At 42.8% G+C, this 144,179-nt stretch overlaps 4 protein-coding genes and 2 non-coding genes across 7 annotated transcripts in view; 1 reads left to right on the top strand and 5 right to left on the bottom strand.

The window, feature by feature from the left end:
* Positions 1 to 24,314: 24,314 nt before the first annotated feature.
* On the bottom strand, positions 24,315 to 53,017 carry MSH4 (mutS homolog 4). The gene is made up of 20 exons (XM_064516384.1): positions 52,732 to 53,017; positions 50,478 to 50,642; positions 45,864 to 46,027; positions 43,774 to 43,884; positions 42,524 to 42,639; positions 41,710 to 41,883; positions 39,266 to 39,438; positions 37,981 to 38,048; positions 36,222 to 36,296; positions 35,787 to 35,851; positions 35,159 to 35,328; positions 33,530 to 33,666; positions 33,029 to 33,132; positions 32,100 to 32,224; positions 30,063 to 30,263; positions 28,741 to 28,859; positions 28,075 to 28,203; positions 26,809 to 26,983; positions 25,031 to 25,119; positions 24,315 to 24,679 (listed from the first exon to the last, which is right to left on the bottom strand). Exons 1-20 carry the CDS (start codon positions 53,015 to 53,017, stop codon positions 24,494 to 24,496), a joined length of 2,832 nt encoding a protein of 943 aa, XP_064372454.1. The 3' UTR covers positions 24,315 to 24,493.
* A 1,861-nt stretch (positions 53,018 to 54,878) lies between these two features.
* RABGGTB (Rab geranylgeranyltransferase subunit beta) lies at positions 54,879 to 68,418 on the bottom strand. The gene is made up of 9 exons (XM_064516383.1): positions 68,293 to 68,418; positions 67,568 to 67,675; positions 66,185 to 66,382; positions 64,360 to 64,465; positions 62,767 to 62,819; positions 62,537 to 62,647; positions 60,525 to 60,650; positions 59,597 to 59,746; positions 54,879 to 57,041 (listed from the first exon to the last, which is right to left on the bottom strand). The coding sequence occupies exons 1-9, from the start codon at positions 68,293 to 68,295 to the stop codon at positions 56,901 to 56,903; spliced, it is 996 nt and encodes a 331-aa protein (XP_064372453.1). The 5' UTR covers positions 68,296 to 68,418; the 3' UTR covers positions 54,879 to 56,900.
* LOC112993079 (small nucleolar RNA SNORD45) lies at positions 65,195 to 65,279 on the bottom strand. Its single transcript, XR_003261643.1, has one exon. It is a non-coding gene; the product is annotated as a small nucleolar RNA SNORD45 (small nucleolar RNA).
* Positions 67,318 to 67,400, bottom strand: LOC112993080 (small nucleolar RNA SNORD45). Its single transcript, XR_003261644.1, has one exon. It is a non-coding gene; the product is annotated as a small nucleolar RNA SNORD45 (small nucleolar RNA).
* A 1,427-nt stretch (positions 68,419 to 69,845) lies between the features above and the next one.
* Positions 69,846 to 85,799, bottom strand: ACADM (acyl-CoA dehydrogenase medium chain). Its single transcript, XM_064516382.1, has 12 exons — positions 85,717 to 85,799; positions 82,119 to 82,215; positions 81,175 to 81,272; positions 80,996 to 81,065; positions 78,533 to 78,633; positions 78,372 to 78,452; positions 76,572 to 76,702; positions 75,223 to 75,331; positions 74,229 to 74,369; positions 74,057 to 74,152; positions 73,085 to 73,333; positions 69,846 to 71,236 (listed from the first exon to the last, which is right to left on the bottom strand). Exons 1-12 carry the CDS (start codon positions 85,738 to 85,740, stop codon positions 71,165 to 71,167), a joined length of 1,269 nt encoding a protein of 422 aa, XP_064372452.1. The 5' UTR covers positions 85,741 to 85,799; the 3' UTR covers positions 69,846 to 71,164.
* A 9,249-nt stretch (positions 85,800 to 95,048) lies between these two features.
* SLC44A5 (solute carrier family 44 member 5) overlaps positions 95,049 to 144,179 on the top strand; it is a 127,190-nt gene continuing 78,059 nt past the window's right edge. For both annotated transcript variants that reach the window (XM_064516380.1, XM_064516378.1), the window contains exon 1: positions 95,049 to 95,334. In XM_064516380.1, the coding sequence (XP_064372450.1) occupies positions 95,298 to 95,334 (37 nt within the window). In that variant the 5' untranslated portion in view covers positions 95,049 to 95,297. The remainder of the gene's footprint in view (positions 95,335 to 144,179) is intronic.

The raw sequence follows: 144,179 nt of genomic DNA, 5'->3' as shown, positions 1-144,179 counted from the left end.
AACCTTATTTTTATTCCGCTTCAGTGTTATTGTTACTGTTCGCAAACCCTCGTATGCATGCGCTTAACCGACAACTCTCTCGGTCTTTAACTACGTGGAGGAACGACAGCCCTCGATTTGCCTGTCTCCCTTTCAGACCTATTACCTTTTTGAGACTGCTCCTAGCTTCCTCTTACTCTTGCATGCTGGCCTCACAGGCGACGACCAAAATGAACCACCGGATCCCCAGGTCTTGCTGCTTCTCTTCGAGATGTCCCCCTTCGGTGGGCTACCCTGCCAAACAAACCAAAAAGACTGCCGAGGCCGCGAGGGTACCAGATTTTCAGACCGCTTCTCCGAGGCTTTCGGGGTGACTGACGTCACCGCTTCGCTTCACGTTACTCACAGCTACCTTCGTCTATTACTTAGGGCTAAACCTGTTTCTGTTTGCAGAGGGGCTTGTTGCTTGTTTAAACTTGACATATAGTCCATAACCTGCTCTGCATGCTCCCTAGTCCCTTCTGCTTTTGCAACACTTGTGGTAATTCAAGGCGGTAATTAAGAGTCCCCATTGCCCCATAGGCTGGAGCGAGACATTGCTGCTGCTCTGAGGAGGTGCCTAAAAGCCACGCTGTTTTCGCTAGCATCACTGGGGCTTCCCAGAGCCCATCGGTGTTCTCTTTGGCTCTTCCCGAGCCTTTTAGGTTTTTTAGGCTATTCCTTAGCCCTCCATTTTAGGGCAATGTTCTCCTTAAGCACTGCGCACAGCACGATTATCCCAGATCAGCCACATCGTGCACACACAGAGGCTTCTGAGAGGCGGCTCAGAAGAAAAGAGAGAAAAGTCTCTTTGTCATCCGCACATTCACCCGTCAACACTCTTCACCAGGAAGTGCTCTAAGTTCCTGTTTCTCTAAAGCGGGACTGAGTCGAGGCGGAGACGCACATCGCACCCCATCTTTGTTAGAACGCCTCACTGCTGCGGGCACTGGGTCTGGCAGCAGTTTGAGGAATGTTTGGGGCCTTGCACAGAGTGCAGGGGAAGGTCTGGAGTCAGTGACAACATTGCGGCAGGGCTCGGAGGCGTTTTGGGGCCTGTGGGGGTGTTGGGGCAGGATTTGTGGGTGGTTTAGTGGGTGGTTTAATGGCTCTGGGGGGGCTGGTTGCAGGAAGGGTGGGACTCTGCGGGGCCCTCAGGGCAGGGGTGCCATCCCAGATGCGTAGTGAGCACACAGGGGTGCCCTACGTGGCTCTCAGCTCGGCGGGAGCAGCCACCGGTCTCCCACCCCACCAGACAGGGGAGCGGGGCGGGGGGGGGGGGAGGAGAGGAGGTGGAGGGATCTATGAGCTCGCAGAGAACGCCAGAGGAGGCAGCAGGGAACTCCCCAAGGACCCCGCGTCCCAGACGAGAGGAGGCATCAGGCTGCCGTGCCGCTGCTAGAGACATCCAGACCCCCGCGCAGACACCCCCCCCACACTCCTCCAGGCTGCGTCCGCAGGGGCGAGCGCACGCCCCGGCCCGCGCTGGGGAGGAACCGGGGCCCTACAGGCGACACACGCAAAAGGGAGAGTCAGAGCCGCGCTCCGGCAGACCCGGCGCCGCGCAGACCCGGCGCGGCGCGGCGCGGCCCCCGGCCCGACTCCTCCCCCCCGCCCCGCCGCCTCCACGCAGCGACGGCCCCGGCTGGCAGGACACAGCCCGACACCCGCGGCCACCCGAAGGCGCACGCTCGCCTCACCTCGCCTCACCGCGGCCCCCACATGCTCGACTCCAGCCCGCCTCTGCCCTCGCCCGCCGCCGTCCAGCGAAAACACCCGCCCTGCTCGCCGCCATCTTGCCCGCCGCCGCACCGCGCGTGCGCCGGCCGCCCAGGGCTCGCGCCGCCGCACCGCGCGTGCGCCGGCCGCCCAGGGCTCGCGCCGCCGCACCGCGCGTGCGCCGGCCGCCCAGGGCTCGCGCCGCCGCACCGCGCGTGCGCCGGCCCAGGACCGCGCGAGAGGGGCGGGGGGAGCGCGAGGGGCGGGGGGAGCGCAGCGCGAGGGGCGGGGGGAGCGCAGCGCGAGGGGCGGGGGGAGCGCAGCGCGAGGGGCGGGGGGAGCGCAGCGCGAGGGGCGGGGGGAGCGCAGCGCGAGGGGCGGGGGGAGCGCAGCGCGAGGGGCGGGGGGAGCGCAGCGCGAGGGGCGGGGGGAGCGCAGCGCGAGGGGCGGGGGGAGCGCAGCGCGAGGGGCGGGGGGAGCGCAGCGCGAGGGGCGGGGGGAGCGCAGCGCGAGGGGCGGGGGGAGCGCAGCGCGAGGGGCGGGGGGAGCGCAGCGCGAGGCAGCCCAGACCCGCAATGGCCCCACCCTCGCGTGGTCGCAGCGCCGCGCTGCAGCCGGCCGGCTCCCGCGCGCCAACCGCAGCCCGCCGCGCCACCCCGGCGCTCAGGCCGAGCAGCGAGCGCCCCGAGGCTGCTCTGCCCGCGCCCGAGAGAGCGGCGGGCTTCAGCGAGCAGGCGCTGGGGCTGCCCCGGGGAGAGAGCGCCGCGGAGCAGCTCCGAGACGGCACTGCCCGTCCCCGCGCCCCCAGGAAGCACCGAGAAGGAAAAGCCCTCTCGGGAAAAGCGCTCCCGGTCCGTGAGCACCGGGCAGGGGGCACGAGCGCGGCCCCTGCGCTTACCCGTCCCCGAGAGAGCGCAGAGTAGCGGCCAACGCGGCGACCGGCAGCGCGCACGTGTGCGCCGGCTGCCCGCAACGGTCTCCGTACGCAGCGGTGGCCGCCGGCGGCTGCAGTGCTGCCTTGTCGACACGCGAGGGCAGCCGTGAGCGCGCCGGAACGCAATGCGCATGCGCGCCCCCCCTCCCGCGTGCAGTGCCGCCTTTCAGACACGCGAGGGCAGCAAGGAGCAGGGCGCAGCGCTTTCCTGCCCCCCTTGCACAATACTCGCTAGGCAAAAGTGGCTTGGGCTCCTCCCGAACGCTTACCTGGCTTCATTACTACAGCTATTAGGAACCGAAGTGCATAGCCTTCTAGCAAAGGGAACGACCGTCTTTTCAAAACTTCCCGCGACTCCCCAGAATTGTCACTGCCTTGCATCAGCAGCCAGCTTCTTCCAACCCAGCCGCAAGAAACATTTTGCCTTCCCGGCAGAACTTTCTGCTCCCCGGGGGGTCCAAAGGAAACCCGTCACTCACTACTGTCTGTCAAAACGTACCGGAAGCCCTCAAATACAGGACAAGACGCCTTCTCTAAGGAAGCTGACTACTAGGTCTGCTTCACGGCAGCTTCTCCCCAGTATCAGGCTCCACTCAATAAACAAAATAGGACGAGAAACGTCTTAATCTGCTCCAAGTGCTTTCGTATAAGAGAACAACATCAAAACGAGGTATTATTGCATTTAGCCTCCACTACACGTGCTACCCCAGCGCCACGGACTTGCTTTAAAGCATCAGTGACGTACGCGGTCTGGCAGTAATTAATATTCACAGAATGAATACGCACTCGATCGAGTACGGGTGTTCATAAAAAGCTTTGCCAGTGCGTCGCTAGGTAACAAACCTAGACAAGCAGCTATTTGCCCTGATCCTTCGGCTTACATTTCTTCTGCCGGATGTAGTCAAACGTACCTGCATGCAGTGGCCTTGCGAGGCAGTGACACGGTGTCCGTGGGGTGGCTGTTCCAGGGTCTCTCGGGCTGTTCCAGGGTCCTCGGACAGCAACGGTGCTGGTCGACTTTCCCTTGCGCTGCACAGCAGGACAGCTCCGCACCGTGCCCTCCCAGCACCGCTACTCCTCCCAGCAGCTGCCTAACCGGCCCCAATCCTGAGCAAAGCTACGACCCCCAGGAGCCCGCAGCACCCCTCCTACTCTTCCCGCCTTCCCCATTTCCAAGAGGGACAGCCCCAGCCCCCGGGGACAACCCTGCCTGGTCACGCTGCTGTCCAAAAAGCGGATTCGTTGCCCGCTGTGCACTAAGCCAATAATGACACGCTCAGGAGAGACATTTGCTTATTTATTTCAGAGTTGTGCAAGCCTGGCTGCTCGGTGTTTTCCCCACAAATCAAGCGCAACTTCCCCCCCCCCCCCCGCCCCGGCTTTCCAAGTAGCATTTATACAAGTTGCAAGGTTTGCAACTTTCCCTCTTACACCGGTTGGTTAGTGATTTACATACAATTCTAATATTGCTTACACACCATTTTAAAACTACGCATGCTCAGGGGAGGGGTCTTCACCCGGGCACAGGTCTTTCTGACCTATGGGCGTGATTTTCTTGTATTATAATGAGGACAGTTCAGTTCGGGGATACCTCGAATTCCTTTGCTAAATTGGCAACGTCTACATAGAAAACAAAACATTTTGATTTACTATTTCTTTAAGGCTTTAGCACTTCTAGCATGGCCTTGATTAAAGAATTATTTCCTCCCAGGAAATGGGGGGGGGGGGGGGTTTCCTCCTCATCTGCCTAGTTTAAACAGCAGGAACACTCTTTCTGAGCTTCCAAGGTTGTCTTGCAACACCATCGGAGATGGAAAACACTTCTTGCCCTGTACCGGGGAAAAACAGGGGCATTCCACTGTCCCCCGTGACCTGTGGGGACTCAGGCGTGAGTGACACATGTCCAGTAAGGAACAGACCCAGCGGGCACTACAGCTCCTGGCCTGCCACGCGGCCACCCGCTGGGAACCCCGCTGGCAGGGACCTGCCGCCGCCGCCCCCCCCGCGGGGCCACCTCGAGAGGCGCAGCATGGTCACCCAGTAGCCCCGCCTGAGAAGACTACACCTCCCAGCATACCGTGCACGCGAGAAGGGCGGCCCGGAAGCCCAGTGCCGGAAGACTACTGCTCCCGGCATGCCATGCCAAGCAACATGGCCGCCCGGAAGCCCAGTGCCGGAAGACTACCGCTCCCAGCATGCCGCGCTCAGAACAAACAGGCCCCACCGGAAGCCCAGTGCCGGAAGACTACTGCTCCCGGCATGCCGCGCCGAAAGCTACGGCTCCCCGCATTCCCGCACCCCAACTCCCGCCCCCCACCCGCAGCGCTGGGGCACCTTTGACCCTCGGCACATTCCGTTCCTTTCCGTCCCGCCCCCCTTCCCCTTCCCCCCTGTCCCCCCGGAAACGGCCGCAGAGCCCCGAGCGCGGCCCCGCCGGCCCCACCACCGGCCCGGGGCTCCCCCGACATCCCCGCGACCGGCCCCGCCTCAGCTCCGACACTGCCCCCGCCCCTCCACGACCCTCCTCCCCCCGCTCCCCGACACGCTCCCGAGCTGACACAGGAGACCCCCCCCCCCCCCCCCCCCCCGCGCTCCTCCGACCGCGCAGTAAACCGCACCACAGCCCCGGCGCACCCCCTTCCTCCCCCCGCCTCCGTGGCCCCGGGACGCTCCCAGCCGCCGGGACCCCCGGCACATGCGGGACCCGCAGCCTGCAGTGCGCCTCCCCCGGCCCCGCTCACCTCCTCTGCGGGGCGGCCGCCAGGCTGGTCCCGAAGGGCCGTGCTCCGTGGCAGCTCCGCTGCCCAGCTCCTGCCCCAGCGCCAGCTCCCCCCAACTGCAGCCCCAGCCCCCAAATGTGGGCCTGCCCTTGCCATCAGCCCCACCTGGGGCCTGTCCTGCCACCCAGCTCCCCCTGGCATTCATCCCAGCCCCAGGGCCCGCAGCTGTGGGCCTGCAGGAACTGGGCAGGGGGCCTGGCCATCAGCCCCTTCAGGGACAGCTGGGGCTGCCAGGGCAGCAGAGCCACCCCCACTCTCCTGACAGCAGCTTGCTGAGAGCTGAAGGGAGAGCCCTGCCTGGGGTGTAGAGTGCGGAAAGGGGAGTATGCGGAGCACAAAAGAACAAATCGAGAGCTCTGGGTGCAACACAAGTCAAGAAAAAAAAAAAAAAAAAAAAGAACAACCATAGAGCAAACAGAGTGACTCGGGGGGCACCAAAAGGAGGGCCCTGGGGCACACCCAGAAGCACCCCGAAAACTCCAGGACAGGAGAAAAAGCTAAACAGAGACCTCTGCGGCGTGCCGCAAAACACACACGGGGCCACGGGGCGCACCGAAAGGCACGCAGAGGGCTCGGGGGCAACTCAGAATGTGAACTGAGGGGTCCTGAGGGCATCAGAGGGCAAGTGCAGGGCTCTGGGGCAGACCAAAATACAGAGGAAGGGCCTTGGCGCACACCAGAGGGGTCACCAGGCACGCCGCAGGGCTCAACGCGGCTGACAGGATGGCGCCTGCAGGCTGCCCCAGGCACACGAGCGACACTGCGGAGTGCCAAAAGCAAATCCGGGAGCGGTTCGGGGACCTCACGCAGCCCTGGAGGGGCTCTGGCAGCCCTCGCGATGAGGGGAAACACCCCCAAGAGCCCCGAGGGTCCAGGCAACGCAAGGGAAATTCCCCGCAGCTCTGGGAACAGCACCGGGCTCCCTGGCAAGTGCAGGCACTCCCAAGTACATGGGACTCGGGGACCAGCTCCCAGCCCCGGACACAATGCATAACCTCCTGCCTCAGGCATCGTGTTCAGGCAAACCGCCCTGGAGCTCGGCACCAGCGTGCCTCCCCTTACCTACGATATCCAAAGAGTCACCGCCGCACCAGCGTCTGTCCGTACGTCCGTCCGTCGGGGAAGGGTCAGCTCCTGCCCCTGCCCTCGACATGGCAGGTGTCCGAGTAGCCTCCCCCCAGTGCTTTTTCCTTCAGGGCTAGGATTCCGCTCGGAGAGCTTAGAGGAAAATGCCTGATCCCGCCTGCCTGCACTTCTGCCCCAACCCAGGCCAGAGCCCCTCAGGTTACTTAGTCCTCAGCGCTGCCTCGGGGAGGCCAAAATAACTGCTAACGGTCATTAGCCATACTTACCCTAGTTACCCGTGCCAGAACGCCTCCTCCTGTAGCAGTTCCTGGTGATATCGAGGGGCCGCTGCATTCTGGCTTCCTTGTTTCATCCCGTCCCTTCGGTATTAACCGCAAGCAAACGCTCGTCCGTCTCTTCTCCTCGTCAGCATTTGCTGTCCTTGGTTCCATCTCTGTAAGGAAGCGATAAACTCGCGTTTTACTTCCAGTGAAACGCTTAGGTTTATGCATGATCTTTTTCTCTTTACCCTGTTTTCTTTTCCCCCCTTTTTTTTCTTTTTTTCTTCTTCTTTTCCTTAAGGGAAAGGTCTTAATACGGCACTTTGCACCATACGTTGCAGGGTAAACGGTCTGGAAACGTTACACACAGCAATTAGGGCTAGGTTATTAGGCAGGCGGGCACGTCGCCTAATACCTTCCTAACGCCATCTTCCACGAAACCTTATTTTTATTCCGCTTCAGTGTTATTGTTACTGTTCGCAAACCCTCGTATGCAGGCGCTTAACCGACAACTCTCTCGGTCTTTAACTACGTGGAGGAACGACAGCCCTCGATTTGCCTGTCTCCCTTTCAGACCTATTACCTTTTTGAGACTGCTCCTAGCTTCCTCTTACTCTTGCATGCTGGCCTCACAGGCGACGACCAAAACGAACAACTGCATCGCTAGGTCTAGCCCCCTCTCTTCAAGATGTGCCCCTTTGCGGCTTACGTTTCTTGGTCTCTTCAACTTCAGCCGTGGCAATTAATCTAAAAAAGTAAGTATGACATCTATTCCTTTCCGTAGCTGCGTGTACGATAACAAAACAAAAGAGAAACAGCCAAAGCAAAGCTAAGGCAGATACAGGCAACAGCAGCCACAGGGCAGGAACGGGTTACTCAGTCCTCAGCGCTGCCTCGGGGAGGCCGAAATAACTGCTAACGGTCATTAGCCATACTTACCCTAGTTACCCGTGCCAGAACGCCGCCTCCTGTAGCAGTTCCTGGTGATATCGAGGGGCCGCTGCATTCTGGCTTCCTTGTTTCATCCCGTCCCTTCGGTATTAACCGCAAGCAAACGCTCGTCCGTCTCTTCTCCTCGTCAGCATTTGCTGTCCTTGGTTCCACCTCTGTAAGGAAGCGATAAACTCGCGTTTTACTTCCAGTGAAACGCTTAGGTTTATGCATGATCTTTTTCTCTTTACCCTGTTTTCTTTTTCCCCCTTTTTTTTCTTTTTTTCTTCTTCTTTTCCTTAAGGGAAAGGTCTTAATACGGCACTTTGCACCATACGTTGCAGGGTAAACGGTCTGGAAACGTTACACACAGCAATTAGGGCTAGGTTATTAGGCAGGCGGGCACGTCGCCTAATACCTTCCTAACGCCATCTTCCACGAAACCTTATTTTTATTCCGCTTCAGTGTTATTGTTACTGTTCGCAAACCCTCGTATGCATGCGCTTAACCGACAACTCTCTCGGTCTTTAACTACGTGGAGGAACGACAGCCCTCGATTTGCCTGTCTCCCTTTCAGACCTATTACCTTTTTGAGACTGCTCCTAGCTTCCTCTTACTCTTGCATGCTGGCCTCACAGGCGACGACCAAAATGAACCACCGGATCCCCAGGTCTTGCTGCTTCTCTTCGAGATGTCCCCCTTCGGTGGGCTACCCTGCCAAACAAACCAAAAAGACTGCCGAGGCCGCGAGGGTACCAGATTTTCAGACCGCTTCTCCGAGGCTTTCGGGGTGACTGACGTCACCGCTTCGCTTCACGTTACTCACAGCTACCTTCGTCTATTACTTAGGGCTAAACCTGTTTCTGTTTGCAGAGGGGCTTGTTGCTTGTTTAAACTTGACATATAGTCCATAACCTGCTCTGCATGCTCCCTAGTCCCTTCTGCTTTTGCAACACTTGTGGTAATTCAAGGCGGTAATTAAGAGTCCCCATTGCCCCATAGGCTGGAGCGAGACATTGCTGCTGCTCTGAGGAGGTGCCTAAAAGCCACGCTGTTTTCGCTAGCATCACTGGGGCTTCCCAGAGCCCATCGGTGTTCTCTTTGGCTCTTCCCGAGCCTTTTAGGTTTTTTAGGCTATTCCTTAGCCCTCCATTTTAGGGCAATGTTCTCCTTAAGCACTGCGCACAGCACGATTATCCCAGATCAGCCACATCGTGCACACACAGAGGCTTCTGAGAGGCGGCTCAGAAGAAAAGAGAGAAAAGTCTCTTTGTCATCCGCACATTCACCCGTCAACACTCTTCACCAGGAAGTGCTCTAAGTTCCTGTTTCTCTAAAGCGGGACTGAGTCGAGGCGGAGACGCACATCGCACCCCATCTTTGTTAGAACGCCTCACTGCTGCGGGCACTGGGTCTGGCAGCAGTTTGAGGAATGTTTGGGGCCTTGCACAGAGTGCAGGGGAAGGTCTGGAGTCAGTGACAACATTGCGGCAGGGCTCGGAGGCGTTTTGGGGCCTGTGGGGGTGTTGGGGCAGGATTTGTGGGTGGTTTAGTGGGTGGTTTAATGGCTCTGGGGGGGCTGGTTGCAGGAAGGGTGGGACTCTGCGGGGCCCTCAGGGCAGGGGTGCCATCCCAGATGCGTAGTGAGCACACAGGGGTGCCCTACGTGGCTCTCAGCTCGGCGGGAGCAGCCACCGGTCTCCCACCCCACCAGACAGGGGAGCGGGGCGGGGGGGGGGGGAGGAGAGGAGGTGGAGGGATCTATGAGCTCGCAGAGAACGCCAGAGGAGGCAGCAGGGAACTCCCCAAGGACCCCGCGTCCCAGACGAGAGGAGGCATCAGGCTGCCGTGCCGCTGCTAGAGACATCCAGACCCCCGCGCAGACACCCCCCCCACACTCCTCCAGGCTGCGTCCGCAGGGGCGAGCGCACGCCCCGGCCCGCGCTGGGGAGGAACCGGGGCCCTACAGGCGACACACGCAAAAGGGAGAGTCAGAGCCGCGCTCCGGCAGACCCGGCGCCGCGCAGACCCGGCGCGGCGCGGCGCGGCCCCCGGCCCGACTCCTCCCCCCCGCCCCGCCGCCTCCACGCAGCGACGGCCCCGGCTGGCAGGACACAGCCCGACACCCGCGGCCACCCGAAGGCGCACGCTCGCCTCACCTCGCCTCACCGCGGCCCCCACATGCTCGACTCCAGCCCGCCTCTGCCCTCGCCCGCCGCCGTCCAGCGAAAACACCCGCCCTGCTCGCCGCCATCTTGCCCGCCGCCGCACCGCGCGTGCGCCGGCCGCCCAGGGCTCGCGCCGCCGCACCGCGCGTGCGCCGGCCGCCCAGGGCTCGCGCCGCCGCACCGCGCGTGCGCCGGCCGCCCAGGGCTCGCGCCGCCGCACCGCGCGTGCGCCGGCCGCCCAGGGCTCGCGCCGCCGCACCGCGCGTGCGCCGGCCCAGGACCGCGCGAGAGGGGCGGGGGGAGCGCGAGGGGCGGGGGGAGCGCAGCGCGAGGGGCGGGGGGAGCGCAGCGCGAGGGGCGGGGGGAGCGCAGCGCGAGGGGCGGGGGGAGCGCAGCGCGAGGGGCGGGGGGAGCGCAGCGCGAGGGGCGGGGGGAGCGCAGCGCGAGGGGCGGGGGGAGCGCAGCGCGAGGGGCGGGGGGAGCGCAGCGCGAGGGGCGGGGGGAGCGCAGCGCGAGGGGCGGGGGGAGCGCAGCGCGAGGGGCGGGGGGAGCGCAGCGCGAGGGGCGGGGGGAGCGCAGCGCGAGGGGCGGGGGGAGCGCAGCGCGAGGCAGCCCAGACCCGCAATGGCCCCACCCTCGCGTGGTCGCAGCGCCGCGCTGCAGCCGGCCGGCTCCCGCGCGCCAACCGCAGCCCGCCGCGCCACCCCGGCGCTCAGGCCGAGCAGCGAGCGCCCCGAGGCTGCTCTGCCCGCGCCCGAGAGAGCGGCGGGCTTCAGCGAGCAGGCGCTGGGGCTGCCCCGGGGAGAGAGCGCCGCGGAGCAGCTCCGAGACGGCACTGCCCGTCCCCGCGCCCCCAGGAAGCACCGAGAAGGAAAAGCCCTCTCGGGAAAAGCGCTCCCGGTCCGTGAGCACCGGGCAGGGGGCACGAGCGCGGCCCCTGCGCTTACCCGTCCCCGAGAGAGCGCAGAGTAGCGGCCAACGCGGCGACCGGCAGCGCGCACGTGTGCGCCGGCTGCCCGCAACGGTCTCCGTACGCAGCGGTGGCCGCCGGCGGCTGCAGTGCTGCCTTGTCGACACGCGAGGGCAGCCGTGAGCGCGCCGGAACGCAATGCGCATGCGCGCCCCCCCTCCCGCGTGCAGTGCCGCCTTTCAGACACGCGAGGGCAGCAAGGAGCAGGGCGCAGCGCTTTCCTGCCCCCCTTGCACAATACTCGCTAGGCAAAAGTGGCTTGGGCTCCTCCCGAACGCTTACCTGGCTTCATTACTACAGCTATTAGGAACCGAAGTGCATAGCCTTCTAGAAAAGGGAACGACCGTCTTTTCAAAACTTCCCGCGACTCCCCAGAATTGTCACTGCCTTGCATCAGCAGCCAGCTTCTTCCAACCCAGCCGCAAGAAACATTTTGCCTTCCCGGCAGAACTTTCTGCTCCCCGGGGGGTCCAAAGGAAACCCGTCACTCACTACTGTCTGTCAAAACGTACCGGAAGCCCTCAAATACAGGACAAGACGCCTTCTCTAAGGAAGCTGACTACTAGGTCTGCTTCACGGCAGCTTCTCCCCAGTATCAGGCTCCACTCAATAAACAAAATAGGACGAGAAACGTCTTAATCTGCTCCAAGTGCTTTCGTATAAGAGAACAACATCAAAACGAGGTATTATTGCATTTAGCCTCCACTACACGTGCTACCCCAGCGCCACGGACTTGCTTTAAAGCATCAGTGACGTACGCGGTCTGGCAGTAATTAATATTCACAGAATGAATACGCACTCGATCGAGTACGGGTGTTCATAAAAAGCTTTGCCAGTGCGTCGCTAGGTAACAAACCTAGACAAGCAGCTATTTGCCCTGATCCTTCGGCTTACATTTCTTCTGCCGGATGTAGTCAAACGTACCTGCATGCAGTGGCCTTGCGAGGCAGTGACACGGTGTCCGTGGGGTGGCTGTTCCAGGGTCTCTCGGGCTGTTCCAGGGTCCTCGGACAGCAACGGTGCTGGTCGACTTTCCCTTGCGCTGCACAGCAGGACAGCTCCGCACCGTGCCCTCCCAGCACCGCTACTCCTCCCAGCAGCTGCCTAACCGGCCCCAATCCTGAGCAAAGCTACGACCCCCAGGAGCCCGCAGCACCCCTCCTACTCTTCCCGCCTTCCCCATTTCCAAGAGGGACAGTCCCAGCCCCCGGGGACAACCCTGCCTGGTCACGCTGCTGTCCAAAAAGCGGATTCGTTGCCCGCTGTGCACTAAGCCAATAATGACACGCTCAGGAGAGACATTTGCTTATTTATTTCAGAGTTGTGCAAGCCTGGCTGCTCGGTGTTTTCCCCACAAATCAAGCGCAACTTCCCCCCCCCCCCCCGCCCCGGCTTTCCAAGTAGCATTTATACAAGTTGCAAGGTTTGCAACTTTCCCTCTTACACCGGTTGGTTAGTGATTTACATACAATTCTAATATTGCTTACACACCATTTTAAAACTACGCATGCTCAGGGGAGGGGTCTTCACCCGGGCACAGGTCTTTCTGACCTATGGGCGTGATTTTCTTGTATTATAATGAGGACAGTTCAGTTCGGGGATACCTCGAATTCCTTTGCTAAATTGGCAACGTCTACATAGAAAACAAAACATTTTGATTTACTATTTCTTTAAGGCTTTAGCACTTCTAGCATGGCCTTGATTAAAGAATTATTTCCTCCCAGGAAATGGGGGGGGGGGGGGGTTTCCTCCTCATCTGCCTAGTTTAAACAGCAGGAACACTCTTTCTGAGCTTCCAAGGTTGTCTTGCAACACCATCGGAGATGGAAAACACTTCTTGCCCTGTACCGGGGAAAAACAGGGGCATTCCACTGTCCCCCGTGACCTGTGGGGACTCAGGCGTGAGTGACACATGTCCAGTAAGGAACAGACCCAGCGGGCACTACAGCTCCTGGCCTGCCACGCGGCCACCCGCTGGGAACCCCGCTGGCAGGGACCTGCCGCCGCCGCCCCCCCCGCGGGGCCACCTCGAGAGGCGCAGCATGGTCACCCAGTAGCCCCGCCTGAGAAGACTACACCTCCCAGCATACCGTGCACGCGAGAAGGGCGGCCCGGAAGCCCAGTGCCGGAAGACTACTGCTCCCGGCATGCCATGCCAAGCAACATGGCCGCCCGGAAGCCCAGTGCCGGAAGACTACCGCTCCCAGCATGCCGCGCTCAGAACAAACAGGCCCCACCGGAAGCCCAGTGCCGGAAGACTACTGCTCCCGGCATGCCGCGCCGAAAGCTACGGCTCCCCGCATTCCCGCACCCCAACTCCCGCCCCCCACCCGCAGCGCTGGGGCACCTTTGACCCTCGGCACATTCCGTTCCTTTCCGTCCCGCCCCCCTTCCCCTTCCCCCCTGTCCCCCCGGAAACGGCCGCAGAGCCCCGAGCGCGGCCCCGCCGGCCCCACCACCGGCCCGGGGCTCCCCCGACACCCCCGCGACCGGCCCCGCCTCAGCTCCGACACTGCCCCCGCCCCTCCACGACCCTCCTCCCCCCGCTCCCCGACACGCTCCCGAGCTGACACAGGAGACCCCCCCCCCCCCCCCCCCCCGCGCTCCTCCGACCGCGCAGTAAACCGCACCACAGCCCCGGCGCACCCCCTTCCTCCCCCCGCCTCCGTGGCCCCGGGACGCTCCCAGCCGCCGGGACCCCCGGCACATGCGGGACCCGCAGCCTGCAGTGCGCCTCCCCCGGCCCCGCTCACCTCCTCCGCGGGGCGGCCGCCGGGCTGGTCCCGAAGGGCCGTGCTCCGTGGCAGCTCCGCTGCCCAGCTCCTGCCCCAGCGCCAGCTCCCCCCAACTGCAGCCCCAGCCCCCAAATGTGGGCCTGCCCTTGCCATCAGCCCCACCTGGGGCCTGTCCTGCCACCCAGCTCCCCCTGGCATTCATCCCAGCCCCAGGGCCCGCAGCTGTGGGCCTGCAGGAACTGGGCAGGGGGCCTGGCCATCAGCCCCTTCAGGGACAGCTGGGGCTGCCAGGGCAGCAGAGGCACCCCCACTCTCCTGACAGCAGCTTGCTGAGAGCTGAAGGGAGAGCCCTGCCTGGGGTGTAGAGTGCGGAAAGGGGAGTATGCGGAGCACAAGAGAACAAATCGAGAGCTCTGGGTGCAACACAAGTCAAGAAAAAAAAAAAAAAAAAAAAAAAGAACAACCATAGAGCAAACAGAGTGACTCGGGGGGCACCAAAAGGAGGGCCCTGGGGCACACCCAGAAGCACCCCGAAAACTCCAGGACAGGAGAAAAAGCTAAACAGAGACCTCTGCGGCGTGCCGCAAAACACACACGGGGCCACGGGGCGCACCGAAAGGCACGCAGAGGGCTCGGGGGCAACCCAGAATGTGAACTGAGGGGTCCTGAGGGCATCAGAGGGCAAGTGCAGGGCTCTGGGGCAGACCAAAATACAGAGGAAGGGCCTTGGCGCACACCAGAGGGGTCACCAGGCACGCCGCAGGGCTCAACGCGGCTGACAGGATGGCGCCTGCAGGCTGCCCCAGGCACACGAGCGACACTGCGGAGTGCCAAAAGCAAATCCGGGAGCGGTTCGGGGACCTCACGCAGCCCTGGAGGGGCTCTGGCAGCCCTCGCGATGAGGGGAAACACCCCCAAGAGCCCCGAGGGTCCAGGCAACGCAAGGGAAATTCCCCGCAGCTCTGGGAACAGCACCGGGCACCCTGGCAAGCGCAGGCACTCCCAAGTACATGGGACTCGGGGACCAGCTCCCAGCCCCGGACACAATGCATAACCTCCTGCCTCAGGCATCGTGTTCAGGCAAACCGCCCTGGAGCTCGGCACCAGCGTGCCTCCCCTTACCTACGATATCCAAAGAGTCACCGCCGCACCAGCGTCTGTCCGTACGTCCGTCCGTCGGGGAAGGGTCAGCTCCTGCCCCTGCCCTCGACATGGCAGGTGTCCGAGTAGCCTCCCCCCAGTGCTTTTTCCTTCAGGGCTAGGATTCAGCTCGGAGAGCTGAGAGGAAAATGCCTGATCCCGCCTGCCTGCACTTCTGCCCCAACCCAGGCCAGAGCCCCTCAGGTTACTTAGTCCTCAGCGCTGCCTCGGGGAGGCCAAAATAACTGCTAACGGTCATTAGCCATACTTACCCTAGTTACCCGTGCCAGAACGCCTCCTCCTGTAGCAGTTCCTGGTGATATCGAGGGGCCGCTGCATTCTGGCTTCCTTGTTTCATCCCGTCCCTTCGGTATTAACCGCAAGCAAACGCTCGTCCGTCTCTTCTCCTCGTCAGCATTTGCTGTCCTTGGTTCCATCTCTGTAAGGAAGCGATAAACTCGCGTTTTACTTCCAGTGAAACGCTTCGGTTTATGCATGATCTTTTTCTCTTTACCCTGTTTTCTTTTCCCCCCTTTTTTTTCTTTTTTTCTTCTTCTTTTCCTTAAGGGAAAGGTCTTAATACGGCACTTTGCACCATACGTTGCAGGGTAAACGGTCTGGAAACGTTACACACAGCAATTAGGGCTAGGTTATTAGGCAGGCGGGCACGTCGCCTAATACCTTCCTAACGCCATCTTCCACGAAACCTTATTTTTATTCCGCTTCAGTGTTATTGTTACTGTTCGCAAACCCTCGTATGCATGCGCTTAACCGACAACTCTCTCGGTCTTTAACTACGTGGAGGAACGACAGCCCTCGATTTGCCTGTCTCCCTTTCAGACCTATTACCTTTTTGAGACTGCTCCTAGCTTCCTCTTACTCTTGCATGCTGGCCTCACAGGCGACGACCAAAACGAACAACTGCATCGCTAGGTCTAGCCCCCTCTCTTCAAGATGTGCCCCTTTGCGGCTTACGTTTCTTGGTCTCTTCAACTTCAGCCGTGGCAATTAATCTAAAAAAGTAAGTATGACATCTATTCCTTTCCGTAGCTGCGTGTACGATAACAAAACAAAAGAGAAACAGCCAAAGCAAAGCTAAGGCAGATACAGGCAACAGCAGCCACAGGGCAGGAACGGGTTACTCAGTCCTCAGCGCTGCCTCGGGGAGGCCAAAATAACTGCTAACGGTCATTAGCCATACTTACCCTAGTTACCCGTGCCAGAACGCCTCCTCCTGTAGCAGTTCCTGGTGATATCGAGGGGCCGCTGCATTCTGGCTTCCTTGTTTCATCCCGTCCCTTCGGTATTAACCGCAAGCAAACGCTCGTCCGTCTCTTCTCCTCGTCAGCATTTGCTGTCCTTGGTTCCATCTCTGTAAGGAAGCGATAAACTCGCGTTTTACTTCCAGTGAAACGCTTAGGTTTATGCATGATCTTTTTCTCTTTACCCTGTTTTCTTTTCCCCCCTTTTTTTTCTTTTTTTCTTCTTCTTTTCCTTAAGGGAAAGGTCTTAATACGGCACTTTGCACCATACGTTGCAGGGTAAACGGTCTGGAAACGTTACACACAGCAATTAGGGCTAGGTTATTAGGCAGGCGGGCACGTCGCCTAATACCTTCCTAACGCCATCTTCCACGAAACCTTATTTTTATTCCGCTTCAGTGTTACTGTTACTGTTCGCAAACCCTCGTATGCATGCGCTTAACCGACAACTCTCTCGGTCTTTAACTACGTGGAGGAACGACAGCCCTCGATTTGCCTGTCTCCCTTTCAGACCTATTACCTTTTTGAGACTGCTCCTAGCTTCCTCTTACTCTTGCATGCTGGCCTCACAGGCGACGACCAAAATGAACCACCGGATCCCCAGGTCTTGCTGCTTCTCTTCGAGATGTCCCCCTTCGGTGGGCTACCCTGCCAAACAAACCAAAAAGACTGCCGAGGCCGCGAGGGTACCAGATTTTCAGACCGCTTCTCCGAGGCTTTCGGGGTGACTGACGTCACCGCTTCGCTTCACGTTACTCACAGCTACCTTCGTCTATTACTTAGGGCTAAACCTGTTTCTGTTTGCAGAGGGGCTTGTTGCTTGTTTAAACTTGACATATAGTCCATAACCTGCTCTGCATGCTCCCTAGTCCCTTCTGCTTTTGCAACACTTGTGGTAATTCAAGGCGGTAATTAAGAGTCCCCATTGCCCCATAGGCTGGAGCGAGACATTGCTGCTGCTCTGAGGAGGTGCCTAAAAGCCACGCTGTTTTCGCTAGCATCACTGGGGCTTCCCAGAGCCCATCGGTGTTCTCTTTGGCTCTTCCCGAGCCTTTTAGGTTTTTTAGGCTATTCCTTAGCCCTCCATTTTAGGGCAATGTTCTCCTTAAGCACTGCGCACAGCACGATTATCCCAGATCAGCCACATCGTGCACACACAGAGGCTTCTGAGAGGCGGCTCAGAAGAAAAGAGAGAAAAGTCTCTTTGTCATCCGCACATTCACCCGTCAACACTCTTCACCAGGAAGTGCTCTAAGTTCCTGTTTCTCTAAAGCGGGACTGAGTCGAGGCGGAGACGCACATCGCACCCCATCTTTGTTAGAACGCCTCACTGCTGCGGGCACTGGGTCTGGCAGCAGTTTGAGGAATGTTTGGGGCCTTGCACAGAGTGCAGGGGAAGGTCTGGAGTCAGTGACAACATTGCGGCAGGGCTCGGAGGCGTTTTGGGGCCTGTGGGGGTGTTGGGGCAGGATTTGTGGGTGGTTTAGTGGGTGGTTTAATGGCTCTGGGGGGGCTGGTTGCAGGAAGGGTGGGACTCTGCGGGGCCCTCAGGGCAGGGGTGCCATCCCAGATGCGTAGTGAGCACACAGGGGTGCCCTACGTGGCTCTCAGCTCGGCGGGAGCAGCCACCGGTCTCCCACCCCACCAGACAGGGGAGCGGGGCGGGGGGGGGGGGGGAGGAGAGGAGGTGGAGGGATCTATGAGCTCGCAGAGAACGCCAGAGGAGGCAGCAGGGAACTCCCCAAGGACCCCGCGTCCCAGACGAGAGGAGGCATCAGGCTGCCGTGCCGCTGCTAGAGACATCCAGACCCCCGCGCAGACACCCCCCCCACACTCCTCCAGGCTGCGTCCGCAGGGGCGAGCGCACGCCCCGGCCCGCGCTGGGGAGGAACCGGGGCCCTACAGGCGACACACGCAAAAGGGAGAGTCAGAGCCGCGCTCCGGCAGACCCGGCGCCGCGCAGACCCGGCGCGGCGCGGCGCGGCCCCCGGCCCGACTCCCCCCCCCCGCCCCGCCGCCTCCACGCAGCGACGGCCCCGGCTGGCAGGACACAGCCCGACACCCGCGGCCACCCGAAGGCGCACGCTCGCCTCACCTCGCCTCACCGCGGCCCCCACATGCTCGACTCCAGCCCGCCTCTGCCCTCGCCCGCCGCCGTCCAGCGAAAACACCCGCCCTGCTCGCCGCCATCTTGCCCGCCGCCGCACCGCGCGTGCGCCGGCCGCCCAGGGCTCGCGCCGCCGCACCGCGCGTGCGCCGGCCGCCCAGGGCTCGCGCCGCCGCACCGCGCGTGCGCCGGCCGCCCAGGGCTCGCGCCGCCGCACCGCGCGTGCGCCGGCCCAGGACCGCGCGGGAGGGGCGGGGGAGCGCGAGGGGCGGGGGGAGCGGAGCGCGAGGGGCGGGGGGAGCGGAGCGCGAGGGGCGGGGGGAGCGGAGCGCGAGGGGCGGGGGGAGCGGAGCGCGAGGGGCGGGGGGAGCGCAGCGCGAGGGGCGGGGGGAGCGCAGCGCGAGGGGCGGGGGGAGCGGAGCGCCAGGGGCGGGGGGAGCGGAGCGCCAGGGGCGGGGGGAGCGCCAGGGGCGGGGGGAGCGCAGCGCGAGGGGCGGGGGGAGCGCAGCGCGAGGGGCGGGGGGAGCGCAGCGCGAGGGGCGGGGGGAGCGCAGCGCGAGGGGCGGGGGGAGCGCAGCGCGAGGGGCGGGGGGAGCGCAGCGCGAGGCAGCCCAGACCCGCAATGGCCCCACCCTCGCGTGGTCGCAGCGCCGCGCTGCAGCCGGCCGGCTCCCGCGCGCCAACCGCAGCCCGCCGCGCCACCCCGGCGCTCAGGCCGAGCAGCGAGCGCCCCGAGGCTGCTCTGCCCGCGCCCGAGAGAGCGGCGGGCTTCAGCGAGCAGGCGCTGGGGCTGCCCCGGGGAGAGAGCGCCGCGGAGCAGCTCCGAGACGGCACTGCCCGTCCCCGCGCCCCCAGGAAGCACCGAGAAGGAAAAGCCCTCTCGGGAAAAGCGCTCCCGGTCCGTGAGCACCGGGCAGGGGGCACGAGCGCGGCCCCTGCGCTTACCCGTCCCCGAGAGAGCGCAGAGTAGCGGCCAACGCGGCGACCGGCAGCGCGCACGTGTGCGCCGGCTGCCCGCAACGGTCTTCGTACGCAGCGGCGTCCTGTGTTGACTGCAGTACTGGCGTGTCGACACGCGAGGGCAGCAATGAGTACGGGAAACCAGTGCGCATGCGCTTCTGCAGCGGGCCCGTCACTGCCTTTTGGACACCAACGCGGCATACCGGAAGCCCAGTGCCGGAAGACTACTGCTCCCGGCATGCCGCACATAACAACATGGCATACCGGAAGCCCAGTGCCGGAAGACTACCCTTCCCGGCTTCCACCTCAAATCATCCTGGCCTCCCGGAAGCCCAGTGCCGGAAGACTACTTTTCCCGGCATGCCGGTCGAAACAACATGGCCTCCCGGAAACCCAGTGCCGGGAGACTACGTCTCCCGGCATGCCTCGCGAATCAAAACGTGCTGCCGGAAGCCCAGTGCCGGAAGACTGCTGCTCCCGGCATGCCTCGCAAAACAACACGACCTCCCGGAACGCCAGTGTCGGAAGACAGAATCGTCTTTGACTCGCGAGACTGTCAGATAGCGCGGGGGGACGCAGTGTGCACGCGCCTCCCCGTTTCGGCTGCAGCACTGCTTTTGCGACACGCGAGGGTCGGTTGGAGCCGCAGTTGCGCTTCTGCGCGCCCGCTCGCTGCTGCACTGCTTCAGTGACACGGCAGGGCCGCAGTGACCACGGTGAACCCCGTGTGCATAAGCGCCCTCGCTGCGTGCACGACCGCTTTTTCGACAGCCCGGGGAAGCAGTGAACGGTGTGATCCCCCCACGCGTGAGCGCCTCGTTGGAGCAGTACCCCTATCTCGACACGCGAGGGCAGCAGTGAGCGCGGGGGGGGGGTGGAGGGACGCGGTGCGCGTGCGCGCCCCCACTGGGTGCCTTTGTGCTCTTTCCGCGCCCGGGGGCGGCAGAGAGCGCCGCTAAGGCAGTGCGCATGCGCGAGCGCCCGTGCGCCGTACTTAGCTACTACCGCCTCAGGGCAGCAGAGCGCGGCCGTGAAGTACTGCGCATGCGCTCGGTCTCTCGCTGCAGTGCCGGGCCTCGCCCTCCGTGGGCAGCTGGGCGCGTGGCCGGGGGGGGGGGGGGGGGGGGCCTTCGCGCATGCGCTCTTCGGCCGGCTGCAGTACCGCTCTGTAAGCGGGCGAGGGCGGCAGCGAGCGGCGCTACCTGCCCCCTGCGCTCGCTCCCACGCGCAGCACCGCCACAGCAGCTGCCGCCGCGACTTCCCGTCCTGTCACCCCGGGCCAGCACGCGACTCCCGCACTGGCCTTTGGAGACATTTCACTGCCCCTGCCCAGTCTGATCTGCAGGTATTTACAGTGCCTGCTGCTAGGCACAGACTCTCTGTATTTCATACTCAAGCCGGTTAAGTATTATACTAGGGGCTTTATTAAGAAAGCTTTCATTCTAGCACTGCAAAATACGCTACGGACAAAAAGGACTCTGAGGCTGCCGTTAAAAAAGAGACACAAAAACCCCCACACACACACCACAAACACACTACTTAACGGGACAATTTGCAACCATTAAACAAGCAACGGTCGTCTTCAGGACTTTCGACCTCTCGCCTTCACTGATTGTTAAACAAAATCGATCGGGGCGCGGTGCTGCGACGGGCCGAGCGTCGTGGACGCGCTGCTTCTCACCGCGGCATCCCGGTGCTAGCACGCGGCAGCGGCCGCGCCAAGGAAGCGCTGTCCGTCCCGGAGGGCCGGCGGGACGCAGCGACAACCGCCGGCCACACTCCCAGCGTGCCGAGGGCGGCGAGCGCGGCCGGCCGCTGTCTCCCAGCGCGGGCACGGCACGGCGCATGCGCGGCCCTTCCGGCGGCCGTCTCGCGGCAGGCTCCGTGGGCGGCGTGCTGCGCCTGCGCACGGGGACGCGGCCTGCAGCCCCGCGGCGCTACCGAAAGGCGGCGGCGAGCGCGGCTCTGGCCCGGGGCGCGTGTGGGAGCTTTCCGGGCGGAGCGGGCTCCCGCCGCCGGCCGCGCTCTGCCCTCGCGGGGCTGCGCTGCGGGTCCCTGCGGCACCGGGGAGCGCAGCGGGCGAGGCCGGCGGGGCGGCAGTGCGGCTGGCTGCGCTCCCGCCGCGCGAGTAAGGGCGGGCAGCGCGGAGCCGCGCGGCTGGCGGAGGCTGGCGCGGTCCATCCGCCGCGTTAGCGGCTGCTCCGCAGGGTCACCCGCCGCACCGCCCACCTTCGAGGCACCGCGGAGCAGCAGCAGGGAGGGCTGGCGACGCTGCCAGTGGAGGCGGCAGGCAGCCCGCCCCCCCCCCAACCCCCCCGGGCTTCTCCACGCGAGCGCCGGGCAGCCGCGACGGCCCGAGCTGGCTGCCGTGCTCCTTCCTCCGGCGGCCGCTGTAGCGCGCTCGGGCTCCGGGCGGCGGCGGCCGTCTCGGCCTCTCCCTTCGCTAAGTCACTGTTCTACTTGTGTAGTTCAGGGAACTTGTGAGAGTCAAAGCCCGGTTCAAAACAATCGATTTCAGGAAACTTTTAATACAGCCCTTGATTTGCAAGTCTTTACTGTAAAGACCTGACTGCTTGATTCATGCTGCCTGCACTGTAATCTAGACCATCAGCATTCCCTTTGCCAAATACTCGGCCGTGGTCTCAGTGGCCTCATAGTTCTTACTGGCCTCTGAACTGTGTTGTATTTTTTTCTAGCTATAATAGCTGCAAATGACCCTGTAGTTAACTTGTGTTTTTTCCATTCTTCTGATATTTAGGAGGCAGAGGTGTTAGAATAACTGAGAATACAGATGAGTTTTTGTCCACTGGAATACTGCACAAGTTGGAAAGGGTGAATTTCTTTCCCTTACGCGCTACTTCTCAATAGTGGTTTTCTTTGTACTTTGCACGGTGGCCTGCTTACTCTGTGACACTGCCGTTGTCTCTGGAGAGACGGATGTCAGGGCTGAGTGATGGCCAGGGAACCAATGGAGAGTAGGAAACAGGAAGCTCAGCAAAAGCCCCAAAACTGAGGCTGCCTCTGAAAATAGATTACAGCATCAACATATGAATGTATTCTGTAAGAATTGGAAGTCTGCGTCTGGATGTTGTGGAGCTTTTAGTTTTAACTGTGCTCTCACCTTAGCATAGGTAGTTAGGACTGCCAGTTTTTTAGGCTTGGTATGTACAGGTTTGTCCTGATACACAGTACTACCCTTGGTCCTATTCTGTCGCTGGCTTATGAGCAAGCCTCCAAAGCAGAATCTCACTAGGCTGTTTTATTTTCTCAAGATTTCTTTCTTTATTGCAAGTGGAGCAAAAAAAGGGGTTGTTTTGCTTGTTTTTGCAGATTCATCAGGTTGATACAAGTGCACTTACCAGTTTCCAGATGTGAGAAAACTGGCACTGGGTAAAAAAAAGATTTTTTGACCTGTTTATTTGGTTTGGTTGCCCTGTTCATTTGGAGTAATGAACAAAAACTGGGAGACTGGAGACCGTGAGAAGAGTGAGCTGGGGCTGATGCTGTAGTAGCCAAACTGAGACATCAAAGATGTACAACTGACTGAATGGGTACACAGTTGTAAATTATGGACTTTGACGTAGAAAAGTCAAGAGTGGTGAGCTCTCATGTGCAAGCTGAGAGGGGAAAGAGAAAAGAGCTGATCAAGAACAGAGCCATGAAATACTCAGAAGAGTAAAAATGGGAAGGTGGAGTAGGAACCTTTGGACACAGAGTGTGAAATCAGGCCAGGGACAGTATTATTCCATTGTGTGTTTGTAAGAGGAGCAGCAGAGCCTTGAAGCAGAATAAAATCCAGGGCTCTTCGAGAAGGTGTTTGTGGAAGGTACCAGGCTTGTTCCAGTTTCTGTCCCATGCCTAGAGAATCACCACCAGAAAAGAGTTCAGCTTGCAGACATGGGTGTAACAGATGCATCAAAGGCAACAAGGGTGGAAATGGATCCTCTGGAAGCGAGTAGGGCTCTGACGCTGGTTTATAGGTGATGTGTAAATGAGTCTGAAAGTATCTATAGTATCTTTTTCTGTTCTGTTCCTTAGCCTCCAAAAGTCAGTAGAAAAAAAACCCTCCTAATTTGTTATTACCTGTGCCTGGAGTACACATACACAGAGTCCCAACAGACCCATGGGAACAACCCAAAGACTCCAAAATAAACCTCTGGAACAAGTGGAACAGCTCTGGATGTGATGAAACTGCTTCAGGCAGCCAAGGAAGAACCCCAAGAACTGTTCTTGTGTCATGATAGCTGACCCCAACAGGGAAATGTGCACCCTGTTCAGTCAGAGTCTGAAGCCAATGTCACTTGCAATCTGGTTCCTTCTGTAAAGAAATCTGAACCCAAAATACTTATTTCTGCCATGACCCTTACAGGGGTAGACAAATACGCTATTGCTGCTGGATAGGAGTGATGTGATTGGCAATGTCTGAGGCCTAAAGACAGCTGAACTGTGGTTAATAACTGAAATCAATAAAAAAGCAGATTTAGGTAACAAAACAGTGCACTTAGAAGAAATGTTCTACTGCATCAGTATGTTTACAAAGATAGATACTTAAAAAGGAAATATATATCTATACAAACTATTATTTATAATGATTACTATAAATTATACTATGTTACACATTTTATACATACATATAAATATATATAAAAGGAAATATATACGAACTCTTGGCCAAAGTTGGTTAGAAGGAAATGAGTAAAGATAAATTCCTTCAACGTGGAATACATGGATTCAGTCACTCAATGAAGTTGTATTAAGAAAAAAAATCAATGAGGAAGGATATTCAACTTTTTTTCTCAATATATTTCCCATTACTCACTTTCTACTCAAAACTTGATCAGCTCTGTCAATATCACAGTAATTTGCCATTATTATGTTACTGGCTGCTGGAGAAGCAGTAGTCTTGGACTGTTTACCTGATGTTGGATTAAACGTAAAGACTTGGCTAGAATCCTCCCTGAGTTAGGGAGCAGCAGGATTTGTGGATACACATTCAACAGCACAAGTAGAACTTGCCTAACCAAGAGAAATGGACCATCTGTTTCACAGACTGCTTTCTCTTAGGTAAGATCTTTACTATCATATATAAGATCTATAACACCACATATATAATGTGGAAATGACAGCGTAATTACAATTTTTTTCTGTTTCTCTTAAAACAATGAAAGGGACACAGTTTCATTATAATAAATAATTGCTCCACATACAAAGTAAATACTTTTTATTTCAGACATGTTTTGGGGGGAAAAGAACCCTGCTAATACATATCTAGACATGAAGAATATAGTGTTTCAGTAGTGAATGTAATTTAGACTAAGAATTCAGAATTTAAAAAGAGATGGAAAACAGTGCTTTCTATTGCTATGGAAAAAAGTAGAATTATCTTGCTATCGTAACAATTAGAGCAACAACATACGTTACACATTACTGTTGCTTATCACTTGGTGCAAATGCAGGACAGTTGGCTTCATACTTTTTCTTCAAGCCTTTCAAATATATTCGCAAACTATCTGGATCCAGTCGAGAATTTCTGGCAGTCTGAACTAATCTTACTGCTAAATGATACACAGCTCTTTGTTTCATGGTCTCAGGAGTGCTTTTCTGTCTATGCTGTTCTTAAAAACATAAACATGCATTAAAATATGAAATCTATGGCATTCTATTGTTAAAATAATAATACTAGCTATTTTCTGGCCCATTTCTGATCTGATTTACACCATGTCTGTATAACATTATTCCCAAAACTCCTTAAACCTAAGGACAGCTTTTGGCTGTCACCTGACAGTGACCTTCAATGCAATCTCTTACAACTGATTCCAGAAATGCAAATTTTACTTTCTTGATAATTTCTATTTGCATAGAGCCATAGGCAGTGTTTATCCTATATTCTTTCAGAAATCATGAAAATATATTGGAATTTTGTAAGACCGGATTACAGTATTATAAATTACTACTACATACCAAAATTTGTCTTGCAATATGATTTGTGATTTCCCTTGCATCCAAAATTATTGATGGTGGTAGAGAGGAAACTTCCGCAGCTTTTAATCCTAAACATATAAAACGCATCAATATTTTTGGTTGTTTTGTTTCCTTCCCCCCCCCCCCCCCCCCGCCTTCCCCAGGGTCCCAGAATTAGCTTAACTTGTTTTTACAGAGTGTGATTTTTGGTTTTAAAAAATCCTTTTCCTAAGTTTTCTCTTTGTAGCTGTACTAAGTAATTCTAACAGCAGTTTTATGAAATACAATGTCTACTCTGCTGCAATATTGGCTTTAAAATACATTTCCACATGAAGTTATTGCTGGTAATACTTTAACTGGGCAAGATCAGACATGTTGGGGGTTAAAGGAAAAAATGGCGCAGTGGTGTTAACTGTTTTCTAGCTTCTGTTTATTTTTTCATGTAGCAGGCTGGAAAAATATTGAGGTTGGGCTAAATGAGTTCTCCACTGAATCCTGGCATCCAGTGAAAATGGCTGCTATGTTCCAATTTTTATTCTGCTGCCAGTAGCCAAACTGGCAGATACTCAGCATGAGAAAGAGATGTAAAATATTTGGTTCTGGCCTAAAATGATAGTACTTTTTCTTTTTCCCATAGCCCTGACTGTTATGAGGAAGTTTTGTGCTTCATCAGGTGCTTTAATACTGTAAGGTTAAAACATAAAAGGTTCAAGAGAAGCCTTTGCACTCTGTTAACTTTGCTCAGGTAAGATAAAGAATATACAGGGACCCTGAGTTACTAAAGGTCCTTCCCTCTCCCCCCCCCCCCCCTTTTTTTTTTGAAAGAGACTAGTCTCTAAACATACCATTTTTCTGAGTTAGGCTTGTTTGAAATTGACCATGTGTTACCAAAGCTAAAGAAACTTAGAACTGAAATTCTGATAAACATGTTTAGTCTGAAATTAATTCAGCCTTGGTTGGAATAGTTTGTAGTCTTCAGTTGTAACAGGCTTGTAAAAATCATGTGTAGCCAATTTTCAATTGATTAAATGTTACCTACATCAAGGATCCAACTACAGAATTTAGCATTTGGAAACACGTGAATTTATGTAACTCTTTAAAACTTGTAATTATGCCGTATTGTCATCCATTCATTGCTTTATTGGCCCATAATCATTTAATCTGTACCATCTTCAGTATGATTTATTCTAAATTTAAAAGAAAAGTAAACCCTCCTTCCCGAGATAGCTGACACTTTAGTGGAACCTCTGAAAATAGAGTTAAGCTGACATACATTAAATTCATGTCATTTAAGGAAATTTGGTTTCTTTTTGCTAATCAAAAAAGGCAAAGCTTTTACTTAATTTGTGTATGAGTATTCATGACAAACACAAGAGAGCGTTCTACATAACAAAACTCAGCACTCATAGCTTTAAATTTCTACAGAACTTTAATTTTTTCCATTTGCAGAGAAGAAAACAGTTCAAATACTGTGTGCTCACAATGGCTCAACTCATTCAAATAGGGTAGGTAAAGTTGCTACAGACACTACATGAAATTTGGCAGTGAAAAGATCTTCTAGTCAAGTTTTCCATACTACCCCAAACTACTATTTTCCTACATGATTACTTAAAGTATAAAAGTATTTGGAGCAGATTATAGATCTGCCATTGTTACTCTGTAAGAGAGATTCAAACTCGGGAGAAATCTGTCAGCCAAAAAAACGTTTTTTGCCCAATACTGAAGATAGATACCTTACATAATCTTTATTAAGTCAAAGTCATAATAGAATCCATTACCATAGTTCTTTTCCTCTGTATATCCTTTAGAGAGTTTGTAAGTGTAAGCAATTTTCTCATTTCCAGAAGCACTGCTTCTCACATGCTGCACTTCAAAATGGTAATTTTCCACATTGGGATATAAAGCATCTATATGACATAGTTCCAGGAAATGTGTAGCAAACAATGTAAATGCCTAAATAAAACAACAAAGAAAGAAATCTTATTTTGAAAGTGATCTTGCCATAAATTACAGTAAATAAGGAAAATTAAGTGATCTCAGATGTTTGGGTCTTTCTCCAAAACTTTGAACAGCTATTTTTAAATCACCAAAAAAAACCACTAACAAAAATTAAAAACCTGAAGGAATGAGTTCTGTGTGCATTTACTAAGTGCTGTGAACATGGGCATGCCCAAATAAAATAATAAACTACTCAGATTTAGTTTTAGACAAACTTTATCTTTTTGGGCCCTTTTTTTTCCCAGCATGAAATCAGACTGGCTGCTGAATATACTAGCAGTCAGCTTAATTGTATAATTGGCAAGGATATCTTTTCCAACTCTGGATTCTTCCACTCTTTTCTCAATATAAGAAGAACAACACCAAAAGTAACAGGAAATTCCTGATACTTACAAAATTTGACCAGGGTTATATTGAATGATTTTCGGAAGACTGATTGATTTCTCAAGGTATATTTTGCTTAAAGTGAAAGCTATAAAAATATCTGAGCTTTTTTAATTGAAACACAAAAGCACTCAAAATAAACTCTGAGAAACTGGAGCTACACCCTTCCAAAAGCTGACAACGGGTTGAGGCAGATCACATAGCTAGCAAAGAGGCAAGATTTCCGATCTATCTAAAAGCATTTTCCACTTTTCTCAATAAGCCTCTGACTTCTATGTAAGCAATTTTTAAGTTGCGTGGAACTACCATTGTATTTTAGAAAGGTAACAGACAGGTGAAGAGGTATTCCTTTAACATTCAAGTATATAAAGCTCTACTGTCTAAGCCAAACTGAAGGGATTGATTTAGGTTTTTTTTTCAAAATAGGAAGGCAAACTTCCAAAAAGGTTGGAAAGACATAGTGACCAGAGCGACAGTATGTGTCAGCATTTTTTCCTCTATCGCTAAAATTCTTACTATTCACCAGCTATGATAGATATTCTATTTAGGCAAGAAGTATCTACAAAATTAAGGTTAGATTATGAGAAAATAGTATATTTACTTTCAGAATGATGCAATAATTACCAGCTTTAATTTTTTGTTTGTTTTCAAAACAGGATTACCTTCAAACTCAACAGATATTCACAGGCAGCGTAACAAATGCCAATACCTTCTTCAGCACTGGTACCTCTTCCAAGTTCATCAATTATGATAAGTGATTTGTCATTAGCATTTTGTATGATATATGTTATCTAGGAAAATATTTAGTTTGTTAGCATTGCTAGAAATACATCTTGTAAAAAACTGATGCTAACAGGAATATGTTGTGTTAACTCAGATGAAACAACTCAGAATTAAAACAAAATCCTGTTGGATCCACAAATTTTTCCCCTTCACAGCTTTCAAATAGCTGTCAATTCAAAACAAGCCAAGAATCATATTGTAGCACCCTTTCTCTTTTCCATTAAACATGTCATGTTCTCTCAAAGTCATGTTAGTTTGACATAGAACTGCAATTGCTTAGACTTGAACAAATAATCGTTTAAGGTTTAAGAACTAACAAAACATTGGAACTACTATCCAATGGAACGCTGACTTTCACTCATACTGGGACCTTCTTAAAATATGCCTTTTTATTCTGTGGTTTATCATCTAGTTGGGAAATGAAAGTTGAATTTTTTTGACCATTTTTGAAAAGTACACTGTTTTAGTGGAAATAAACTACTATAATTTCTATCCGCTTAACAGTAAAAATGAGCCTTGGACTCTGTAACAGCAATGCTTAGTACCTCTTTCATTTCCTTCATGAATGTTGATGCATTTGTTTCTATATCATCATCCATTCCTATTCTGGTGAATATTTGCTCTGCAATTCTGAAAGAACAATATTCTGCCGGGACATAAGAGCCTGCAAAGCAAATAAAAATACAAGTTTTCTCATATCAGTTTGACAAATGCCAGTTTGTCTGAATATGTTAGTGGGATATAAATCACCTTAACACTTTGTCTTTATGCACTTCAGAGAATTAATCTTATTCTATGAAGTTTCTTAAGATATGTTCTGCCATTACTTTATAAGAAAAACTATTAGTATAGATACCATAATTAAAGAAATTTATCAGGAAAATCTGATAAAATTGTATGCCTGAAGCTGTATGTCAGTCTAAAGGGATGCAAAAGTGAGAATAAACTCCAGGATTAATTTACATTTTAGCCATTGAGATACTAACCCCAGGAAATCTTGTTTTCCCAACCCAAAGCTTGTATTGATTTACCAGATTTTGAGACTTGCTAGTTTTAAAGACTAGAAGAGGAAGCTTGCCAAAAGACTTCATAGACTCCTTTACTTGTATAAGGCTCTCTTTTGTGAGCGCAAATCCTGAAGAACTTGCAGTTGTTTGGGATTAGGTCCATAAGCACATCCTGTACCAATTTTATTCTCCCCTACTAAGCAGTTTTAATCAAGTAGAATAAGGGTCAGCATACTGAAGTCCTTCTCATGCAATACTGTCTGAAAATTATCTTTAAGGCAAAAATCAGGAGGGAGTTCTTGAGTACAGGGATATGTCCCACATAGTTAGACTTTACAGATACTTGTTTTACATTTGTAATTTTACTGATAGAGCCTTGCAGTATTTATAACTGTTTTTGTTTGATGTAGTAGTTAATAGAGAAATAATAAACTCTGCTTGGCCACAGGCATGTGTCTCTACATAACGAAGGTACACTCAAGTCTATTCCTTTTTGACGACTAATACGTGTACAGCCTGAATGGCATTCTTCTAGGACACTATCAATTAAGCATGAATTAGGGTGCTTCAAAGAATTAAAGTGCACAATTGATATCCTTCTCCTAAAGACAGACTGTGAATGCTGCCAGGTAACACAGTGGGGCAGGGGCATAAATCTCCAATGGAGGACCCCAAATCTTTCAACAGCCTCTGTCAGCAACACAAGAGCTGGTAGGAGCAGAAGGACTAGAAAATTACCTGTTGCTGTATAGAGAGAATATTACCCTCAAAGCTGAATCATTCAACTTTGTAAATAATTTTAAACTAGAAAGCAGTAAAAGTACTGCAAAAGATTACTGATACGGTAACCTGTTGCTTACCAATCTGCGCCATAATTTGACAGAGAGCAATCTGCTTTAGATACGTTGATTTCCCACTCATGTTTGGTCCTGTAATAATAACGAAACTGCTACCCTCTGTCAGATACGTGTTGTTAGACACAGGCTTTTCCACAGCTATTTTTTCAAGAATGGGATGCCATCCCTGCTTGATTGCTAAAGTATCTGTAAATTCTGGACGAACTAAATGAGAAAAAGAATATAAAATATTACAGAGTTAATATGGAAACCTTTAAGTTACCAAACTGGTGCATTTTGAAATAAAGTCATTCTTGCAGAACAGAAGTAAAATTCTGTGGTCCTGATTCCCTTGTTTTTACTCTTGTAGTCAGCAAGACTGCTTATAAAAAAAATTATACACACACACACACATATATTTACATGTGCCAGATTTTTAAGAACCATTGAGAAAAGCTCCTTTGCTGTTACCAAATTATCAAAGATGGAACACTTGAAAGAGTTATCAACAATTTTCAAGTACAGATTATGATTATCATACAAGTCTTCATGATCCATTAGTACAAAAAGAAAAAAAATACACCAACGTTCCATTCCTAAATTAACCTTCTGTGTTTGTGTTCCACAGCAAGTAGTGTAAGACTCCAGTAATAAAGAAAATTTGAAGAGTGAAACTGGAAAAGGAATTCAAACTGAAAACCTGAAACACAGTTTTATAACTACTAGAATATGAACATGCAAAATACGGGGGTCATGAACTGTATCTATTACTACTTTGTAAGTAAGCACCTTATTATATAAACATGGGGAACTAGGAAGTAGCATTCCTTCTTTGGTAAATATATGTGGGTATACACCATGCCTATACAGATTCATTTGATACTGGGACTGTCTACATGTGTATCTGGCAGAATACAGTTTTTTATTCTCAGTCTATTCCTTTTGCCTCCTCTCTCTCTACCGCTATGGCAGTACCCCAGGCTAACAAAGAAAGGTTGTTAAATTCAGTTAAATTCAAAATTGAAAAAAGCAGTTTTTCAACTTTAAACACTGGGCAACTCTAATTACCTGATGTATGCATTTAGTCATTTAATGATGTGGGGGAGAGAGTTGACTGGCAAAGGGAACCAGAAACTACAAAAGAGAGTCCATTTCTTCGGGTGGACACACACATGCATGCATACCTATGTGCAATTCTGCAGATGTGGTTATATGGGAGAAGCTCAGCAGCTTTGGTCTCCTTACCACTACTGCTGAAGAAAACGCGTGCTCTATTCACTGGATGGGAAAAAGAGTGATGCATGGAACACATTGGTTACTTCTTGTGATTGCATTCAACAGCACATGAAGATTCACGTGGTCCATGCTACAAAGGCAAACATGAACTGGAAGTTTCATAGCGGCATCAGTAGCGCTGAGCTAATATCCCCTGCTGAAACGGCTTCCAGACCTGAATTAGTATCTACATAGCGTTGTACTCTACATATAAGCATCTCAGGTCAGCATTAAGTTAAGACAGTGTGCTCATTTGTACTTCGCAGAACTAGGCCGGGAAAGCAGGATGACCCTACGATGCGATACAACAGAATCTTTGATCCAGGACATAAACAACGTGCAGGTAAGCATATGATCCTGGATTCCTTAGAAGACCAATTCCCAAAAATGCCTTGTAAAAGCAGGTAAAGGTAGTCACTTATTTTGTCTTCAGGTATATACTTAATGTTCACCTGCTTATATTATGTCATGCCCTTTTGGAACAGAACTGTAAACTCAAATATTCACAGACTTTATGCTTTTGAAAACTGGCTATCTTGAAAAGATACTGGTTATGAAGGCTTACAGCAGCTAAATGGCAAAATACAATTTCAATTAATAGATACAGAAAGAACACGACCACGAAACTGGAAAGGATACTGCAGCCAAATGGAGCAGGAGCCTACTGTGAAACAGAAAAATAAATGACATGGGCATAGCAATTACAGAACCAGAAAAAGCAGGCAGGATATTCTCCAACAGTAGGGTCTTTATCTGGCCTATGACAGAATCGAGGAAGAAACTTACCATAGTCAGACAGAGTACAGGCATGGGCAAATGAAAGCAGCATGTCCAGCATTGACACAACGTCAGATAGCTTGTACAGGCAATGAATATATTCGTAGATCTCGTTGAGTAGTTTACACACTATTCTGCAATAAGACCGATTTAGTTGTTGCACAGTACATACTGTCACTTTATACAACTTACAGAAAAAAGACAACAATAATGTTCATACTGCATATATTAGGACAGAAAGTTACTTCATAAAATGCAATCGACATCTGTCAGATGCAGGCAAATGTGCAAATTTCTTTAAAGTATATTAAGATCTCATACCACAATAACCACAAATCAAATTCTGCTATCAGACGCATAGCTCAAATATCAACAACTCACAAGAAAGCCTCACAAAGAGAATAAAAATATAGCTGTGAAATCAATTACGTTTTATTAGCATCTCAAGTGTTAATAAATGTGTGACTAATTGGCTTAGGCCTTCATGTTAATAATTAAACCACATGGTCTCTAGAATGAATTTCCATGAAACTGACATGCAACATTAGACCTAGTAAGTCTTATGATATAGCTAAGACTTACAAAACATGCACCAAGGACAAAAATGCAGAAATAGTTCTACTGTAAATGCAAGGAACTGATTAAAAAAGTGACTTTGCATTACAGAACTAATATATACATTGTGTCATTTTGTGTAGATAATTCACCGCAAAGAAGTTTAATAAATGCCTACATATTTGTATACACATTCAATACACTACACATTTTGTGTTAGTTTTTCTCTTGGGAATTATACTTGATCAGTGTCACTGTGGATTGTTTCTGTAAGTAACCACAGCTTAGCAATAAGACAGCATTAAGCAAACTTGTAATTAGCTATTAATGGGACAAAATAAATGCAGTTAGCACAAATATTGAACAGTTTTAAATGCTCTTACAAGTAGGTCATGTGATAAATTTCTCTGAGGGATTCCTGACATCTTTCATTCATTTTTATTAAGTCCGCTGAAGTAAAGCTATATGTGTTTTTCATTTTAGTGATCTGTAGGGAATTCAAACCAACAATCAAAACTTGCTGTATAATCACAAACAAAAATACTGTCCAAAAAACAAACTGGAAACAATATGGAAAACAAATGGAAAAATTAATGCCTTGTTTCAATTTTCCTAGATAAATTTTCATAAAAAATCCTTAGAATGCAGTTATCAGCAAGATATACAATTTATAATTGCACATTTTCTGACTATATTAAGTGTAACTATAAATAGAGCAGCTGTAAAAACACACCAGACTATACCCTCACTTATTTCTAAGCATCTTCACTGAAATTATGTTTATTGTTATTTTATAATGTATATTTTATTAATGTTTTTATATACATTTTTATATCCATTAATTATACGAAAGTATTTTGACAAAACATCTCTAGTACAGATACCTTTGTAAATTCTGAAGGAAGCTGGCCATCGGGTAATATTGAACAATCGGCATTCATCTGGATAAAAAATCCACGAGCAGAGCTGAAACTTGTTCTCATTGGTAGGTTGTATTTTTCTGCAAGTTGTGTTATCAGACCTATGTACCACAGAGAAAGATTTAACCAAAATCAGTAATATACACATAAATTTTGTATGAGTAAACAGACATACTGTGGATGCGATTACTCTAATGTGTTGAAGGAGTCAGGTAAGTAACATGTCAAAAGGTCTTAAAAGTGGGCTTCTGTGAAGTTAAAAGAACTCAGTAACATAATAAAATCTGGTTGTATATAGCTACTGAGAAAAAGTTCCAGTGGGGAATAGGATAATTCATGCATTCTTTAAAAACAGTCCTAACATTTGACCAACTCCCAGGCAGGCTTGGCTACGGAAAGGGAAGTTTCCTAGAGCACTTAGCTTCAGATGATGTTTAATCAACAGACAGACTATAAACTGTAAATTAGGGGACTCTCAGTTTTTACCACTTCATGATTACAAGCAATGTTCTTTCCACTGACTGAGGTAAATGCTTTACATTTGTAGCCCCTCCCCTTAAATCCATCTTGTTGCTAGCTTAGAAGATGCTGGGTATGAGAAACTGTTGGATGATAGAAGGATATGTACTACTAAGTACTGGGAATTCTGAATACTGCAAATAGGGTAATAGTGTAGAAACTCCTGTGGGAAGAAAAAAAGATAGGGCTACTTTGTGCTGTTTCCCTGCTGCTCATTGTTCTGTCTAAGCTTGCCCACTTTTTGATGTTCCAACCATTCAGGACACAGAAGAGCAAGTTAGGCTGTTCTGGATATCTCAGTCTTTAAGTCACTTAGAGTTTAATCCAGTAAAGAGGAAAAGAGAGAAGAATCCCTTTTGCAAACATGTGGGCTGCAGTGAAAACAGAGAAGGGGAACACAGCTACCGAGTTTTGGAAGGTTTAGGAAGTAAAAAAACAGTAATTATTTTTCCAATTAAATAGTAAACTAAAAAGTTATTTAGCTAGAAATCAACATTTTACACTACATAAAAGATATGTCCCAGAAGATAAATTTTTTCTTCGATTTTGACACTTACTGATAATCAGCAAGGTTACTAAGGCATAGTAACAGTCATTATGCTAAAATTCCTTGCATTATTTTTTTCCAACTCTTAATAGCTTGGTTAAAAAGCAGTCCACAGATAGATCGAGACTGCTTAAAATATAAGGAACAAAATACTCAAATGTTTTCATTCAAGAAGCTAACACTTTATGCAGAATGTTTTAATTGGAATAATTTTGTTATCATAGCTTATTTTTGTGTATTTTTAGAGGATAAAGAGCGACAAAATTTTAAATAAAGGGATCACAATATAATTGTTCATCCTCATTTAAATAAAAATTGAGAGCTTTTATGTACACATGGGAAATCTCAGTAAATGCCTGAAAAGTATTTCAATTACTCACCAATGACCATCAATTTATACTAACACTCAATGCCATTTTCATCCGAGAACGTTTTCACAATATGTTGTATGTGATTGTATGGCTCCTACATGCTAGATGCAATATGTTTTGAATTCCAAGTACATAAAAATCTTAGTCTAGAAATACCTGCTATGTCATCGACAATTTCTGTGTATGTTCTACGAGCTATATCAAGGAATTCATTGACATTTGGCTTTACAGCATAGCATTTCTGGGTCCTCATATTCAGACATCCTTTTGTATACCGTGTATCATCATTAATTACAGTTGTTATCTTTTCAAGTATAATTTCAAACCTGCAATATTAGTTGTATCACCAATTAAATTACTGCATAATATTTTATGATTTTTATTTGCATTATCATTCTGAAATTATAAATAATATTACAGATAACTGAAGCAAATACTTCTCTATGATTAAAAACAGACACTAAATTTTATGCGATTTTCACCTCAGAACAAAGTATGAACACACTTAAATCTGATATAAAGTGTCACTAATTGAGTGCTTAATTTAAAAAATCTTTACTGTTATTCAGCAATTGCAATATGATAGGTAATTTTCTATTTTGCTTTATAGGCTATCTTTATATTAGTTGAAAATTTGAATTTTTAAAGTTATCTGCTTTTAGGTGAAACAAGGGGGCTACAGCTATAACTACAAATAAACAAAGATGTACTATTTTTGATCTTACAGACATCCTCAAGGAAGATGAAAGTTTCTAGCATACCAGCTAAAATATTATTGTAATACCTTGAATCTTCGAGAGAACTGTAGTATGCTTTTAGCAGAGGTGTGCTGCAGTTTCTTAAAGCAGCCTGTTGAAAATTAAAATATGAACACAAATAGTTACTTCATTTCACAGCCCTTTCAAAGGACTGAAAGGTCTCGGATTCACTGAGGCTTACTAGCGGTTGTGCGAGCACCTTAAAGAATTCAAGCAGGAGGCTCCATTAAATATTTGTTATAAAATCAATTAATCAGGTAACCATAGGAATCCAGTTCTTACAGTACTGGACTCAAATACATGTTTTCAACTAGCTTAAGAGATAGCATAGATTATGTTGGCAGTGTTGTGTTCTGCGAGATATAAAGTAAATTTAATGAACTGCACTGGATTAAAATAAGGACTAACTGGTCTGTACTTTACACAGAGGAAAAAAAAAAAAAAAGACAGATACAACTTACCTTTAGAGGTTCTACAAGTTCTAGAGTATGCTTCAGGTAGATTAAATTAGTTATTTTTGATTCAGCAGTTTTAACCTGTTGAAAAAAGTTTACAAAGGTTGGAGGAGTTTGTATGCTTGTTTGTTTAAAGAAAATATTTAAGAACTAGCAGAACTCTCATTATAACTGTATCAGATTTATACTTTAAATTTTAATGAAAATTGCCAAAATGCTCCTTTGATGACTTGGTATATAACTGCATAAAAGCATGCACCTGAATTTATATTGCCTACTGTGATAATTTGCCCAGCAGTAACTGATACTTTTCATATGTATGCATTGATAATGGGGACTGACAATGAGAACACCTGGCTAACCCAAGCCACAAAGCCTTCTTTTATTCTTCTACGTCATAGCTTGTAGACTGTTCCAAAGCCATATGCCTTATGCATCATACTTGTGAAACACAGCCTCTTTTACAAATGCTGTAAAATGCAACACAACCCAGTTTGGTTGATTTATCTTTGGTTGATATATTTAAATCCTTAAACATCCGCACATACAATGAAGAAAAAAGAAAATTCAATAAACATTAAAAATGCTTGCTTATAGTAAAGGTTGTTCTTCAAAACTTTTTGTTCACATATACATTCTAACTTATTTTGTATGCCTCATGAACTTTTTAAGTCAAAGAAATCTGCTGGTGCCATTAGGGCACAGCAAACATACTGTATGTCCTTGTATTTTCACTGCTCAAGTATAGTAGTCAAACGTAACCTACAATGGAATGGTGTTACAAGATGCTGAGGAGAAAGAAGCTGAGGTTCAGTTATCTCAAGCATATTGTGGTTAACTGTGTTGTGTCCTGTCTCAATCAAGAGCCAGTAATGAGCTACATATATCTATCCTATTTGATATTTGTATTTCACGTGTTAAAGTACAAACTAATATAAGAGTTAAGCTCTGATGGAAAAAAACCTCTCTCACTGAAACATGCCAATAGTTACTAGGAGAGAGAGAGTTTCATACCCCCTTCAGTGATTTTTGTTTTATGAACTAGTTAAGAACAGGAGGTGACCGCAAGTCTAACAATGGCACACTGGCACACTGAGGGAACAGAAACCCTTACTTTATTTGATTCCGACTGTCTCCTCATTAAAAATGTAAGAGCATGAGTTTCAAGGTGAAAGATTAAATCTGTGATGATTTCTTGAAAGACTTCAAAGGGGAAGCTTCTATTCCTTTCAGACTATAAGGAATAATTTCTGTTGATTTATATTACATGAAATACTAAGAAATTCTTGAATTACTAATAAGGAAGATGCTTAATTTTGTTTAGGCTATTAAAAATTATATTAACCTACAAAAATAAGAGAGCAGATTTCTCCTATACAATTTTTCTTTTCATGCTGATGTGAAAAAAAATCCTTTTTTATCTTAACACTAATGAATAGGTTGTACACATATGATGAATAAAGGTGGGGAGTGATGAAAAATAAACATTTCTGAAGTCCAATTTGCATGAAGTAAGATGAACGTGATATTGAAGCAAACCCAGATTTTTCTAACATTCTCTCATGAGAATCTTACACTACTGTGAAGTAAGATATATTTTTAGTACATGATGACATCATGCCATATCTTTTTAAGGTGCAGTCTTTTTCTTATAACATCATGCATATATATATATATATATGTATATGTATATATATGTAGATGTCACATTTACATGTTGCATATTCTCTTCAGATAACTGATTAAGATGTAGTTTGAAACATACTGTATCCTGCTTTGGAATTTGTACCAAAACTGAAAGTAGTTGTTCGATATCCAGGAATTTTGAGATAACTGTAAAACAAAAGTAAATAGATCAGAAATTGAAATGAAACTTGCAATAAAATTGTATTATCAAATTCGTTTAAAAATATGCACACAATTACTTAGTAATATTTTTCTTAATCTTTTTCTTCCTTTTTGCTACCATATATTCACAAATTATTCCCCATAGTATTTTTAAAAATTTAGCTGTAACCTAAATTATTTTGTGATTACTATACTTCCCATACCTAAGCATGCAGTGATTATTATATTGGCGGACATACCTGTCAACAATTCAATGATATTCTTTTAAGTAAAGGAGCTTTCAAAGTGTATGTGATCTAGAGAATAATAAAACTAAGAATAGTCTCACTGTCAATATAATAAAGAAAATACAGGAAAGGAAAGACTTAGACAACCAAGATTGCTCATAAACAACTTTTCCCATCTGTATTTACAGAAATGTAATCAAATAAAACACCAGACTGAACAATACTGAAGCGCAGCAGGTTACCTCAAAAACCACAGTAATCTATGCTTGAACATCCACAGACAAAAAGAAAGCTTTTACTATCAATAAAAACATGAACATATATGCACCCTAAAAATTCACAAGTTATGACTTATACAGTTTAGACCTTCAAGATAAGACCTTCATGTCATCCACATTTGTATGATGAGGGGTACTGAGAAGCAAAAACATAATTTTTTATAGGTATGCAAGTTATTTTTGTTAGACAGAATCACATTTCCATTGTTCAGAGACAGATAAAGGTTAAGCTTATGCAATACAGCTTTAGGTGGACTAATTTATACCTTTTAGGTTTTGGGGTTTTTGTTTAAATTTGTCTGAATCACTGTTCTACGAAGCAAAGAGGAAAAAGTATGCATGCACGACAAGTATTACATCACCGATGCCTTTATTTGTTTTTAATGTATACATGAATAAACTGCTTCCAACACAGTACATACCTAGCCATAGAGCTAGAGACAAACTGAAATTCTTTTAAAAAGCTATTGGCTTACTGACGTCTATCCAATTTATCAGAAAAGTTCACTTTTCTTAACAAAATACTCAAGAAAAAGGTCACTGTCACACTATAAATAGGACCTATCTCAACAGAATTAAAAGTCACCTGACAAATCACAAGAAAATACTTTACCTATTGATTCATATTGCGTATTTTCAGAAATTAAAATAATGTTTAAAAAGGAATTTAACTATTTATTCAAAAATAAACTATTACCTGCTTGAAGACCAAAAAACATCTCCTCATCCTGGAGTAATTCCTGCACACAGTCCAGTCTTGTGTTAATTGTTTCAGCATCAACTAGTGGCTCCAGGATATTTGACCTAAGTCTTCGACTTCCACCTGAAGTTTTAGTATAATTTAGGACACCAAAAAGTGTATGACCATTCCTTTCAAAACAAAATACATGTAAAAAATACACTCACAAAAATAAAGATGATAAATGTCAAATGACATTTCCAGGTGAAAGTATCCTACAAATTTGAAGCTTGTTTTCAGGATGTTTAGCATCTCCTTATTTACCACGTATATTAACTACAGTAGTTTAGGAAGTCAGATGTAATGTAGTATAGTATTAGCCCTCATCAGATCAGTTTCCAAAGCATAGAAGTACATTTGTGTAGATTAACTTCAGCATTTTACTCATTTTTTGTAGTAGTATTCTGTTACCATGTGCTGCAGTATATGTAAGTATTGTTCACATTTTTCCTCTCCTTGCCATAGGAGAAAAATAAAATCTGAGATTAGATACTAAGCACTCGATTTTCATTAAAATGCATTTATGAAAATGATTTAAAATATTGAGAAGTGCAAGAGAGAAATAAGCCTTATTATTTTTTTGAAGAACTTAAACTGACTTACAGTCAATGCAGGAGCCAAATCACATGCTTATGATTTATAAAAATTGTTTTAAAGCTCATGGCTTTTACATGCTCAACATCCCAAATTTTCACATAGGTTGATTTTTAAAATAAACAGCCTTAAATAGTTACGTCTAATACATATCTAAACAAGTTCAGAAATCTGAAACCTTCAAAACCATTGCTTGAGAGATGGCCAATGAAAAGACTAGGGCCATATAAACATATTGAATGTTTAACACAGAACTTCAATAGGAAGGAATGTGCTATGAATAGACAGAGCAACAAGCAGCATGAAGAAGAAAGACAGTACTTAAACTAAAAATTCATGGAATAAAAGAACAACTGGATAGTCAATAGAATTAAAAGGGGCCAAATTGAAAGCCATTTTTCATTAAGGACATATTTACCAGAAGATGCAACTCTGGACAAGAACTTAAATGAATCTGAAGGGGAACTCTACATTTAGGATAGTATCCATATTGCCTACCTTTAAGGCACTGCGGGCTCATTTCCCTGTACAATAAAAGGAGAGAGACGAGCTGCTCCAGTAGGAATATTGGAAGAAGAACCTCATTTAGATGCTTCTGGTATGTGCATGTACCCATAACTTTTACCTGTTAATATCTGATACAAAGACACCTAACTTCATGCTTCAGGGGTAAGATCTAGGTAATGAAAATAGTGGCCTGATTCAAACTTGCCACTTTGTTAGCAGAATGTCTGTAGTGATAAATGCTAAAGGAGAAGCTGACAGCCGTTTACTGTTGCTCACTTCCTCCTATGGCCTCCTTTATCTCAAAACCATCTGTGGAATCAGGAGCAGCTTTCAGAGAAATATTGTTTTGAGGGTACCAGTCTTAGAGCAACTGGCTCCTACAATTACAAATGAAGCTATGGAGCAGAAAAAGGAAGAAATATAGGAAAGGTGACAGAAGAACAGAAATAAACTACTGTCACCTCCCACTTCTGCAGATCTGACAGTGCACTCTGCTATGCCCCCCCCCCAAAAAAAAAGAAAAAGAAAAAGAAAAGCAAAAAAAAGGAGTGAAAGAGAAGACCAAAAAAAAAAGGCAGTGGCAGGAGGTTAAGGAAGATACATCCTCCCAAGTGGAAAGCTGTTACAGAATGGTTCTGGGAGAAAGAGGAAATCCCCAGACTCCTCTTTTTACTATGACAGTGATGACCAACTTTTCAAGCTCGGATTCCCAAACCTGAAAGCCAGCATCGTGTAAGTTTGAGTCTTTCTCTTTTTGATCAGAAGCATAGAAATACTGAGAAGGGAAACCTTGCAGCTTCTTCTGCCTAAAAGGACAGTAACTCCTGGTGAAGGAAGTGCTCCAACCATTGTTCTCATTGTGGAGAACTACCATGCAACCAAGTGCAACATTGCACATGACCATCATTATAGAAATTACTCTGGCATAAGCAACTTCTTGCAGAAATGTTACCTCTTTCATGTTGCTACAATCCGTGAAATTTGGCATCAACATCACTTACAAGTTTGAAAGAAATACAAACATAAATGTAAAAATTGACTGTGTATCTATCATATATTTAGTATGTATCAACTCTTTGCTCAATTCACTTGTAAGATTTTCTATGCTCTAAGTTTTGCACTGAATTGTAATGCATTTCTCTGTCCAAATTGTTAAAAAAAAGGTTTGAATGAGATTTTAGTTCTGTCATACAGAAATAAATACAATGCTCTGCTTTTTGACATACATATCAAGGAACTTGGTTAAACATAAATTTATAAAAATGCTAAAAATGTTATTTGTACAACTTAAATATTCTTACCGAGAATCTCTGTTATTAGTTACTAGTTCAAGATTTTGAGCTGATGATGAATCTATCATCGCTGTTTTCTCACTCCCCTGGAAACGCACCTTGAGTGATTTTGGAGCATACACTGAATTTTGAATAAATTCAACATATTTTAGCAAAGCTGCAACAGCTGCAAGACAGTAGTACCTGGGAAAGTAACAACCGTTAATGAATGTTGAATAGTTCTATTTAAGTAGCACAAAACCAAGCAATACATTTCAGAAATCACATTCACACTTTTCCTTGACAACTACTGGAATTGACAGCACTGAACAAGCAGTTCAGGACTTAAATTAAAAAAGAAATTAAGTATAGACTTACCCAGGTATAGCGCACACATGCATGTAAATCAAATATTCATGGACGTATGCACCCCCGTACACCTTACGCCCTGTATTATTTAATTGCTATCGTGTATATACATATTTACTGGTTATACATGAATTGAATTAAAGGTCCAGGACACTAAACATCACTATTTAAAATTGCTGGTACAAGGAATACAGGTGCTCACATCAGAAAGAAAGGAAATTGTAGATGTTATCATCTTTAAGGAAAGAATTAAAAAGGGAAAGTGGAAAGTTATGAAATCTCAAGAACATGTCACAGGCTTTTTATTTAAGTTGCTGGATGCATTAGAAACACTGGAGGGCAAAATAAAAAGCCAACTCTGTTCAGATCTTCTAGTTTTAAAGAATGTAACAAGCCACAAGCTACTGTACTAAATATGGAAAAAGCCATTAAAAACTTCTGGACACAGAATGCTTTTTTCCTTATTTAAACATACTTTGATTGAACCTCCATGAAAACAGTGCTGAATTCAGATGCACACAACTGTTCTATGTATTCCAACCCCTTTGTTTCATTGAAGTATTTTCTCTGGACTGTTGTAAAAGTCACATTCTGTAAAGGTGGGAGAAAAAGCACATAGTTTAAAATGTTATCAAGAATTTTTTCATCAAATAGACTTATTTTTCTAGGAGCATATGTTTCCAAGAAAATCTATCAACTGATTCAGCAATCTGTCTTGTAAATATATTTATTCTAGCATATTAGCATGAGACAAGTCATCAGAGTCCTGCCATGCCTGCTTACACACCTCCTGTGCAAACCACACTATTGTTATGGATCTTTGTTGCTCTCTCGTAGTTAGTATAGATAAAGAAGGTTTATACTACTGTTCTGAGTAAATTAACATAGGCTTTTCCTTTGTTATTTCTTTTTCCTCTCACGGAAAAAATCATCTCCAAAATCCAAATTTTTAAATTTAATCCTAGATTCAGTTAAAATTAATGACTTTTAGGGGAAGAGTGGTTTTCTAGCACAGACATTGAGATTGGAACTGTAGTTTCTGCTTTCCAAGGTTAAAGACCAAGAAATCATTATCAAGCTGTTAATGGTAAATAAGGAATACAGATATATAGGTTAATATAACTGCATTTGCGTGATGCGTGAGTGATTTCTGCAAGAAAAAGCAGGGAAAGGTCAGGAAGTAGAACAGGTTGCATATGAAGAAGCTATAAACAGTGGAGACACAGAAGCAACTCAAGTGGGAGTGTAAATACAGTCTTTCAAAAGTTCTGAGGCTTTCATACTCATAAATTACATATACTTAATTTGGCTCCTCTTTTTTCATCCTGTGAGTGCTCTTTTTCCTGCTCTGTGACACATTAGTCCCACCTATTTTTTTAGGTTGAGAGAACAAAAAAGGAGCAAAGGAAAATGATCTTTTTTTTTAATCTTTGAATTTTTCCTAGGTTCAGTATTGTTCAAAGTACTTCCACGCTGCAAAATCAAAACCTTCTGCTTTAATCAAAAAACAGTTTATCTCTGTAATTGCTAGGATTTGTTCTAAAGTTTAAGAGCTGCACTTGGATTATCCTTTACCATGGTAAAAATAGGCCTGAAAACCATAGGAAATACACAAAACCTGACTGCATTTAAAGTTGTAGAAGTTGTAGAATACTCTCAAATGAACAACTGGATTACAGCGATCAACAAGAGCTCTAAAATATGGAATAAAATTTAACAGCTTACTTTGAAATGTTCTGTTATCAGACCGAACAATTTTGTTGTGTTCCCTGCATCACAAGCAGTATTTGACATTATTATTTCTAGTGGTGTTAAAATCTTGAGTTTAGTGATAACCTGAATAAAAGCATGCCAGATCATTCAGTAAAAAAACATATATACATCAAGTATTTTTTACACGATAATATCAACAATAAAAAAAAATTACAGAATGCTTTTATTTTTAAATCACAGTTCCAATACTGTAAACAAAGACCAAACCTTCTGCTATCTTCCGTATCAACGAACTAAATATATATATACATAAAAAATATATATATAAAAAAAGGAAACTAAATTTTGTTGGAGTTATCTTTTCGCTGTTATTTAAACAAAAAAATATGCCAGTCTTTCAAAGCAAGAGATAAATATCCAAAATTATATTCCATAGCTATTATGGGAGAAGGACCTTATTTTCCCAATAGATGAGGTAGAGAGAGGGGAAAACAGGGAGGGGGCAGAGAGAGAAGGGGGGGGAGTTGGAGTGGCTAAAATAGTGACTCAACAAATCAGTTTGGGAAACATAAATTTCATGGGACAATCACAGAATCACAGAACGGTCGAGGCTGGAAGGGACCTCTGGAGATCACCTAGTCCAACCCCCCTGCTCAAGCGGGGTTCCCTAGAGCACGCTGCGCAGGTCGCATCCAGACAGCTTTTGAGTATCTCCCAGGAAGGAGACTCCACAACCTCTCTGGGCAACCTGTCCCAGTGCTCAGCCACCCTCACAGTCAAAAAGTTGTTTCCTTAGATTCAGATGGAACTTCCTGTGTTTCAGGCTGTACCCATTGCCTCTCGTCCTATCGCTGGGCACCACTAAAAAAGGCACAATTCTTAACCCTGAGACTAGAACAGGGGTGACTCCAGACTATAAACACCTGTACTGCTTACTAAAAAGAAAGCCTTTTACTCTTAGTAATAATGTGATCTTTATAAAAACAACTTTAAAAATCAGTAACCACTTTTCAGAAAAGTGAGGCCAAGTTTCCTTACAGAATTCTAGTCTTATCATCCCTTTGGTTACACGGGACAATACATTTTTTTTTATTATTCTAGGCATAAGCAAACTGCAGTCTTCAATCAGTGATTTTCAGTTTTTCAGTTTCAGACTTCTAAGGCAATTGTTATTTAAAGTTGCCACATGATCATCTGAATGCCCATATCTTTCTCATGCATTCACTTTTTCAATCTGCACATCTTATTTCATATTATAGTATTGCGTATGATGGGAATAATTTGTGTAGCTGCCAGGTTCAACATGAGTATATGTGCGCTCAGACCAAGATAAGCTTTAAAATCACTAATGGTCACAAAAGTGCCTTTAAGTAACACATTTGATTCAACAGATTTGATTGTTATTTACATTCTAAGTCATATCTACTTATCCTAGTAAATAAATTTAGTTTTCATTCCTTTGAATATTGCAATGCCACTACAATTACAAGGCTACATTATTTTCTGACATGTAACTACAACAAAGCTGCTAAGTAAGCCATTTTATTACTGCTGATGTTGCATACACCAGAAAGATTACTCTCCAAGTTATTTATACAATATGCAGTACTAGTAGGAAGAACATTTAGCTGTAAACTGAGTGAATTTAATTTGGAAGTCACTGAGAAGGAAGACTGATGCAACCACACAAAACAATCTTACAGTCACCTTTAAAAAGTAACCATATTTATGTAGTTGTGCTCTCAGAGTTATTTTACCTAATAAAAAATACTTGCAAGTTGTATTACCATTTGTTCCCCACCTCTTTTCGAAACAAGGCGTCCAACTCTCACGTAGTTCAAACACATTATTCTTTACCAAAAGTTTTTTTTTGCAAAGCACTCTTTCTCTTAACTCTTTAAAATCTGACATGCAGTATAGAAGACAGTAGCCTTTTAAACATTTTCACTATTACACATTTTCTGTAACTTGTTACTTTCTCTTTTGAGAAATTTCTTCTAAGAACCAGAAGTTTAATTTCCAATTACTCATAAGCTTTTTTAGAAAACAAAACTAGAGTAATCAGCCTGTGAAGTATACAGCAATTTATGTATGCAAAATACCTTGGCATAAGTTGTATTGTCTGCAAATTGCGATAATATCACCTCAGGATTTTTTAAGTCAATGCTGGCCATTCCTACTTCACCTCTGGCAAGTCCTCTCCCTTCTACTACAGCTACAATAACTGATGCAGTGGTATGAGCAGAGACTGCAGATGAGGATGTAACTGTAAAACAGTTGCATGTATTCAGTTAAGAGTCAGCTCTTTATACTCACAGAATCATACTTTGACATTCCATTTGAAACAGGCATTTATACCCCCATACCCACAGAAAACCGTATCAAAGTTCCCAAACTTAGTTAAAAAATTCAAAATCCAGGTTGTTAAACTCCTTTTTTTACTGTACCATATAGACAACAAGGCACACTTTCAAAAGTATGAACATTGTACGCTTACATTACAATAAGGATTGAATGCATTCATCTAAGATGATCAGAATTAATTATATTTCTGTAACAGGTGCAAATACACTTTATGAGCCACCATTTCTGTACTAAATAAAAAAGATTCATAGGTATGGCCATCATTAAGCTTTTGTCATTTTAAATTCAAAATGGACCATAGCTATTACTGCCAGTTAAAATCCGACATTAATTATAGAGAGATACTGTAATTTAGAATTCCATTAAAAGTACAACTCTGATCAAGATGGTTTACTTTTCACCAAGTTAGGGAAACAAATGTTTCATCTGATTTTATGCTAAAATCATAAAAAGATTCTGAAATACACACATACAACATACTTGAGATCAAATCTTCTGAATTTCAGTTAGGTGATGATTTCCTCCTTTTTTTTCCATTTCTAATACTTTAAAATAAGTTTGGCTCAAAATTCCCCAAATATCATCACAAACTCAGCTAATCTCATCTTCTCCCTCAAATATTCAACTCTCTCTCCAAGACACCCCTTATAAAGTCTAAGTATCATACAGCTCCTTAACATTTAACGCCTTCCTTTTCGAACACCCTAAACCTCATTTTCTTACATAGTCTCTTTTTTTTTTCATTTAGATAAAGCTATCAACCCCGCTGCTCTGGCAGTTTGCCCAGTATTACGTAGCAAATCAGCTTCAGGATTGGACTACAGACCTCCTGATGTTCATACCTAAACTGAGCTCTATAGAGCAGTGATGCCTGATCAAACATCATTCAGATCCAAATAGCTACTCTGAGGGGGTGGGGAAGGGCACCCAAAGTAATTCTGGAATTAGAGTAATGACCAAAACTTACGCACACTACTGTGCTCTAACAAGCAGTGGCTGAATTAGCAGATGGAGGGTAGTAAGAGAATTAGGTCCCAACCATTGTTGCTTGTAGGATAGCTGATCAGGGCTGAATTACAATGCTTTCCTTCATCTCGCTCCTCCCGTGCCACCTCACACAGCACTAAATTTTAAATAGCACTGCTCTGAAAAGCTACATCTCCGTATCTTGTAGCATTATAATTTCCATGCTTGTAACTTGAGCAGTAAGCCAATAAGGATAGTTTCAGAGATGAAGTATCATCTGCAATCAGAACTGGGGGATAAAGAAGCTGGCCAAAATGACCTGACTCTTCCAGGTTCTTCCCTGACTTCCCGATGGGTATCTGCCATCACAGAACCGTGCAACATTATGTCCTAGGAAACAGCATGCGATTCCCCACATACAACAGTATGCTCCATTATTTGAGAAGCACTGTTGTAAGTTACAGCACTTCCTAAATAAGACATTTAACTAAAATGAAAAAGAGAGGAGATGCGCTTTTGCTTTGCTGTACTTGAACTTAAGAAATACAGCTTTTAGAAGATTATTTCCTTTAATCTAAGAAAGGCAAACAAAAAATGTATACAGGGCATCTTTTATTGTCTCTGATTATTTTTGTTCCATATTCTGGTGCTGCAGTCTTCCAAATTCTATTGGAGAAATTGCTAATGATTTTTTTGCTGAGAAATCTGCGACTAGACTTTGAGACTATGCTATTCAAATGAGAAAATAGGTGCCGTAAAAATAACAAGGTAGCCATACATATTCATATGTGAATTTCTATTAAGATCAAATGCAGAAAACAATCATCTCTTCATTTCACTGAAGTAGATAATAAAAAACAGAGTATTTTGCATACTAAAATGTATCTTGCTGAGCAATACTGAAATAATTATGACATTATCAAAAACAGTTGCTACATACACTTTGGCATAACTTCTCCGACAAACCAAGAAAAGCGTTCGTGATCTGAATCGCCTTAACTTTCAGATGGAAGCCAAATTAAAACCTTGTAATAGCAGAGTTGAACAGATTCTTGACTTAAAAATCCTTCTGGAATTCACATGAATGTTCAGAAATTACTCCACTATTAAATGATTTTTAAATCTTAAGTATTCAAAATGAGACAAGAAAAATACTTGCACATAAAGAGACACTGTATTTACAGTTTTAAGAACATCTGAACAGCATACTGGATTTTGACAGCATAGACGTATTTACAAGTACAGTAAGCAATATGGAAAAAAACAATTATGGGGAAACCCTAGAGCTCTCAAAAAGTCTGTATGTTTTAGTTTATTTGCTAGAAAAAAGTCTTCCTGCTTCTTTTGCGGCACCAATTAACGTCCATATCAATCTTTTCATCAAACATGGTGATAATCTTCATCTATCTCTTTTCTCTTACCAAACTCTCTAACAAAGTAGTCAGCAAGTAATTATGTTTCCCCTTATACCTTACTATCATCCTTTTATCTATTTATGACAGATGCTAGACCAATTGTTTAAAAATAAACAGAGAACTTGCTCTCTGAAAGCAAAAGAATCTATGAGTATTCTCAGGACAGAATGATCCTGCTGAAAACATACAATACACTAAACCTGCCATTTTCCTCTGGGTATACTCAATTTGTACCCTGAGAATCAAAACTAATCCTACCAAGAATCTCAAAGGGCAAGATCAGAGTCAGACCTGAGAGTTTACCTAACACCTGAAGATTAAAGCTTGCTTGGTTTGAGCAACCGGTTACGACACAAAAGTTAACAAGAAAATTAAAGATCTTTGATGCTGCCTGCAGCAGAGTTTGAATCTTTTCATTCTACCTACATTCTGAACGCCGTAAGATGCCAACAATGGCATATACTCCCTTAAGTTTCATCTGAAGCCTGCTGAAAAAAAAATTGTTATTCTGCATGTTCTACTCAGGACACTCCATGGTTTCCTCCATGATCAGTACTTGACCCCAACTACTACTACTCTTTTAACAACAGCTAAAAGTAGTTGTAGCTGCAGATAATAATGAATATTTTAAATTAAGCATAGTAATTACATCACAAATGTTATTTGGAAGATAGTTATTTTTTCAGTTTGTGCCGCACTCTAAATTAAAAAAAAAAGAATACAGTGACCAACCAATATTCTTCCAACTGTGACGCTCTGGATATGTTCTCTTCAACAAAACAGAACAGTGAAAGATTGACCAAAGAAAGAACATCACATACAATGCCACAAGTATAAACAAATACACAAACACGTGTGCACATGTGCACACATACACATAAACACACGCACACAAGTCAAATGAGATGAGACAGAAGATGTGATTTTGTTTCATTCTTAGATTGTGTAAGACTAGAGAAACCTGCTCTGTGGGTTTCAAGGTCATGGTCATTCTGATCTCTCTGAGCAGTCAAAAAGAAAACAGTGGATCCCAAAAGCTGTAGGAAATGACAAACTTCATGTTACTCACATTTTGCAATAAAAAAGATGACAAAAATTCAATTCAGTAGCAAGCGGCGACCCAATTCCTGGTCTTCACAGGAACAGATAAATGGTGTTTTTAAAGCAATTTATTCGTAACTTACTTGCTTTAGGGAATCACCATAAATAGCCTGCAAGGTCACACAAGGCTGAACTGACATGGGTAAGTCAGACTGTGAAAGGACTTTGAGTCCCATTACTTCTGCACTACCAGAGCATACAGATGTACACCACACAATACAGACATCGTTACCCTGTAATACAACTTTGACCATAAGAAGCACTGCAAAATGTCCACCCAGGAAATGCTGTGTAAATGTTCTTCTACAGAGCTAGTGCATCTTCAAAAAAAAAGAGAAAAAGCTGTCCTATTAGATCTCCTGTATGCCTGCTGTCAGTTACCTTCAACAACTTAGTAAATGCTTCTCTTCAAGACTTCAATATAAAATGCATAAAATTTATGTCAAGAATCTTGAAAATTACATCATGATATCTGATGTACAATGCATTAGAAGCCTAGAAAAGAAACTCTGGTAGGTTAAGACATATGGTGACTATTTGGGCTCTTTTGTTTAGTCACAACAGAAACCCGTATGCCCGCAAATTAATTCAATGCTGGACAATTTGAGGAAAAAATATAAATTCTAACTACATCGATAATTTCTGTAATAAAATAACTGATGAGACTGCAATGTCAAGATGTACCCAGCATTTAAAATGTTTTTTTCCTTGAAGTAGGTATCTTTCATATTTCATAACAATGAACATTATGCTTTGTGTTTTGAAAATACTTCAATATCTCACTATATGATGTTTAAAAAAACAGTATATTCAGGAAAATAATGTTAGAGATGTAAGTGAGAGGATTTCCTGTAAGAACGACAATTTTACCTGAATATCCCCTAAGAGGGGTATGGCTTCTGCAAACAGATCTAGTAGAAGAGAGGGGCGTTTTTCCTATACATGTGCTATTCAAGCCCGGTGCAGAAGAAGAACTTGTGAGGTTCACCGTGCTAGCATTTTCTGCATAAGAACTTTTGTCTCCAAAATAGGATTCTGAGGAAAACAAACAAACAATGCTCAGCTTTTGAGAACAGGTACATTAAATTGTCTAATTTAATTGCAAAAAAGACACCTGAGTCTGTTTTTATTTAGAAAGCAATACATGAAAATATACCTTAGAAAACTTTATTTTTCTTATTAAAAGATAAGATCTCCAAGCACTAAAGTTTAATATCATTCTGTAAAAGCGAGATGACATTCCTTGCAGTGGCCATGAAAACCCTCGTTTAGGTTGTTGTACTGAAATAATACGAAAGAAGTCAGTTTACAATGCATAATTCCATATTCTAATGACTTCTACATCTATGAAAGAATGCTGTAGACTCTGTCTTGTGTCTCTCCATCAGTTTTAAAATCCGTATCTGAAACTGCACAATGTGCTTACAAAAATTTCAAAGTTTGGAAAGTTCACAGTAAGGGTTTTTTCTTAAAATGCTAGGCACTGGTTTTATAAAAAGACAATTAAAGAAAACAAGAGCCATGCTCAAAAGCTTCTCCACTAAGAATGATCCTCTGAATTCATTGAGCTTAACTCACAGATACCATACAGTAATTTGAGACATGTTATACGCAATTTCTCTTGCAGCTACATCTTAAGATTGACCTACATTTTAAAATTCCGCAAAATTTCTTTTTCTCAGATTGTTCTTTAGTTTCAACATATTGTTAAAGGTATTTTACTTATTTTCAGTTCTCTTGATTAAAGTAAAACTAGCCTCTCATCCTTAATCTTACTTGGATAACTACTTTTTAAAAGCAGTATGAATTAAAACACATAAAACATAAATGGAGTTTTTGCACTTAAAATTTACAAGATTCCTGGTAAGAAAAGACATGCTAAGCTAAATGTTTCTATTCTTTTTATTACATTAAAAATTGATCTACATGACACAGTACTTTTGTACTGTTTTAGATGACTTGTAAATTATATGGCATTTTATCATGGTTGGTACAAAAATATTTATAATAACGCATTAAAAAAAAATCTTACAAAACACTGACTGAGGTACCTCTGAAAAAAACACTATTAGCTCAGTCTTTATGTATTTTTAAGTCTAGATCATCATCAAAGTCATTGCACATAAGTAATTTTTTAAATTAGCATTCACTCAGATTTTGGCAGAAATTAGGGTAACCTAACCTCTGACTGAACAAGAATTTACAAGCAAAGAAGGGAATATGGTCAGCCAAACACTAATGACAAAAACTAGCAAGTTTTTTTCAACTTCAAGTAGCCACTGCAGACTTTGCTATTACCTTAGCATGTACAAAATCCTGCATAAAACATGGGAAAAGGTAATTCTGAAGACCAGGTGAACACACACACCTACAAATACTTGTTTAATGTCAATGTTCAGGATTCATGACTGATCATGTACCTGTTATCCAAAAACATATTCCCAATCTATGCATAATGGGGATGTTTTAACTTCCGAATGCATTGTAGCAAGTGATAAAAATATACTCTGCTCTTTTTATAGTAGTTCCATCAAAAAATACGATTTGAACCATTTTCTCCTGCCAGCAAAGATGGAGACTATGTTAATAGGATCAAATCAGACTGCTTAACACATGTGCCTCCACTATACAGGAGCTGTTAAGCAGATTCTGTCCCCAGGAGGGAGGCAGCAGACTAGTGTAAAGGAGGCTTTACATAAAGGAAGGAAAGTACCAGTGCTACTGTAAGAATGCTGTGGTGCTATGACGCTTATCAAGGATAACAGCACTTAAAACAATGTGAAGTCCAGGCCGAAAAAAAACCCCTACAGGCCTCTAGTAAAGCAAAGATTCTGCTGCAAAGCAAACCAGTTTATAGACCCAGCAGGAAACTAGGTACTACTATATAAAATAAAGAGCTTAGGTAATGAAAACAATGAAGGCATATTTAGAAGGGTTTGAGAAACACCTGCATTCTTCTGATAGACTGAAGGAAAAACGAGAGGCTGGCTAAGAGACGCTGCTGCCACTGGGTCAGTGCAGGCAGTGCATACACAAGGACTTTCAGTCTGACCCCATGAAAAAGGGCGGATGGAAGAAAAGGAGAAACAAAGGCGCGGATGGAGACGGCAACGCCTCTGCCCACCTCCTCTTCCCGGGCGCGGCGGCTTCATCCCGCTACTGCAGGCGACCTGGCCGCGAGCGAGACCTCCCTCGCGGGAGCCATCCAGCCTCCCCCCATCGCTGGAGAAGGCGCCAGTGCTGTCGGCAGAGCTGCGCGGGGTCTGCAGCAGCCCAAGGGTATAGCGCGGTGACTGCGCCACGCGCGCGCCCAACCCCGACGCGGAGGAGCAGCGGCCCGTGTAGGAGTCGGAGGTGGCCGAGATGCCCGCCCGCCCAGCTGTCTTCGCCTTGCTGCTTCCGCTCGACATCGCCACCTCGCCCACAAGCACCGACGAGGCTCCCTCGCAGCGACACCACACCCCTCACCACCACCTCCCAAAATGGCGGCACACGCGGCCCGCCCGCCGCGCGGCGTGAGGCCACGCCCCGCCCCGGGCTTCGGGCACGGCGCCGACATGGCGCCAACATGGCGCCGCCCGCCCCGCCCCCGCGCGGCCTGGCCGTCGCGCTCAGGAGCGCTTACAGGGGGCCGGCGCCCTCCCTCGGCGCGAGGCCGGAGAAGCAGAGACCCCAACCTCAGACACGCTTCGTGCCGTCCCGGCAGGACAAACCGAGCCTTTGCCGAGACTGAGGGGCGCGGAAGCGACTTAGCACCGACTCGGACCGAACGCCAACTTCCCCAGCATAATTATGGAGGTAGCTCTCTTCCAGATTACACAAAAACCTGTTACTGCAGTCTCACAGAAAAACACCTCATTTCCAAAACAGTCACCGCTACTGCACTGCTCTTCAGTTAATGTGTTCTAGCAGATTAAATTCCCTCCCCCCCCCCGCTACCATACTTACTCTAGATAAGAACGTTTCCGGATAAATTTGCTGTTTTATCCATCTTTGAATCTAGAAGTTGCATTTGAGGTCCAGCTGAGTCTAGATCCAACCAACATGCATATATATATATTAAAAAAAAAAACTCATTTTTTAAAAAAATAAAGAATTATAATGCTGTAAGGGATACAGTAGTAAATGTAGTTACATTTAAATTATACAAATACAGATGAAATAAAAGGGTAGCATATAAACACAAAGAAATGGACTGTTATGCTCTTAAGGACAGTATAGCATTTAAGCAGCATGTCCCACATTCTTTCTTCATCCAACTCAATATACAGAGACCTTTTTAGCAGGAACTTTACTTCACATATAGCTAGACATCAAAAGAACCCAACACAAACGTCTGTTGATATTCAGAGCATACTGCAACAGTTTTGCTTATCAGCATATATAACAACACTTGGTCTTTAAATTAAGCAACAAAACATTTCGACTAGCCAGTATTCAGCTCCTGAACTTATTAACCCCCGCATTAAAAGCTAGGCCAGAACGAAGCCAGCCTTTCGTGGGATAGGAGTTTGTGGACAGTTGCAGTTTGATGGATATCCAGCTTCACAACAGAAACTCCACAGTGACCACAATCTGCTGCAGCTCCTTGGCTGACACCTGGGCATTGCCCAAAGCCCTGCATTCAGAACAGGGATGTGTTATCTCAGAACTGAGAATCAGTCAGACATGGCATTAAAAACTTCACACATCTCAAATTCTTCAGTTTCACTGGGAGGCAAAGGATGGAGGGAGGAGAGCTGGTGCTGATTTCATTTGGTGCCACTGTCCTGAAATTCAAGTCCTTCATTAAAGTTTCCATCTGCATTCAGACTCCCAAAGCTGACATCATAACTTCGCCTTTTCTCAGACAGAAAACAGAGCATACGGCAAGAAAGGCAGAAACAAAAGCAATGCCTCTTTCCCCACCTTCTTCCCTTCTCACATGTCATAAATCTTAAGACTGACTTTGCCCAACCAGGCTGTCTCAACATAATTGCAAGGTACATCTTTGGAATAAGGCACAAACCCCCAGACCTGACCATGTTCCTGGAACATAACTGAAATGCCTTTCCTTCCCCCTCCCTCCAGATTTTCTTTTAATACACAAATCTACATACATACTAATTTTATGTACTTGAATTATTCACTATTTTGCAAATTCTCATACAGCATTTTGCAAAATTTATCACCGGGATTGTTAGCTACACTATAGCGCTTAAAACCCACGTACTAAGATAACGTCAGGATCTTCCTGTATAAAGATCAGCATGTAAGGAAGTTACAGAAACATAAATTCGTGAAAGCCTTTAATAAAGGACCTTTAACTGAAGACCTAGAACAAAAGATTAATAACTGCAATTATGTTAAGTATGTACACTAAGAATCTTACCAAGAAACACATTTAACAAAATAGAGGTAGATGACAGCAATGCATTCTGCACCAAAATGAACTAAGTCCTCTAACATCTGCATGTTGGGGAAACAATTTTTTTCACAGTATATTTAATAAAGATTATGATTTAATTTGTGTAAAAAAATGACACCATCTTACTTTCTAGTTTCTTTTTTAAGAAAAAATGTTAAAAATGAAAAAAAAATTGAAGTTACTAGTTTGTATACCCATCCACTCTTTTAACTAGTGATCCACTCTTTTAACTAGTGATCTTATAAACACATCTTAAAAACCACAGCTGATTTACGAAAAAAATTTGACCAAATTGTCTTGAGAAAAACACTCCAGTAATATTAACATGATTTTAACCTATAGTATTCTATGCTGTCCTACAGTATCACCCATGTATTAATTCCCAGGATGTCTTCATCTAGACTAGAAATTCTCAAGAGAACTTTGTTACATAGAAAAAGATGGCAAATTCCTAAGTACTGAACAGCAATTCCTTTGACAAAAAAAAAAGTGGCACTTGAAAAGGTAACCTGGAATGAGAGAAAAAAAAATTAAAGCTTCTGTGTAACTTTACAGATATAGAAAACTTGAACAGTGCTCTCTTTCTCCCCACTCAACACAAAGCCTACCGTAACTTTTTAAAAGTCTTGGAAAAAGGAATTACTTCTGCCAGGCCTTCACCAAACAACGCATCAGGCACCTGGACAGTTAATAGTTTTTTGACCCCATCAGAAAGCCTTTAGAGAAATTAAGGTTTAAGAAATTTGTTAGAGTTGTTTGAGTATTCAAATATGTGCTCTCTTTGAAACTTGCTACAAAGTCCACCAAAAAATTAAATTGTCCAGTTCTATCCTATCCTCTAGTGGCATGAATAGATTGAATAAGAATATCTAGTCTCCTTTAAAAACTGTTTTTGAAAAACTATAGACCTTCTTTAAGCATAGAGATTATTAAAGACTTCTCTGCAATTACACCTTTCACTGTGTATTTCAGCTGGAATACCATTTAGTGCTCTGTCAGAATGTGTGGGATATAAAATAAGAGGCACTTTTAGGGCTCCAGTGAATAGAAAGAGGACTTCATCCTTCAGAAAACAAGTATTTTCCATGGCTAGTTTTATTCTCAATTACATCATAATGAAATGCCGGCGGTTATTTTCTTAAAAGCTATGGCAGCAGGTTTTCAACCCAGCAACAAATTGAGAATCAACACTGTATTCAGCAATAAATCATTGTCCTATAGAGAAAGATCTCCAGAATGCATAGTGTTAGCAAGTTTCACTATATATATTCAAGGTACGTTCCATTTCAAGTATCAATGATACTTTATCAATAAATAACAACATATTTGTATACTTAATGGGAACCATAACTCTTGTTTTGACTGGTATCAGCTACTATCAGAAGAAAAAGTTTGCATCTTATTATATAAACATGATGGCAAACAGGAAGAATTAAATACACAACCGTGTGACATTAAATGCAGTGGCTTAAGTAGGATTTTTTCGTGTTCTTTTAAAGTGCTTTGTGTGATCCACCATCAAATCATGCTTGTATAAAGACAGATGCTACTATGGTTGATATCACAGGAATACAGAAATTAAGACATTCATACTATCACTGCAACTTACTTGAATAGTCGAAAAAAATTCCAAAAGCCCATATATTTAGATACAGAAAAGGTTTCTACATCTTTTATATACAACCTAAGAACATGTTACACTCAGATTATTAGAACAAGCCTGTTCTGCCACAATTTACAAAGTGACAAAGCTCACAGTAAAGCAGTTGCTTTACCACAGTAATGTAAACATATTGAAAAGAAGAATATGCTAACAGTTTCAGGGATGACTTCCGATCAGTAAAACCAAAGCGACTGGGCATATCAATCTTTTGCCTCTACAAGGCTTAGCTCACAAGCTCAGGCTGTACATTTATTCTTTGAAGGACATCTTCTGGCATACAAAACACAGGATTCACGGCCTTAATTTGCTCTTCTCCTAATAAAGAGAGTCCAGCAATTCCAAATAGGGTGTGAAATGGATCCACCTGGGAGAAGAAGAGAAATTTTTATGTCCATTTCCAAAACTCAACCAGTTTTTCATTTGTACATGATGAAGGTTATGTTTGTTAGCAAGAGACCTGCAAGCCCCCATGGCTGAAGTTTTAGAAGACACTGCAACTGAAAAAACTTTCGGTGGTCTTGACTGTCACCACATGTAACTCAAAAGTTTAATTTCCACTGCATGCATTTACAATACTATAATTTGCTCAGAGATGTTTGTAAATTGTTTGCTGCTAAGACAATTTTAAACTCTGAATTGAGCAGGAAGCACTCATGTGTCTCCGTTAACACTTATAGCAGTAGCAAAGACAGCAAAAATTAGAGGCAAATTTGATCTGGAAGTACCACTTCCATAAATTCCCCATTTGCTCTTCAGCCACAATACATGGCTCTTTAATGGCCTCTGAATAGAGCTGTACTGTCAAATCTTAAGAGGTGAACAGCAGCCTCCTGTGCTGTAAAACTGGAAGGAAAAAATACAGGGAAATATTTAACAAAAGAGACAGCAGCAGTTATTTGGTATCTAAGCTTTCCTCCACTGTATGAATTTTTCCCAAAAGCAGCTATCATTGTATAACTGCAACAGATTATCTAAAGTCTCATGATATAAGCTTCATTTCAGCAGAGTTAACCGACCACTCTGCAAAATCTTATTCAAAGTTACTGTACTGTTTAGGGCAGTGTACGTCCTGTTTGCATTACCAAACTTCCGGATCTTACCTCAGCTTTTTCATACTGCAGTAAACTGAGCTGAATTACCATGTTTTAGCCACATACAGGTGTACAATCACTGATCACAGACCAGTGGGTTAACTAACATAACATGTTACTCCTTGGTGGTTTTGCAACTGCACTACTCATATGGTCAAAGAACACACTCATGTTTACTTGCTCCTTCCCCAAATCAGTAAGCAGCTACTCAGGGGGAAGAACAGAGGAGACTGGGGGAGAAATACACTATTGGAACTGCAATAAGGACTTCCCTTGCACAAGCATGCAGGCCTGGAAGGGCCTGGGAATGGAGTTCCCAGATGTTTCTACGGCTATATTATCCTCTGCTCCTTTCTGTGGCACTTCTTGAAAACTACAAAAAAAAAAAAAAAAACACCACCCTGACAAATTACAAGCAGGAGCTAATAAGCACAACTATGAAGTTATCAACAACTAGCTGCCTGAAACCTAAGGAAAAGACGACACAGAGGTTGTGTTATGAAACTGTTCAAAACCTGAAATGTCAAATTAAAAAACTACTACCTAAAGCTAATTAAAAAAAAAAAAAGACAGGATTTATTGGGAATGAGCTTCTGCAGAAACAAAACAAAAATCTAAGCTTCAATGGTTTTATGGCAGTGCCCAATCCAACAATAGATATAATGGGTAAAATAATAATGTGACATGCCTACCAAAATTAAATGCAAAATACTCATAGATCTCTGCATTAGATATAGAAGAAAGGTTCTGCAGAGTTACTTTTCTAGCAAGGCAGAAATAACTCATACTTATCCTCAAAGGCAGAACAGCATTAAAACTTTACGAGTTAAGCTTTTGGAGCACTCTGGAAAGGAAAAAACTCTCCTGTGACATTATAGCTCTACTCAGAAATACAAAAACCTTTCTGTTTTAAGCACACCAAAGCACTTTTCCAAGCAGCAGACCAGAATGAAGAGATTTCCCCCCCACCCCCATAGTGCAAAGAATGCATCAGCTTACAAATAAACAGAAAGCTCGTTCAATTGTGAATTAATTTGTGGGGAAAGAACACACGGAGAGTTGTAACAAAAATAGCTAAGATTTCCCTGACCTTTGGAAAATAAGCAGCCGTGTATTCTATAGGAATTACACTGAGGTCTCATAATACTTCTAATTTTATCAGACCAGCACACTTGAAAGGTATGATCTTTATTTGCCATTTTATGTGGGCAATCTCAATTGTTTCTGCTTGAAACCGGACAGAACAGACCAGCCAGCCATAACTGTTCTCTGAACTGAGGAGAAAATACATACCACCAGCCTCTTCATAATGCTATCACAAAAGTTTCTACCTCCTCCATCTCCTAGTCAAATACAAATGAGAGGATTTATTCAGTGGCTGGGCTGGGACAAATAAAAGCCGGGGTGTAGGGATTCTTACAGCAACTCATGACTCATTTAGATCAGGCAAAAGCATTGAGAGAGTTGAAGACTGCTTAGCTTGCAGTGGTCCCTAGAAGCTTGCAAATGTTAAAAGAAAAAAAAAAGAAAAAAAAGATTTTAAGTGGTCTTGAGACAAACAATTCATGTGGCCTGCGTTATGGACACCAAACAACAATTTTTAAGGAAAGACAAGTGAGTTAAATGTGGGGTACAGTAGTGCAAGTCCAATACATAAAATATCACGTGCTCCCCAAGTAAATAAACACTCTAAAGCACCTCTACCCTATTCTATCTCAAATTCATCTGGCGGCTCTGCAGGTCTGCAAAAAGCCTACATCTGGTTCACAAGTTACACTCAAATGAGAAACATAATTGAAAGTTTCAACTTTAGTTAAGGATTATTTACCATATCTCCTGGTCTGTCAGCAAATCCTCCAGTCTCCTCATCTTGGCAAGCCAAAATAAAGCAGCGCAATTTCTCTCTGTCAATCCAATGCAATCTACCAATCATTTTCAGAGATGCTAGCACCCACCATGAATAACATACATCAGGTAACTGGTAAACAGAGAAGTAGAATATTATTTTCATTTTAAACATGATGCTGCAAATTTTATCAGCATTTCTGCAAACTACTAGCTGTGCTATCACAACAGAGAAACAATGTTGCAGAGAAAAAACATTTAGAGTTTTTTTTGCATAGAAGAAGGTTCCTATATGTAGTCTCTCTTTAGATGACCTTTTCCTTTGTTCAACAAGAAATAGAAACATAAAAATCTGATCTTGAGAACAGCTTTCACCTTCTGTGGGAGAAGCTAAAAAATCCACAGCATCGTTTTCAGGACTAAGGACAAAGACTTTCCTATCAACTAGTAGTCAAATGATTAGCCACAATCATTTTTCTTGAAAAAAATTGTTGGTTGGTTACCTATTTGTCAATGAAAATTATTCTAGACAATTGAATTTCCTACTGTGACATGAAACACTATTATTCTACTGGATGTTAGTTCTGTGTATATTTTTTCTGCAGCTCCTACAGATCATTCCTCATGTCAGAAAATATTCAAGTCCTAATTTAACATGGTACATAGTTCAAGTTATCAGCAAGACATACTTCAGTACATGTACTTTCCTAAACTGAAGCTTCAAACTAATAATAGCTAAAGAATGCATGACAGGCGTTAGTTGCAAAATGAAGAACCAAGAAGAGGAGGCTTGAATTCTTTGAATATGCTGTAAACTTTTTAAAGTAGTTCTGATTTTTCCACAAATTCTTCAACTTTAGAAAAAATAATCTCTATTGAGCTTTGAACAAACAAAAGAAGACACCAAATACCTTCTCGGGTCGTCCGTTGAGACCTCCAGAAGGTAACTGTCGTTCACAAAGCCACCAGCCCAGCAAGTCAACATTTATTTGATGCAACTGGTCGGTTATGGCCAGAAATCCTGTGCAACAATAGATCTAAAATTACAGACATAAATTTTTGTGTATTTAAAGGCTAAATATAGTTTAGCAGACTAAATGCAGGAAACTGTCAAAGCAGGAACCCAGTCCTGCAAACATGATACAAAATAAGCATACATTTCACCTTTTAGGTCCAAAAGGAGTTCTACTTTTCATTAAAAAAGTCTATTAACATTACAGTTACTTTTCTACAAGTGCCGGTTACACAATGTAATTATGGAACAGTAACATACTCTATGAGTGCAAAGTCTGGAAAAAGTCCTGGAAGATCAGGCAGAGCAATAGGTTTTTCTTTTAAAAAACACGCAGACTCTCAAACCAGAGTACTCAACCTCCTTCCTGCAAACTGGATATTTTATTAACATTCCTTGCAATCCCATGTACATCTACTGTCATGTCAGGCTTTCTTTCACTGTGACATGTAATAATACATGTGCACCAATAAATCCCTTTCTACTTTTCCTGAGAAATAAGATTTTCAGTGCAGCAGCATTTTTTGGTCACATTTCAGCTGGTCAGCAGTTTACTCTGTCCATTCTCAACAAAATAGCCAGAAACAAACAGCAAGAAACTATAATAGCAACTGAAGCCTGCTCACAACTACCTTCTCCTGATACAACAGGGACGTACCTATTCAAGAACACCGCAAAATAAATGCGATATTCCTGGAAAACTTTAGAACTGCAACAGAGGCAAAGTGGTTCCTCTTTACAGCACTTCAAAGCATACATACAATAGATCTGGCCCTCCCAGGAAATGCCAACTGCAGTGGGTTCAGCCACTAAATCTGACTTACTTGGATACCAGAACATGGTCCAGCCATTTAGAGCATATGGGGAACATTACTGTAGATAAAACTTGTAAGATAAGGAACAAACACCAGCTTTATAATTCTTTTTCCTGAATAAAAAGGAATAAATGGGGGGGGGGGGGGGGAGCTTTCCTCAATAAACTAACTGGTATTTTGATGTGCTCAGATGAGTCCTGGCTATGACACTGCTCAGCATAAGCATTAAAATATAGCGTTAAAGTTGCTTTCTATTCATAGATTCAGGTTAAGTGCAATAGTTCTTTCCACAGAAAAAATTAAATACAGGAAATGTTGATTATATGTATATTTTCTACTGGAAGAAGTCATTGAGAGTCTCTGTCTTGAGAGCTCCCTTAATTTGTTCCAATTATACTACTGTATTCTCTTTTCAGCTAGAATTTACTGACCATTTTTTGTAACTTGCTGTCACTACAATACTCTTTAGTAACTACAACAAAATCTTAAAGGTTCACACGCCTGAGCTAGCCATCTCAAGGCTTTCCTCAACAAATTAAGTGAGCCATCCCTGCAATTTATCAGATGAAAAGATTGTTTCCCATTTTTACTGATATATAGATATTGATATTTTATTGATATATATTTATTGATAACATATTGTACAAGTGAACTCTACATTTCATCAATTTCATCAGCATCTGTGCACACATGAGCTTAGAGCTGCAAAAAACGAGTCTGAGTGAACGCAAACGGACAAGATCTATCACTTGATGGCAATTTCCTCATTAATACCCATTTCAAATTCTCTAAAAATCTTCATGCTATTCTGACACCACTATTTGAAGATTATTCAGATTATATTTGCAGTCTGAAAGAGTCCTACAGGTTTTTCCTTTACGATTCTCCTCCACCCTACACTCTAACCTCCCATGCCTCTCCCCAAACTCATCACACCTATCTACCCATTCGTTTATTTCAAGTAAGGGACTAGAACAAGGCATTTGGAAAATGAGACAAGTACTTCAATGGGCATTACTGAAAGGTGTTGGAAACACTCATAAGCAGTACGCAATGCTTGATAATTTTAAACATTTCCATATAAATAAGAACTCACCTGTCCTGCATGCGATTCAGAACCTGGCCTACAACCAAATCCTCCATCAAAGTTCATACAGGACAAAACGAATTCTACTGCTTTCCCCACATCAATAGCATCCAGTTTTCCCTGCAAGTCAGAAAAGCATCTGATACATTTTATATTCTATCAAGCTGACTAAACACTGCAGCTTCAGCAATAACAATGAGACGATTCTGTACTTGTACAAGTAATGATTTAGGACTTACCAGAAGTGCAAGAGTTGCTGCAGCACAGAAGGAGAACCTTGTATCTATTTCTCCTATGGGGGGTGGGGGGGAGCAATGAAATACAGATTATTTTTTATTAATAACAATGTATATATATTTATACCACCATTGAAAATCTGAAACAAAATGTTAAATTGCTAGGCTTTACATTGAAAAAAACCCAAAAGAATTAAGAAAAGCATGCCACAGTGCCGTTTCCTCTTTCAGTCTTTGGATTATATCCTCAATTATTTAAAGAGTCCATGTTACAGCTCAAGTGAGCTGTACATTTACTGCATATAAAAGCGAGTAACTCATTATCAGCTTGTATTTAGTCAGATACATATCTAAATCAATTCAACTAGCGCTAAGTTACAAGTAGCTATTTAATTTTAAAGCTTATATGTAGCGTCCTACTGGACAATTGCAGAGCACTGGATTCTCAAAAAAATACTGTGACACAACTCTCTATCCCCCCTAAATACTTAAGATTCTCTCTGATATCTGAGCAGAAGTAGATGCCATTTTTAAGAGGAAAAACTGACTAGAGTTGGAAGCGTTTTTTTGCATACCTATACCTCAAAGTTAAACCAAGAAAAGCTATAACTGCAACAGAACTGCTAAGCATATCCATACCAATATACTTCTAATACATACTTTAAGCAATTAATACTTGAAGTCAACATTTAAAGTTGCACCCAGCCACAAATGTTGAACCAATGAAATGTTCTTCAAACTGATGCAAGTTTTCTTCTCAAGAAATCCACAAACTTAACAAATAAAACAGACACGCACTTGTGTTCTGCCCTACTTCAGGTACCACACTTTTTTCAGTAGCCCTGTGTCTGGACTTCAAAAATAACACTAATCCATTGTGCATTCAGCAAATTTGTTCCAATACTTTAACACAATGGATGCAGCAAATTATGAACACTTATAGCTCCCACCATTTTAACACATAGCTAAACAGCCAGCTTTACAGTAGCATACGTATACTACCATGATATTGACTATTTGATTTTATCAGAACAAAAACATGCGCGATATGGAATAGATTTTATTACAACTTAAGGATTTAATGTTGACATATTTTTAGAGTGACTAAATACGTGTACTACCACTTAAAAATACTGTCTTTGTTCATACAGAATTTTTTTGTGGGCAAAACCAACAAAAAATCATTACTAACAGAAGCTGCTGAGTACAAAAACAATTTTTAGCTCATTCCTGTACAAGGAAACATGCTTTTCATAGCCTACACTGACAAAGATCATAACTGATTGCCATTAAATAGCAAACACAAAACATTCCTTTACTGGTACCTCCAAGTACCATCAATTACAAGCACCAGAAGGCTTTGTTCTTTTAGAGCTAGACAATTTATTTTTAATGCAAGAAGGAAACTGAAGTCCAGAATCATTTAGAAAGCACTGAAACACAACTCTGCCCTTCACAAAACCTCCTTTTTATGTAACTCAGGAAACAGGAGTGTTTACATACGATATATAAACAAAAGGACCATCCAAGGGAACTTCAGTTTGTAGACTCACACATGTCAACCTAGTCACTAGATTTTAAAGATCTAAAAATTACCCCATTTGTCTCCAGCAAATGATCCATCTTCTTTTTGCAAGCTCTGTATATATTCAACAATTTTATTAACATCAACAACATGGAGACTATCATACAAGATAAGAATCTGGAAAAAAAGCCACAGTAACAATGAGTTGCAAGAAAATCAGAAACCTGGATTTACAGAAGACTTCACTTAAGTGATTGTGATTACTATTTGATAAGGTTTATTAAAATAAAATTAAATGCACTACAGCTCATCACTATATCAAAATTTTAAGAGAGTCTCAAAGAAAAACACAGACAACTTAAGCTGAACACCGTACTGAACACTGTCGTGTCTATCTTGGAAAAAAAAATATCAACAACTATGACTTTGAAAGCGTGGAGTTGGAATCTTTCAGTTGCAAGCTAAATTTTAAGTCTTATGGAAGTGCAAAAAACAATACCTGAACAAAAATGTATCTGAACACATTACCATTAGTTGTGCTCAAAGGAGGATGTGACGTGACCCATTAAATATTCTGTATTTGCAGACAGGACCTTAAACAGTATTCATGCATTAAGAACATGCATGATGGTTAAGACATGCTGGTTAAGTTCAACACAAAAATTTTACATCCGCATTTGCTGATAGTTTTCAGCTTTGAATATCTAGAACTGTAACCAGTTAACATGAAAATATCTCCTAGTAACATCAAGTATAGACTTAAGAACTATACAACTCTAATACGCAAATGTGAAGAACCTCAAATTGTATCCCCTTCTCCTTATGCTGGATTAGAATTTGTTAAAGGAATTTGATTGTAAAGTTTGGAAAGCTCAAAGATCACAGCTTAAAGGAACTGAAGTTTTCTGGGTCTCAGAGTAATTCTAGAGCTAAAGTGGTGATAAACATCAACTTTAGATCAGATAATACATGCCAACACCCATCACTGACCCAAGAAAGCATCACTCTTCTATCCTACCTAACACCTCAAATCCAAAACGCTTTCTTCCTGAAACAGGATGTAATCATTTGTAACGCTGTTTAAATACTTCTTCTCTGAGACGGAATTAGAGATAAATTGTGATGAATCAAGCAATTGTTCAGAAGCACTTAAGCCTTTGGGTATTGCTTTCCACCATGTTTTGTATAAGAATTAAAAAAAAAAATTAAGACAAAATTAAGAAGTAAGAACGTAAGAAATTGAAACTGAAATGCAGGAAGTTATGGGGAGAAAATAAGATTGAGAATAATTCCTTTTTCTCAGCGGAAGGTTATACACCAAATAAATAAAGTGCCCAAAAGAATGGTATCATTTTTAAGTATTACCCCCCCCCCCCAAAAAAACCGACCCCCCCCCCAAGCAAAAAAAATTTGAGGGATACAACATAAAACCCAGCTGCTGTAACATTTCTTTTGTACAGTACTAAAGTATAAATACACTATATATACATATAAACACACACAAAAGAAAAATCCATTTTTTTTTCTTATTCTGGTCATACAGATCTTTCAGCTCAATGTACCCAAAGAAGAATTTGTAAAATCCGAAGGTAACTTTCTAGAAACTTCCAGTAAAACATGTAGTTAAGAAGTATTTCAAGACTATTAGAAAATTTAACAAGTATGCAAACAAAGTCACCATTAAGTGAACAATAAAAGCACAAATTCCCACACATTATAACATTTTTTTAGGCTATAGCTAAATTCTAAAGTCTTGTTCATTAGATTTTTTTATAGTGTACTGAAATCACTTTTGCCATTAGTATCTAATAGTTTAAGTACCTGGTTTGTATATCTGCAATCATCAAAATCCTTTATTACAAATGGTCATTTCCACAATTACCCTGTTCCATTTACCTGAACAGCACTGAGGGTATACAGAAGATGAGGATCATGACCTATGCTGGCGCTTATACCACCACATTCATGTTGACATGATTTGATGAATGCCAGAATTTCGTCTTTGTTCATTCGGTGCAGTTGTCCCATGAGATCCATTACTGTCAGCCCCCAGTAAACACCACTCATCCTCAAATACTCCGACATACAGTACTCCTAAGTAGTACAATATTTTAGTTCTCAATCAGATATGCACATCATCAAATCAGAGCAGTGAAAATATATTAGTTAACATCTCTAAACAGTTCATAACATGTCAAGTATTCTCCATTGTGTTAACAGCTTAGTGTTTATTAGCCACTTATACACTCTGTGCCTGTGTATATATATAAACACACACACGCATACATAGGTGCGTGTACGCATGTATTTCTATACAATACATTTCCTTCCTCCCTTGTATTTTCCAGTTTAAAAGTATCATGCTCAACATCAGGTGAAACACATGCAACCAGTAAGTCACTAATTCAGTTCAGATCATCAGTTATTATTGTGGCTCCCAAACTTCCACTCAGCTACCACCCCGACAGGTCTCAAAAACAATAGTGACACTTAATGAACCTTACCGCTAGTGTCAAAACTGCTGTAACCTAAAGCTTCAGGAGGAAGTGAATTTTCATATACACTATCATACATGTGTGCGCGCATGTGTGTGTGTATATATATATATATAAATATGTACATATGTATAGTTCACATCAGCTGAACTACCTGAAAAGTATGATTTTCTTCATGCAGTACTTATAACCTGCATGTTCGAAGTACAGGAAAGACTATCTTAAACAACAGCGCCTGAGTTCATTTGCGGCCAGTAAAGATAACTGCAACACTTTTTTCCTCAAACAGAAGCAGTTATTGACGTTTTTCAACTGCTGGAATTGGAATCCAATTGTGACTGACTACACCTGATAACTGTATAAAACAGACACTAGTTGCAGTGTTTAATCAAGCCTAGTAAGCAAGAAGCAGTTCTGAGATGAGATTTAGTACAGCAGATAGAAGCATATCATCCTACAAAAGAGCCACGCATAAATAAACCTATACTCCTTGTGCATTCTTGTGGACGAAGAAGCAAAAAGCAGTTCATTTCCCAGGTCTCAGAGTAATTCTAGAGCTAAAGTGATAATCTTCAAATTTGTGCTCAGATAATACATGCCAAAACTCATCACAGACCTAGCAAAATGAACAAAGTCATCTTCTTTCTATACTTCAATGTGGATTGCAGGGCAAGAAGGAATTAACTTGTCAGCATCTATCCAACCCCTAACTCTAAACATGTAAATAACAGTAATCACTACTATTATTAAAACCACATCAGTACTGAAACAAACTGATACCTACGTAATCATCTTTCTTTGTTCCATAAGCAGCTATATAGTCCGCATGTTTCTCCAAAAGTAGCGTGCTTGGAGCATCAGGTTTTATTATAACATCCTTTTGTGGTGTCCCCTTTAAAAAGTACCAACAAAATTTCAGTTGTATTGTGAATTCAAGAGATTTTAGTACCTAGGTTTAACTTAACCAACATTAGCAATGATAACTGACCGGAAAAGAGGATTGTTTTCATATATATATATATATATATATATATATATATATATGTATATTTTTATATTTTTTTTCCGAACAGTGGACAAATTTCATACGTCACGTTGCCGCTTCCCAGCCTGAATAAATCGTTCTCCGGGAGAGAGAACAGAACTTTCAGCAAAGCTGGGAACGTGTCGCCAACCAGCCAGGACCAGCGTCAGCGACCAGGCCGAGCCGTTCACCGCGCGCCTCGCCCCCGGGGCCCAGGCCGCCCGCGGTCCCGGCCGCCCGCCCCCGCCGCCCCGAGCCACGCGCTCGCCGCCCGGGGAGCGCCGGCGCCTCCCCGGGAGCGCAATACCCAGAGCCGGGGCGGCGGGAGCCGCAGGCGCCAGCGCCGCCATGTCGCTACGGCTACCCGCCCTCCCGGCCGGGCCGGGCCGCCCGGCTGGAAACCCGCACGCCGCCCAGAAGCAGCGGCCGGGCCGGGCCGGGCCAGGCCCCAGGCTCCCTCCGCGCCGCACGCGGACGCCACGCACCATGTTCGCCGTCTCCGCCGGAAAGAGCGCCGAGCGGCGGGGCGGGGCAACAAGGAGCGGCCGCCAAGCCCCGCCATAGCTGCCCGCGCGCCGCCCGCCCCGCGCCCCGCGCCCCGCGCCCGACCCCCACCCCCACCGCCACCGCCACCCCCCGGCCGCGCCGCCGGGCCGGCACCTCTGCGGGTCCGCAGGGCGCCTCCGCGCGAGGACCTGCGGCTGCTCCCCGCCGGCTGCGCGGCAGGCGGCGGCCCGGCCCGGCCCGGCCCCGGGAAGGCCGCAGGGCGGCGCCGGGGAACGGTTGGCCCCCGGCGCGGCCTCTGCTGCGCCTGCGCCGCGGCCCGGCCCGGCTGCGTCGCCGAGGCGAGCCCGCCGCAGCGGCAGCCCTTGTCCCCGCGTACGGGGGGCGTTGAGGCCTGCCCCAGCCAGAGGCCGCGCTGAAACAACGGCAGGAGTAAATTCCAAGTGCGCTAACTGTGCGCTTTCTTGCATCGTAATGAGCAAGAAGACAGCTGGAAATAGCCTGTTTACTTCTGTCACCTCGGTTCTGTGAAACAGCAGGTCCAAGAATTTAGCTGTAGAACAGTTAAGGATAACTGCTTGCTTTCAACAAGAAAAACCTTTGCCCCCTAATTAAAACTGATGATTGTGCTATTAATCATCAACGTTTACCTCTTGCACAAGTGGGGGCAGAACCCTGCCAGGCTGGAACACGATTTATATCATGTAATAATGCTGATTTGCACAGAGCAGCCAAAAACGAGGTCTTCCTTTGAAATCCCTATCCAGGATGTTGCACTGATCTGCCTGCAGGTAAATAAGATGGCAATTTACATGATTAAACAGTTTATTTAAAGAATTATGTTATTGAACAACATACTAATTTCCCAGATGGCCTACCTGAGAAATAAGCAATGCAAAACTCACACCTGATAACACTAGTTGCACCATCCTGCACTAAGTTAAAACGATGGATGAAAGAGACCACACTGAAACAAGGACATTTTGGTGTGAAATTACAAATTATTTTGTCTAAGAAGTCCAGGAAATGGGCATTCTGACAGCAGAATGATCTATCCAAGTTAAAATATCTCACAGAAATTGCTCTTCTCAGCTGTTTTTGCTGCAAATTTACTTAAATATATATAGTGATGGAAAGGAATAATAAATTTAAATCTACTGGATTTGGAATAAACAACATATGTAAATCATTCTTAAGGAAAAGCTACACATTTTAAATTGAAGTGAATCAGCCTAATTGAACATTTATACTACTACACTTGCTTAAGCAAGTAAGAGGTTACATTCCCCTAGTTGATATTCTGTTTCTACTGGATGGTATCTAGAGCCTCAGAACAGATACACATAAAGGCAACAGCAATGCAGACCTTCATACTGTTGAACTGGAAACGCTATTCAGCTGCCGTTTTAAGTTAAAATGCCCAGTAGTTTCTGGTATGGAACTGCAGTGTAACTATTAACATATTTCAGATATTGAACTTACTTGAAACACAACTGAAATGATGTCACAAGCAAAATGAATACAAATAACCACATTTTTCTATTTGAAAATAGTTTTTTATTAGCATTCGGCAGTGATTGCCAGAAATAACTTTTGATCACCTAATTTTGAAGTGAAAAAACATTGTGTTGTGATATTCTCAATTCTTGCCCTTTTCATATTAGAACTTTTGAGGTAACAGCCAAGTTTAGAACAGAGTTATTATACTCAAATATATGGCATAGTTTCCTAGAAGTTATTTCACATGAACTCAGCTAAAATGAAAATGTGTTTGAAACTGAATGACCGTATTTCTTTTTCTCATACTGTGACAAAAGTACATAACTGTGTTTCGGAAAAAGCAGTCCTTAGCGTTCATCCATAAAGAAGTCTTACTTAAGGCACAAGAAAACAAGCATTTTCTTCATAAATGTAGCAGATTTCTCTGAGGCACAGAGATAAAAGCATTGAATGCAAATTTCTGTCGGTGCTGGACTCAGGTGAATAACATGGTAAGTCACTGAAAAGAAGCCCTATTATGCAGTATCTTTTGAAAACAAAAACTAGCTTTTGTTCATACTGACACATGGAGGCATGTAATATGCAAACAATACACAGGTAGTAATTCTGCCACTGTTTGGGAAAAATAACAATGATCTGTGTTGTACTTTATAGGAATATATATTTGTTTTTGAATGGTCCAGAAGTTAATACGTATTCCTGTTGAAATTTAAAAGATGAGAGTTTCTAAAACCTACAAAACTACTGTGTTAGAATATTCATTATAGCACGTGATGACCTGGACACAATATACTGCAGTATGTGATCCTTGCAAGAATCAGAATAGCTTTTTAAAGTAATCGTGTCCCTGAGATTTATTAAATTGATATCCACCTGACTTCCAATGATAAAGCTATAATTTATCTCAGTAGGAGCAAATCTGTATTATTATAAATAATACAGAAGTTCCTAAAATCAAATTATTGTTACATGTGGAATGGCTTCACAGACAATAAAAATATTTCTGAATTCTGTTCACTTTTTTAATGAAAATTTTACAGGGAAGGTTTTTACCTCTTCCCCTACCGAAAGCCATAGACTGGAATGAAAAAGCCTAAGTAGGGAAAGACAAGAGACAAACAATCACTTTGGAATTCAGACATGTTTGGAAAATACCAACTTTGTTATGAATGGAGTGTACTAAATGTAGTGGGGGGGTACTAAAGTAGTGCTTAATAATGTACAAAATAATAAGATCTTGAAGGAAAAGTTTTTTTCCCACACCTTTTAATTGTATTGAGAAACGTATTAACATCCTCTTCTTCTGAGAACATAGAACGCAACAACAGTGCCAGACACACTGTATACCTTTCTTTAAACCTTAAATTTGCCAACGTGTTCACGAGCTATGATCATCCTTTGGATCTGAGCAGTTCCCTCGTAAATCTGCAATGTAGAATTGCAATAATGTTAGCTGATCAGTTTTTAAAAGCTTTTAACAAATCTTGGATGGAGAAGAATCAGGAGGAATTACTCTCAAGAAAAACATCAGGAATTGAATGTCAGAGCCAAGTATTATAGATACGTATTTTCCCATATGCCAACAAGTCATGAATAAACTGAACTGCCCCAAATGCTCATTAGTTCAAATGAAGAAATAATTGTAAAGACAAAAGCCTTTTCCTGTATTCTTTTGGGGACAAAGGGGAGGGGAAAACAAAAATTAAATACTAAATCTGATTAATCTGAACAATAAGCAAAATATCTACCTAGCCTTGCATCCATGATAGAGCAATGTAATATAAGATCGAAATAACTGAATGGGATCCTGTAAAATACATCTAAACTTTCACACTGTCTTCCTCTAAAAAGCATGGTACTTGACAGGAAAAAAGCCCAATCATAATAAAATGCAATTACTCATTCATTTCCTTACTTGCAGGACTTCAATTAGTACTTTATACTAAGAACCTTTAATTCCGAAACAGTAGTCTTTTTTCCCTTAAATTGAGAAAAATAAATTCTTGACTAATGAGAATAATAGCATTCATTTTAAAGTCAGCTGCAAGAGAAATGTTAACTACCTAAAATCTTAGGAGCAACAGCTATTGTACCTAACTGGCCTTACAGATCATTATCCATATGCATTTCTTGATATCATCTGTTTTGATATGCTTTACCTAGTCACTTTAAATGTCAGAAAGGGGTAAGAGAAGGTAAAAAGATTACTGGTTCTGCTGAACGTAATTAAAATGTTCTTGCTGAATAAAAAACTAGCATCCTGTATACAAAAGAATTGTGATGTGGAATAATGTCTTGGCAATAATACCACAGAAAAAGATCTGGGGATTATGCATGACTAGGGGCTAAACATGGGTAAATATGAGTATGCTTTGTGTTAAAAAGAAAAGAAAAAAGGCTAATCACTCCAGGTTGTGTCATACTTCTGTCACATGTCTGTTAATGTAAGATATGCAAGATAATTTTTCCTCAATACTCTATGCTGGTGATAGCTCAACTGAAGTATTCTGCCCAGCTTGCCATATCAAAGTTTCAAAAAGAAAGTATAGAGCACAACAACAAAGGATAAGAGATTGGAAACAGAAAAAAAAACCCCCACGTGACTTATGAGGAAAAAGGTAAGGAAATTGCTTTAGTTTATTCTGTGAGAGACTGCTAAGGGGGAAGTGAGAAGCACATAAAATGTAGGCATTACCAAGGGCAATCTGTATACAGCTGGATATGACAAGAAAAAGGATGTAATTTGCAACAACCATTATTTGGACTAGATATTGGGGTGGGGGGAAAGCTTAGCTATAGTCAGGCACCAGTCTGCGATACATAGGGGTGCAGAGGATTTCCATCATTGAAGGTTTTCAAGAACAGCATTACATATAAACCATCTCTGACAGCACGTTTGTGTTACTCTGCTTCAAGGCAAGCACTGGTATTTCGATCAGTGTTTTCTACAGCCTTTTCTTCTAAGAGTTCAAGAGCTTTGAAACGAATAGTCCAAGAATTTCAAAGAGTTTACGCACATGTTCAGAAAAAAGCGTTAAATGTACTTTTCTTATATTTGTAGCTGATACTTAAAGTTATTGATCTAGTGCAAATACTTCTGTATGCAACAATTTGCCTGATTTGAATGCCTCTTTCTTTAAATTGAATGATTATTGCTTTCATCCTAAAAATATTTTTATATGTGTACATCATGATTTAAAATAAGTAGCCATTAGCTTATTTTATACACAATTTACGTATTACTTTAAAGATCACATTCTTTATTTTACTTACCTGGTAGATTTTAGCATCTCTCATTAGTTTTTCTACAGGATATTCACTATTAAATCCATTTCCTCCAAAAATCTGTACTGCATCTGTAGCTACTTGGTTTGCAATGTCACCAGCAAACGCCTTTGCAATGGAAGCGTAGTAGGTATTCTTGTGACCAGCATCAACCTCCCATGCAGCTCTTTGGTAAGCCAGCCTAGCTAGTTCCACTTTCATCGCCATTTCAGCAAGCATGAAAGACACTGCTTGGTGCTATGAATGATGAAATAAACCAGGTTAACACTGCCTGCTTAAAATCTATGACATCCAAGAGGAATACAGTTTTCTTAATACAGTGATCACATCAGCAACATCAGTAAATTCTGCTAGAGGACTTCTGCAGAATATGGGCGAGGCTCTCATATCCATATGTTGAATTAGACTAAAGTTTTAGATTCTAAAATCCATTTAGTCACAAGGATTGAGATTTGAATTACAAAGTTGAGCTTTACTGTTCATGAGGTCTATATTAGTTTGCTGTTTATTCATGTTTCTTCCAAATTGGAAGCAGTGTATTGGTATTAATACTGTGCATCTCTTTCACATACCTCAAACAGAAAGATGGGATCAACTTTTCCTTTCCTGAAAATGCCTGTTCATCAATACTGAAGAGCTTAAATATGTCGTGGTAGTAGTACAGGACTTTCAGGGTTTTGGGGGGGATTTTTCTTTGTGATATTATTAGTCATCATCATCATCATCAATAAGTTAAAGAAGAATTCCTGGAGTTACTGCATAGCTAGTTGCATTTATATGATGCTCACCTATATATTTGAAAACCCAAGCAATGGCAAAGAGATAAAATAGTTCACACATGTCCTAAAAATCAAGGAACGACCTTGAAAATTCAATAGTAGTAGATCTCATGTGAAAACATAGCTCTCTTTATATATACACGCATATCTGTATATATGTGTATATGTATATTTCACTTACTTCAACAATTGTTTTCCCAAAGGTTTTTCTCTCCAAAGCATATTTAGTAGCTTCATCCAGTGCTCTTTGTGCTAAACCAACAGCACCAGCTGCTACCTGAATTAAATATAGCATAGAGTAAAAATCAGAAATTCCTATTACATTTTATAAGCAAGATATTTCTGATACTTACAGGAGGTCTGGTCTTATCAAAAGCTTCCATTGCAATTTTAAAGCCAGCTCCCTCAGCTATTAATACATTTTCCTTTGGGACTCTCACATCTTCAAAGACAATACCTCTTGTATCTGAGCAACGCTGACCCATATTAATTTCCTGAAAAGGGAGTTTACAGAAGTGTAACTAAATGGGATTCTTCCAAGGTACAAAGCATTTTCATCCTTCAGTTTACTTAAAGCAAAAAGGTAAGCATTTTTCCCCAAACACTTCTGTTTCATCTAAAAACAACCATATACATGACAAATACCAGTTTTGCATTCACAGACCCACATGCCTTTAATTTGTCTAAGCTGAGGAGTTTACTTTATTCTTATATGAAATCCATTCTGTAGCTGTAATCACTCTTGTTATTTTTCTCTAGTTCAATTATATCCTTTAAGATGGGAGAGAAGAAAGTGAGGAACCTAAAATGCAGGCAGTAGTAAAATATCATTGTACTACAGGCAGATAAATAAATAAATGAGCTTTTCAGGTTTTCATATTCCTTTACTAATGTTCAATGTCAGCTTTTGCCTGCTACTAAAAATTGCTTTTTTTTGAAAGAACTATCAACAGTGTCTCTAAGGCCCGCTCCTTGAGCAGCAATAGCTAAAATTAAGCTCACTGTGTATGTATTTACAGTTGAAGTTGTCCACCTTGCTTCTCATCCTCTCAAGACACACTATTTTTCATTTATCAGCACTGGGCAATAAAACGGTTCTCGAAGATTTTTTTGCTGTTCAAAGTCATCATTAGAATATTGTGAATATTACCTTTCTGAATTAATAAAGTTATAAGTATGTTTTAAGAATACTTTGTTTGTTTTGAAAACAAAAAGATCATTACATGTGAACAAATTTAAATGTTCAGTTGCATAATAGTGTTCTTTCTTTATTGACAATTTGTTGCATTATTGGTTTAGAAATGAATAATAATTCCTGGCCTGTCAAATAACAGATATACTCTTCACCTTTCTTCCAATTTGGATTCCAGGGCTATCTGCTTCCACAATGAATCCAGTAAAGGCTTTGCCTGCAGGAGCTTTCGGATCTGGATTGGTACGAGCTAGCAAAAAATACCTAGTGTAAAACAAAGAAGAGGGCCTCAGTTTATCTGCACAATTAATAATCAGACACTTTTTAATTAACAGATTACATGTTTCAGTGTGCGTTTCCAGCATATAATAAATTCCATCAAGAAGTTAGCAACCCTTCTTTCTTGCCTCTTCCAGAAATAAACTGAGAGGGAGCACAAGAGATGAAGTTTCAGTGCAACTCTTACTGCAAAATTCAAGTTTTAATAAAATTACTTTAGATCAACATGCAAAGATTGTCCATCGTGTCCTTGTACTGTTATATAAGTCTTTATGATATTATCAACTTCAGGAATAGTTCAGAAAAATCTATTAGATGAATTCACAGCACATACATAAAAATGTATATGCTTAGGAAATATATTCTTGCATGCAAAATTTCAGTTATCACCTAATCCCAAAGAAGATCTTAATTTTATTCTTCTAGTGTAAGTTGTAAAAAGTAATTCTGTTAGAAACTAAACAGTAGTGAATCACATTTGTGGTGTTCAGTGATGTCAAAAGATAGATGCTAGATTCTCTTCGATGGTTCTGCGTTGAATAAGGAAGTAAATAACTAGAAAATGCAGATTTATGGATACAATATATACAGTAAAGTTCTTGCACTTGAATTAAAATGAATTCATAATTGGAGATGAACATGATATTATGGGAGACATGATGAAAGAGGTCTGTAGCTTAAAGCACACTCCATAGATGCCACAGTAATATCTGAATTCTTTGACAGCTGGAAAATGCCTTCCCTTAAGAAAGTAAAATGTAATACCACAATCCAACAGTGTTTCTAGCTTCGCTAGAAATGATAGATGTTTCTAGCAGAATCAGAAGGAACTGATCTCAATCATCACACCTACAAAGCCAGGTAACTAGTAATATGAGCCTCTTGGGGTACTTTGTGAGTTAAATCACACTGTTGCTGTCCTTCATTGAAGAAAAGGCAGAATTAATTTCATTTGATAGCAACAATATTTGAGAAGCCTTTTCGAATGGACCATTGTCACCTGTCAGTTTCCTTTTTAGGCTTTGTACAGCAGAGACTGCATTCTTATATACCTTGTCCTGATAAACTGGTCGCAGATTATAGCGTAATGTGATAAAACGTAACGAACCTCCAGATTTTTTAACGGGGGTCTTTAAAGAAACACTAGTATTTAACTTTGGAGGAAAAAAATATATATATAGAACAGAATAACAGAAAACATAACACGAATTAACAGCTTACACACCAGTTAGCTTTCCCACCATTTGTGATCCACATCTTCTGGCCATTAATAACATACTCATCTCCTTTTTTCTCAGCCTTTGTTTTTATACCAGCCACATCAGAGCCTGCTCCAGGCTCTGTTACACAATAAGCCTAAAAGAAAATAAAATGCAAAATCTTGAATAAAATAAAAGTTACATTTTTAGGTCACCATAAATTTTTACAGACTACATGCACGAAACCGATTTGTAAAAGTTTTAAAAGAACTGCATAGTAAAAAACAAAACTTTGCAAGTATGTTACAAGATGCTATAACAACAAAAAAAGGAAAAATAAGTTTGATAGGTTTAAAATGAATTGCTCTGCAATACTGAGGAGTATGAAAAGGAGGCCTGTAACTTTTCTGAAGTAACACCAAAATATCGAATCATATGCATAGCAAGACCACTTTTTTGAAGTTTAATATTATCTTTGCATTCTTGCTGCATTGTAACTTTTTAAAAACATTTGTAAAATACATTGTTGTTTTGCAGTGAGGCGTGAGGCTTGAGCTGTTCATACAAAAGGAAAAAGGCAACAGGAAAAAGGAAACAACGCAATCACACTTTGAAGCAGCTAATTGAAATCCATCCCAAGCTAACAGCGACTGGAAATCTGTGTTCAGCCATCAGCGACACAAAGATAGTGATTTTCCCAAGGACTGCAGAGAGACTTACTGGCCTGCTAGCTTGGGACGGATTGTCCTTTGGACTTCTTTTAAGTTAGGTATATTTGCCTTTCTCCAGTTGCCAGAGGCTGGAGTGTTTTAATTCTTGTGGTCTACTGAAGTATTTCACTAGGAATACTGCTTGTAAAAGTAGTCAGCAGAATGGGACCTGCATATAAGTTTGACTCTTGGCTTCTGCATATAGTATACCAATTCTAGATATTAGGAGAATGGAGTTGCTTTACATCATCTAGGCATCCATTATAACAAAAGTAACTGCATATAAATAATAGAAAAATACCTGTAGCATGAGATTGGGATAACTGGACACCAATGATGATGGTGTTTCTTAAATTATAAACTGTAGACAAGGCTGAAAATAGTGAAGCTGTACTTATTAATGTACTTATTGTACTTGAAGAAGATGTATTTCTTGTACTTATCAAACTGAAAGCATTACATCCAAAAAAAATACCACAGCTCTCTGAGCAAGACTCCAAATATATAAGGGTTAATTTTCATTATAAATCTATAATAATGCCTAAAACTTTTCTACTTTTCATGATGAACAGAACCATTCTGTAACCCTTAATAAGTCTTCACTTCCTCATGCTTCACAAACTCCGATGTGAAAGCTGTGGATCTTTAAAATCTGGAAATAAGAGCATAGAGTAACATTTTATGTTTACTGTGTTCTTCTAAAATGGCATTTTATGAGGCTTAGTTCTTGAGATTTTAATGCATTGAACATGAACCTTCTTTCTATGTAACAAGTAGTGCTTGTATAATGTTTAAGATTCAAAAATAGATTTTAATTCCCATCAGAGTTTCTGCTCACATAAACCTTATATTTTCTTAATCTCCTACTTCTCCTCTTGAAAGGCAAATAAAAGGTATTAATTTTTGTAAATGACTTAGGATGGTTTTCCAGATAATATCTTCTATTTCCTAATTGAATGCATTTCTAACTATTCCATTACTTTCAATAAATGTCACTATTTATTTACAAACCAAAATGGGCTAAGTTGTGACTAGATGTCAGTGTTTTCTTCAAAAATAAAGTAATATCACTTAGTGTGCTTTAGGAACATTCCACAATGTAGCAGTTATACTTACACACATCATTGGTTCCTCTGTCATTCTTCCTAAATATTTTTTCTGCTGCTGGTCATTTCCTGCAATGATTACTGGCATTTGCTGAAAGAAAATATTTAGACTATTAGTCTGTCTTTTTAAAGTGCACAGATTCAAAGGGGATAAGAAAGGATGGAACTTACCCCTAGGGAATTTGCTTCAATGGCAGTTTGGACTCCTGTGCATCCATAAGCTAACTCTTCTGTAATAAGGCATGCTTCAAAACTGCCGAGGCCAAGACCACCTACAGTTGAAATATTTCATTGACTAAAATGAGTTTAAAGGGGAACATATTAGTGATTTACACAGATTAATTATCAAAAACATATTCTCCCACAAACATTTGACTGCACGCTGTGTTTGATTAAACATTCCCAAGCAAGCTTTTCAAATAAAATTTTGTAGGATAGTAACAGATGATTTAAAAACTACATCTCACAGTTCCAGGGTTACTGCATGATTAATATAGGACGAGTTGCACAAAATGGCAAGAATGTACCACTAGAATTTTTGGACGACTTGACATTTGAGAATTTCCCTAAGAGATCTTAGGGAGCAGAGACAAGGCCACAGGGGTTCCTAAAGTACCATAGCACTTAGGAATAAAAAACGTAGCGCCTATATTAGTCAGACAACCAACCCAGTAACCTGTCTCTGACAGAGGCCACTTTTCTAAAGAAAGTGCATAAAAATGCAACAATATAGCAGTGCTTCCTCAGAATATTTTCCGCACCCTTCAAAGGACTTCCTCAGCCAAGAGTGGCACCTGCGTTAGGATAACCTTTGACAGATTTTTTCCTTACGTGCATTTGCCCAGTCTCTTTTTGAACCTATGTAAAATTTTTGCATGAACATCATCCAGTGGCAATGACTTTCACAAATTAACTGTACTGTGTGTAGAACCATCTCCTTTCATTTATTTTGAACCTGCCATCTGCTGGCTTCATTTGATACCGTCCAAATGTACTGAAAGAGACAATGAACTGTCAATCCCTTTTCCCCTTCTCCGTGACAACGTCTCCCTTGGTCATCTCTTTTCAAAGTTGAATAGCAGTCTATTTAGTCATTTTCCATACAGGAGCTGTTCCACATCTTTTATCATCTTTGCCACCCTTTTTGGAACTTTTCCCATTTCCGCAATACCCTTTTGAGATGGAAAGATCAGACTGCATAATGAATTCAAGATGCAAGTGCAATTTGGATTCATGTGGCAGCATAATTACGGCTTCTGTTTTCTTCTTCATTCCCTTCTTAATTCCTGGTCTTAAATTTACGATATTGATCACTTCTGAGCATTATGCCGACATGTTCACAGAACTACATATTATAATTCCCAAATCTCTTTTTTGAGAAGCAATAACTAGTTCAGAAGATATCATTTTATCCATGAAGTTAGGATTTATTCTTCCCTTTCTCATGTGCATCACTTTTCCTACTTCGAATTTCATCTGCCATTTTAACACTGTTTCATGACCTCCTTCTGCAGTTCTCCACACCAGCTCATCTTTAGTACACTGGATAACTTAGTATTATCAGTAAACTCAATCACCTCACTATTGACCTGCTTTTTTAGAGTATTTATAGATATCCCAAATAGCACAGGACCCAGCAAAGACTCTGCTGCTGATTCTTCCACTGCGAAAACATGACTTTTCAAATTCCTTTTGAAAGTTGAAGCACTCTGTATGAATCAGGCCTCCCCTGTTCACACACTTTTTAGCTACTTCAGAGAACTCCAATTGTTTTTGAGACATGGCTTCCTTATACAAAAGCCCTTTTCCAGTATATCATTTTTATCTGTGTCTCCTCTAATTACATACTTCATCTTACTTGTTCTTAATTTGCATGGTGTGATATCAGGCTTACTGGAATGTATTTTTCCAGATTTCCCTTGGAGGCGTTTTTAAACAATGGTGTCTGATTTGCCACATGCAGGTTTTCATTTAAGCAAGTGATTATACACTACAGTTGCCCAGCTGTTTCAGCCTTGAGTTTCTCTACAATTCATGGGCGAATAAATGCGATTCTCACTTCTGTCCCTTTGTTCCTTAACCTCTTGTGTTAACTTTTTGATAGGGGAGACACCCTCTGATAAGTCTCCCCAAAGAAGGATCTGCTATGGAAACTTCCCCAATTTCTTGTTCAGAGAATATAAATGCAAGAAAAAAATATATTTTTTTTCCATGGTTAGTATGAGGCATATACCTAAGCATGGCCAAAGCACTTCTGTACTGCATATAATCTAAGCTGGAAAACTGTCCTCCTGGAATAAACTCTTAAATTGCTCTAGTCTATGTCAGAGACTAGATCAAAATATGACCTTCTAATTTCTCTGCCTAATCAGCTGACACAAGCACACCAGGGGAACATTAGAAAGTTGTAATCATGGTAGAGAATCTGTTCATAAGTCATGATCTGTCTAATTTGTCTCCTGATTACATCCACACCTAATAACACTTGTATGTGTCAACCTACCTACTGATTAAATTTAGATTATTCAAGTATGCAACTGTTTATTTTATTCAGAATCCATAATTACACATGCAAATCTTGTCTAATGCCTTTTCTTTGTTTTATTTTATAGATTAAAAAGAATGTTTACTTACCACAGCTTTCTGGTATGTGTGAATTTATGAGACCAAGTTCCCAAGCCCGTTTTATGAGTGGAAAAGGATACTGCAATATAAGGGGAAAATCACCTTCTGATTTATCTCAGTTAACATTTTAAATTTTTGTGCCGGTTAAGATATATATCTATTTTTCCCCTACTGCATGGTAGGTTTACCTCGCCGGTTTTGTCATATTGTGCAGCGACAGGAATAATTTCCTCCCTAGCAAATTTACGAGCAGTAGCTTGAAACTCTTTCTGTTCATCAGTGAGCTCTATAAAAAAAAAAAAAAGTCACAAATTCTGTACTATCTTTAATTTTACCAGTTGTACGAACTAAAAGAAAAAACAAGCATCAGTTCCTTCAAGGACAACCCAAACTACCACTTCCTGGGCCTCCCCAACTACCAACAAAGCTCAGCTTCCTCCTTCTCCATGGAGAAAACCTTCACCAACACCTATAATGCACTTAATTTTGTCAGAAATAACTATCTGCAACATATTGAAAATGGAGTAAAAAGAATGGTGTAACTTAAAATATATTACAAAAAGAAGGAAGAAGAATGCTGTGGATGGAGGAAGAGAAGGAGGCAGATAAATGTTTTTTCCTTATTCTAATATTCTGGCTATTTAGTTTCAAATATCTAGGTGCTGTCCCACTAAATGTGCTTTGCATATATAATATGCCAAGATGAGGATGAATTTCTTTATAACACACATAGCATAGGTTCACAAGCCCCAGAACTGATAGTAAAAATATTAGAATAGTTCACTGTTAAAGGGAAGTTCTTCCTCAACCCTGTTCAACTAAGACTACATACAGTTACTTTAACATTTTAAAGAGCAATGTGAGTTAATTATTCAAAGCCAAGGCAACTTTAGCAGTAAAAAAAAAAGGTTTAAAAAAGAAGAAAATCTTGTAAATATTACACACATACTTGACTTTTCTGAGCTGGAAGAAAAAGTAGTTCTGTTTTTCACACATTTTTAAATGAATAAAAATCTGTTTAGAATGAACACCTCCATTCTAAGTTCATATTGAACTGCAATACAGTTATTTTTTTCTGACTCTGCAATTTGTTCTTAATTGCTGTATTTCTTTCAAAAACTATTATATTTACCAAAGCTGAAGCCGGCTGCAGGTTTGCCTTTGTGTAAATTTTGAGCAGATTGACTAGAATGTGTTCTCCATCCATGCCCTGCAATGGCTTGAAGCATCTGTTAAAGAGAAAGAACATAAGGTGTAAAGATCTTTAGGGCTCAAGTCTCCAAAAGCTACCAGACTGACTGCAGCAGACCTTTAAATGTAGAATCCTGCTTTAAAAAAACAGCACTGCATCAAGTGTTTATACAGTATCTACAAGTGATTACAAAAAATAGATTCCTGGCTACGTTAGGTTTGTTCCTGTAGCAAGTAGCGCTCAAGCAAACCAACTCTGCCGCACCAGTGTGGAATCCCAGACTTTAACACCAGGCATGAGTGAACTGCTACATCCACTCCTAAGTGTTGTATAATTGATCATTTAACAGTAATTAAACATAATTATACTGCATCTTCTTTAATATATATGTCCATTTGTATACATACACATAAACATATATTTCATTTATACCTACACGCTAATCAAACCTGATTTTCTTTTGCCCAATACTGAATATCCTACTTATCCATGTTTACCTATATGCAAATTTAGCAAGATTTTAACAGTCTACCAATTAACCAATATGTATCAGTGTATTTTGATCTGATAATGTTCCAGACTCATATATTCATCAAACATACTTTTGTCTGCTTTCTTCCAATAACCCTTTGCCACAGATAGCTAATGATTATTATTCTACTCCAAACAGAAGGCAGAATATATGAAGTTTATTTGTCTTCCTAATATTGATCACCGATTTATTCTCTTTTTCATTGTACGTGCTTACTTTGCTCTTTTTAAGGGCTTAGTGCCCACATTTACTGTTGTAACCATTTGTAGAATGCCTTAATACTGTGCAAAAACTAGCACCAGATTTCTGCTCAAAAATTTGTTTGAATTTGATTTGAAAAGGTTGGTTTACTCCATTTCTCCCTTTAACAGCCATGAATCTCTGAAATATTTGGCAAGAAAAGGGAAAAAATATTTAACTGGATAAATTTCCAGAATGACTCAAACTGATACTGTGTGGAAACAAATTAGTCTAAACACTAAGAAAAATCTTTGTTTTGATTTTCTTACGTTGAAATTTAGAGAAAAGTGTGACAAGACCAATCACTTATTTTGTAACATGAAAAAATTTAATTCATCATAATAGTGCAAAAGTATCACAGGAATTTTACTGGAGACTCTGGAGGACATTGGGGGCATTACAGAGAGATACATAATTGGGGGGGGCAATGATAACTACAAAATAAAGTTGTGGCAGATCACTATGGTTTTAAAAATAAGAATGCTATGCAGAGATGGTTACAAAGCCACACTACAAGAGGCATGGAGAAGGCAGGCAATAACTGGCATAAACAGTGTGAAAAAAGTATTTTCAGAGAATACTGAAAACAGCGTAAACCTGACAAGCGAAGAAATGCAGAAAGACCACTGCTAGACTCTGGAGATGGGGGAGGCTATGACGTACTTGAATACTGAACTGTTAAGTGAGTTTATTAATAGTTCAGGATTGTATTTTCCAGTAGGGAATACATACTTCACTCAGAGCTTTCACAAGCACCAACCCTGTGAAACTTTTACCGTGCTAAACGCATGTGCAATTAAAACGATACAGAGAGTTTAACACTGCACACACAAGAGTTAAAATAACAATGATTTCATTTTTCTGCCCTGAGGAGAGAAAAATCAAAAGATACCATTGCAAAATGGTATCTTGCTTTCTTATCTAAGTTCTGTGCTACTTCTACTGCTGTTAAACAGAAAAACAAAACAAACCATCAAAAATACCAACAAACAAGACCCAGATACTGCAGAATTTCTTATAGCTTATTATGTCTGGAAAAAAAAAGATGGAGGTGAGATGACAAAAGCCAGATAATTGTAATCATTTTGGTATTTTCAAGAGCAACTCTTGATACAGCCACATATAGCTTTGCCACCAGTTTTGTCTAAACTAGAAAAAGTACTGAATTCAAAATAACACTAAAGAAAGAAAAAAACTGTCAAATTTATACTATAGAACTTATGCTTATTATGCATTTAGTACCAGAGTAGTGTGCAAGGTCAATACTGAAGGTTACTCTGAAAACTCAGCTCGCTCCCTGCCCCTCCTCTAAATAGAATTGGACAGACAGGAATCATACCTAGACGTGGCACAAGTGATCAAGTGACAAAGCATCACAGTTTGAATCACGTAAGGATTTGGATGATCATCTGTCTGTTCTGTCAACTCCCCTAAAGCGTTTGATTCAGGTGGAACGGTTAAATGCAGTGATAAGTTACGGCTAGTGATGCTCAAATGCGACTCGTTATTGCATTTTTGCTGGACTATTACATGAGCTCTGTCACAATCAGAAATATGACCCATGAAAGTGGCAAGAATAACACTGGAATAATCTGCTGTCAGGAAGAGGGTAGGAGGAGAACTGGCATGGAAGTGAAGTGGTCTTGATTACCTCAGTGCCGGAAGAACTACAGCATTTGTTCAGAAAGCTGCACATCACAGAAAAGGACAGCACAGCAATAAGCTAAGGTCACTAACCTTGACTCTCCCTCACCTGAAAAAACACAGCTGAAAAGAGCTGTTGGAAAGAGCTGGCTGGGTAACACGCCAGGAGGCTGAACCTGAAACACTGACCTCCTACGGTATGCATTCACGGCCTGTTGGCTTCCCCTGCCTAAAACCTCATGTTTGATCTATAAAGTGATCTATAAAACTGGCTTCGGGGGAGCCTTCCTCCTAAGACGACAGCGTCACGGCAGTGGCCTGGACAGGCGGCCGAGCCGCGACGCTCCGGGGCAGGGGAACGCTGCTGCCAGGAGGCCCCACCTGAGGCCTTTCAACTTTTACCTAATTCTGACCACGAGTGACTCAGGGAACAGGGAAACCAGAAGCAGGTCAGCGTGAAGAGTAAACAAGGTACTACCTGAGCTTTGACTCATCTTCATTTTCTAATTTGAAGCTCGCTTTTTAATTTATGTGAGAGTATTAGTACCTCAGAAAAACATCTTTTATTATCACACATATAAAAAATACCACGGATAACACAGCCGGGCATGCTTGAGGAAATGCGCCGTATAAAATACACATCTCAAGCCCAGCCACCTCCGTTGTCCAAGCCGGAGCAGGGGCCCAGGCCCGCACGAGCGTTTCTGCGGCTCCTCCTGCCAGGCGCTTGGGGACACGAAGGCCCCAAGGCTGGGCAACGAGGCGGGAGAAGCCCTGCAGCCCACGGAGCTTCGGGCAATAAACCCGGGGACTAAAGTGCTGAAGCAGGGGAAAGCGGAACGCGGGGGCTTCGGTGCCGCCCGGCTCCACCGCCCGCGGCTGCGGGCAGCCCGCCGTGACGGTCAGCAGCGGCCGTTACGGCCCCAACGGCCGCCGGGGGCCGGGGCCGCCCCGCCGCCGCCCGCGCCTCACGGCGCCGCGGCCTCCCGCCCCGAGGCGCGGCCCCCTCGGGGCCCCCGCCCGCCCGGCCCCCGCCCGCCGGGAGCCCTGCGGCGCCGCTCGCTGGCCCGTCGCCACCCCTCGCCGGGCAGCACCTCCGCGGCGCCCGGCGCCGCCACTCACCCGCGCGGCCCTCAGCGCAGACATCTTGGCGCGGCTGCGGCGGCTGCGGCCGGCGCTCCCCGGGGGGCGGCGCGGAGGGGCGGGGCGGGGCGGGGCGGGGCAGCCCCGTTAGGCGGGGGCGGGGGCGGGGGCGGCCCCGCGGGGGGAGGTGCCGGGGGGGGGGGCCGCGCCTCGGGCCTGTCCGCCCCCGCCCCCGCCCCCGCCCCCGCCCCCGCCCCCGCCCCCGCCCCCGCCCCCGCCCCGCACGGGCCCGGCGGCATCGGCGCGGCCTGGAGCGCCGGCTCCGGGAAGGAGGGCCGCGCCGGGGCCCGCGGGTGCCGGGCGGCGGTCGGAGGCTCCCCGGCGCGGCCGGGCTCGGCCTTCGCCCCGGGCCCCGGGCCCTGGGCGCGGCCACGTGCGCCTGGGCCGTGCTGGCGAGGCCGCTGTGAGCCGCGTCGCTGCGGTGCTTCTTCCCGGGGCGCCGTGAGCAGCACTGCCTGTCTGCAAGAGGTGGAGTGCGCGCTGTGCAGTGTCACCGCCTCGGAGCGGCAAAGCTGCCATTCAGGCCCCATTAAATAACGCTCTCAAGGGAAATAGTTGCTTTACAGCCGCTAATAGGTACTTTTGTTTCTCTGTGAGCAACATTTTTCAATATAAAATTTTAACAGAATTACCAACATGTAAAGCTGGATTTTGGATAATATTGTATTTTGAATGTTTAAAGTATGGTGTCCCAAATATTTTTAGGACCATTATTACCTTGGTTTTGGGGGGGGTTGTTCTGTCTTTTCGCTTTTTTTGTTACTGACAGCTATGACGGTATTCCTGCACTTCAAGGGTTGCTCAATAAAAGTTATGAGCATAATGTATAATTTTGTCTGATTTAAGTATTTCACGAATACTTTTGTATATTTGGCCTGTTTTAAATTTCATTTCAAGTACACTAGACCACTAGCTTGTGTCGTTACAGGGCTTTTAAGCATCAGCACTAAGGTCTGTGTTCTGTGCCTCCTTCTGAATACAGGGTGTGCTCCATAGGTCGTATTTCTGTGTTGTGGAAGCTTAATTACTGAGCAGTCCACTTTCTATTCATATACTATTTATCCATTATTTCTATTGTTTCTTTTTACATAGTATCTCACTCAGTACTCCTCAGCTGATTTATCCTTGCAGCAGCCCAGTGATAAAAGAAAATATATCCATGCCATTTTACTAATAAAAGGTTTTAAAGCTTTAGTTTTGATAGGCAGCAAGGATTTTACTCTGAGTAGTCTATCTAGGATTACACACACAACAAAATTCTAACGGTGGGTAAGTGGGTTCAGAATTTGTACATACGGCTAATGTAAGGCTTAGAAATTAGCCCCAGGTGCTGGAACACCTATAAGGATCATACACTAAGGGTATTTACCAGCTGCAAAAAGGGATTCAAATGCTACCATGCCGAGAATGGAGATATTATATTTAGGTGTCTTCTAGATTAGGATCCACAGCCCTGCAATAAGTAAATAAACTCCTTATGTATTGCATGGAGGCAAAGAGCCAGCTCGGAGCTGGACTGAAGGCATCCTTAAGGCTGTAGAGATTAGAGCACTTCCACTCCTGTTCTTATTCATCTTTATTAATAAACCTACATTTGTTTGTTATTCTCATGAAAGACAGAAATAAGGTGCAACTCCAGCAAGTGGGTTCAGAGAAGGTCCTCTTGAACCTTTAGCTGCCTGAGCAGAACACGAAATTAAAGGGGAAATAAGAACTGTCTGATTCGGGAGAAGAAAAGGAAACAGGGACAGGATGGTTGCTATTACAGATAGGAGTAAATGTGGGAGGAAATACGTGGAATTGGGAGGCAATAAGAGTGGCTATCAAGAATCTTCCTGAAGAACAGAAGAAATTCCAGACGAAGGGAGGAAAGAGCACATGGAAACAAGAAAGAGGCGTTCAAGGAGATTCCCACTAAGGGACAGGAACAACTGTGGGTGAGGTACTAGAACCAACTCTCGATCAAGGTCGGTAGTTGCTCCAGCTTGTCCTTGTGAAGCTACACCCTTGCTCATCTTCCTCTATTCCCCCAAATCGTTTCCTCGCTACCACTTCTTTTCACGTCTCCTGGTTGGGAGGTAGATGAATGGGAATGTTTTTTGACACTGTCTTGTCAACAGAGTTGTTGCCAAGCCAGTTGGGAGGTGAAAACTCAGAGCACAGGCCACCTTCACCCAGTGGTCTCGGTCTGCTGGGTACCTGCGAGGCGGAGAGCACGTAAGATAGCAAGCTCATCTGTCAAAGCCTGAGCCGTTTGCACTTTGAGGCTCAAAATTGTTTATATAAAGAGTGAAAATAGATATAATTTTCTGCTAGGTGCATCTAGCATTTCTACCATTTCTCACAGAAGAAATAAATACAATTTCCGTCTTTCCTTTTAATCTTCTTGAGTCCTTTTGTAATAACGTGCTGATATTTTATCTATTGTTCCTCCTCTGATTACTTCTATTACAGTATAAATTATACACCGCACAGTCCATTGCATTGTTAGACTAGAATCCTTTCTTTTATACTAACCACCAGAAGATACCATGCTTATTGCTGAAATGTATAAATTAGCAACTAAACACAATATTATATTACAAAGTATATTTAATTCCGTTAAGTTAGCAACTGTAGTCCAGACTAACACGTTTTATTTTTGGTAGTAGTTATAAATGTTCTACAGTTTATGATTTTAATTAAGTATTAACAATATTTTAGCATTTGCTAATAAATCTTTGTTTTAGAGATGGAGAGCAACTTGATTTTTCTGCAAGGATTTGTGTAGTGCAAGTTAGTGGAGCTATTACAGCAAAAAGAACATTTTAAAATTTAGTGGGCAGGTCCTGAATTAATGATCTACAAAGCTGAATTCTTTTCAGTGTAACACAATGCAACAAGTCTGGCAGCTTCTTCTTAATAAAATGACTGTTTTTTCTTTTTTTCTTTTGATCACTGCTGCAGCAGTAACTCAAGAGGTCTGAAAAACAGCATTTTTTCCAAAGTTTCTATTGCAAAATCTTGTAATATTTGTACAGATTTTTTAGCTTTGTCATGGCCTTTGAAGCAATAAATTTCTTTTGAAAAAAAAAGGAAAGCACCTTATATGGAGGCCTTTGAATTAACTAAAAATTAAAAGAATGCAGTGCTTGAATTAAAATATTTTCAGGTGTATTCTTTGCTTGTTTCATGCCCAGATATCACAACTATTACTTCATTTCAAAGTTTCAATTTTTTTAATTACAAAGTCACATCTACTCAAAGTCATGGAGGCTTTTAATCTGACTACTGTATGCCAACACATCAGATTTTTTTCCCCTTGACATCAGAAAAAGGCACTGAATTACATTTATGTGACTATTTAACATGAGCTTTAAAGAAAAAGACAGATATACAGTATTTATGAACAAACAGACAACACTCAGTTTCATCCTGTACAAATTTTGGCCTGGATGACTTTCCTAAGGCAAAGAAAGCCAGCAGAAGGCTCAGAAGATGACTTCTGATTCAAGCATCAGAATAAAGATGTATCACCTGTCCTAACTGGTTTCATGATATTGTGAAATCCTCTTTAGAACTTTTCAGGAATAGCTAGCTGTTTTAAGGAAAAAGTACAATCATGGCTTTAACTTGTGTGAAATATAAAAAGGTTAATAAAAAAATTACTATAGTAGAGCAAGGCATATTGTAAAGGAAGCACACAGGGCCTTTTAGCACTAAACCAATTTTAATCATCATATTGAACTCTGCTGCAGCAAGCACTTTAGCAGCTAAAGAAATCTTCAAGAAATGTTTTGTAACTTTCTGTCTGTGAAAGCTATACATCATATATAAATAAATGCCCAGATGCAGTGAACACAGATGTTTGTCAAACATATTTAATACTTGTGGCTTTGGTAACTTCATATGGTAACTTCTTAAAAAAGTGTTTTATCATAGAGGAGCTGTAGATGTCCAAAACGCTGACGTATAGCTCTGACATTCAGAACCATTAAGTACCTTTGAAAGGCTGTCCTTGTTGAAACTCCCTCCCCCCCGGCGTTAACAACTCTGATGTTTGAATGATATTAGAAATATTGTGTCCCATCAAAGAAAGACAAGTTTATGTAAAGTATATTTTCAGCAGCAAGATTTTTGGGCAACTGCACAAAGATAAACTCTTAAATTTTATCTCACATGTGTAAATGAACTTCTTTCTAGGATTCCTCTTCTTCATGACCTTACATAAAAATCAGACAACAAAAGCAAACTGAACAAAGAATTATCTGGGGAGGAGAGCAATTGGATGTTTGGAAGAAAAAAGGCACTACATAGAATTTTTGTTAAGCTATATCATCCAAAACACAAGGTGAAACAGAGTTTAGGAGAAACCGCATATTCCAAAGAATATGCAGTTTTACACTGCATACACTAGTTTCAGAACAGTATCAGAGCTAGCTCTCCTAACCTGCCTCACATATATACTTTGACTCCTCTTTATGGCTCTGCTTTCCAGAAAAAGGAGTCTACTCACCAAACAAAACTCCCTGCTATCAAAGGGGATAACGACTGTCAATTTGAGTGTTAGTTTCATAGCCTGAAATTTACTCAAAGCTGATTTTACTCTACTAAAATAATTTAATATGGATTACTGAATATTAATAAAAAATAGCTACTTTTGATCACAAGTGACACAGGTTGTTTTTGAAATTACAGATAAATTTTAGAATCTGAGGGAGCCTGCAAGATGATGTGCAGTTTTATTGACAGCAAACTGAAATAAACTTCCATTTTACAATAAATGTACCACCATATAATTAATACGGATTGGTCTACCCTGTTCCAGAAGACACCGTTCGTACGCTCGCAGTACATGAAGTTCAACCCAAATAGAATTTAAACAGAAAAGTGTCAGTATGGGCGCTGCAGAAGGGCCCTCGCAGCCTGTTTTCTGATGAACATTTATAGTGATAAAATCAGTTTTGACTATGCAAGACAATAGCAGTGCTGTCTCTTAAGAACGTATAAGTATGTACTAAGAAGAAACATGTAAGCGGGTGTTGACAAAAAATGCAATTTTCAGAGCAATTTTATTCTAAAAGCTGTATAATTATTTTCAGCAAGTGTAGCAAACACCACCACACAAAGCAAATTCTGCCGTAAGGCACAAGAGTTCCGTTTCCATACCAGATGACAGAGCTTGTGCCCGTATGCCGAGGACAGAATTCGGTAATGGTCGCACTGCTGGGTTGCTGAATGGTGGAGCCCAGAGAGGCTGCCCGAGATGACAGCCCTATTCAGGCATGTGCAGTGAGGAGGTAAACAGAGGTACAACGCTTGCCTTGAAGGTCCTGGGCAAAGGAGGAAGGGAGGGAGAATATGGGGAGCTGAAAGTGAAGACTGAGATTTTCATCTGACATTTAGGTGAGAAGCCAATAGGCCCTTTGCTACACAGCTGGTGGCTAACACTTACCTTGCTACGAATGTCACAACTGTTGTACTGGGTCAGACCAAGGGACCGTCCATCCCAGTATCCTGTTTATGACAGTGGCAACAGCGGATGCTTAGGGAGGAGCTGAAGAACAGAGCATTTATCAAGCCTACAATGATATTTTTCCAATTTTTTTCCCCTCCACCCTCCAAAATTTCCAATTTAGAAGTTTTCTGAGCAGAGGATGATGTCTGTGTATTTAATAACTCTTCATGGATTTCTCTTCCATGAACTTGACTGGTTGCTTTTTGAACATGCTGAGAGCTCCGCGTTTTTACTTAGAATATGAAGAACCACTTCAGTTTGTTTCTTTCGAACTTGCCATCTACTAACTCCATTTGTTGTCTCTACTTCTTGTACTGGAAGAGACAGTGAACCAACAGTCCCATGTCACTCTCTTTGTGTCACTCTGATTTTAGAGAAAAATGTCAGTATGTCCCCTTCGCTATCTCTCTTCCAAGCTGAATAGTCCTTCTTGGGCGCTTTGTTAAGCCCTCGCTCAGAAGCTGTTGAACCTTTTCAATCAACACAGTTTCTGGCTCCACAATATCTTGTTTTTGAGAGGAAAGAAACAGAGCAATTCATAAAGTGCTGTTTGTTCTTGAAATCTTTTTTAAACATTTAGCCTTGAAAAGACTTTCCTTCTTGCCTCTATGGCCATTTAACTCACTTAAGAACTCTTGATGAAGGACCCTGTGGCATGCTTTTTGGAAATCCAGGTGTCCTGAAGATCAGCTGTACTCCCTCTTCTTCATGCCTGCTGACTCCCTCAGAGGACTGCAATAGGTCTGTGAGCCCTGATTTCCACTTACAAAAAAACATATTGACCCTTCACCAGTATATCACACATTCCCAGTCTGTCTGCTAATTCTATAATTTATTGTAGTTTCTACGGTTTGCGTCATACAGACACCAGGTTTTATCAGTCTGCAGTTTTCTGGATTTTTCTTAGAAGCCTTTTCAAATATTTACATAGTTTGTCACCTTCTAGTCTTTGCATACACAGGTGGCTTAAGGAAGATATCATACTGGCCTTGGAGATTCTGTAGTTGGCTTCCTGCTCCTGACCTTTTTGGAAAAGGGTTGTTGTTAGTGCCCATGCTTTTTGCAGATTACTGCTCAAACACTTTTTTTGGCCAGCCCTCTTGTAGTTTCACGTTTAACCTGCCAAATTTTGTTTGGTTTTGTCAGACCTCTTCCTCAGGTGAGTGCAGCTTCCACTCTTCAAAAGATGCTTCATTGTTGCAATAATCTCCCCTTTCTTTCCGGTTTGACAAACTGGCTAAAGAGCTTCCCTTTGCTCTTTCTCAGGCCTTTCTCACAAACATGAACATATAAATATGATTTGCTATGCGTCTCAAACATGGTGTCCTTATAGAGCCTCCCAGCTACCAAAAAAACTTTAACTTTTGTAGTTCTTAGCCCTTTTCTAACCGTTTTAATTCTTTTAAGCAAACTTTCCTTTTCAATGTAGTTCTAGTTTAGTCCTTGGTCCTGAAAGTCAGAACCTAGTCAAAAGCTACTTCTAGTCTTGGGGGCTTCTGCATTAACTTCTTAATACTATATATGATTTTATTTTTTAATAAGAATCCAAATTTTATATTGGCGTATAAACCCTAATGAAAAGAAACAAAAACCCTGCTGGAGTGCATAGGAGTTTTTTTGTTTTGTTTTGTTTTGTTTTGTTTTTTTGCCAGGACTTGTAAGTGCTGTGTAATGTAAGTGCTTAGTTTTGGTTGTTAGCCATAGCCCAACATATTTATATATTTAAATTTATTTGTAGGACTGGCTCTACAAATTCCATCACTTACGGCTGTTGTTGCGTAGTTTGCTGAGATTCCAGTGCCGAGCCTCGAAAACAGGCTATACCTCTATCGATACAAAGGGAACAGTAGCAGCGGGCTGTGGAACGAGTGCCCCTGAAGCTGCTCTGAGAATGCGCTGCAGGCCTTGGACCAGCAAATCCTGTCGCGCCGCTACCGCCTCTTCTCCAGTGCCACATCAGAATGAGCCGAAAGACATGAAGTCACTGCCCTGCTCCTCCCAAAGCCGTCCCGCACAGCCGCTCTCGCCTTTGACTCCCTCTTTGACACAGCAAGTTCCGCTTTCTCTGGGGTGCAATTGTCTGAATCGTTCTCCTAAACATCGGCCTTGGAATGAAATGGAGATTTCTCCTTCGATAACGGAGGGTGTCTGTCATCCCCTTTCCACACAAGGCCTTTACCCTGCGGTTCCGTTTCCGGGAACACAGCCAGGCTCTGTTTCCTGGAACAGGCGCCTTGGGTAGCTGGACCAGGTGGTGGCATGAGAGGAAAGACGAAGCTTAAGGAAGAGCTCTAACTTTGCAGACAAACAGTGGTTCAACAGAATACACAAACCTGGGCCTAAAGCTAGGCAGTACTTTGATGAACCGGCGGTAACTGGAGAAAGCAACTACTCATTTAAAGTTAGAAGGACAAATAAATTCTTACAATCTAAGGCAGAGAGGGAAGTACTTCCCCGAGTATTTCTGCTGCCAGAAAACACAAAATTGTCTGTGTGAAACTGAGTAATTAGAACAATTGTCCTGAACTTAATCAGCTTAAAGCTAGCCAAAGCAGCTAGCTCTGCAACACCTGCCATTGCACTGACTGCAGCGCAGGCGTGTATCCTCACGGCCCTCCAAATCACACAATGGGGTCATGTTTCAATAAAATAAGAACAACAGTTTCCATGGTCTATACATATTAATTCAGGCATTAAAAAAGCCATCCTATACTTGTATTGTTGAGGTTCAGAAGCTGTTTTTTGAAAGAATATCTGTATTTGCAGGCCTTGGAAAGCACCTTTCCCTCAAATCGCACATGTACAGAAATGTAAACGATGGCCTCCGGGTGCACTTCTGTCAAGAATTACATAGGGTTACTTCAAAAGGAGGAAGACAAACAATACAAAGTGTTCTGTGTACTGAACTTAGTGGTATGTCCATAGCAACGGACTAACAGACAAATATCAGTGTGACATCTGAATACAATGTCCTTTTGCTGCAGCAATGATTGGAGATGTCGTGACTGAAAAAGTGTCTCAGCAATCAGACTAATTGCTCTTTGAGTGACCATTGACCCTTCAGATATTGGTAAGTTCGTTTCTGACTAGAACAGAGGGGAGCGGATGAAAGCTAAGGGCAGTTTAATGACCGACACTGTATATTGGTATGGAGCGCACAGCGACTACGGTCACCTCTGCCTGCAGACTGGATCATGCACACGACCCCCCCGAAGGCAGAAGCGAAGTGTGAGAACTGCTCCAGGTGGGCAGCCCGCACCGCGGCTCCCCAAGCGCCGGCCCGCGCCTCCGAGCGCCGCGGCTTCTGGGCGGCCCGGGAGAGCCTGCGCCCCGGCTCGCCGCCCCGCCGCCCCCGGCCGCCCCCGGCCGCCCCCCGGCCGCCCCGCGCCGCTCCTCAGCACGGGCGGCCGGACAGCTCCGCCGAGCGCCCTCTCCGCTCCGCTCCGCTCCGACCGCGGGGGCTCGCGGGGCGGCGGGCGCAGCTGCAGGCGGAAGCCCACGCTGGCGGCATGGCCCATGGCCCGCGGCCCGCAGCCTCGCCTGCCCCCCCGCCGCCGCCGGCCGCGCTGCCGGGCAGGGCCGGGCGGCGGCAGAGCACGGAGAGCCGAGGCGCCCGCGCGCCCCTTGTTACCGCCGGCGTCGCCCGGAGCCGGAGCCGGAGCCGGCGCCGGCGGGGCGGCCGCAGGGAGGGGGCGGCCCCGGGCGGGGCGGCCCGGGCAGGGGGCGGCGGGCAGGCCCCGGGCGGCGGCCCTCCCCGCGGCCGGAGCGCTCCGCCTGCCCTCGGCGCGCCCCCCCTGCCCGCGGCCCCCCCGCGCCGCGCCAGCGCCGCCCCCGCGGGCTCGGCGCAGGCGTCGGCCGCAGAGCCGGCGGGACAGCGGGGTCAGCGCGGGGCGCGGGCGGCAGCAGGGCGCCGGGCCGGCCGCGGCGCAGCGGGGGCGCAGCGGGGCGCGAGGCTGCCGGCCGCCGCCGCCTCTCATGCCTTCGCGGCAACAAAGGGCGCGCTGAGCGGCGGGCAGCGGCGCCGGGCTCCCGGCTGCGCCGGCGCGGAGGGCAGCGGGAGACCATGGCGAGGAAGGGAGACGCCTCCACGTCGCCCTTCGGTAAGCGCCCGGGCGCGGCGGAGGGCGGGAGGGAGCCGGCGCCCGGGCCCCCCTCTGCCCTGTTTACATTGCGGACCCAGTCGGCGTGCGGCGGCGGCGGCGCGTTTCCTCCAGCAGATGCCGGGGCCGGGGCCGGGGCGGGCGGGGGCCCCGGGCGCAGAGGCGGGGGCACCTCTGCCCCTCCGCAGCTCGCCGGCTCGGAGGACGCGGGGCAGCCGGGCCCGGGGGGGAGGGGGCCCCGCTGGGCGCAGCCATGGGGGCGAGAGCCTCTGCCGCCCCCGCGCCGGCAGCAGGTGCGTTGCCGCCGCTTTGTCCGCGCCGTTTCGGGAGGGAGAGGGCTGCGGCCGGGGGCCGGCGCGGGCGGGCGGGCGGGCGGGCGGGCGGGCAGGCCGCTGGGCGGCAGGTAGCGGCTGTGGCGAGGGCCGGCCGCTGGGCGCGGGGCCGTTGGTGGCGGCGCGGGGCCGTTGGTGGCGCGGGGCCGTTGGTGGCGCGCGGGGCCGTTGGGGCGCGGGGCCGTTGGTGGCGGCGCGGGGCCGTTGGTGGCGGCGCGGGGCCGTTGGTGGCGCGCGGGGCCGTTGGGGCGCGCGGGGCCGTTGGTGGCGCGGGGCCGTTGGTGGCGGCGCGGGGCCGTTGGTGGCGCGCGGGGCCGTTGGTGGCGCGCGGGGCCGTTGGGGCGCGCGGGGCCGTTGGTGGCGCGGGGCCATTGGTGGCGGCGCGGGGCCGTTGGTGGCGCGCGGGGCCGTTGGTGGCGCGCGGGGCCGTTGGGGCGCGCGGGGCCGTTGGGGCGCGCGGGGCCGTTGGTGGCGCGGGGCCGTTGGGGCGCGGGGCCGTTGGCGGCGCGGGGCCGTTGTGGCGCGGGACTACGGGCTGGTTAGGCGGGGGCCGCGGCGCGGGGCTGGGAGGCAGCCCGTTGGGCCGGGGGTGCTTGTGGGGTGCCGGCGCTTCGGCCGCAGGGACGGGGAGCCCCGCAGGCTTGGCCGGGGGACCCGGCACTAAGCGAGCTCCCCTCCGCGCCCGGATCCTGCCTGCCGAGGCGTAGCAGAAGGTCACCGGGGGCAGAACTTTATCTCGGTGCTTGAGCTCTGCGCTAATTGCTCTTTGGTAGCCGATTCGTTTGCGGCAGAGGAGATGGGTTAGCAGAGCTTCTTAATCTGTTTGAAGGCGTCACTGCAAAACTGATGGCAGTTTTTCTTCTCCAAATATGCGCGAGATTTCCATGGCGAAAAAATTGTCTCTTTAATCTGCAAAACGAGCAAATCCCCTTAGAAACAAGGCTCCTTTTTTGCGCGTCCTAAAAGGCTGCGTGTAATTAGCTAAGTTATACTAACGAGCGACAATGGCTTGATAAAACTGTGTTTGCTGTGATACCCTGGGCATGTTGTGTGACGTGTTTACAACTCTCAAAACTCAATTTCGTAATTCACCTCTACTATGATCGAAAACTTGATCTGTCTAAAGGAAAGTTGATGATTTGTGTTCCTGACACTTAGGACAAAGCTGGTTGGTTTTCATTTGCGAAAATATGGAGTATGCAGAACAAAACTTGATCCTTCTGTATAGTGCATTCTGTTGTAACAGTGAGTGTTTTGGTCTCATTAAGGACTTCAGAATCAATATGCCCAAAAGAGGGAGTTGCTTGCAAAAAAAAAAAAGAAAAAAAAAAAAGGAGAGAGAGAGGGAAAGAGAAAGAAGCCATTAGGGAGGGGGGAAAAACAGAAAGAAATTGGAGTGTTCCAAAGGAGAAATCAAAATAATTGCAAAATACTAAATCTGTAGTTATTTAACTTCTCAGAGGACCTGTTCCTACTCTCGTGTAAGTCAAATGGTTTTGCAGCTAACTTCAGTGGGATGAGACCCATAGATATTCAGCACTGAGCATAGAAAAGTAGGCACTCTCAAGAGCAGGAACATGTCTTCAGGAATGGAAAACGGCTTTTGAATAGAGTTCAATAAGTGCTACATAGTTTTGCTCACTTGCCATCTATGAACAGGAGCGCTGTGGTATGAAAATCATGGGAAAATACTGAGTATTGTATTGTCATAATACAACAGAAATTTACCTTTATTTTTCAGAGCATGCTCCTAAGAAAAAAAGAGTGATCCTTTAGTTAGTAGTCTTTAGATTTAGGGGAAGAGGACAATGTCTCCTCCGTATGTCAACTGGTAGCTCTGAAGAATTTTACTGCCTAGAATTTTAGCTATTTCATGCCCATCAGTATGTTTACTTTCTTTTATCTCTTCTTTTGCATACGTTGATTTTGCTAGTGGTACTGTGTCTTGTATTGTCACCTTTACAGGAATCTTGAATAATTGCTCTAGTCTTGTATCAGGGAGCAAGTCTCGTTTTCATATTTCTTTTCCCTTGTAGATCACATAATGTTAAAGATTTACAAAAAGAAGAAAGTGCAGCACTTTCCAAATTCAGGTTTCCTTTTAAATTAAGTTGCTGTAATAGTCATTCTCTCTCTTGACTTTTTTGCGTCTTTGCCAGTAGCTTGTTATTAGCCTGTATTTCACAGAGGTGTGGGTATCTTCTCCTTGGAACCTCAAGGATTCCTCAGAGTTTCAGCATTTATAAAAAAACAAAATTCTTCTAAAAAATTTTGGTCTGTGGACTTGTGGCATCAATTTGATTCTATAAGAGAGAGATCTCAAGTCAAACCCAGGGCCAACGGCTGATGTCAGGCTTAGCTGCCTCAGATTTCTCCTCGAGGTAACAAGTCTCCTATCAGACTGTTGGTCATTAGATTTAGACTGGCTGCTGGAAGCCCCAGATACAGGACAGCGTGGTTGACTGCTGGTGTGGATGTATAGCTAGGTAAAAGGTTTTGATGAGCCCACAGGCATTCGGAGGCCTGTTCCTCTTGAGCTCTCTTTGCATTGCTTCTCTGCAGGCATGTGTGAGAGGGATCACAAGCTCATCTTTGAAAACAAGCTTCTTAGCAGTTCCATAAATCCAGGCGACATGGTTCAGTCTTCATTAGGACAGCTACAAGCTGTCTCCAGGAAATGCAGTGATCCCCCCCCTCCCCCACTGAAAATGGGTTAAATACAAAAGATTTGTTAAGAACAATTAAGAACAGTGGTACTGACTTTACCACGGCCTGCCTCTCACTGGAAAAAAACAAAGTTCTTTCAGTCACTGACATTCAGAGGAAAAATCCTAAAGTGAAGTTACTTTTTCTTCATTTTAGATCTGCTCAACAGGAAGACTACCACGGAAGTGAAGGATGCGAATTACTCATTACTTGCTTTTCTCATTATAGCTGATTTTTGAGGTTTTGGGTTCTTTATTTTTTTAACCAAAGTAATATTTTCTTTCTTATAACTGCAATATGAAGAGCTGTCATTTGACTGTTGAAATAATTATTTTTGACTTTATTGCAGAATCAGCCTTATAGCAGTGGCATGTATATGTTTCTGCCATGAGTAGTTTCTTGCAGTAGTGAACCATGGTTCAGATGTTAGCTTACAAATCACTGAAGTCTAAATGAAAGATGATATTGATTTTAAAGAAAACTTTTATCACTATTTTAATAAACAGCATTATTGAGAGAAAATGTATGAAAGATCAAATTTTATCACTTCCAACTCAAATTTAACTAGCTTACTTTTGTGTATCTGCAGATTTAGATCTTCTCTAGGAAGAACTGCTGGCCTATGATTTCTCTTGCCAAGTGAATACTAACAGTCCTTCAATATATAATTGGGATTCCTCATTACTGCTGGGAGGGGTTATGTCAGTATTGAAATAAATATTTATTTGATAACTGAATCACTGGATTTGCACTTGCAGATTGCTTCTCTGTTTCTGCCTATAGCTCTCTTCAGACCTCAAGTCTGAGAGGTCTGAAGACCTCAAGTCTGAAGAGAGTTACACCACTGTTTAAAAAGATGGACCTACGTATGAGCTTGCAGACTCTTACAGGACTTCCTAAATCACTTCCTGGCAGGTCAATGTATTTATTGCTGTTTATTATTTTTTTTACTTAAAAAAAAAATCCGTTTGTTTCATTTCCCAAGTGAGGGAGGTTTTTCTGCTTTGCCTGAAAGAGTTTTTGATGAACTAAGAAAGTTTACTAAGAAGATTTTTTATTTCTTGTGAGAAGAAGAGGAGAGTGGGCTGTTTAGTCATGTCAGTGTCATATAATGTGGAAGCTATGGGCTGTTCTATTGCTGCTGCTAAAGCCTCCTTAGCCACTGCTGGTAAATTCTTGTGTGTTTTAAGTAATACATTGCACCTTCTGAGATTCAAATTTCATACCAGTGGGTAATTAAAGGCATTAAAACCTTTCTTCCTCTGATAAAGATTTGGTCTACTTTATCTAGGTTTTGTAGTGCATGTATGTGCAGTGTAAGTGAGATAAATCATATACTCTTTGGGCACATCTGGTGAGCTTAGGTACAGAACTTCATGAATGAATTTGCTAACTTACTAATTTTAGATAGAAAAAGTCACTGTGGAATAAATGTAGAAGAGTGGGGAGAAAAATGGACAGAATTTAAAAAGTAGCCATTCGCAGCATGTTTCCAGTTGTTTCAAGTATTACTGCAAATATGTCATTTTGAGTGAGAACTTTCTCTCTTAGCATGCGCTTTATCTTTTGCTTGATTCTGTGATGAAGTATCAATCCTGCATATGTTGACATTTCATTTCTCCTTACTGTGGAAGTAAATTTAGGCATTTAAAATTCACTGCAAGATCAAACTGGAGACATACGGATTTTGAGGGAGCAAATCCTTTTTTAAAGAGTAATTTTTATTAATAAAAACAGCTGGAAGATCATAGAAACACATGAAAGATAGCTAAGACAATGTAATTTCTATTCTTCATAAAATAATTATAAGACCTTTTAAAGCTACTTTTTGGTGAATATGTTTAAAATATTAGACTTACAAATTGCAGTGCATTTCTTATTTCTGAATAAATCCTCTGAGTGTCTACAGTGTAATAAGTACTTTATTTCCAACTACAGCATCGTAACTTGTCCAACTATAGCTTGCCCAGCTTGTCCAATTATAGCTTCCAAACTTGTCCAAATTACACAACCAATTCCTGCTGAGTCTCTGAAGAATGAAATAACCACTATAACAAAAGATACCAGATCTAGAAGACTGAGGTATTTTGATGAGTACAAGACAACCTTCAGTGCTTCCACAGCCACATTTCTAATAGCCATAAAGCAGCTACTAGTGGAATTACGCTTATTTCCATCATATCAGCATCTGCATACCACATTTCTATTTGTAGCAAGCAGCTATTGTCCCAGGTTGTTTAGATGACCAAAATTCTTGTACAATCCGTCTAATTTTCCCAGGTAGTAATTACATGAAGGAGAAGGCAGTGTGTTGACTCTAAACTGTGATGAGATTCTGAAAAAGTAGGTAATTAAGTTGAATTTGATCCTCTGTTCCCAGTTTCTCCATTAAAAAATCAATTCCATGAGCCCCAGAACTCAGGAAGCCTGTTTTCCTAGGCTCACACCGTGTGACTGATAGACTTTGCTGTCAGAGTCTGCAAGCTCTGCTTTTCTGGGGACATTCATACAGTAATTCCCCCCCCCCTCCCCAATCTTTGATTCATTGCTGTCTAATACAGTGTTTGCTCAACCTTTTCCTCAGGGCATTTACAGGATATTCTTTCTCTGTGTCCTATTTTCATAAAATGTGTAATTATGTTGGAGGTACCCACTCTTCTGTCAGGTTTAATGGAAGCTGATAATGGATTCTTAAGTTATTGGGGAGTGTGAACAAAACGCAGAAGGTTTATGTAAACACACTGTAGATGTATTGAAAACCGGGTTTAATAAACACAGTACTTACAGTGCTTGCAAAAGGGTGGCTTGTTGAAAAAAGTGAAAATACTGCAATATGTACTTTGGTTGAGGTGAAGGTGATACAACAATGTCAGGCCATTTATGTGCCCCCTGTTTTTCTCTTGACTTCATAAATGTAAAATGGATGCAAAAGAGACTGATACAAGACCATCAGACTTAGTGTATGTGAGCTGGCTTTCTGATATCTCAAAGTATGAGGAATGTTTCTTCCCAGGACAGAACTGGGCTCTAAATCAGGTGTCTAATGTGGAAATGTGTTTGTACATTTTGAGTGGATCTTTGTGCCATGGCTCCAGAAAAGTCTATTTAGCGGTAGGTAATATTTATTATGTGAAGTCAGGAAGTTCATGATCAAGTTGGATGTTCTGTATTGAGTTTGTTTTCTTGGCATATATCTAAAATATATAGCATCATTCAGTGAACAGTCTGTATGGTAAAAAGAATAAATTAGAAATGCAATACAAATCTGTTTCACTTTACCTTTTTGTCATTACAGTTTTGTAATAGAAATTTATCCCTATAAAAGTCAATAGAAAGTTGCCCCCAAAACATTAGGAAGAGCAGGACTGATATTCCTAATTTTTTCTTATGCAAATTAAATTACAACATTAGGAAAAAATAAAGATACTCTATAGAACCGTGTGAGAGTAGACAAAGGATTGTAATACCTTTTAGAGAAATTACAGTCTATTGTGTAAATATGCATTTCGGGGCAGTTTAAATATACATTTACATAATCTGTACTTTGACGACTTAAAATGCACAGTGTTGACTGTAACAGGATATGATATAAAAATGCATCTGGATGGTGTTAAAGACATGTCCTGTAGTTATTGGATTAGGTGACTATCTCTATTAAACAGTATTTTAAAAAATGCCGAGCTTTTACCCAATAGAATAGAGACTGTCTGAACAGCAGTGTGGTTTATGTGTTTATTTTCTGTTATGGTAAAACCCGGATTATAAAGGCAACTGGAACTTCTTGGACTCTTGTGCAGTTGTGGTACTTCTGGAGCCTCTTTGCTATGGTCAATGATGTCTTCATAGGATTCGTACATTGCGCTGATCTTGGAAACAATTTAAATACATTTTCCTGATTTGGACTGTCATGGAGACTTTATGGGATGACTTGAGTTGATAAAGTTAGGCATATTCTAAAGTCTTTGCAAGAGGTCTTCAACAGATTATTGGCAAAGATGTAAACAGTAGCTCAGATTAATTTACAAACATCTCCCTTGAAGCTCTTTATCTTTGTTTAACATTTAAGATCAGTCATGTTTGCTTTACTCACAAGAATAAATCTGCTTACTTTATTGTAAATAAAGTAATGCTTATTTATATAAGTAGCTGAGTCGAATTCACTATATCTTCTTAAAATCTGAAAACTATCACATACCAAGAAATGGTATGTCAGTAAGTGAATAGGTAATAAGACCAGTAGGATTTAGTCTATACAAGTTTCTCACCTAGTAGTCTAATGTTACTTCTTTGTATTTCTGGAGTCATATTTATTATTACAGTTTCTAGCCCAATTAAGATTCTGGAGTGTGTGAAAGCATCCATGCTTTGATTTGTCAGCCTTAGGAGCTTGAGTATTGTATCTCTCTCAGCTTGTTGACTTTAGCTGAGCCATTCTTGGAGTAAGGTATTGCTCAGCATGAATAAGGATGACACAATCAGAATATCTTTAAGTAAGGAGGTGAACTTAACTATTATGTGTAGTTATACACAGTTCAATTGGTTGTTTATTGCTGGGTGGTATGACTGTCACTGAAAATTATCCAGAAAGAAAAAATGTAATGAACTAGGTTTCCTTATGACTGAACAAGCTTTGTTACATCTTTTAACAAGCAAAATATTAATACATATTAGAGGGGAAATGGAATCGTCTGTGCTATCATACAGTTTAATGAGATTATAATGAAACTAACCTTTACCCGTTCCTTTCTCACATGGATTGGATTGGAGCAGTCGCCGCGTGACACACTTGAGGAGAGGGTGGCTGTGTATTGGAGTCATCAGGCAGAGGGAGATAAAACTCAAACCTACTGCTGTTAGCAGAATTCCCTATGTTATTAGAGGTTTTACGCATGTATATAGAATTTTAAAAGCCTTTTATTCCCCCACCCTGGGCTACATAATCAGAAAATGAGACATGGCACAGAAATGTGAAGCATAACCATAGCAGGGTTAGTACACTTGTTGTAACTTGGTGGATTAATGGTAGCTTTGTCAGGGTTGGTGAATCCTCCTGTTTAGGAATCTGTTGATGTTTCTCTGTAGTCTTTCTTCACTTCCTTCTAAGTCTTCTCAGTAAGACTGTTAAACATTTTAAGAATATACCCTTTTTGGATTAATCAGCATTTTGTCTGTTTGCAACAATACAGTTGTTTTTACAGCTCAACTTGGTATAAAGAAACCTCTTTATATCAAATGCAGTGAGACACTAATGGTAGTGTGAAAGTGAGACTTGGCACCTCTCTGATACCTATTTGACATGTTTATACTCTGGTGTGCTGGCAATTACATCTCCAGGTGTTCCATCTCTCTCTGAAGCTTCTCTCGCTTTCAAAACCAGGTACATACAAAACGTAAAATAAAAACAGTAAAATGAAATCCAGGCCTGACTGTTTTTCTCTCCTCCATACATACGCAGTGTACTTGTTTACATGTTTTTAGAAGCCTGGTGGAAATCTCAAGACGATGGAGTAGGCTAATTCATTCAACAAGCAAAGACAAATAGACAGTACTCAACAGGTTACTTCCAGATAAAAGTAGCCAAGAAGAAATCTCTCTGGCTTGTGGGATATTCCAAAACAGCCTACTGCTGATGTAGAAACTAAGTGCTGTCTCTATACCCTCACAGTTCTGGGGAATTTGTAGGGGCAGGGATGGGATGATGCTCTTGGCTGTTTCTAGCTGCTAAGCAAAGGCCATGTAGCAGTAGCTGAGCACCTCCAGCCTGGATGCACACAGGTGAAGTGAAGCCACCCGAACCTTCCTAGAACTTGTGCTGAGGAGAGCTGCAGCAATTAACTGTGCTCCTTGAACATGCTCAGTTGAGCAGTCACTTTGAAGTCACAGCTCTTTTATTGTGCAAAAACCTGAGATTGTGCCTTTAATTGACCTCAGGCAGCTGCCAAGTCAGGGAACTCTGTCCCAGTGTGGACAGAAGAGGACCCGTGACTAAAGCTCTCAAAAGATGTTGGGTGGGGTACTGCTCTGGCAGGAAGCCCTCTGCTTGTACCGGTTTCTTGAACCAAGAAGTAGTACTGTTACAACACCTGGTTTTAGTATGTGCTTCTGGCACAGTCAGGGTGGGAACCTGTTTCTGCCTCCAGAGAGGAGCTCTGGCTCCTGAGCCACCCGGGGTTCTCCTTAATTATCTCTTCTGCACAGCTAAGGATGTACAGAAGGAAGGAGATATCTTTTTCAGGTTAACAGATTCTTACTGAGTCAGTTGCATGCAGAGCATCTGGACTTGTACTAGCTGATGTGCCATGAAACCTTCTGGTAGCTGAATTAGGGTCCTTCATAATCAATGTACTTTTTAATAAATGAATATACTGAATAGCAGTTCTGTTACTTATTATTTAAGATTTGTACTAGATATTACAGTAAAATTAATTGTTTTTTCATTACTTGTATTTTTCCTGTGACAGAATTTCTTGGACGTGATCAGATTGCTAAAAAGCAGCTGACTAACAATATAGCAAAATACAGTATTTATTTTTAGATTTCTTCCAGCAGAATGATAAATAGTTCCTGTGCTGTTGCTTTGCTGTAGCTGACAAAGGCCAATGAGCTGTATCTGTGAATACCCCTTTCTGTTGGTTTTGATACAATGCCATATCTGTGAATCTAGACAACAGCTACAAACAGTGAGATGATAATAAGTGTTGTGTCCCTATGACCAATACTCATGAACTCTTGTAGTATTTATTCCCTTAAGTAATTTGAAGATTTGAGTGGGATTTTTGAGACAGTAAAGTGTTTAGATAGATAATACATATGTGTATATATATTTAGATAATATTTATATTTCTTTCCTTATACACATCTTTTTTGGCATCAATCCAGGTCCTTGGAAGTTGGAAATGATACCTAGTTTTGGTTGGAAAGTGAATAACGTAATATCCATATGCATTATATTTCTGCTTATGTAGACCCATGCTAATTTATGCTGGTGGGCTCTTCACGAGTGACTGGATGTTGTGACAAATGGAAGGTAATACTAGTCCAGCCGCTTGCCCTAGGTTTGAGGCTAGCCAACACAGCAGAATTCCCATCCGAGCGAGAACATCCATCGCAGCAGCTGTCTTGAAGCTTATTTTGCAGTTGCAGAGGAAAGACTCAGCTACTTAAGACTGCTTCATTTTTCCTTTGATCCCTTTGTAATCAGGGGTGTCTCTTTTAATCCGAAATCCATAAGTAATCAATAAGTAGCTTGGTATACTGAAAAACAAAACAGGAACCATTGATTTTTTTTTTTTTTTAAATCCAAACAACCTTACTTATGATTGGGGATAGCAAAAACCCCCCTAGAATTCTGGGCCAGAAACCATCAATGAGGTTTCATATTGCTCCTGGAAATGTGGCTTCACAAGTGGAAGGAAATAAATCCCCCAGCTGCTGAGAGCTCTTTTCCAGTACTTCTCCCTTTTATGAGCATTGCAACCACTGCCAGAAAAGGTAGATGAGAAAACCTGTGAGTGTTGTGTATTTCTGCTCTGTGGCTCAAAGGCGTAAGAAAGGAAGACAGAAAAGGAGCGGTTTGGGGGAGTGTTTCTTTTCTCCCCACAGAATGGTTTCAGTTTGTCGATGTTAGCAAATGCTTTTAACAGCTGTATTTGCAACTCAGGGTGAGAACTTACATCCTTAAAAGAACCAAAGTGGAGTTAATACCTTCTTTCTGACAGCGTGAGAGCATCTTAGCCCTTGCTGCAGTGTCAAGGCATAGACATGAGTGTTAGGAAAGCAGCTGAAACTCACCGAGCGGTGCGGGTGTGAGGCAGTGCTCTGGAAGTGACCTAGGGTGATGAGTTCAGGACACGTGGGGGCCAGTCTGTAGTCCCTCCTGCTTTTCTTGTCTGTCTGGTGGAACTCCTGTAAGCCTATCTGTTGAGAAAAACAGGGACACGTTGTTTTGCCAGAAGTAATCCAGGAGATCTCTGATAGGGATCCCAGGGCATGGACCAAGTCCAGGGTCCAGGCAGGGCGTCCAGGCAGGAGCAAAAGAAGCTGGGACCAGAGGCAGGGCTGGGGACAAGTTACAGCCACCATTGGAGGGGATCCACCCAGCAGAGAAGGCACCTGCAAGCCAGGTCTATCCCGGAGGCAGGGCTGGAGGAGGACACAGCGGAGGTGAGGGCTGGGGGCTGAGCTTAAATGGGGCTGCTGGGCCCCTGGGCAGAGGCTGGTGGGAGCCCCGGGTGAGGGTGGTCGGGGCCATTAAGGGCACTTAGGGCTCTGACACAGAGGACACAACGCAACTTGGAATTTATTTTGCATCTCAATTCCTTTCATCTGCATTTTGGATGAAGAAAAGGAGGGAGCCTTAAGGACAGTAGACTTTTTTCTGAGAGGCTCGTTCACAGTTTTCAAGGCTTGAAAAGATACTGTTGCCCTGTCAGGAGCAGTATGTGGTCAGTGGATCCAGCAACTTCGGGGTGAAATGCAGGTGTTGTTCTTTTTCTCATGAAGCATTCACTCCCCCAAGAGTAACTTTAGAGGAATAAACAATATACAATATGCATTTGTAAGCAGTGCTTTTAACTGCTAGTAGAGCAGAGCTTTGCTGAACTTCTGTTCATTTTCTTGGGCTCTGGGTATCCATCTTGCTTAAGTAATATGAAGACTAGTGCTTCCAATTCACTGCAGATTTTAGCGTTTTAGGATTCACTACAGGTTCAGGTTGAATGTTGTGAAATTCATACTACTGTTTAGTTTCAAAAAGGATAATATTTAAGAAAATAGAAAAAAACTGGTCCTTTGATTCTGATTCTGCTAATGAGGCATGCTATGAAAATACGAACTAGTCTTTAGTTATTTTATTCTCATAGCCATTTCTCTCTTCTGAAGTAATTGTTAGGCTTTCCCTAACCTGTATGATATCTTCTTGGCATTGAGTATCCTTCTGTGATTTAGGGAAACAACAACATATATTTGATCTGGCAATGAGATTATTATCTTTCCTAACTAGACATGTTTATATTTTCAGAATAGTTCTCATGTGTTTTAGGAAGATTAGAATTTAAAACTGGTCAACAAGTTGTTAAAGCCTTTTAGCAAATTGAGAATTTTAAATGAATGAAAAGAAACTTGTATTAGAATAACTGATTGTATCTTAATAAGTTAATAGGCTTCAAATGAGTTGGAGGTCAGTAATAAAACACCTAGAGTTCATACAGTAACTCAGGTATACGACATTGTTGTCAAAAGAAGAGGGTATCCTTAAAAAAACTCGAAAGCATTACTCTGAAAAATCTGGATTATGAATTGTGAAAACTGTTCATTCTTCAAAAAATCAAAGAATATTTTCCTAGAAATAGTTCTGTTTTCTTCAGCAGAAACTTTCCTTTTCCTTTAAAAAAATTTATATTTGGCTGCAGAATTGGAGATAGCAAAGCACCTGCATCAATAAATGTAACGATTATTCTTTGGGTGATAGGTCTGTGAAGAAGAGTTTTAGCTGTAGAAAAATACATTCTTCCTCCCATTTATGTAGCTACTGTTAGTAGCAATCCATAGTCTGATTATAATCACTCTCTGCTCATATTAGATGAGAGCTTTTAAAATATTATACACTCATAAAACTGTTTCAAAGTGAAATTAAATCTGTAGGCCCAGACCCTCAGAGTGTTTTCACTTGTTTATACAGTGAATTATATACAGTAGAACATATATCGTAACATGAAGTTGATGTAGTACCGTATAGTACTCTAAGATTTGATTTTCTTTAATACACCAGAACAAGATTCTAGTGAATTTAGGTTGGTCTTTGGTCTAAATGCAACAGAACTCAAAAATCAGAGCAGGAAATAAAAGAGAAGGTGATGATAGTCATTGTTTTATGGAAACAGATATATGCTTCCGTGTTAAAGCATGAGTAGAAAAAGAAGTCTGTCATTAATACTCTGCTTGTCTGCTCATTACATTGAGATTAAAAAGAGAAATGACATAGTAAATGGCATAGTCGTACATAACTTCAATATTCTCGGTTTTCAAGAGTGAATATTTTACACGAGAAAGATATGATGGGCTAGGGGAAGTGTGCAGGGATGTAATATATGGAAATATATGCAGTTTATCAAAGTAAATTGAAATATAAGCTGTGAGAAGGAATGGCTCCTGAAACAATCTTTTGAGATTAGTTCTTTAGGTGGTAACCTTTTTAAGCCAATATTTGTATTCTCATCGTTTCCTAGTTGCATCAAATGCCTCAAACTTTGCAAACTCTGCTTAAAAGCTTGCACAAGTAAAATGATCACTTTTAAAATTTGTCTCTTGTGAGAAGAATACTATCTCAGTAATTAGGGCAAGATTAAGAACGTAGACTGCCATTGACTTGTAGCATGTCCATAGACAAATCACTTCTCTGTGCTTCTTATTATAGATTTAACAAATATGACCAACAGTATTTAGTTGTTTCACACTACACATTAATGTGACTTTTTTGCAAATAATTATTAATAAAATAAATATATTTTGTTACAGATAATCATACGAATACCCCAATATTATCATTATTTAGCATAACAGCTCTTTGGGGATGGACTATCTTCCTGGGTTTTGTTTGACTTAAACCTAACAAGGTCTTTACCCTCTGATGACAGTTACTATATCAAGGTTAAGGGAATAGTTGATAATTAGGAGGTGGATGCTTTGGGCGTACATCAGCGTAGCTCGCAATAACCAATGCTTGAGTGTTTGGAGGATCTGTACCAAGGGCCACAGCATGGAAAAAAGGGAGGAACAGGGAGGGACCCTCCAAAATCCCCAAGAACCTGGCAGTGATTTCTTTTAATGGAAAGCGGAGCTAGTGATGAAGCTGATTTAGTAGACAGAATTTTCAAATGAAAACAAAGATTTCTCATGTAAGTAACTATCAAGCTTTTTGATGCTGTTCTAACCATGGGAGGGGAAGATGGGAATGGGAAGGGTCAATTGTCATCTGTTAATTGGCTTGTGTAAGCCATTGGATCAATTCAGTTACCGAGAACATTAAATACAATGTGAGAATTAAAACCTATTAGGTTTGGCTAGTCCTAACATGTCATTTGCACTAAGGCATGTTGTCCTTCACCATTTTCTCTCAAATATTTAAAGGCAAAGTATTATAGTGATATATCAGTACCAAAACTTCATAATCATCTTCTTCAGAAGACACCCTGCAGTGAATTTGTTAGTAAATACTGACTTTGCCTATAAAATCATGACTAAGTTAGAGCTGTCAGACTAAATAAGGAGAGCTTATGTCTGTGATCTTTAATATGGTTATTACTACTGTTGGTTTTTTTTTTCTTTTCCAAGACCAAAGCTGTGCTCCTAGCCTGCATAAGAAGTAAACTGAGAGAGGAACGGGTTTCTGTTCTTACTGCGCTTAGTGGCTGGCAGAATTACAAGTCCTTGAGCCTCTTTGCAGCACTGGAGGAAGAGATAGGACTGTAATCTGCGTAGCTGTGCTTTTTATTTTGGCCATTTCAAGGATGTTTGCACTGTCCTGCTCTGTCTGCTCATCCTCCCTTACAAATCTGATGGGCTGTTGCAGGCCTTTAGGATAGCTTAGCAATATTTTAAAGCATGTCTTCCTGGTGTAAGTGTGGTTTAACTTAGATAGCACTCTTTATTATCATAATAAAGTGCAAGGCCAATCTCTCTATACCTTCCCCTCGCTTCGCAGTGTCACTTCAGGATACTGTGTATTATGTGATCTGCCCTCACAGTCAGGATTGGTTTCCTTCTCACCTGTGTCCTCACCTTTCCTTTTTCAAAGGCAGGTGAAAGCTAAACATTTGATTAGAATACCTTTCTACATTTTACTCTCTGAATGGCAACTACGTATTGCCTTTCTCTGCTTCTTTAACTGCGTATCAAAGGCAGTGGCACCTTATGTTGTGGTTACTTGTAGCCTCCTTGTAACCATAGGAGAGGAAAACTCTTAAGGAAATGCTGCTTATGTTACTGATATAGATGCCTCTGAGTAATTGCGATGTTGCACAGTTGGAACAGTTCTAACACTGGGAAAAAGTAGGCTGGAATGTGAACTGTTTGCTTGAATTCTCTGGTGAGTGGGAAGTGTTTAGAGGGACATAATCCAGGCATGGAGGTAAATAAAAATGTCATTTGTTTTTTTCTTTATATCTGAATGCAGGCTTTTGTGCTTACAGTGAAAACATGGAATTCCTTCAGTGTTCCTGCACAAGCTGGATAGTGAATAAACTACGGCTTAGCAGGGCAGGAGTCAGCAGCAGTCATAGTGAGGGACACAGGGACTGTGAATCGCAATGTAAAATATTCAGCAAAAACGTAGCTAAAAATGTCTCAAGACTATAGTGGTCACTGGCAAACTGATTTCATTTTTGAACTTGTTTTTTTAAACTATAGTGAAGCAGGAAGACAGACTGGTATCTCTAGAAAGGACCAGGAATGAAAAGCATCAGCTTCTATAATTGGCTGTAAAAGTCTTCTGGCATGTGATCTTAGATGAGTTAGTCCTCTGTGTCCTAATATTCCCAACTTGTCACACTTAAAACTTCAGAAGGTTAATATGTATTATAGGGGCTTTGATTAGGTTTAGTAATTGAGACCTCAAATAAAAGGTGCTCTTTAAGAGAAAAATTGTTTGTTTTCCCTCTTTTGTCTGTTAATAATAAGAAAAAAAATGATTGTGGTTTGGGTAATATTTTTTCTTCAATTCAAGCAGGTTTATTATTGCATCTTTTTAACGCTTTCAGGATAAACTCTGCACTTCACCAACACACATTCATTATCTATATGGTTCTGTCAAGAAAAAAAGTGGGGATTAGTGTGTTTCTTTGTTATCATCCATGAATCATTTTGTTAGTGTATGTTCCAGAAGCCAAAACCAAGTAATAACGTATTATAACTACCAAATCCTCATTTGTACCGAGTTTACTAGATTTATAATTTGACTTATTTGGATTCAATTGAAGGGAACATAATCTTTAGTTAGAAAATACTTAGATGCATATATTTCCTTTAGCAGAAATTATTGCTGATGGTTAAGATCAAGGCATATTGTGGCTTGCCAAGAATTATATCTCAAAATCATGGTTGGATTTGATCTTCTTTCCTTGTAATTCATGATGCAATTCAAGATGGTAATCTTTATTCACAAAATTGCTATGCTTTGCATTTGAAGTGTCAACTCAGAAATGGGTTTTGCAATAGTTTATTCTATTTCTCAGTAGTCAAGATGACCAAAGTCCAATTTTAGTCTCGTTTTTAGTGAAGTGACATACAGGTAAGCCTGCCGAGGCCACCTGATCAATGTTATAAACCCTCCTCCAGTTAGGTTGAAATTTGTCCTTCTGTATGTCCTGCTGCATCATCTCATCCCTGTCTCCTTTGCCTACCTGGTTAGGTGTCTCCATTTCCACTTGCTCTGAGGCTCACTTCTTTTTTTTTCAGAATCGTTTTTGTTCCAATTAATCAAGCTCCATTAATTCCAGTTTAGATGGAGATCTGGTATTGTATCTTTTAAGCCAGAGGGCAAATATTGCCATTGCTGCATTGGCAGGGGAGAAAGTCTGAAAAACTTTGCTGGAACACTACACTGTATAACAAGAACAAATGTATAGAAATAAACATTAGAATATTAAAATATTTTTATCTGTCCTTTTAAAAATGCATTAAGATTAAAAAAACCCCTGTCATTCTGGGAGCAGTAACTCAAAAGAGAAATGTGTTACTACTGCATAGACCACAAATCTTTAGCAATAACATTAAGCTCATTTATGTGACTGAGTAATCTGAATGGACAAACACTTATAATTACTTTGCTGTGCAGAATTCAACTACTGGTAGCATGAACAATGCCTTTCTTGAAGACTGATGCAAATCTAGTTCCCACAAGCTTGGCCTCTTTCTGCACTTAGAAGTTCTGCCCAGGCGGGCTTTGCAGGCTATAGACGCTGTTCAGGATTTCGGGATGCCTGCTGGTTCTGCCAGGCTGGATGCCTCTGCCCTCAGTGCTGCGCTTCCAGGAATGCCCAGCGCTGGCAGTGGTTATGGCAGTCACTGTGCGCTATGCTGTGCGCGTGAGCAGGAGGGCTGACGCTCCTGGAGGCACAGACCTGCTGTGCGTGTCCCACCCGCGCAGTTTGGTGCCTGTGGAGTACATCTGTGCTTCCAGGACGTCTCAGGCCTGCTGTGTGTTCACCTGGCAGTTGTTGCACAGCCCGGAGGGGCTGGGTTTAATCCATGTAGTGCAGGACATCACTGCTCCTGTCTCTCAGTTCCCTGACTTCTGTGTAAAAGCCTGTTTCTCTCTCTTGGAGAGCAGCTATGGTGTATTTGAGCCAGATTTTTGCTGTGTATCATCAAGGAACCACTTTGCAGGAAGTAGTGTTGGGGTGTTACGGTCTCACAATTAAAATACAGATTATATTTTTACAGATTATATTATATTTTACAGATTATATATCAACTCTTTGTTGAATCTGACCACCTACAATTGGTCCAGAAAGAACATGTTCAAGGGGGAAACACATTCACACGAAGACCAAATTAAAGGATTACTGTAATACTTGCCAAATGAAATACTCAACAGATAGCAAGTACCAGAAGTAAGGTTTCTTTTGCATTCCAGATGTATCCTCCCAGTTCATATGCATAATGATATAGTCTTTAATTACATGATTGTACACTATCTATTGAGTGTATGTGAAATGCAGTATTTTCTTTCTAAAGGCTTAAGGATGTTCAGTGGTACAGACAGATTTCTGACATAAGGCCTATTCCCTGTCAAACCTAATCTCCAATGCGTATGGGTGTTACAGATTTACAAAGAAAAGATATTTTAAGTAAAACAATATATTTTTCATATCCATCTTGGAAATAGTTCAATTATTCTGCTTGAGATTTTCCTAAAAGTCTTGGCCTGAAGAAGCAGCCTGGCATACTAAATCCTAATTGCTCAGGCTGACATCTTTCAAAATAGTAACTGGAAGCAGGGCCCTATAGTGAGAACTATAATAACCATATTTTTATGTGCCTTTTCACAATTTACTCTGTCACGTAAATGACATGTAACTCAACAAACACAATAGTTCGAAATTAGGGAATTTATGATGGTATGTTCTGATGCTTATCAGCTACGGTGTGAATGCTTGTATTGGAAGTTGGAGGTGAAAATTGGTGAGTGATGTCATCTGTTAATGGAAAATATTTCGGATGACCGAGAGGCTGGTGAATATGGGCTTCCAATGTCTAGCAACAGATGAGTGTTTCTTACATGAGAAAATTTTAATCTTCTGTGTGGATGATGCTATTCTGATTCAGACCGTATAGAACCTCACAAGGGAAACCCGCCCATCTTTTCAGTGGCTGAGTTTAAACCAGTTTATTTGCTGTGGGTTACACATGCTTGTGAAATTTTGGGCCCTTATTTGAATTCCATACATCAGATCTCCTTGCTAGTACATTCCAAATACACATTATTAAAAAGTACTGTTATCCTGACATACATCTATGGTGAGTATTAATGGTGAGCATTTTTCCCCAGTTTGGCTGCTATTAAAAAAAACAAAAAAGCCCAAAGTATTAAAACTTGGTTATCCTTCAAAGCCTTCAAGAATAACAATAATTTTCTTCTGTCTATCGTTCTGTAGATTTTAAAGCTTCTTACCAGTTTTGTTTTTTAATTTTGTAAAACAATATATGTACTATTCAACATAGCCCGGAACTGGTTATTAAAACAATTACCTTTTCTCAGGAATAGCTTTGGAACGATACAAACTAATTCCAGTTATAGGTCCAGATCTACTGTTTATTTCTGTGGCTTAACTTTCTTTTAAAGTACCAGCAGGAATCACATTTTTCTTTCTCATTACGCTTTCACACAGCAATTTGACAGTAAGAGCGGCTGAAATAGCTAATATGGTTATAGCACGTCCAGCGGGGCAGCACTTGCCTTGGGATGCGGGACCATGGTGTCCTAAGTCAAAGCCGGGCCTTCTGCACCCCCACCCGTCCCTTTGCTGTGTGGTCCCATCATCCCATCCTCTGTTTTCTGCGGGAACCCTTTGGAGAAAAGGTGGTCAGCTTTTGCCAGCTTGGCTTCCTGAGCGGGCCTGTGCTCCAGCCCAAAGGAAGGAGCAAGATCACACACCTGCAAACCTGGAGGGACTCTGGAAGCCCTGACATAAACGGGCTTGTGCTGCTGTAGAATTGGGTTCTTACAAGTTTCAAGTTTCTTGTATGAAAGGAAATGTAATTTAAGGAAACCATTTACAACTCTGTTTTTAGACTAAAAGTGGTAGAGTTTGTCCATATTTGGCTCCACAACACAGACTGTCAGATCTGATAAACTCGCGCTGGCTGCTGGTAGGCTTAACGTGATTTTCCAAACGCCAGTGTACGAAGCACATGGAAGTACTGGTGGGCCGTCGCAGAAACTGCCTCACTACCTCATGAGTTGTCTTGTGTTTCGTGTCATTTGGTCCTCTGCTGCTAATGACTGTAACGCTCTTGTGACAACTCCGAGTCATCATATACCAGGTGAAGTAATATTAGGAAATAGTGCTGAAAATACATCTAACTAAAGGAGCTCCTCATAGCGTGTAGAACTTTTACTTCTTTGGATACTTTAGGACTGATAGCTGAAGAAATTCCTTTATATCCTAAAGATTTTTTTTTAATATGACACTGAGATAGTGAACATTTTTGGATTTTTCTTTCCCACCCAGTTAATGAATAAATTACTCTGAGGAGCTCCTTTAGTTAGTTAAACTAAATAATAAAAACAAAATATAGAGAGCTGTATGTTCATAGAGAATTGCTTGCTTTAGGCCTTCACTTGACTAAGATATCATTTGTTAGAGTGAGAAGTCTGAATTTAATGGCATCACTATCTGCCTGTTACTATCTGACTGTTTAGTTTGACTTACATTTTCAGTAAAAACAGACTCAAATCTCAGGAAAGATCAGATAATCTTATCTAAGGATGTTATCAAGCTTGATTCATTTTCCAAAGAGCATTTGCTATTTCGGAGGCTATGCAAGAAATCATTAGATTTTAGACCCTGCTAATTTCTCCACCTCATCTTTCTGCCTTCCTCATTCACCAAATTCCTTCAAAATAAATTCTCACTGTATTCAAAGTATCTGGTGAGATACATAGTGCAAAACCTTCTCTCCTGCTCCTCATCAGATCATCAGATTCTGTCAAGTATCTTATGTTGTGAAGGTGATTCTCTGGATAAAGGAGCTTTACTCAGATGTTACATAGGCTGTGATGAGCAGTGGTATTTTTGAGCCTTTGTGGTGTCTTTTGTACAAATTGGCTGGATACATACCTGACAGTGGATGGACTTTTGAACAGATAACCCCTTCCTACTAGATCTTCTGGTCCCCTTGTGCTTTGGAATGGTTTTTACTTAGAAGGAATGAGAGATTCAAAGTTCTCTCTCCAGTATTTACAACCCATAAATCCTCTTACTACATCTTCGTCTGTCTTCCTCTGGGGCGTGAGGTTTTTATGTAAGCATGCAGAGGCATCCTGGAAACAGTCCGTTAGCAATCCTTATAATCGGCATGAAGACAAAAGACGAAGACCCAGCAAGAGCTAACTCAAAGATAGTGGAAGTTAAAAAACTGTTTCAAAGCTAGAAATCTCTTTGCATTTACTTTGTTTACTGGCTGAATGGCAGAGCTCAGAGGGTTGCGATCACCCTTTGTGGCACAAAGTCTAGCTGAAGGCCAGTAACGAGCTGTGTACCCCAGGGATTAATACTGGGTCCAGTCCTGTTCAACTTATCAGTGACCTGGAGGAAGGGACAGAGGGCACCCTCAAGTTCCCTGATGATACGAAACTGGGAGGAGTGGCTGACACACCAGATGGTTGTGCTGCCGTTCAGAGGGACCTCAAGAGGCTGGAAAATGGACAGAAAGGAACCTCACAAAGTTCAATAAAGGGAAGTGCAAAGTCCTTCGCCTAGGGAGGAATAACCCCATGCACCGGCACAGGCTGGGGGCTGACCTGCTGGAAAGCAGCTCTGCAGAGAAGGTCCTGGGGGTCCTGGCGAACTGCGGGCTGACCGTGAGCCAGCAACGTGCCCTTACGGCAAAGGCGGCCAGCGGTACCCTGGGCCGCATTAGGCAGAGCGGTGACAGCAGGTCCAGGGAGGTGATCCTGCCCCTCTGCGCAGCCCGGGTGCGGCCGCATCTGCAGTGCTGTGTCCGGGTCGGGGCTCCCCAGCACAAGAGAGACATGGAGCCGCTGGAGCGAGTCCAGCAAAGGGCTCCTAACGCAGTTAAGGGACTGGAGCACCTCCCTCGTGAGAAAATGCTGAGGGAGCTGAGACTGTTCAGTCTGGAGAAGGGAAAGCTGAGGGGGACCTTATCAATGTGTATAAATATCTGAAGGGAGGGTGCCCAGAGGATGGGGCCAGGCTCTTTCCAGTGGTGCCCAGTGACAGGACGAGAGGCAACAGGCACGAACTGAAACACACGAAATTCCTTCTGAACACGAGGAAAAGCTTTTTCCCTGTGAGGGTGGCTGAGCACTGGGACAGGTTGCCCAGAGAGGTTGAGCAGTCTCCTTCCTGGGAGATACTGAAAAGCTGTCTGGACACAGTCCTGGGCAGTGTGTTCCAGGGAACCCCGCTTGAGCAGGGGGGTTGGACTAGGTGATCTCCAAAAGTCCCTTCCGGCCTCAACTGTTCTGTGATTCAGTAGTTTTCCATTGTCTTCTGAACTGTGCCTTTTTTCTTCAAGAGGTGAAGACACCCTCAATCCAATAGCTGGTAATGTGCTACATAAATCGTTAGTTGTTCTACAGAGTCAAAAAAAATCCGTGCCACTCTTCTGAGGAGAGAAAAGAAATTAAAAAAGGGAAATTGCAAATAGTCAGGAACTATAACGATGCAGCCCTGCAATACCTCAACTACTTCCTTCTCCGAGGTGTGTGCTTTTTTTTTTTTTTTTTTTTTTTTTCTTTTTAACTTCATAATGACTTTGCAGGACTCTTGCTCAAGTATTGTTACCTATCTGCAATTAAGATGCTTGTACTTTCCCCCGATTAAATGGTATTTCCTACTTCCTATAGCATTAGGTGCTCTATGGGCTATTTAACTAACAACTATACTGTGCCTTCCTGTGTTAAAGTCCCATCCTGGTCTTGATGTTAGAGCATCAGAATTTTATTAGCTTTTCGATAATGTTAACTGCAATCTAATATTTATTCAGTGTGAGAGGAATCGTTGCATGAGATTAAAATTTGAAAACTGTTATTGGCATAAATTTACTTATTCCCTGAAAATATTTTAAGCAAATTGGATTTCTAAACAAACACTACAAATTGCTGATACTTCAGAGTTCTCCCTTCTTTTATGAATGTGATGTCAGAGTGATAGATAAATGATAGGTGAAACAGAAAAGCGTACCACTGGCTGGAAGTTCAAATAAACTCTTTACTAACCAATTTGTTGCATCTCCAGGACTACTTTCACATGGTGCGTGTATGATTCCTCTTTCTCAGAGAGAGCAGAAGTCCCTTGGATAAGCCATTTTTATGCTGTTCTTGGCATTTTTTTCCTGTAACATACCTCAGGATATTTCTGAGAAGTTTTGCTGCCACTGAAGAAATCTCTTATCTCACCTGGCCCCCAGAAGTGTGGGAAGGATTAAGCACAGGGTAAGCATAGCCTCAGTCTGCCCTGCCACCTTCCTTCAGGACTCTTTGTCCTGTTTGGGTGAATGAGGAAATCACCCTTGATAACAGGTGCATTTTTACCAAGAGTCCTAGATTTTCACAAATATTGTGAGCAGATAAAGACTGTGTGGAAAAAAGAAAGAGCAAATTCAAATGAGATAGACAGAGAAAGAACATTACAAGCCAAAAGGAAATTGCTCAAAGATAATCCATTGTCCCTGAAGACATGGCAGTCATCAAGATCTTATAAAAAGTATGATGAACCAAAGACTAAAAGGGAAGTAATAATGAAGTGTAAAAAAATACCACAGGTACAGAGGAGTTTAAGGGACTTCAAGTAAAGGGAAAAAAGAAAAAGAGACAAGAAAAGCTGAGGGAAAGAGCAAAAGAAAAGAAATACAGAAATAATAAACAACTCTCTAAGTTTGTGAGTCATAAAAGAGCATCAAATGCAGGAGAGAGACCTCTAATGGAAAGCAAGAGTAATTTATTGCCAGATGTGATTTGAAAAATAATATGGAACAGATCTGCTTCAGTGTACGCAAAGCAGAGGAAAGTTTTTGTACCAGCTAGGGTTATGAGCAAATGCGTTTGAAGGCTGAGAATGCCAAAGCCAGGTGAGAGCCATTTAAAAATCCTGAATGAAGGATTTACAGAAAGTAGACTATGTAGAAGATGTTTATAATGCTTTGTGAAACCAAGAAGATAAATTATATTTGTCTGTGTTTGATAAGAGACTAGGGTTTGTCTAAGAAACTGCAGTATTTAATACTTTAAAAATAATATACCTTAGCACCTACATTTTTAATTGAATTTATGAACACAGAATTGGAGGGAAGCTTTGCCACTCAGACAAGACAGAAAGCAGAATAATAAAGGACAAAATGGGAAAACGGGTACAATTTTTATGATTTAGTTTAGAGATTGTCAGATTGGATTTTTAGAAATAGTTCTTATATATATGAACAGCATGGAAAACAATGATCCTGTGTGTGTAATTTACCTATTTTCTGGGAAACGACAGCACTGCACAAAAGGTTGATCTGCAGTGTTGATAACCATGGAATATTGTAATGATTAAAAAGTGCTTATGTTGAAATGAAACTTCCAAGAAGGCCATCTGCCTATTCAACCTGCTCAGTGCGGATTCAGTAAGGTTATGGACTTGACCATGTATCTTTACCCCATGCACTCATTTGGGGATTGACCGCAGTCCTGATAGAGCTATAAAGTTACTGTGGGTGATGTGCATGATTGCTCAGCCTTCCTGGCTGGCCCCAAGTCCTCCCTGAACTCACTTTTCATCAAATACCTGCTGCGCAGTTTCTTTCAGGCTGCGTGTTACATGCTCTCTGCTTGCACATTGTAACGGACAAGGGAATCTGAATATCGTAGTGGTGGTGACGTAATTTCATGCTGAGTTATCTTGTCCCACGGCTCTGCCTCTTTTCTTCCCTGAGGCTGCAGAATCTGTCTGTGAACACGGCTCTGCCTGCCTGGAAGGGATCGGCTCATGGGGCCGGCGGTAGGGCAGCGGTAGCACAGCTAAACTCCTCGGGATGTTTCAGCCTGCCTTTACCAGGCGTCAGGAACCCTGCAGGGAAGTTCATAAAGTGGTTTAAGCCCAATTTTGTGAGATTTTATGGCTGATCTGAGTATTTTTGCACAGCACAAGCCAAGAGATGAGAACTCTTCTTCAGAAGCTCGCTCCTGGCTTGGCAGAGCACGTGCTGTGTCCTTCTCCTCCCTCCCGCTGTTGCCTTTCACATCCACTGGTCTGGGAAACGCTGGACCGCAGGTCTGTTGTCTTGAATGATACAGTGGATACAAATTTCGAAGCTGATGATATGACTGAATTTCTTATGCAAGGACTGAAAAAAGGTTTTTTATTAATATAGTCTTAATTATCATGTAAATCTCTAGTCTTATTTAACTAAGAAAGCACAGTGTTGCAAGTGATAACCAGTGTAGTTTGCTGTTATCAAACTGTGTGTGTACAATTTTAAACTAGCAAGTTTACTAGTTTTCTATTAAATTTTGGTCATGGTACCTGCAATTTATAATACAGATATTTGGAAGTGGGGAAATTCTCCAGTTTGAGTAATATTTTAAAACAAGGCCAATCTTTTGTTCAAAATCAGTTAAATCAAATGCCTGTTGTTGTTTACTTCTCAAACATACTGAAGTGAACTGCTTATTTATTAAAATCAGTGTATTTTTGTATTGATGTGTAAGCATTTGCAAATATGAATTACCTAATTAGGTATCATAAAAATAGTTCATTTCCAAATCAAACTCCTGCTCAGTAGAGGAAGGAGTTTTGCATTATCTCACATCAGTAAGGGACTGGAAGCAGAGAGAGACTGCTGTGCTTCTCAGCGCTGATTTGGATACTCTGCACATGTTCCATCTATCACATAATAACCGGTTCTTCTTAGTTCCTCAAGTACCAGCTGCACTGACTTATCTAGACGTATAGGACTCCAGAGACACTGCTGTGTCTCCATGCGCAGAGCATGGAAATTCAACACAGCCGAAGTGCTGGTGCGGGGAGCAGCTGCAGGCTTCAAAGCAAGCAGGCAGACTTGAACGTATCTGGGCTTCTCAGAGGTCGGAGCCTGGGCCTTCTCAAGCCACAGTTCTGGCTGCGCTTGCTCCGTCAGGAAAAGGATGATAAAGCATTGCTGAGAGTCCAGTCATTAAAATGCCTACGTTAATATGGGGTAGGATGATGGAGTGGTTAGAGGAAGAGATTGTGGATGCAAAGACTTGGCTTCTGTTCCTCTTCTGGCCTCATTTCAGCAAAGCACTTAAAAACATATAGGGGGTGTGTCTGCAGATTTACCAGGACTTCAGGCTGACTCTTCCCCATTAACACCTTCGTGGAGGGGGAAGGAAGGGGCAGAATTAGTAATCCCACGATGAGTAACCTGCAGCTGCACAGGCCCCCCTCCATCACCAGTGCGTCTAATTCCAGTAGGCCCACTTGTGACTGCACTGTGCGTTTGAGCGGGACAGGATGGACACGGAAAGAAATAGTTTGTGCGTTGGAGGTGGGTGACCCAGTGCCTAGAGGATGCTGGTCCCTGCACTGGAATCCGAACTCGAGGGTTCAACATTTGGGCTTCTCCGTCACGTGCAGTTCAGATGCTCCAGGTATGCTTCAGACGGGCAGTCCAGGAAGATGCCGTGCGGAGCCGGGAGCTGTTTGGAACCACCTCACAGAAAGTCCTGCGTGAGGGTGGTTCGCTGCTGAGCTTTTAAAGGACTTAACTCCAGTGTGGAACAGTAATACTGTAACAGTAAATCCACCGCGGCTGGTGATCCGTGCTCAGAAATTCAGCAGGTGTCGTTCGTAATCGAGCAGAATCCTCACCAAAGCGTTTGCTGGTGTGGAGGTACTGACGCTGTGTCGGTTTCTTTGCTGACGGCGTTCACCAGACACTCAAGAAGAGGCGGTGACTGAGACAGGCTTGTAGCAGTGTAAGATATGGACCTGGGCTGTACGAAAAATTTGCCATAAACTATTTAACTAAAAATGCCATTTTTACATTGGTTTAGTTAAACTGTTCTGAATGCCTTTTGGCTATTCTTGTTCTCTCTTTCTCCCTCTTTTTTTTTTTTGTGGTCAATTTTAAACAAAGGCATAATCATTCTTAAGCCAGGATAAGTATCTGAGGTCTTATAAGAGTTTGTAATGACCAAACTGAAGTAGTTCTGGTTAAATTGCTGAAAGCTCCTCATCTGAGAAAGAAGAACTCTGCTTATCTCATGATTACTTAGCAGGGACAGGCATCAAACTCACCAGATCAAGTGAAGAGCTGTGGTGGGGAAAAAAAATCTCCCAGGGGTTAGGCTCTAAAGGGGGCAAGTCAGAAACAGTTCAGATAAATAGACCTTCGTTACAGAGAATGTTTTAATGAAGGTAATGGAGATCATCTAGACTCACACAGACAATTCAGCTCAGGGATAGAAGTGGGGTAAATTTGCTGTGACTTTTTGGGAAGCACTTGCCAGTTAGTTCTGTACTTTCTGACTAGCTCTGGTCATTATATAATCATGTGATTGCTGAGCTATTTCTTTTTAAAAATGGAGTATGCTTAATATGCTGTTCCAGTATGGTCTCGGTTCCTCTGCAACTGTGAAACTGTTCAGTCGTATATTGCTGCTGTGTTGGTGTTTCAGTCAGAATTGCATTGCTACCGGTTATTGACTGCTGCACTGCAATTGTGCATGCTGTGGCCAGGGCCATCCGCAGAACCTGAAGAACGAATTGCCCTCGGCTTGCAGCTGAGTCCCCTTCCTCCCAGGCACGTTCAGAGAGCGGCAGATCACGCTCCCTGTGTTCGTAGCACTGGGGTGCTTTAAGAGGTAAAGAAAAGGAATTTTGGCCTCCTTACATTTCTTTTGCTATTGGAGTAAGCCCATGATTTTTCTTGGATATAGAAATATAGAAAATCTCTCTATTGTGTGCTTGTCTATTTATAATTGACTAGTTCATGAGGTTAATATCTGAGCTTAGAGAAAAGATGCTACAAAAAATGACTTTAGGACAACTTTGTACCTTCCTCATTTGCGGCAGGTGAATAATAGCCCCTTTTCTAAGTAAGTGCAGAATCTTTTCTCAGTTGAGGACTGAGGGGGCCTTTCAAACGTATACGAAGGGACACACATTAACACAGTGGAAAAAAAAGATATGGCTGGAACACCAGCTTCCCTCTGCCGCCTCCCTGGCCACAAAGCTGGCTGGCTTGTAGGTCCTGTGGCTGGGATCGGGGCTGGAGAGGAAGGAACAAGCATCATCATCTTGTATCAGTTTGGCTCAGCCATGCTATGAAGCCGTGCTTGAAGGCAGTGGAGTGAGTGGGCCCCTAAATAAGACTACTTTACTGTTGTGTTATTGCATACAAATCTAGACTGTCTTACTAAATAGCATAAAGCGTCTGCATGGGAAATACAGACTTAAATCTGTTCAAGTGAATTTTCTCAGTCATGGTTTTGTATATGTGACTATAACTCTGATCCTTAGTTTTCCTCCCAAATACCTGATGCACACGTTCTGACACAATTCTCACTGAATTCAGTAGAAAGTAAGGTCAGAATTGGCTCCTTTAATATTCTGGTGCCTCTGCTGTAAGACATTCTTCATCTTTTTAATATCTACAGCTTGTTATGTACTCAATAATACTGTATTATTCTTATCAGCTGCTTAGTTTACAGAGACTATTATAAATAATTTAACAGTTTAATTATACCATATTTATGATTCTTATGCAGCTTCATGCAGGAAGCAGATGATAAAATATGAAATCATTTTTTTTCTTGTAGGCTTTTCAGGGCATGAATTCTGTTTTCATTTCTATTTTTGCAATACGTAGCGTATTTTGTGTACTGCTACTGAAACATTCTTTGTAGCTGTTAAAACTAAAAGCCTTTATTAGTATTCTGCTATTGAATTGTACATAGATACATGAACAGCCATCTCTTGTTATTCTAGCATGCATTTCCACGCTGATATTTCGAGGTTCTGCACCTGCCTTGCTGATTGCATCACCTGATGTTTGATAGTACATTCTCTAGAATACCTTTTTCATCCACTGTTTTTCTCTTTGGAAACCTCTTTTCCCAAGATTAATGACTTCATGAACCATTTTTAACTGTGGACTCTGAAGTACAGGCCTACACTTTTTAGATCCGGATGCATTCTTGAGTGGAGGTACACTGAAGCTAAGAAAAAAAATCTTGTTGGTATCAGTGGATATCAGTGGCCTTCAGTCCCTCCCTTTTCCTGCTCTCATGCTAACCGAACTTCCAGCATTTCTGGTGGATTGCTCTGTGGATCTCTCTGCAGCATGAAGCCGATATAGTTTCCGAAAAATAAATACCTGAGTAACTCAAGTGGGACAGTTGGTCACTATGGCACTGAAAAACAGGTAGATACTTTCCACCAAAATTTTAAGTCTCTACTTCTTATCAGTAAAATATGGACAAAAACACTTTACTGTTATGGGAAATTGATAAAATCAGAATAGTTTGTGAACCACTCAGATAGGAGTGGAATAAAAGTCATAGAAAAATTCACCTGGAAATTAGAAAGTCAGTGTGGATTTAAGACACCATGTGGTAAATCTTGTTTGGGTCCATGCACAAGGCCCTTGATTTGAAACCACTGTTAAATGCACGCTAAAAGGAAAGTATATACTTAATATTAAGCCCGTTCTTAAGTGCTTTCCTGAAGTGGGCCATAAATTAAGAGGATAGAAGAAATATTACTATGCATGGAATACAAGTATCATGGTGTAACTATTAAGAACCACATCTTTTTTTATGCAAAGAAGAGGCCGGATCAAGTTTCAATAGGCAACATTAATTCTAACATTTATTAACTTTTGAGAATCCTGACTTTTAGTATTAACAGTGCATATTTTCAGGGGCTGTTGTCGTCTTTGGCTTACTTAATATGTGCCATAGATATATGTCTACATATGCAAGGTGGATAAATATTAACAAAAAATGATTATTTTGGATTAGTAATTGTAATTAAGTGTCTGTCTATGCTGAAGCAGATGGATATATTGGAATCTGTCATTTATTCTAATAAATAACCTGAGGCATCGGACTGAGACAACAAGTGATCGTGAAGTGATTGCTATTTAACGGGGCTTTTAATTTGATAGAGTCTCCAGCGCCTGGTCTTTTGCTAGGAGAGTTATGTTTTGCAATAAAATTACTGTCAGGAATCTGCACAGGAACTTCATGACATCTAGAGATCACTGGCAGAGTAAACTCACATCCAGAGGATTTTGCCAAAGCATAAGTTTAATATCTGTAAGAAAGAATTAGCTACATTAAAGCCAAATGTATGATATCAATATTGAGTGTAATCTCAACATTATGTTACGTGTGATCATTAGTTTAAGGTGAATGAATGTAAAAATGTGTAAAGAAAAAGATAAATTAACAGAGAGAAAGAATAGAAGTGCACATAAGAGGAATGGGTTATAGTTACCATGGAAAACCTGCTCTCTCTTAGCTACTTCACAGTATTAGTAAGAGCAACAGATACAACAGACTTTTTCTCTTTGTTTCCCTGTGTTTGTATTGTGTTTTGCTGTGTTTGTATGTTGTAGTTTTAATCCAACTACTGTTGGATTTCAGTAAAAAGAAAAGTGTTTTGGAGAGCATCTTTTGATTTTCTTTAAAACCAAACCAACAAACCTGAAAATGTATTTTTGGGCATAGTTCAGCTGGAAACTGGAAGAAAATAGAAACTAACATTCACAACTCTACTAAAATTCTGGCAGCAAATGTGCGACCTCAGTCACAATGTAAGAGCATGAAAGGACACTGTCTCACAGTTATCCTAACTTAGTTACTCTCCTGCCAAAGGGCGGCAGGATTGGGCCCAAGCTATTTATCCGATTCTGCTGTTTCTTGGCAATGACCAGTTCGTTTGTATCATAGTGGTTTCTAAAGCAAATCTGTTCAGTGCAACACAGAGGATGTAGGAGTGTGTATATGTGTTTTTATTATCAACCCATAAAATTCATCCAGTGATCTCCAGACGTACTTAGGTGGTCGCTATACTTCACCTGCGGTGCTGTGCTTCATATCTGAGTGCTCGTATCCTCTCTCGTGTCCCAGCACCGTGCTGCGAGGCTTTGTAGTGAAAGGGAGCCGGCTGCTAGCCACAGGTTTTTGGCTGGAGGTGACTTTCTGCCTGGTCAGAACCTGGCTTTTACTTGCCGTGAACCTCCAAGAACGCTACCGTGGGCTCAAGGGAGAGGAGAGGGCAGGACTGGAAGGCTGGAGGATAGCACCAACCTCTGACAGCCTTTTCTTAAGCTGACCAAAACTGACGTGAAATCGCACATCAGAAGTCATTTAGCACCTTTTGAATTTTACACCTAATCATTAACAGGACAGAGATGCTATCAGCGCTTTTGTTACACTTGCGCAATCCCGTGTCATTTTGGGGAACTCAGTTCACCGGGAAGGCTTGCACAGATGTGAGTTATTAAATTTCCTTAAGTTAAAAAATCCTAGCAGACTGGGTTGACTTGGATCTTTACTGGTGAGAGCAGCAGCCCCGCACCCACATGCCGTAGCTGCAGATAGGCAGTATGGTCCTGAGCATCGTGGGATGCAGAACGCATCGGGTTAGGAGGGAGTCGGCGGCAGTCCCGTCCAGCCAGGCAGGACCAGCTCTGAGACGAGGTTCCTCAGGGCCGGGGCTCTATCCAGTTGGATCTTGGAAACCTCCAGGGAGCAATACTGCGTGTTTGACTGTTGTCATGGGGAAAAAGGTTTTCCTTATACCAAGTCTGAACCTCTCTTGTTTCAGCTTTTGTCTGTGGCGTCTTGTCCTGCCACAGCGCGTCACCGTGCCGAGCCTGGCTCCGTCTCCTCCGTCGCCTCGGCACAGGCACCGGCAGGCCGTCAGGTCCCCCGCAGCAGCGAGCCCTGCCCCAGCTCCCGGCCGGCCGGGTGGCCTCCCCGCAGCTTGCTCCAGTTTCCCCATGTCTTTCTGGCACCGTGGGCCACAAACTGGACGCAGTGGCGCAGGTGTGGTCTGAGGAGTGCCAAGTGAAGGGGAGCAGTCGCTTCCCTCGAGGTACTGGTTGTGCCCCTGCTCAGGGGGCCAAGATGCTCCTGACCCTCTGCTGCCCGGGCGCACGGCTGGCCTATGCTCAGCTTGTGCCTGCGAGGACCAGCAGGTCCTTTCCAGCTGCGCTGCTCCCAGCCAGGCCGTCCCCAGCCTGTGCCGTGCAGGGGTTTATTTCTTCCCACGTGCAGCGGTTTGCATTTGTGCTTGCTGAACTTCGTAAGGGTCCTGCTGGCCCGTTCCTCCAGCCTGCCTTGGTCCCTTGGGAGGACAGCCCTGCCCTGGAGTGTAACGCGTGCCCCCAGCTTGGTGTCACCTGCAAACGTGAGGAGAGCACACTTCATTGCCTCCTCGAGGGCTGCTGGTAAGCAGGACAGGTCCCAGTAGAGACCTGCAATGCTCCCCTTGTTACAGCCTCTGGGTAGAGCGTGACTCATCAACCACCATTCTCCGGGTTCCAGCTTCCAACCAGTCTTTTACCCATGCAGCTGTCCTCATCCACACTGCAAATTCCTAACTTGGATACAAGAATATTGTGGGAAGTGGTGTTGAAAACTTTATTGAAGTCAAGGTAAACAATATCCACTGCTTCCCCCCATCAACAAATCCAGTCATTTTATCACAGAAGGCAATCAGGTTGGTCAGGTGGGATTTACACTTAGTAAATCAGTGTTGGCTGTTTCCAGTCACCTTCTTGTCTTTCACATGGCCAGAAATGTGTTCCAAGAGGGCTCATTCCATGATTTTCCCAGAGACCAAAGTGAGGCCGACTGGCCTGCAGCTCCCCAGATTGTTCTTTGGGCCTTTTTTCAAGACGGGTGCAACACTTGCCTTTCTCCAGCTGCCAGAGGCCTCCCCTGGTCTCTGTGACCTTTCAGAGACGACGGTGAGCAGCCTTGCAGAGACATCAGGCAGTTCTCTCAGCATCCCTGGTTTAGCCTGCAGCCTGATCTGTATGTGCTGTCACCAAATCATCCACCTCATTCAGCAGCAGTCCCACATTTTCCTTGTTCATCCTTTTACTACTCATGTAGTGTCAGAAGCTCCTCTTGTTGCCTTTGACATTCCTAGCGAGTCTCAGCTATGTCTGCGCTTTGGCTTTCCTGATACCATCCCTATATTACTTACAGCGCCCAGTGTCCTCATGTGCCTGCTTGTTTTACTGCATATTGGGAAAGACTAGTCTTGCACTTGGAGGATGCTTTCCTTAAAGATCTGCCAGCTTTCCTCAGCTCCTTTGCCCTTCAGAGCTGCCTCCCGCGCGATTCCAGCTACCAGTTTCCTGATGAATAAGGTGAAGCCTGCTCTCTTGAAATCCAAGGTCTGTTGTCTGCTGCTCTCCTTCCTCACTCTCTTCAGGAGCTTGAACTGTACTATTTTACGGTCACTTCAACCAAGGCTGCCATTGATTGCTGTATTTCCAACCCCTCCTTCCTTGCTAATGAATAGCAGATTCAGCTCCCCATCACTGCCGGCTGGCCCGTCCAGTACCGTTATCAAGACATCACCTCTCACACCCCCCATAAACCTCACGGATTGCTTGTGTCCTGCGGCTTTACGCTTTCAGCAGATGTCAGGGAGGTTAAAGCTCCCTGTAAGAACTAGGGTCTGCGATCCATAGATTTCCTCGACTTGTTTAAATACTTTGTTCATTTTCTCATCCTCATCTGATAGGCATAGAGTCAGCAAAGCACCTTAGATATATGCTGAGTGTTTTGGTGAATTGGGACTAGAGTAAGTGCTTTAATTTATCTTGAAAGCTAAATGATATACTGAGGAAGACAGAAAATTGAAAAACTAACAACTGAATATAAATCTACAAAATTTTAACCTGTTCTACTCTTCCTTCTAAGGAAAAATTGGACTATAGCCTTTGGTTTTGTTTGTTTTCTAAAGGTGGGCTGATTCCTTTTTGATTGTGCCATGTAGTTTTATAATAAATACATCCTTCAAATGTAGAGGTGATCTTCCTTCCAGCTGGTGAAACTGACGTGGCAGACGTATGTTGCGATTTCTTTTTTTTGACACTTTAGGAGCAAAAACATTTTTTAATTTTTGGATTTTTGATAAGGTCTCCAGCTTGCATTGACTCTTTTAACCCCTCATTTCTGATATAAAACAGAACATCTCAGTGACTGTTCTGTCACTTCTTGTTTCCATAGATACATGCCTTGAATGCAGTTATAATTAGCACGCTGTAGCCACATTACTTTGTCCTCTAAGAGAAACAAGGCCATCCTAGGGAGGATATGCTTTACTGTCGATTCCAACACATTTAAGCAGGGGCAATTTCTCTAACTCTGAGGTCAAGCTAGGAGAAGCGTTCTTTTGCCTGGGGAGTTGGTGAGGCCCTAAACAAGTCCTGCAGAACCAGCCAGATCGGCTGCGAATGTTGGTAACAATTGTGAATTGGGAAGTTGGTACCTTAGAGAAGACAGGCGTCAGTCTGGACTTCGGACTCCCCTTGTGTTCCTTCGTCTGTTGCTTCTGGCCTCTGACAGTTTATGGGAACTACTTTCTCTGAACACCTCTAGTGATGGAAGAGTGGTGTTAGCATAGCTTTTACACTCCTGCACTAACAGCATATACTTGCCCAAGTAATTACTGTTTTATGATGGACAAAAGACTATTTGTCCACGTCTCATTTGGTAATAAAATTGAGTAAATTGAATATTTAATGCAAATATTTGAACATTTAATAAATATTTAATAATGAATAATTTATATAGAGATTTAAAGTACTCGTGACAACAGCGAAATGTTAAGTAAGTATTTTCCCCACAGAGAAATGGACTCAGAGGAAGGAAAGGTAATGGGAGGCAGGAATCTTCCCTGAGAAGGGGAAATGAAAAACCAGCTTGGCTGAGCATGGGACTCCAGCAGCACAGGCTGACAGGAAACAGTAGGACCGGGATATATTTGCGATTCCATTATGGTTCAGAATTTACGAGGCTTAATCAGGAGCTGAAGCCACTTGGAGCTGTTTTGCAAAGATCTTGGATGTACTCACTGCTGTAAAATACCAGTAGAGTGGCTGGGCCATGATCTGGCTAGAGCACCAAGGAGAGACCTGGATAAAGTGCCTCAGCTGGGGTGAGGGTCAATCTAGACCAAAGCCTGAATTATCAAATTGTCGACTTGGCTGGATAGCAATTATTTGTCTATTCTGGGGGCAGGATACTGAGCAGAATGGAAAGCAAGATTCATGGCATTAAAAAGACAGAGGAGTATGAAATAACCCAAGAAGGAAAGTTGTTGGGGTGGGGAGTGACCTATGTGCAAGTCCCTGTGTTAAAATTATTTCTCATTCTTTTGGTTGAGAGCTGTTAAATACAAAATTTGCAGTTAATTCTCTCATAGACCTCCACCAGCAAGCACGTGTACCTGTTTACCTGTCCTGTTGCCCCTTGACTCGCTGACTCCGACCTCATGGTTACGTTCCTTGCCATGTGGTGGCTGGTTTGAAAGATGATCTCTAAAGTGTACTTAGCTTCTGTTTTCAGCCCCTAATCCAGTTTATGGACCTGGCCCTTCACCTTGGGCCAACCTGTACTGCATTGATGGAGTGGAAAAAGCCTTTCAGAAGCTAGTAGAAGGAAGGCCAGGGAGCTTCTGGTTCTTGTCTCTGGAATCTTTTGTTCCTAGGAAAAGGCACGCTGCTTAAAACATCAGATAAACTCAAGATTTTCGTTCTTTTCAGTGCATCTGTTATTTGCAGCTTTTCTCGGAATTGCTACTGTGTTTACTGATTACAGGACAAATTCAAGTTGCTCTTTAAGAACTCTGTGTTTTTTAAAAACAGGAGCTAGAATTTAGGAGTAGCAGAAAGAACTGAAGTTGTCAACCATTATTTTGGACAAAATCCAAAACTGGAAAAAATTCAACTACAGGAGAAACAAACATGGGCTCATTCTCTTATTTGTGGAACTGCTACAGTAATCTGCCCTATTAACTGAGCAAGCTGTGAAAGATTTGCAAGTGTTACTGTAGAATACTCAGTAAATGGACACACAGACTGGTCATGCAGTCTTCACAAGAACAAAATATGTTAATATATATGTCTATAGTCATGGAAAGACTAATATATACACATTTAAGGTCCAAATGCTCTGGTGATATATGTTACTTGTTCATTGAGTTTGGTGCTGTGCTGATTTCAGCTAGCAGATGAGCTCACAATAAATTGCTGCAGAGAGGCTAAAGATTGAATGAACCTAAACCTCTTAGCTGGCACTGAAATTGGGGTTCCAACACAGTGCTTGAATGGAGGAGAGCAGCTTTATTTCAGCTGCTCCCATTGCTCCCGTTAAGTGCATGACCATAGGTTTTTGATCCTTAAGCTTTTTAATCCATCACCTTTCTTTTAAAAAGTACTGGTTATGAAACGAAAGGATTATGTAAATATCTGAGTATAAAATCATTTATTCTCTTACATTGTTTGGTCTTTGCAGCTGCAGTGCTCCTAGCCGGGAGCCCCTGCACACTGCGGAGGTAGGGACCCACGGAGCAGTCAACCTGCGACGGCACGGGTCTGGGTGCACCGCGCTCTGCGGTACCGCGCCGCAGGCATGGCCTGGCTTTCACCCTGCGCTGTGCTGCACATCTCCCTCGGCCGGGGATAAACGCGGCCCTCGAAGCGTGAGAGGGGGCCTGTAGGCAGCTCCCACTCCGCACGGGCGATTACACCACCGGCGTGTCCTTGCCTGTCTCTTAGAGCGAAGCAGCACGTTCCCACGTGAACATCCTTTTGTTTGACAGCAGAAATGATGACTAGAAGTATTTTCTCCCAAGAAAATCCTATAAAAGCTCTAAAGAGCACCGCGTCGGCGAGCCTCCCCAGCGAGGGGTTCTGCGCAGCCTGCCGTGCCCTCGCTGGAGGTCGGGGATGCTGCACAATTCGGGGTTCTGCGCATCTCAAAATTTCGGTATATCTACGCTGGCCTCTTTTTCATTTTAGCGTTAGCTGCAATAAATTGTATTTTAATCAGTACCTTATGGAGTCCGAGTGCCTTTCTTACTGGGATCATGCTGAACACTAGCCCTGGTGCAGCGCAGCAGCAGCATTATAATTTCTTAGATTGTACCTGTCATTAATGGAAAATGGCTTATCAGATATTTGGAATACCAAGGACTTTCCTTGCTATTTCTGAAGAAGCACATTGTATTAGCATCATGATGGACTATAAACATTGATTTCCCTGTATCTTCTGTAACTCAGAAGGGCTTAGTTGGAAGCAGTTCTGGAATGCTGCATACAAAAAACCCGACATTGGTAGAAACTGAGCGCCGTGTTTCAAAATACTATACCAGGTTCTTAGAGACAAGAACTGTTTTCACTCCAGGTTTAAGCGGTGCCTCACACATTAGGGCCTCCAACTTGATTAGGGTTTTGAGGCATTTCCATAATTATATATAATGATGCAAAGCAGCTTAGCGGGCCAGAAATGTTGTCCAAGGAGGGTAGTAGTTGTTTGATCATTCTCATTTTACTGAAGCACTAGTTATAACTGCCTAAATGACTTTTTAAATTGTTTTTTAAAATGTGTTACCATGTTTTTATAGTGTGTGTTTTTTACTTCGTACCCTCCGTTGAATTGATAAACAGACTATATAATACTGGTAAAATACACTGTGATCTTAATCGCATAAAGTGGCAGTGAGCCCCCCTACAATTCAGAAGGAATAGTTTTTAACACAAAAACTGAGGAAGTCTTCATTATTTCTTTTCAGATAAGAATTTTCAGTTTGTTGGTGTGATATTGCGTAAGCCTAATTAAACCTGTGGGAGTTGCATGGAACAGTATTTGAGTAGTTCACTTTTTTTTTTCCTCTCCCCATTTTCAGGGAAAAATGCACTTTTCTCGTATATCTGAAAGACATGCCTCTTGTATAGATATGAGCAGCAGCCATAGTGGGCATATGTGTTCTGAAACTTTGGTGATTTTCTTTTAGGTAACACACATCCTCAGTAAGTTTTTCCTTTATCTTTCTATTATATCTTGAGAAGTCCTTGTTTTTATAATGGAAAGCAAGTCTCCATACTGATCTGCCACTCTCTGAATTCCCTCTCATCGGCATACATATTTATCATAACGGGAGAGGGGAAAAAAGGAGAGGTTCAAAAAATTACTGGAAATGCTTTCCTCAACCTGTAGATAGACATGTAAACAAAACTGATTCAGTTGCATTGATAATTTTCATCTCTTTTTCACAGAAGGAAGCTTTTGAATATTTCTTAAAGTCTTTGCACATTCTCAAAGAACTCAATTCTGGCCTAACTTCCATGGACTTCAACAAGAATTTTACTGCTAGTAGTAGGCTGATCTTGAAAGATGTTGAAAGTGAAGTAGAGAATAAACTGTTGGCTTTGGAATGTCACTTGTCAATTCGGAATGATGCGTTATGCATAGGAAAAGGAATGCGTATAAAAATGAGTAGTTTTCTTCTCTTTTAAGATAAACATGTAGTCCTTTTCTGACAGGTTCTTTATTAATGTCTCTGCTAATGTAGGGTTATTTCCTACAGGATAGTTTTCTGGTTTCAAATTTGTTTCTAGTTGCCTTATGTAATTTACAATGATGTTTTTGGAATGTTTCACTCTTTCCAGCCATTGTCTGTGATCAGCTGCTAACCAGAATGTCTCTTAACTGGCAGAATGTCTTAGGAGACACGAAGACCTGGGTTTTTGTAATGGAGGATGATGTAGCCTAGAGGACATCAATTTGAAGGAAATTAGACTTCCTTAATGCCACTGCTCACTGAGTAACTTAATTAGTGCAATGCATTCTAAAGTATGGCAAGCAAATTCAGGATTCAGTGGTACATTTATCTGATTAGTCTACATGTGTCTTTTAGGTAGGCTTTTGATTTCAGACCATCTCTCTTCATTAAACAAGCTGTTATTAAAATGCGCACACATACATTTTAATTTTCAAATCTTTTGTGTGTTGGTATTTTAAAGCATTAATAGAATTTACAATACTATTAGTCAGGATTTGCCGAAGTTCTACATACATGGTTAACTTTTCATGGATAGTATTTATTACAAAATGTCCTAATCCAACTGAAATCAGTTACAAGCTCCTGTTATTTTATCGGAAAGAGGAGCATGTCAGCGTTTTTTGGTCTATGTTTTTTCTTTAAGCCATATAAAACTTTGCATAAGATTTTTTTTTTTTACTTAACCAAATATACCTTTTAAAATACTATCCTTACTATTATTGTTTTATTATACTACAGTGTTTTTCTTCTATTCATGCTGTGCAATGGACTGTTTCAAGATAAATTTTTAAATATTTTTGTATGAGACTATCACCTTGACATTTTGCAGCTTCCCTGTAAATTGAAACAGATTGAAGGGACTGCGCTACTTAACAATCTACATAATCTCTACATAATTTTCTTGCTCACATATTCTTCTATATATATTACTGTGATGGCTGTCTTTAAAGGTCAGGCTCCTGATTCAGCTGATACAATGGCTTGTTCCATTTATAACACAGGTAATTTGTAAGAATCACTACACCTAGCAATTACTTTGTTAACTTTAGATAGTCTGTTCACATTTTGAGAAGTAAAATCAAAAGGTTCAAAAAATCAATTATTTGAAGCTGTGTTGACTGTTGAAAGAATGAGAGATCTCCACATGACGTATTTGATGAGATTAAACCAGTTAGTGTCATAGACTTGTGGTTACTTTCAATAGTGGCTTGAGGAAAAGCCTGAGTATCTTATATATTTTTTCATTTTTCTCAACTAGTTTAACAAAAAGAATACTTCATCCTAAAAGTTTTACGTCTTTTACATCTTTAAACCTTAGACCTCTGGACTATAATATCACAAATACTGTAGATTTTTGGAAGAGAGAGGTGCGAATGAAAAAGAAACTCAGGTTTTTAAAAGCAGACAGTGTTTAGACACATGAAGATTAGAATATTGCTTGGGGAATATAATCTGGAAATGGGCTTTCAGAACAGTTTGAATAAGCTATATTTACCTTATAGGCTTGTGGTAATCAGCCAGAGCAGAACAGCTAGCTGGGTAGTGAGCCGGGATGGCAGAGCCACATACCTTGGAAAATGATGCATTGTTTTTTTAAATTTTAGTTTCAGTAATTTGGCAAATAATGATTTTTTTTCTAATGCTTTGATTCCAAATGCCTTCTTCAAACCAGAGGATTTTTGTAAAGTTGGTCTTACTACAAGCCCCATGGTATCTTAAACGTATGAAAAATAGAAGCGAAATGAACTGGAGCTGTAATTCAGCCAAGTGGCATTCTAAAGCAGAAGAGTGTGATTTTAAAAATCTGAGAACACCACCACAACTCAGATTTTAAATTACACTCTGCTTGATACGAGGCCTGTGAATACTAAACGTATAGAACATTTCTATCTCTAAGATTGAGCAGAAGGAGAACTCGTAGTCTAGGAGCAGCCCTATTGCATATATGGCATGGTAGAGCTGCAGTAAAAATGTGGTTAGGAAGAGAAGGGAGAGGAAGGGTTTGATATTCAGGATGGGGGATTATTTGAGGGCTTATGAACCAGGAAAATGAGGAGGACTGAAGGACACATGATACGGAAGGAAAAGGATTACAGGGCATGGGATGTCGGAGGACACAGATTCCCGGAATGTACATTATAAATCCTTGCACATTTTCTGTTTGTACTTTAATCAGAGGAACTCTGTGGAGATCTGCCTATTAGCAAGCAAATGCTGTGTTAACAGAACAGTCATTTCTGCTGAGCTAGAAGGGGAGCATGTAGTCCCTTAGCTAAGTATGGGTGATGCAAGTGTTGTCGTGCAGTAACGCATGGACACACGTTACCCTGGAGCGTTAGAATCTTACGTCCCAGAGTCACAGTGAAGAAAATCCTCCTTCTAATTGCAAATTTATGTATGTATATGTATACATAGGCGTATGCACACAGACACACACAGAAACAAATTAAGTAGGCAAAATACAGTCACTAAAATTGCTTTTTTTTTTTTTTTTTTTAGCTTTGCAGAGCTTTGGAATATTTAATGAGTGCTGAGAATGAATTTTAAATCTCATGTATTTCACATTCGTAGATATAGTAGTATCTTTCCCCTTTCTCCTCACTTTCGTTTTTTGAAGAGGTCAGTGGGTTAATAGAATGGTAAGGAAAAAGTACAGTATAAGCCCGCGCTGTGAAAGCTTGCTGTCACACACTGCCAGTTTCGTTTTGCAGTATTTTTTGTTAGTCTGAAGCAGATGCTCATCAGAATGAATACTACTGTGTGGTAATTCAGTGTAGAAAGCAAATCCAGACTGGCGACTATGAAATTTATTTTGGTGTACAATTCCTTCAAGATCCCAAGAGGTTATGTTAATGTGCTCAAAAACTGCATTTGTGTAGCTCAGTTCTGACTTGAGTGTGGTCTGTAAAGGCCACGCAGAGTGCTGGGACCTACCGTGCTTGCAAGCGAACGTGTCCTGAGTGCACTGTCAGTGTACCGGTGGGAAAGGCACCAAAAGCAGAATCACCAGCCACAGAAACTTGTCTGACTCTCATAAACTTCAACGTAGCAGAGCACTTTAGCAGCATGTTCGTGGCTGTATGTTGCACTTATGTGCTCTGCTGCACTGGGTGAGGATCAAAGGCAGACTCTGTCCTCGAGCATGTCATTTTACTATTTGTGTACGAACAACCGGCTTCATGACTTGGCAGAGGAAAGTGTAAATAAACTGGATGTTTACATGCACCACAGTGCATGTAAACAGCTTTTATTGGGGCATTTATCATTTAATAAGAAGAAAGTTGATTTCTTGACTATACTTTTGAAAGCTAAGTACCCATGATGGAAAAAAGTTTTGGCTGGATTCAGCAGTAAAAATGTAGTGCCGAAGGTCCAGTTTGCAGGATTTATTTTGCTTGTAATTCCCAGAATATCACAACTTTTACAGGCTATCACAACTTTGTCCTGGTGGTCTTCCATAAGAGGAACTCCAGTCTCTGCATTTTTTAATATTTATCAATATAAGATAATAATTTGTAGGAAGAAGTTGGAAGTTAAACTGGAGACCAGCTTTTAGGCATCTGGGCATAATAGTAAGCTGCTTAAGGTAAGATGGTAGTACCAGAAGTTCCAGTGAGCAAGTTCCCATATCCATTATGGCTTCATTGCTTATGGTTCTTCAAATGTGCAGTGCATAAAATATGCAAAAAAAATGCAGGAAATATGCAGTGCATAGAACCAAGAATGGGACTGTAAAATGCTCTTTTCTCTATGACTTTTTGTAAGGAGCATTTTTCAACATTTTTTCAACATTGTGAATATTTCAGTTCTGAGATTGGGAAAGAATTGTCTGCTCTTTCTGTAGAGGTAAACAAATCCTTATTTTTATGGCTTCCATCTTCTGTATTTTTGGTGCTCTCTTAAGAAACTAAATGTTGCTGACATGAATAAGAGCTCTGATAATCTCCCCACATCTTATTTTACCATTTACTGGTTTTGATTTGTCTTTAAGATATTTCTTCTACACAGGTCACCTGTCAGTCTGTTAAATATTTGTGTGACCACAATGGGACTTAGCTGGGGTTTTTTGCAGGAGCTGGAGCAGGCTTTTCATGTCGTTTGTATAAAGTGTGAGTAGCAGTGTGAAGTTACTACAGAGCCTGTAAGAGAATCTCTCCCCTCTTAGACGGTAACAGTGATGGTCTGAACCAGCATTCACATTTGACGAACCGCCAGACTTTGGCATCCTGAACATCCTGTTCTCCGTGTCTGATCCCGATGCTAGTAAGACCCGGGCCAGCAAGCCTGCAACCAAAGCAGACCTTGGGCTGGATTAGCACTGGGTAGCCTTTCTTTCCAACAATGCTGTTTATACTGTATTGTAGAAAGTTCCTACAGTATTTATTTTGTGCAGTCACCTCTGCAGTAATTCCACATATTTTAGGGCTGGTCCACATGTAATGGTTCTTATATATGGATTTTACTTCTATAATCATTTCAGTCTAGACTGAGCATTCAGGATCAAGTTATTTATGACATTGTGCCTATCAACTCACATCCAGGATTATATTCTTTAGCTGTTTTGGTTCTAAATTGATACAGCAATAGCAATAGAAAACGTGTTCTAAATTGCATCGTGGACTCTGAGAAATCTGCAAATCAGTTGTAAGAAACTGAGTTTTATAGATTGAACGTATCATATGTTTTGATATTGTAACTGAAGGTGGAATCTGACCCAGCTCTGAGTGCTTTGGAAAGTAAATTATCACCTGCTTCTGGAGGAGCTTGTTGTTTCACTCTGTTCTCGTGATGCACGATGCTCTGTACGGAGGATTGCGGATGCGTGTCTGCAGGACGTCAGTGCCAGTCATACGGGTTAAAGAGTCACCATAGCGGGGTGTTTTGGAAATCTGCCTAGCTTGAAGTTTTCCAGACTTTATGTTCTTAAGTTTAAAATAATTCAAGTAACATTTGAATCACTGTTCAAATCATAATTATTTTTTATTGTAGAACCTAGTGATTAGATGTATGGAGACATTATTTTCTATATCAAAATAACAGTATCTCATGAATTGTGTATGTCAGAAATGCTGACAAGGTCCTTTTAGGAAAGAAGATTTTTAAGTAATGTTGGATCACTTAATTATTGACAGTCATATTACCTAGGAATAGAGCCAGGCTGAATGTGTGCAGACCAACTTGTCGTAAATGTTGGGTCCTTAGGGGCCTACAGAGACCGAGACCGTCAGTAGTCACGCTCCACGTTTCTTGTCTAAGAACACATTGGGCTTTGTTTAAATTCATGCTTTTGATTCCATAGGATTTTTTATTAAGACAGAACAGAGAATATAATGAAAGTCTATTTTTTATTATTAAATGGAAAAAGACCTTGAAACAAAGGGTCACTTCTGACCATTCCTGAGCAACTGTAAGGGATTCATTTACTCAAACAAAATTTTAAATTTAAATCAGCCTGTGTTACCATTCTGTGAATATGTTCACTGTTCCAGATACACAGAGCCACTGTTAGCACTGGTGAGACTGCAGAGCATATCCAAGAGTAGATGGCAGAAGTCTCAGGGATGGAGGCAAAATAAGGGTAAACATGGCTGCCCGTTAAAATACTGGATCTATTTAACAGAAGGTTACAAACTCCATTGTAACCGCATGTCTAATGGTTCAAAGACGGCCACTGAGAGCTGGTGGTCTGTTCGTTATGTCCTATGTGCGGTATGCTGTACACACAGTACATTCAGAAAGGCTAGTGTTCATAATAGTGCATCTTCTGAACAGTGCTATATAGGCATTTATTTTAATACAGTTACTCTCATTTTTAAGAATCTGTGTTAAATCAACAATAGAGTCATAAGACATCAAATCTCTGAGAGAGTTTTCTTTAGATTGTTCTTTTTTTTAAAAAACATGAGTGTTGCTATGAGGTGTGTGTATCTGCAGAGGGAATAGCAAGTGGATTAGAGACTAGATTTAATCTTACTGTTGAGTCACTCATTTTCTGGACAAATCTATTTCTTACCTAACTTTGTAATCAGATTAAGACATAACTAGTTATTTTAATATTCAAATATCATGCCAGATACTGGTAACTAAATGCAGAAACTGGGCATGCAACTGGGCAACCAACCAGACTGTGTGCGCGTGCACAGTTTGAGAAATGTCCTTTGTAAAGGGAGAAGAAATCATTTTCTGTCTTTTGGAAATGCTTTAAACTTTCATCATTCTTGTGATATGTCGAATGGTCCAGATTGATGTAGTGTAATTTGCCAGATATTGCTCTGCATAAAAGATTTGTTGGTGTTTCAGCCACACCGGGGTACAACAACTCTTCAAATCATCGCGGAGGGTGTTCTTGTAAGTGCGTGTAACTGTACTAATTTCAGTTTAAACATGCTTGGATTTTTCTTACGTTGTTATTTGGGAAGAACTAATGAGTCAGCATTTAGGAACCCGTCCCGCTGCCAGGCGCGGGGAGAGCCGGCTGCTCCCTCGGGGCTGCCCGGAGCCGGGCGCCGCAGCACGGCCGGCAGAGCAGGGCCTTCGCGGCAGGGCCGCGCCGCGTGTCCGGGCCCGGGACGGCAGCCGGGGCGATCCCCGAGCCCAGGCCATCGGGGAGCCTGGGGCGAGGCGGGTCGGGATCAGGCTGGGGACTGACGGGCGCGTCGGAGTTGGGATCAGGTCTGGTGAAGGCAGCCAAGGGGGGAGACAGCCCTGCCTCGCGGCACCCCGACACTGCCCTGCTTTTAGTCGTGACGGCCTCAAAATCTTGCTCTGTTTCTTATTTTTCAGTCTCTTGGCTTTTATTTCAGACGCTAAATAAAAAAGAAAAACAGAAAAAGCATGTAATCACTTTCTGTTACAGATAATTAATACAATAACTGCATCTAGAGATTTGTTAGGGACACTAAGTAAAATTTTATGAATTCTCTAAGTTCTGCAGGGAAACTTTCTAGATATTTAGTCTGTTGCAAGCAGCTAATTATAGCTGGGTGCAGTTTCCAGGCCAGACTCTCTCAGTCTGGAGGGCTGAGGCTGAATTTTCCAAAAGCCGTGGATCAAAATGCTGGAGACGCTTTTCCCGGAGACTCTGCTACCTCCTACGAGTGCAGTTTACAGAGGGGTGCCCCCGCCCCAGCCAAGGGCCGTGGCACGACTTTGCCTATTCCAATGAAGAGCAAAGGTCCAGAGGCAGCAGTTTGCTGAGTGGACCAGAATGTCTTGCTTGAGATATATAGAAATGATTGTAAATTCTTAATGTTACTCAAAGAAGCCAAAGTTGGTACATGTGCTTCCGTTAGTAGATCACACCAAGGAATACCTTCATGTCACGTCTCTGGTTTTAAACTACAAACTTCTTATCCTAATACTTCTACTCAAATAAAAGGGCAAAAACATATCATTCGTAAGGTTTTGTTTTGATCACTTTTTAGCCAGTTATTTCTAGAAGAAACTTTGACTTTGCTAAATATATTATAACTTGAAAATACAGAAATAGAAAATATAGTATAGAGTATAATACTGGCTTTATAGTGGATACTTGTGCATATGAGAATGATAATAGGCAACCAGAGCCAATTTTAAATGACTATTTGTTCATAGTTCTTAAGGGAATATTTGTGAAAATCTATGAATTCTCTCCATTTTGAAGTAATTAATAGCATAGGGTCAAGCTTCCTTCTCAAAAAGTGAACAGAAAATGTTAGTCCCTATCAAAGGTCAAAGTCTACTGGAGTGCTAAATATTTACTGGAATATATTATATTAGTAATAAAAAATTTATTGTAGAGGAGTATTAATAGTCCAGCATTTTTCCTTAACAATAAACTACAACTTGCTCTAGAGCTTAAGGGTATCTTGCTTACTTTGTGCTTTCCCCTTGATTTCAATGTGTCGGGCTCATTTAGATTGTGGCAATAGTTTTTGTTGTTGTTGTTATCCAAAACCCAGAAGATTATTTTCAAGTTCCTGTGTAGGAATGCAGTTCTTCCTGAAAGTGGGGACCTAACTGTAAATGTGAACACACTAATAATTCAATGTGCTCAACAGGCATGTGCCCAGAGCTGCTGAAAGGGAAGAGTAGTGCACGTTTGTGCAAAGCTAGGAACAGTCTCCAAGACATGAAGAGACCAAAAAAAAAAAAAAAAAAAAAAAAAAGTGTGGGGGGGAAATGAGATAAATGGCTTGAAAATTTGGAGTTCTGAAATGTTGCTGTCAAGACATTGGCCACATTAAAAAATAAAAAAATTAAGGAAGAAAGGTGTAATTATAACTGAAAAACTAAGCATTAGTTACATTTGAAATTCTGAGACAAATGCTAGCTATGTTCATTTTAAATCAGACATTTAAACATGTTACATTAGGATTTTTATTGTCCAGTTTTCAGAGAGAATTTCAGCTCACTAGACAGATCCAGCTAACTAAAGACAGGCAATTCCCGGCCATTCTTAGTTTAAATCAGTAAGCGTTAGAAATAGCTGGTAGAGAGAGGAGGACAGATCTTCAGAACTATGCATTGCTATTTAGGTTTTGATTACTGCAGTTTCAAGGTGGCTTTTGTGTGTTAGACACTGATTTATTCAGAAGGTTGTGGGTCTGACTGTCCCCTTGCTTGCAGAGTTATTGAATGCATGTGTGCAAATGAAATAATGGCAACAGATGATGCCACAATAATCTGGTCTTTGTTTCCTCCTCCTGACATTTTGTCTATCTGAAAAATGTGTATAGCTGTACTTCCCTTGCCAGTAGAAACAGTCTCTTATTTGTTATCTGTAAATGCTGTTATATAATATTGCCATTCTAAGGTTATGAAAGTGTTATTTTTATGTAAGTACAGTGTTACTTTAATGATATAGAGAAAATAACTCAGATGGTATAGTATTTGTATGCAGCATGATAAGATAAACTATCAAAGTTACAGACTGATACATAACAGACAGTTTAATCTATCTGGGGCTAGAGACTCAGCTAGGAGAAAAAATCAGTGGTCAGTCCTCCTAGATCAAGTGGAAGCAAGCAGCCTAGAAGCAAAAGTCTCTCGCGTTTTCTGATCCTTGTTAGGAAGCATCTGATTCTTATTTCAAAATATCACTTTCTCCAGTTAAAGCATCAGCAAAGACTTTTTATTTAGGTACTGTTTTTTTTTTTCCAAAGCATTAGAGTATGTTGCAAGAGCAAACACCCTTTCTACTTGGATTAGTAAGTAAGCATGTTGGAAAGGGAGATACTTAACAAAACAGTGATATCAAACAAAGCTGTGTGATCACAGCTTGTGTTTCTCTAGCGTTAGTGCAGTATTCTGGGCCCAAACTCACTTTAACAAAACACCTCATAGAATCACTGAATCACAGAACGGTCGAGGCTGGAAGGGACCTTTGGAGATCATCTAGTCCAACCCCCCTGCTCAAAGCAGGGTCAGCTAGAGCAGGTTGCTCAGGGTGGAGACGCTACAGCTTCTCTGGGCAACCTGTTCCACTGTTCCATCACTCCCACAGTAAAGACGTTTTCTCTTATGGATAAAAGGGATTTCCTTTATTTCAGTTTGTGCCCATTGCCTCTCGTCCTTTCACTGGATACCACTGAGAAGAGTCTGGTTCCGGCTTCTTTACCTCATTAGGTATTTATACACATTGATAAGATCCCCCCAAGTTTTCCCTTCTGAAGGCTAAACAATCCCAGCTTTCCCAGCCTCTCCTCGTACGGCAAATGCTCCAGTTCCTCATGACTGCTCAGTCCTATTTTGCTATTTAGTTTCACTTCAGTGAGAGCTTTGTTCAAGTGCAGTTTGTGAAAATTAGATCCAAGGCGAGCATGGAACTGAAGTACTCTTCTCACACGCTTTGCCCCATTTTGGGAGCATCTTGGTTGCCATGTCTTTGCTTGGAAATTCCACGGAGCTTGTAGCTGTGCTAGTTCCAGGAGAAGAATGGAAGCTGGGAGGCAAAAGAACAGGCAAAGTTTCATCTCTAATGAAAAATGCTGGGGAACAGCTAATAGGCACATTGCAATGGAAGTCTTAAAGAAGATGTGTAGGTGATCCGAACTGCCATGTGTTCCTGCAAACCTGTTTTTTGATGTCTCGAGAAATACTGTAAAACTTTCACCAGCTGTCAGTGTTCTTGGTGGCACTACAGGATGGCTGTTTAGTGGTCAGCTAAATTATATTGTATTAACTGCCTTAATTCTCATTCCCATTTTCTGCGGGTAGTTGCGTAAGTGGTATATTTCAAAATCTGCCTATTATCCTGTCATATCATTAATATCATAAGAATGTTAGGTGCAGATCTTTGAAATGTGACCAGATCATGCTGATCAAACAGGTTTAGATGTTTTATCTAATCATAAGTGAACATGGACAACATGTTAATTGCACAGGAGTCACCTCAGGGAAAACATCGTCTTATTCTTGGACAAATTTGTAGTCATCTGGGTGTGCGATGTGTTGTCATTCACTTTGCCTTGTGGCTGTGACATGAAGAACATAATACTTCTGCAAATATGTGACTAATTTAGGACAAATAGTGAAGTAACATTAAGTTCAAAGTTTTGGATTCTTAAAGGCTGACTCAGTGCTTGATTTTGTTACCACACTGGGAAAAGGGGCAGCATTCTCCACTGGAGCGTCTCTGACCTTAGGATTCCCAGGCAGTTCTCTACATGGTGCTTAGGGACTGGACAGCTTGGAGAGCACAGGAGCCTGTGTGAGAGGTAGAGCTGGCGCAGAGGTGCATAATACATTGGCCTTCTTGAAACCTCCATAAGCCTTGGTCTTTCACCCTTTTTTTTCCTCTTCTTTTAGCATGTCTTTAAATAAGGCTTACCGAGGTGTGTTGCAGGTGAGCGGAGCAATGCACTTCACTCGTAGGAGAGAAGCAACACTATGTTTTATTGTGGTCAGATAGTGACTTAACAAAGTGCAGTTGTAAACAAAGCAATGATTTAAGGAGGTTCGATGGCAAGGTTCACTCAGTTATTTACTGCATGGGGGACATTGTCAAATGAAAGTGTCAGAGACC

Source organism: Dromaius novaehollandiae, chromosome 8 (genome assembly GCF_036370855.1).
Source record: "Dromaius novaehollandiae isolate bDroNov1 chromosome 8, bDroNov1.hap1, whole genome shotgun sequence".
Lineage (NCBI taxonomy): Eukaryota > Metazoa > Chordata > Aves > Casuariiformes > Dromaiidae > Dromaius > Dromaius novaehollandiae.
This window is presented reverse-complemented; position numbering and strand designations above follow the sequence as displayed.

Bases quoted from the DNA above. Each gene is read 5' to 3' on its own strand.
- MSH4 (XM_064516384.1), bottom strand. From the start codon at position 53,017: ATGTCGAGCGGAAGCAGCAAGGCGAAGACAGCTGGGCGGGCGGGCATC. The intron at 50,643-52,731 runs GTGGGCAGAGGC...TGTTTTCCTCAG, and splicing joins GCCGCGCCCGGGAAGAGGAG to AATCCTATTTTGGAGACAAA. The intron at 28,204-28,740 runs GTACTAAGCATT...ATATTTTCCTAG, and splicing joins TCATGAAGGAAATGAAAGAG to ATAACATATATCATACAAAA.
- RABGGTB (XM_064516383.1), bottom strand. The intron at 64,466-66,184 runs GTAAATGGAACA...CTTTTTTTCCAG, and splicing joins ATACCCTCAGTGCTGTTCAG to ATTCTTATCTTGTATGATAG. The intron at 59,747-60,524 runs GTATTTGGTGTC...TCTGTTTACCAG, and splicing joins TCAACGGACGACCCGAGAAG to TTACCTGATGTATGTTATTC.
- ACADM (XM_064516382.1), bottom strand. From the start codon at position 85,740: ATGTCTGCGCTGAGGGCCGCGCGG. The intron at 78,453-78,532 runs GTAAGTTCCATC...ATTTTCTTTCAG, and splicing joins TTGAAGCAAATTCCCTAGGG to CAAATGCCAGTAATCATTGC. The intron at 74,370-75,222 runs GTGAAGAGTATA...CTCCCTTTTCAG, and splicing joins GAATCCAAATTGGAAGAAAG to GAAATTAATATGGGTCAGCG.